The following is a 144179-nucleotide window of genomic DNA, read 5'->3' as shown; positions in this document are numbered from 1 at the left end:
GCACAACCTACTTAGCAAAAATGTAACGACTTCTATCCCAAGTATGCTCTATGCAAGGTGTTTCTATGATATGATCCAAGATGATCTAGTATGACAATCTTAATGTTGTATGATGCTATGGTTCTTGCTTAAAAGCTCTTTTCTTATCTTTCCCTTTTGCTTAAAAGCTTGTTTGGCTCTTTGTTGTTTGAGCTCTTTTCTCATGCAATGCTTCATGAACCAAGATAGCAATTGTGTATGCGATGACAACCTAGTGAAACAAGAGATGATACCAAGATATGCAACAATGATGTATGTATGCTATGGGAAGTATGATAACTAATGTGCACAAATCGCGTTGCCGGCAATACTCAAAGGCTAGTCTCGATGGGTAAGCGACGCAAAGGAGTAAGGATATGATGGCTATCAATGTAATGGCAAGAATGATATGTCCAATACTAAGGTGAGGTTACCGTTCGTTGGTCCTTGTAAGCAAGAAACGGTTGGTGGTGTCAAAATTGTGGCACGAATACCAAGATGTAGTCGAGGTGGTCGTTGATGATGACGCGTCCGTGGCGCAGATGAGCGGCGGTGATGTTGATGTCGAACCGTACCTAAATAGCCGAAACACAAATAGGACACGGGTCCGCAACTCAAATTCTCAAAGCTCGGAGTGGCAAAACGTGTCGGAGTGCGGAACGGATAAGCATTGGTGGTGGTATGTGGAAGTGGTGATGATGTATAGGTGGTGGGAGTGCGTATGCGGAAATGTGGGGTGGTGTTGGTTACAAAACTGAAGAAAATTCAGTTTCGTCGGGGAAGGTCGGACGTCCGGGCTGGGCCGGTCGTCCGGTCGTCGGACGTCCGGTGCCAGGGCGATTTTCGGGCACGGGATGAACAGCTAGGGTTCGTGGTGGTGATGGCGAAAATGGTCAAATCCAGAGGATTTTGTGGATGGAAAGGGTGCAGACAAGGGGGAAAGAGGTAGATCCACTCAATGTAAAGCAAATCCATGGATCAAATCCAACAAAATTTCAATGCACCAACAAATCACAAAAAAAATCAAGGGCTATTTTTGTGGGGAATTTTCGAATTGGGGATAAGATCAACAAAAACTAGGCTAGAAACAGAACGGGGAGGCTCCGAAATCGTGATCAACGTGGCTCTGATACCAAGATGATGTAGGGTAGAACCCCAATCGCCAGATCTTTCATGAAAGGAGAGGATCCCGCGAAGAACATGAAGAACACTAGGGAAAACACGAGGGGAAACACGAGAGAATCACTAAACCAACAAAAGTAGTCACACATATGCTAGATCCTCGAGTACATAAGAGATCACACGATCCACGGTCAACTAAGGACGATACAAAGGTAGCCGGTCTTCTCTGTGAGGAGGTCTTGATGTTCTTCTCCGCGAGGAGGTCTTGAACCCAAAGGGATCTTCTCCGAAGAGGGGCCGCGGTCTCTCTTGTGGAGTAGATCCGATGTGGATGAGCAATGCTCTATCTCTAATATGAGCTAAACCAATGCTAACCCTAGATAGAAGGAATAGGAGGTGAGGGAGTCCTGGATTAGGGGGTCTCCGGACAGCCAGACTATATCCTTTGGCCGGACTGTTGGACTATGAAGATACGAGATTGAAGACTTCGTCCCGTGTCCGGATGGGACTCTACTTGGCATGGAAGGCAATCTAGGCAATACGGATATGCATATCTCCTCCTTTGTAACCGACCTTGTGTAACCCTAGCCTCCTCCAGTGTCTATATAAACCCGAGGGTTTTAGTCCGTAGGACAACATACAATCATACCATAGGCTAGCTTTTAGGGTTTAGCCTCTCTGATCTCATGGTAGATCTACTCTTGTACTTGAAGGAAATATGCCCTAGAGGCAATAATAAAGTTATTATTTATTTCCTTATATCATGATAAATGTTTATTATTCATGCTAGATTTGTATTAACCGGAAACATAATACATGTGTGAATACATAGACAAACATAGTGTCACTAGTATGCCTCTACTTGACTAGCTCGTTGATCGAAGATGGTTAAGTTTCCTAACCATAGACATGAGTTGTCATTTGATTAACGGGATCACATCATTAGGAGAATGATGTGATTGACTTAACTCATTTCTTTATCTTAGCACTTGATCGTTTAGTTTGTTGCTATTGCTTTCTTCATGACTTATACATGTTCCTATGACTATGAGATTATGCAACTCCCGTTTACCGGAGGAACACTTTGTGTGCTACCAAACGTCACAACGTAACTGGGTGATTATAAAGGTGCTCTACAGGTGTCTCCGAAGGTACTTGTTGGGTTGGCGTATTTTGAGATTAGGATTTGTCACTCGGATTGTCGGAGAGGTATCTCTGGGCCCTCTCGGTAATGCACATCACATAAGCCTTGCAAGCATTGCAACTAATAAGTTAGTTGCAGGATGATGTATTACGGAATGAGTAAAGAGACTTGCCGGTAACAAGATTGAACTAGGTATTGAGATACCAACGATCAAATCTCAGGCAAGTAACATACCGATGACAAAGGGAACAACGTATGTTGTTATGCGGTCTGACCGATAAAAGATCTTCGTAGAATATGTAGGAGCCAATATGAGCATCCAGGTTCCGCTATTGGTTATTGACTGGAGACGTGTCTCGGTCATGTCTACATTGTTCTCGAACCCGTAGGGTCTGCACGCTTAACGTTACGATGACAGTTTCATTATGAGTTTATATATTTTGATGTACCGAAGGTTGTTCGGAGTCCCGGATATGATCACGGACATGACGAGGAGTCTCGAAATGGTATAGACATAAAGATTGATATATTGGACGGCTGTATTCGGACACCGGAAGTGTTTCGGGTGATTTTGGAGAAAAACCGGAGTGCCGGAAGGGTTACCGGAACCCCCCGGGGAAGTATTGGGCCTTAGTGGGCCTGGGGGAGAGAGAGGGTAGCAGCCCAGGAGGTGGCGCGCCCCCTCCCATGGGGAGTCCGAATTAGACTAGGGGAGGGGGGGCGCGGCCCCTCTTTCCCTCTCCCTCTCCCTCACTTTCCTTTCCCCTTCTCTCTTCCTAATTGGACTAGGAAAGGGGAGTCCTACTCCCACTAGGAGGAGGACTCCCCCCTCCTTGGCGCGCCCCAAGGGCCGGCCGGCCTCTCCCCCTTGCTCCTTTATATACAGGGGCAGGGGGCACCTCTGGACACACAAGTTGATCTTCGTGATCGTTCTCTTAGCCGTGTGCGGTGCCCCCTTCCACCATAATCCTCGATAATATTGTAGCGGTGCTTAGGCGAAGCCCTGCGATGGTAGAACATCAAGATCGTCACCACGCCATCGTGTTGACAGAACTCTTCCCCGACACTTTGCTAGATCGGAGTCCGGGGATCGTCATCAAGCTGAACGTGTGCTAGAACTCGGAGGTACCGTAGTTTCGGTGCTTGATCGGTCGAGCCGTGAAGACGTACGACTACATCAACCGCATTGTGCTAACGCTTCCACTTCCGGTCTACGAGGGTACGTAGACAACACTCTTCCCTCTCGTTGCTATGCATCACCATGATCTTGCGTGTGCGTAGAATTTTTTTGAAATTACTACGTTCCCCAACAGTACTACCCATATTGTTAAGAATAATCAAGCAGGACATAGGGTTTTACCTCCATCAAGAGGCCCGAACCTGGGTAAAACATTGTGTCCCCTGCCTCCTGTTACCATCCGCCTTAGACGCACAGTTCGGGACCCCCTACCCGAGATCCGCCGGTTTTTACACCGACATTGGTGCTTTCATTGAGAGTTCCTCTGTGTCGTCACCGTTAGGCTTGATGGATCCTTCGATCATCGATAGCGATGCAGTCCAGGGTGAGACTTTTCTCCCCGGACAGATTATTGTATTTGGCGGCTTCGCACTGCGGGCCAACTCGCTTGGCCATCTGGAGTAGATCGAGAGTTACGCCTCTGGCCATCAGGTCAAGCTTGGAAGCTTAAACTACACTGCCGACATCTGCGGAGACTTGACCTTCGACGGATTCGAGCCCCTGCCGAGTGCGCCGCACGGTCACGATGAGCATGATTTAGCTCTACCATCGGACAATGTTCAGGAGACCGCAACCGCTCCGACCCTCAATTCGGAGCCAATTGCACCATCCATGGATGGGTGGATAGACCCCGCCATGGAGGCCGTATTGTCAGCGGCGATCGAGCCGAGGATCGACCTTACCCTTCACGGGAGCCGTGACGCCAAACTACCAGATTCTTCCCCGGCCACAGACTCCGAACCGCTTGCGCCCGTGCCTGTCGAATCCGACTGGGCGCCGATCATGGAGTTCACCTCCACGGATATCTTTCAGCACTCGCCTTTCGGCGACATACTGAACTCATTAAGGTCTCTCTCCCTATCAGGAGAGTCCTGGCCGAACTATGTTCGGCAGGATTGGGATGCGGATGACGGAGAAATTCGCCGCCCACCCACCACCCACTTAGTAGCCACTGTCGACAATTTACCGACATGCTCGACTTCGACTCCGAAGACATCGACGGTATGGACGACGATGCGGGAGACGAAGAGGAACCACTGCCCACAGGGCACTGGACAGCCACCTCATCATATGATATATACATGGTGGACACACCCGAAGAAGGCAATGGCGACGGGACAGCGGAGGATGACCCCTCCAAGAAGCAACCCAAGCACCGACGTCAGCGGCGCCGCTCTAAGTCTCGCCAAAGCAAAAGCGATGACACTGGCACAGGAGATAATAGCACTCTGGACAGTGCCGAAGACGACAACAATCCCCTCCAGCAAGATTTAGAGCAGGAGGATGGAGAAGCCAGCCCTCCCGAGAGAGCGGCAGATGGAGAGGCGGAGGATGATAATTACATGCCTCCCTCCGAAGACGAGGCAAGCCTCGACGATGATGAATTTGTCGTGCCGGAGGATCCCGTCGAGTAAGAGCGCTTCAAGCGCCGGCTTATAGCCACGGCAAATAGCCGTAAGAAATACCAGCAGCAGCTTCAAGCTGATCAAGATCTGCTAGCTGACAGAGGGACTGAAGTCCTGGCGGCCGAGGAATATGGACTCTAACGCCCCTCCAAGAGTTACCCAAAGCGCAGGTTGCTACCCCGACTGGAGGAGGAAGCATTCAAACCTACATCTCCAGCATATGGTGTGGCTGATCGGCCACCTCGTGGCCGCGACAGAGAGGCATTTCAGGCAAAAACTCAGCCCGCACCCTGACGCCACTCAAATAAAAATGACAAGGCGGGAAACATGCTAGACCTGCGAGACGTATTGGAGGACAAAGCAAAACACGCAAGATCGATCCACAGATCACGAGGGCGCGCCACTACGCGAGACGATAACCGTCACGCCGGATACAGTAATAGTAAATCTGGCCGGGCCGAACACAGCAGACAAGACTCATTCGAGCTGCGTCGCGACATAGCCCACTGCAGAGGCGCCGCACACCCCATATGCTTCACAGACGAAGTAATGGATCACCAAATCCCAGAGGGTTTCAAACCTGTAAATATCGAATCATACGACAGCACAACAGATCCTGCGGTATGGATCGAGGACTTCCTCCTGCACATCCACATGGCCCGCGGTGACGATCTACACGCCATCAAATACCTCCCACTCAAGCTCAAAGGACCAGCTTGGCATTGGTTCAACAGCCTGCCAGCAGAATCCATCGGCTGTTGGGAAGATCTGGAAACCGCATTCCTTGACAACTTCCAGGGCACTTACGTGCGACCACCAGATGCCGATGACTTGAGCCACATAATTCAGCAGCCAGAGGAATCAGCCAGGCAATTCTGGACACGGTTCCTGACAAAGAAAAATCAAATTGTCGACTGTCCGGATGCAGAGGCCCTAGCAGCTTTTAAGCACAACAACCACGACAAGTGGCTCGCCCGGCACCTTGGCCAGGAAAAGCCGAAATCTATGGCAGCCCTCACGACACTAATGACCCGCTTTTGCGCGGGAGAAGACAGCTGGCTGGCTCGCAGCAATAATATATCAAAGAACCATGGTACTTCGGATACCAAGGATGGCAATGACAGGTCACATCGCAACAAACACAAGTGCCGCATCAACAACGACAATACCGAGGATACGGCAGTCAATGCCGGATTCAGAGGCTCTAAACCCGGTCAGCGGAAAAGCCATTCCAAAGAAGCACTCCGGGCCCGTCCAGTTTGGACCGAATACTCGATCGCTCGTGCCAAATACATGGCACCCTCAACAAGCCAGCTAACCACACCAACAGGGAATGTTGGGTGTTCAAGCAGGCCAGCAAGTTAAATGCTGAAAACAAAGATAAGGGGTCACATAGCGATGACAAGGAGGAGCCTCGGCAGCCGAACACTGGAGGACAGAAGAGGTTCCCCCCACAAGTGCGGACGGTGAACATGACATATGCAACCCACATCCCTAAGAGGGAGCGGAAGCGTGCATTAAGGGATGTATACGCGTTGGAGCCAGTCGCCCCAAAGTTCAACCCGTGGTCCTCCTATCCGATCACCTTCGATCGTATGGACCATCCCACTAGTATCCGTCATGGCGGATTCGCCGCACTGGTCCTAGACCCAATCATCAACGGATTTCAACTCACTCGAGTCCTTATGGACGGCGGCAGCAGCCTGAACCTGCTTTATCAGGACATAGTGCGCAAAATGGGTATAGACCCTTCAAGGATCAAACCCACAAAAACGACCTTCAAAGGCGTCATACTAGGTGTAGAGGCCCATTCCACAAGCTCAGTCACACTGGAAGTGGTCTTCGGATCCCCGGATAACTTCCGGAGCGAGGAGTTAATCTTCGATATAGTCCCGTTCCGCAGTGGCTATCATGCACTGCTCGGGCGAACCACATTTGCGAGATTTAACGCGGTACCGCACTATGCATATCTCAAGCTCAAGATGCCAGGACCTCGGGGGGTCATCACAGTCAATGGAAACACAGAGCGCTCTCTCCGTACGGAGGAGCACACTGCGGCCCTCGCAGCAGAAGCGCAAAGCAGCCTCTTAAGGCAATCTACCAGTTCGGCGATTAAGGACCCGGACACCTTCAAGCGCGCCCGGAGTAATCAGCAACAAGACCGCCTGGCACGTTCCGAGCTTGCATAGCAATCCGGCCCCCACCCCAGTCCCAGCCAAACGGCGAAATCCATGCCACGTGTACATAATTACGCATTGAAAATACCATGGGCATAGGGGGGAGGGGGGCACAACTACAGCACGCCACAGGACGCGGCTCAACCGCACTAGGGGCTTCCCGCTTTGTTATTTTTCTTTCTTTTAGGACTTTACTCTCTGGAAGCCCCGTCCGGCAGTACGATTGCCGGACACACGATACAACAACCAAGGAGGCAGAAAGCTACGTCGCATCAAGGAATTCCCAGGTGGTCTCTGTTAACGAGTGAAATACCTGCTTTAAATACCATTCCCCAGCTTGCCCTTGGAGGGGACATGTCAAATAGTCCTACTTTTTGCTTATCGCACTACTTGTATCATTCTGCTTCGACGCACCTTTTTGTATAAACAATGCATAGCACTAGACTATTATCGCATTCTCTATTCTTCTTTTTTATATGTATATATATATGTGTGTTCATTCATGACATTCAGCACCCGTACACTCTGGTATGGCCCATATGCCAGGGGCTTAAGCGTATCCCATAATACGGCGTGAGAAGTCCGAACACTTTCGACAGTGCGGCACCCCGAACTTATAGCATTATATGCATCAGCTCCGAATCATGTCTTGGGTCAATAGTTGGGTTTGCCCGGCTCCCATGTTTTGGTACCTTACGTTCCACTATATCGGCTAAAGTAGCACTGGGAGAACTACTGCGATTGTGCCCCGGTTCATCTAGGCTAAGCACCTTAGTAGAGAAAGCTAAAACTGACTGTCATGATAAGGCGAGAGCTGGTCATTGTTCGAGAGGTCTCGAGTCCCTAAAGACTTATGCCGCTTAGAGCGAGGAGTCGGCTTTGTCCGGCTTAAGGCGTGTATAGTGCCCCGAATTCGGCCTTCCGAATACTAGGGGCTTCGCCAAAATTTAAAATTGTAGACTTCTATGGCTAAGTGAGAGTGATAAAGCATTATAGTCGGATTGCCTTGTTCGTTGAGCTGAGCACCTCCCTCGAAGGACCCAACAATGGGAAAAAGAGTGCTCAAATGTAGCCCGAACACCCCAGCACTCGTGGCATGGGGGCATAAGCCGACGACTAGCCATCTCTCAGATTTGATAAACAGCCGCACAGAAGGTAATATTTTAAATTCAAACAAGTGTTGCATAGAGCATATGAACAAGTTTTCATAATACAGGATCACACAAGCAAATTCATTCAAAAATTACATCCTTCGCACACTCGTCCGCCACAAGACGAGCACCCTTCAGGACACCCTCATAAAACATTTTGGGGTGGCGATACTCCTTGCCCTGTGGCGGCCCCTCCTTCACCAGCTTCTCGGCGTCCATCTTGGCCCAGTGCACCTTCGCACGGGCAAAGGCCCGGCGTGCACCTTCGATGCAGACGGACCGCTTTATGACCTCCAGCTGTGGGCAGGCATCTACAAGCCGCCTCACCAGGCTGAAGTAGCTATTGGGAAGGGAGTCGCCAGGCCACATCCGGACTATAAGGCCCCTCATGGCCTATTCGTCCGCCTTGTGCAGCTCGACCAGTTGCTTCAGCTGGTCGCTCATAGGCATCGGGTGTTCGGTCCCAGTATACTGAGACCAGAACAACTTCTCCATCGAGCTTCCCTCCTCGGCTTGGTAAAATTTCGCGGCATCCGACACGCTGTGGGGCAAATCTGCGAATGCTCCTGGAGAGCTCCGGACTCAGGTAAGTAACAAGTAATTTACTTTCACATGCTTGCTTTGCATATTGAATGCCTTACCCGCCGCTATCTTCCTCATCGCCTCAATCTCCTGGAGGGCCTTTTGGGCTTCCGCCTTGGCATGCTTTGTGCTCTCGAGGGGCACGGCAAGCTCGGACTCTCACGTCTTCGAGTCAAGCTCCAAAGCCTCGTGCTTCTTCACGAGAGCCTGGAGCTCTTGTTGCACCTTGCCCACCCGTGCCTCTTGATTTTCCCGCTCGGTGCGCTCCTTGGCCGCTTTGTTTTCGGCCTCGGACAGCGCTTGCTTCAGGGTCGCCACTTCGGTCATGGCTCCTGGCACATTCATGATGATCCTGTCATTTCGCAACCACATTTTCTTTTTTATATAGACAAGGTATTACTTACCTTTGTTCTCCTCGAGCTACCTCTTGGCAAGCCCGAGCTCTTTCTCAGACCCCTCGAGGTCCTGCTTCAGTGCGGCGACCTCCGCAGTCAGTGTGGCAGAGGCAGCAGCGAAGCCTGGATACGCATACAGACATACTTATATTAGACTCCTGCAGATATTATTTGATCCTCTATTCGGCTTTTCTTTGTGAACACCAAACAGAGCATCAGGGGCTACTGTCTATGCGGTAATATTTTCCTATATTTTAAATACTTACCTCAAAGCCTGTTAGAAGGCTGGCACAGGCTTCAATCAGTCCGCTCTTGGCGGACTGAACCTTCTTGATCACCGCACTCGTAATAGTGCGGTGCTCTTCGTCGATGGAAGCACCGCGAAGCGCTCCCAGCAGGTTGTCCGGTGCCTCTGGATAGACAGAGGTCACCGGCACGGGCGGCCTGCCCCTCTTGGAAGGGGGCCGCCTGCCGGAGTCCGGAACAACTGGAGGTTCCGGCGCGGCGTTCGGCTGGGGGCCGAACTTGGAGCCCTTGGGAGTCTTGCTCCCTTCGCTCCTGGAGTCCGGCAGGTCGCCTTGAGTCGCCTCCGGGACTGTCTCCCCCCGGCTCGGTGCCTCTTGAGACAATACCTCAGCGTTGTCCGTAGTGCAAGGGGAGGTGGTGGTAGGAAGTGGATTGCTATCCATGTCCGACGAGTCCTGGGAGCCGTCCAACAAGGATACGTCGATACGAGCTCGGGGCGGACTGCATAATCATATTTGACGTTAGGAGAAGCAGTGCAACAAAGGTATGATATGAGTTACTCTGGTATCCAAATACTTACGACCTCGCCAGGGGCTTGGCCCTGAGCAGCCACTCGTCTTCGTCGCCGGTGGCGGTGGTGGAGCAGTCCGGAAGGAGAGTCCTTCCCTTCTTGGACCCTTCGGCCTCCCCGGTTGGGGCAGCCTTCCTTTTCTTGTCTCCCCCGGCTGGAGGGGGAGAATCTTCATCTTCCTTCTCCTCGTTTTCACGGAGGAGTGCGTCTCGGTGTTATCGGACGATGAGTCCGATACCACCTGGCGCCAGGAACTCTTTCGGGTTCCCTTGGCCTTCTTCTTGGTCTTCTCCGGCACCTCATAAGGAGCCGGAGTCCGCATCTCCGTCAGGAGAGCGTCCGCAGGGTCTTCGGGCAGAGGGGCCGGACAGTTGATCTGCTCCGATGTCTCCACCCAGTCGTATCAAAGGCATGGGAGCTCAGACCCCACACATGGTTAAGCTATGGGAAATAAATATCCTACCAGATGTATAGAACTTACTGAATTCACAGGGCGCTTCGCGCTTAGCCCATGGTCCTCGGTAAGAGAAAGAGGGACCTTGGCGCTGTTAAACAACATCCTCCAGATGTCGTTATGCACCGTGTCGAAGTGCTCGTGTAGAGTCTGGTGCTGGGCCGGGTCGAACTCCCATAAGTTGAAATCCCGTTGTTGACACGGGAGGATTCGACGGAAGAGCATGACCTGGACTATGTTGACAAGCTTAAGTTTCTTGCTTGTCATGTTCCGGATACACTTCTGGAGTCCGTCTAGATCCACCGATGAGCCCCAGGACATGCCCTTCTCCTTCCTGGAAGTGAGCCGCGTGGGGATTCCGGATCGAAACTTGAGGGCCGCCACCCAGTTGGTGTCGCGCGGCTCGGTGATGTAGAACCACCCTGATTGCCACCCCTTTATGGTCTCCACGAAGGAGCACTCGAGCCATATAACGTTGGGCATTTTGCCCACCATGGCTCCGCCGCATTCCGCTTGTTGGCCGCCAACCACCTTTGGCTTGATATTGAATGTCTTCAGCCACAGGCCGAAGTGAGGCCGGATGCGGAGGAAAGCTTCACACACGATGATGAACGCCGAGATGTTGAGGATAAAATTCAGGGCCAGATCATGAAAGTCCAGCCCATAATAGAACATAAGGCCGCGGATGAATGGATGGAGGGGAAACCCCAGTCCGCGGACGAAGTGGGGGAGGAAAACCACCCTTTCGTGAGGTTCCGGGGTAGGGACGATCTGCCCCGCGGCTGGCAGCCGGTGCGCGATATCTGCGGCTAAGTATCCGGCCTCACGTAGTTTTTTTATGTGTCCCTCTATGACGGAGGAGACCATCCACTTGCCTCCCGCTCCGGACATGTTTGAGGAGAGTTGAGGAGAAGGATGTGGACTTGGGCGCTGGAGCTCGAGCGCGTGAGAATGGATGAGCAAGGAGGAAGAAGGCGTGGGTAGAAAAAGGTGAGACCTTATCCCTTTATAAGGGCGGATGAAACTATGCGCCCCCCACTAGCCTGGTAAAACTCGCTTATCCCCCAAGCGCCGTAATTGGTGGCGCGGTTGGGTTACCCACGTCCGTATTGATGAGAATCCCGTGATAAGGGGAACACGATCTCTGCTTTGACAAGACGTGTCAAGAAACCGCCTCGCGTTATGTGTGGGGCTGGTTAAAGAAAAACGGTTCAAATAATTACCGGGTTGTGGCGTGATGTCATGCTGCCAAAATGTATTAGCAGATTAGATTTGTGGAAATATTATTCTCTCTACGGTGGTATGTGGAACTTATTTTGCAGGGTCGGACACTATCCTTGTATTCAAACTCTTCCGTGGCGTATTCGGAGGAGGAACCCGCCTTGCAATGCTGAAGACAACACTGCACGCCGGACTCATCGTCATTGAAGCCTAGTTCAGGGGCTACTGAGGGAGTCCTGGATTAGGGGGTCTCCGGACAGCCGGACTATATCCTTTGGCCGGATTGTTGGACTATGAAGATACGAGATTGAAGACTTCATCCCGTGTCCGGATGGGACTCTACTTGGCATGGAAGGCAAGCTAGGCAATACGGATATGGATATCTCCTCCTTTGCAACCGACCTTGTGTAACCCTAGCCTCCTCCGGTGTCTATATAAACCAGAGGGTTTTAGTCCGTAGGAAAACATACAATCATACCATAGGATAGCTTTTAGGGTTTAGCCTCTCTGATCTCGTGGTAGATCTACTCTTGTACTACCCATATTGTCAAGAATAATCAAGCAGGACGTAGGGTTTTACCTCCATCAAGAGGGCCCGAACCTGGGCAAAACATCGTGTCCCCTACCTCATGTTACCATCCTCCTTAGACGCACAGTTCGGGACCCCCTACCCGAGATCCGCCAGTTTTGACACCGACGGGAGGCCTATTTATAGTCTTAGTACAAAAGGGGGCGAAGTGGGGGGGGGTACATGGGTTGCGTCCCTACTCATGGCAGCACACAGGCGCCGGACGTCCGGGAGTCACCGGTCGTCCGGAGGCTCATGAGGGTCCAGAAGTCCGGTGCCTGTCGGGTGTCCGTAGATTCGGCTCGGGAGGTCTTCGGTCGGATGTACGGTGCCTGTCGAACGTCCGCAGATTCGGCTCAGGTGGTCTTCGGTCGGACGTCCGGTGCCTGTCGGACGTCCATAGATTCAGCTCGGGTGGTCTTCGGTCGGACGTCCCGTCGAGGTCGGACGTCCGGGGCATCGGTCGTCCGTGGGGCATCGGAAGTCCGTAGTTTTGGCTCGGGTGTGGAAGTGTCGGTCGTCCAGGGAGGGCCAGACGTCCGGAGCCTGGAGGTTGTCAGACGCCCGGGGTTCGTCGGTTGCTACCTCTTGAACACTTGCGCTGGTTTTCCCTCGAAGAGGAAAGGGTGGTGCGGCAAAGTAGCATAAGTATTTCCCTCAGTATTTGAGAACCAAGGTATCAATCCAGTAGGATGCCACGCACGAGTCCCTCGTACCTACACAAACAAATAAATCCTCGCAACCAACGCGATAAGGGGTTGTCAATCCCTACACGGTCACTTACGAGAGTGAGATCTGATAGATATGATAAGATAATATTTTTGGTATTTTTATGATAAAGATGCAAAGTAAAATAAAAGGCAATAAAAATAACTAAGTATTGGAAGATTAATATGATGAAAGATAGACCCGGGGGCCATAGGTTTCACTAGTGGCTTCTCTCGAGAGCATAAGTATTCACGGCGGGTAAACAAATTACTGTTGAGCAATTGACAAAATTGAGCATAATTATGAGAATATCTAGGTATGATCATGTATATAGGCATCACGTCCGAGACAAGTAGACCGACTCCTGCCTGCATCTACTACTATTACTCCACACATCGACCGCTATCCAGCATGCATCTAGAGTATTAAGTTCAAGAGAACAGAGTAACGCTTTAAGCAAGATGACATGATGTAGAGGGATAAACTCATGCAATATGACATAAACCCCATCTTGTTATCCTCGATGGCAACAATACAATACGTGCCTTGCTGCCCCTATTGTCACTGGGAAAGGACACCGCAAGATTGAACCCAAAGCTAAGCACTTCTCCCATTGCAAGAAAGATCAATCTAGTAGGCCAAACCAAACTGATAATTCGAAGAGACTTGCAAAGGTAACCAATCATACATAAAAGAATTCAGAGAAGATTCAAATATTGTTCATAGATAAACTTGATCATAAACCCACAATTCATCGGTCTCAACAAACACGCCGCAAAAGAAGATTACATTGAATAGATCTCCACAAGAGAGGGGGAGAACTTTGTGTTGATATCCAAAAAGAGAGAAGAAGCCATCTAGATATTAACTATGGACCCGTAGGTCTGAGGTAAAATACTCACACTTCATCGGAAGGGCTATGGTGTTGATGTAGAAGCCCTCCATGATTGATGCCCCCTCCGGCGGAGCTTTGGAACAGGCCCCAAGATGGGATCTCGTGGATACAGAAAATTACGGCGGTGGAATTAGGGTTTTGGCTCTGTATCTGGTAGTTTGGGGGTACGTAGGTATATATAGGAGGAAGGAGTACGTCGGTGGAGCAATAGGGGGCCCACGAGGGTGGAGGGCGCGCCCCCCTACCTCATGGCCTCCTGGTTGATGCCTTGACATAGGGTCCAAGTCCTCTGGATCATGCTCGTTCCAAAAATCACGTTCCCGAAGGTTTCATTCCGTTTGGACTCCTTTGATATTCTTTTTCTACGAAACCCAAAAATAGGCAAAAAAATAGCAATTTTGGGCTGGGCCTCCGGTTAATAGGTTAGTCCCAAAAATAATATAAAAGTGTATAATAAAGCCCAATAATGTCCAAAATAGAATATAATATAGCATGGCACAATCAAAAATTATAGATACATTGGAGACGTATCAAGCATCCCCAAGCTTAATTCCTGCTCGTCGTCGAGTAGGTAAATGATAAAAACAGAATTTTTGATGTGGAATGCTACTTGGCATAATTTTAATGTAATTTTCTTAATTGTGGTATGAATATTCAGATCCGAAAGATTCAAGACAAAAGTTTAATATTGACATAGAAATAATAATACTTCAAGCATACTAAATAAGCAATTATGTCTCTTCAAAATAACATGGCCAAAGAAAGTTATCCCTACAAAATCATATAGTCTGGCTATGCTCCATCTTCACCACACAAAGTATTCAAATCATGCACAACCCCGATGACAAGCCAAGCAATTGTTTCATACTTTTAATGTTCTCAAACTTTTTCAATCTTCACGCAATACATGAGCGTGAGCCATGGACATAGCACTATAGGTGGAATAGAATGGTGGTTGTGGAGAAGACAAAAAGGGAGAAGATAGTCTCACATCAACTAGGTGTATCAACGGGCTATGGAGATGCCCATCAATAGATATCAATGTGAGTGAGTAGGGATTGCCATGCAACGGATGCACTAGAGCTATAAATATATGAAAGCTCAACGAAAAGAAACTAAGTGGGTGTGCATCCAACTTGCTTACTCACGAAGACCTAGGGCATTTTGAGGAAGCCCGTCGTTGGAATATACAAGCCAAGTTCTATAATGAAAAATTCCCACTAGTATATGAAAGTGATAACATAGGAGACTCTCTATTATGAAGATCATGGTGCTACTTTGAAGCACAGGTGTGGAAAAAAAGGATAGTAGTATTGCCCCTTTTTATTTTCTTTTATTTTTTTTGGGCCTTCTTTTTTTATTTGGGATAATACTCTATGAATGATGATCATCACACTTCTATTTATTTACAACTCAATGATTACAACTCGATACTAGAACAAAGTATGACTCTATATGAATGCCTCCGGCGGTGTACTGGGATAGCAATTATGCATCTTCACTAGGAAGGCCGGAAAACGGATCTTTCATGACAAGATTTAGCAAGGCAGCATTAATTTCACAAGATTCAGCATCGGTAAGAGGAGCAATCGGAGTGCTAATAAAATCATTGTTGTTGGTATTGGTAAAGTCACACAATTTAGTGTTATCTTGAGCCATCATGACAAGCAAGCAATCCGACACACGAGCAAACAAGAAACGGGCAAAAAGAGGCAAATAGAGAAAGAGAGGGAGGATAGAGAGAGAGAGGGCGAATATAATGGCAAGGGTGAAGTGGGGGAGAGGAAAACGAGAGGCAAATGGCAAATAATGTAATGCGGGAGATAAGGGTTGTGATGGGTACTTGGTGTGTTGACTTTTGCGTAGACCTCCCCGGCAACGGCGCCAGAAATCCTTCTTGCTACCTCTTGAGCACTTGCGTTGGTTTTCCCTTGAAGAGGAAAGGGTGGTGCAGCAAAGTAGCGTAAGTATTTCCCTCAGTTTTTGAGAACCAAGGTATCAATCCAGTAGGAGACCGCGCACGAGTCCCTCATACCTACACAAACAAATAAATCCCCACAACCAACGCGATAAGAGGTTGTCAATCCCTACACGGTCACTTACGAGAGTGAGATATGATAGATATGATAAGATAATATTTTTGGTATTTTTATGATAAAGATGCAAAGTAAAATAGGAGGCAATAAAAATAACAAAGTATTGGAAGATTAATATGATGAAAGATAGACCCGGGGGCCATAGGTTTCACTAGTGGCTTCTCTCGAGAGCATAAGTATTCATGGCGGGTAAAAAAATTACTGTTGAGCAATTGACAGAATTGAGCATAATTATGAGAATATCTAGGTATGATCATGCATATGGGCATCACGTCTGAGACAAGTAGACCGACTCCTGCCTACATCTACTACTATTACTCCACACATCGATCGCTATCCAGCATGCATCTAGAGTATTAAGTTCAAGAGAACAGAGTAACGCTTTAAGCAAGATGACATGATGTAGAGGGATAAGCTCATGCAATATGAAATAAACCCCATCTTGTTATCCTCGATGGCAACAATACAATACGTGCCTTGCTGCCCCTACTGTCACTGGGAAAGGACACCGCAAGATTGAACCCAAAGCTAAGCACTTCTCCCATTGCAAGAAAGATCAATCTAGTAGGCCAAACCAAACTGATAATTCGAAGAGACTTGCAAAGATAACCAATCATACATAAAAGAATTCAGAGAAGATTCAAATATTGTTCATAGATAAACTTGATCATAAACCCACAATTCATCCGTCTCAACAAACACACCGCAAAAGAAGATTACATTGAATAGATCTCCACAAGAGAGGGGGAGAACTTTGTATTGATATCCAAAAAGAGAGAAGAAGCCATCTAGCTAATAACTATGGACCCGTAGGTCTGAGGTAAAATACTTACACTTCATCGGATGGGCTATGGTGTTGATGTAGAAGCCCTCTGTGATCGATGCCCCCTCTGGCGGAGCTCCGGAACAGGCCCCAAGATGGGATCTCGTGGATACATAAAGTTACGGCGGTGGAATTAGGGTTTTGGCTCCGTATCTGGTAGTTTGGGGGTACGTAGGTATATATAGGAGGAAGGAGTACGTCGGTGGAGCAATAGGGGGCCCACGAGGGTGGAGGGCGCGCCTAGGGGGGTAGGCGCGTCCCCCTACCTCGTGGCCTCCTGGTTGATGTCTTGACGTAGGGTCCAAGTCCTATGGATCATGCTCGTTCCAAAAATCACGTTCCCGAAGGTTTCATTCTGTTTGGACTCCGTTTGATACTCTTTTTCTATGAAACCCTAAAATAGGCACAAAAAAAAGCAATTCTGGGTTGGTCCTCCGGTTAATAGGTTAGTCCCAAAAATAATACAAAAGTGTATAATAAATCCCAATAATGTCCAAAACAGAATATAATATAGCATGGAACAATCAAAAATTATAGATACGTTGGAGACGTATCAAGCATCCTCAAGCTTAATTCCTGCTCATCGTCGAGTAGGTAAATGATAAAAACAGAATTTTTGATGTGGAATGCTACTTGGCATAATTTTAATGTAATTCTCTTAATTGTGGTATGAATATTCAGATCCGAAAGATTCAAAACAAAAGTTTAATATTGACATAGAAATAATAATACTTCAAGCATACTAAATAAGCAATTATGTTTCTTCAAAATAACATGGCCAAAGAAAGTTATCCCTACAAAATCATATAGTCTGGCTATGCTCCATCTTCACCACACAAAGTATTCAAATCATGCACAACCCCGATGATAAGCCAAGCAATTATTTCATACTTTTAATGTTCTCAAACTTTTTCAATCTTCACGCAATACATGAGCGTGAGCCATGTACATAGCACTATAGGTGGAATAGAATGGTGGTTGTGGAGAAGACAAAAAGGGAGAAGATAGTCTCACATCAACTAGGCGTATCAACGGGCTATGGAGATGCCCATCAATAGATATCAATGTGAGTGAGTAGGGATTGCCATGCAACGGATGCACTAGAGCTATAAATATATGAAAGCTCAACAAAAAAGAAACTAAGTGGGTGTGCATCCAACTTGCTTGCTCACGAAGACCTAGGGCATTTTGAGGAAGCCCGTCGTTGGAATATACAAGCCAAGTTCTATAATGAAAAATTCCCACTAGTATATGAAAGTGATAACATAGGAGACTCTCTATTATAAAGATCATGGTGCTACTTTGAAGCACAAGTGTGGGAAAAAGGATAGTAGTATTGCCCCTTTTTAAATTTTTTTAAATTTTTTGGGCCTTCTTTTTTTTATTTGGGACAATAATCTATTAATGATGATCATCACACTTCTATTTATTTACAACTCAATGATTACAACTCGATACTAGAACAAAGTATGACTCTATATGAATGCCTCCGGCGGTGTACTGGGATAGCAATTATGCATAAGTGACTTATATGAAAGAATTATGAACAGTGGCTTTGCCACAACTAAAATGTCAACTACATGATCATGCAAAGCAATATGACAATGATGGAGCGTGTCATGATAAACGGAACGGTGGAAAGTTGCATGGCAATATATCTCGGAATGGCTATGGAAATGCCATGATAGGTAGGTATGGTGGCTGTTCTGAGGAAGGTATATGGTGGGTGTATGATACCGGCGAAAGGTGCGCGGTATTAGAGAGGCTAGCAATGGTGGAAGTGTGAGAGTGCGTATATTCCATGGACTCATCAATAGTCATAAATAACTCACATACTTATTGCAAAAATCTATTAGTTATCGAAGCAAAGTACTGCGTGCATGCTCCTAGGGGGATAGATTGGTAGGAAAAGACCATCGCTCGTCCCCGACCGCCACTCATAAGGAGGACAATCAATAAATAGATCATGCTCCAACTTCTTAACATAACGGTTCACCATACGTGCATGCTACGAGAATCACAAACTTCAACACAAGCATTTCTCAAATTCACAACTACTCAACTAGCATGACTCTAATATCACCATCTCCATATCTCAAAACAATTATCAAGTTTCAAACTTCTCATAGTATTCAACACACTCATAAGAAAATTTTATTTATTTAATCTTGTATGCCTCAAATAATTAAAGCAAATTACCATGCTGTTTTGTAGGACTCTCAAAATAATCTAAGTTAAGCATGAGAGAACAATGGTTTCTATAAAACAAATCCACTGACGTGCTCTAAAAGATATAAGTGAAGCACTAGAGCAAAAACTATATAACTCAAAAGATATAAGTGAAGCACATAGAGTATTCTAATAATTTCCAAATCATGTGTGTCTCTCTCAAAAAGGTGTGTGAAGCAAGGATGATTGTGGAAAACTAACAAATAAAGGCTCAAATAATACAAGACGCTCCAAGCAAAACACATATCATGTGGTAAATAAAAATATAGCTCCAAGTAAAGTTACCGATAGAAGTAGACGAAAGAGGGGATGCCTTCCGGGGCATCTCCAAGCTTTGGCTTTTAGGTGTCCTTAGATTATCTTGGGGGTGCCATGGGCATCCCGAAGCTTAGGCTCTTGCCACTCCGTGTTCCATAATCCATCAAATCTTTACCCAAAACTTGAAAACTTCACAACACAAAACTTAAAGTAGAAAATCTCGTGAGCTCCGTTAGCGAAAGAAAACAAAACACCACTTCAAGGTACTGTAATGAACTTATTATTTATTTATATTGGTGTAAAACCTACTGTATTCCAACTTCTCTATGGTTTATAAACTATTTTACTAGCCATAGATTCATCAAAATAAGCAAATAACACACGAAAAACAGAATCTGTCAAAAACAGAACAGTCTGTAGTAATCTGTAGCTAACGCAAGATCTGGAACCCCAAAAATTCTAAAATAAATTTCTGGACGTGAGGAATTTATCTATTAATCATCTTCAAAACGAATTAACTAAATATCACTTTTCAAATAAAAATGGCAGCAGTTCTCGTGAGCGCTAAAGTTTCTGTTTTTTACAGCAAGATTAACAAGACTTTCCCCAAGTCTTCCCAACGGTTCTAATTGGCACAAACACAAATTAAACAAAAAAACACAACCAAAACAGAGTCTAGATAAATTATTTATTACTAAACAGGAGCAAAAAGCACGGAATAAAAATAAAATTGGGTTGCCTCCCAACAAGCGCTATCCTTTAACGCCCCCAGCTAGGCATAAAAGGCAAGGATAGATCTAGCTGTTGCCATCTTTGGTAGGCAATCCATAACTGGCTCTCATAATATATTCATAAGGTAATTTAATTTTATTTATAGGGAAGTGTTCCATGCCTTTCCTTAATGGAAATTGGAATCTAATATTCCCGTCCTTCATATCAATAATTGCACCAATCGTTCTAAGGAAAGGTCTACCAAGAATAATACGACATGAAGGATTGCAATCTATGTCAAGAACAATAAAATCTACGGGCACATAATTCCTATTTGCAACAATAAGAACATCATTAATTCTTCGCATAGGTTTCTTAATAGTGGAATCTGCAAGGTACAAGTTTAAAGAGCAATCATCAAAATCACGGAAACCTAACAAATCACACAAAGTCTTTGGGATCGTGGAAACACTAGCACCCAAATCACACAAAGCATAGCATTCATGATCTTTAATTTTAATTTTAATAGTAGGTTCCCACTCATCATAAAGTTTTCTAGGGATAGAAACTTCCAAATCAAGTTTTTCTTCATAAAATTGCATCAAAGCATCAACGATATGTTTAGTAAAAGCTTTATTTTGACTATAAGCATGAGGAGAATTTAGCATGGATTGCAAGAAGGAAACACAATCTATCAATGATAAATTGTTGTAATTAAATTCCTTGAAATCCAAAATAGTGAGTTCATCAATATTTAAAGTTTTGACTTCTTCAATCCCACTTTTAACAATTTTAGCATCAAGATCTAAAGACTCCGAATTTTGGGAACGCCGTGTAGGTAAAGGTGGATCATATTCAGTCCCATTATTATCAAGATTCATATTGCAAAACAGATATTTAATAGGGGACACATCAATAACTTTTAGATCTTCATCTTTATTATCATGGAAACTAGAAGAACACGCTTTTATAAAGCAATCTTTCTTAGCACGCATCCTAGCGGTTCTTTCTTTGCACTCATCAATGGAAATTCTCATGGATTGAGAGACTCATTGATATCATGCTTAGGTGGAATAGATCTAGGTTTCAAAGAATCAACATCAAGAGAAATTATATCAATGTTCCTAGCCAACTCATCAATCTTAAGCATTTTTCTTCAATCAAAGCATTGAAATTCTTTTGAGAAGTAATAAATTCTTTAATATTAGACTCAAAATAAGAGGGCATCTTATTATAATTTCCATAAGAATTGTTGTAGTAATTACCATAATTATTAGAGGAATTACTAGGATACGGCCTAGGGTTAAAGTTTCCTCTATATGTGTTGTTACCAAAATTATTCCTACCAACAAAATTCAAATCCATAGATTCGTTAATATTCTCAATCAAAGTAGACAAAGGCATATCATTAGGATCATAATAAACACTTTTATTAGCAAATAATTTCATAAGTTCATCCATCTTTCCACTCAAAACATTAATGTCTTCTATCGCATGCACTTTCTTATTAGTAGATCTTTCAGTGTGCCATTGAGAATAATTAACCATAATATTATATGGGACTTTAGTAGCTTCTCCTAAAGTGATTTCCATAAAAGTGCCTCCCGCGGCCGAATCTAAAAGATTTCTAGAAGCAAAATTCAATCCGGCATAAAAGTTTTGTATAATCATCCACAAATTCAAACCATGCGTAGGGCGATTACGTATCATTAATTTCATCCTCTCCCAAGCTTGTGCAAAACGTTCATGATCAAGTTGCTTAAAATTCATAATATCGTTTCTAAGAGAGATGATCTTAGCGGGAGGAAAATACTTAGAGAAAAAAGCATCTTTGCACTTATTCCACGAATCAATACTATTTTTAGGCAAAGACGAAAACCAAGCTTTAGCACGATCTCTAAGCGAAAAAGGAAATAGCTTCAATTTAACAATATCATTATCCACATCTTTCTTCTCTTGCATATCACACAAATCAATGAAGCTATTATATGGGTAGCGGCATCTTCACTAGGAAGGCCGGAAAACGGATCTTTCATGACAAGATTTAGCAAGGCAGCATTAATTTCACAAGATTCAGCATCGGTAAGAGGAGCAATCGGAGTGCTAATAAAATCATTGTTGTTGGTATTGGTAAAGTCACACAATTTAGTGTTATCTTGAGCCATCATGACAAGCAAGCAATCCGACACACGAGCAAACAAGAAACGGGCAAAAAGAGGCAAATAGAGAAAGAGAGGGAGGATAGAGAGAGAGAGGGCGAATATAATGGCAAGGGTGAAGTGGGGGAGAGGAAAACGAGAGGCAAATGGCAAATAATGTAATGCGGGAGATAAGGGTTGTGATGGGTACTTGGTGTGTTGACTTTTGCATAGACCTCCCCGGCAACGGCGCCAGAAATCCTTCTTGCTACCTCTTGAGCACTTGCATTGGTTTTCCCTTGAAGAGGAAAGGGTGGTGCAGCAAAGTAGCGTAAGTATTTCCCTCAGTTTTTGAGAACCAAGGTATCAATCCAGTAGGAGACCGCGCACGAGTCCCTCATACCTACACAAACAAATAAATCCCCACAACCAACGCGATAAGAGGTTGTCAATCCCTACACGGTCACTTACGAGAGTGAGATCTGATAGATATGATAAGATAATATTTTTGGTATTTTTATGATAAAGATGCAAAGTAAAATAGGAGGCAATAAAAATAACAAAGTATTGGAAGATTAATATGATGAAAGATAGACCCGGGGGCCATAGGTTTCACTAGTGGCTTCTCTCGAGAGCATAAGTATTCATGGCGGGTAAAAAAATTACTGTTGAGCAATTGACAGAATTGAGCATAATTATGAGAATATCTAGGTATGATCATGCATATGGGCATCACGTCTGAGACAAGTAGACCGACTCCTGCCTACATCTACTACTATTACTCCACACATCGATCGCTATCCAGCATGCATCTAGAGTATTAAGTTCAAGAGAACAGAGTAACGCTTTAAGCAAGATGACATGATGTAGAGGGATAAGCTCATGCAATATGAAATAAACCCCATCTTGTTATCCTCGATGGCAACAATACAATACGTGCCTTGCTGCCCCTACTGTCACTGGGAAAGGACACCGCAAGATTGAACCCAAAGCTAAGCACTTCTCCCATTGCAAGAAAGATCAATCTAGTAGGCCAAACCAAACTGATAATTCGAAGAGACTTGCAAAGATAACCAATCATACATAAAAGAATTCAGAGAAGATTCAAATATTGTTCATAGATAAACTTGATCATAAACCCACAATTCATCCGTCTCAACAAACACACCGCAAAAGAAGATTACATTGAATAGATCTCCACAAGAGAGGGGGAGAACTTTGTATTGATATCCAAAAAGAGAGAAGAAGCCATCTAGCTAATAACTATGGACCCGTAGGTCTGAGGTAAAATACTTACACTTCATCGGATGGGCTATGGTGTTGATGTAGAAGCCCTCTGTGATCGATGCCCCCTCTGGCGGAGCTCCGGAACAGGCCCCAAGATGGGATCTCGTGGATACATAAAGTTACGGCGGTGGAATTAGGGTTTTGGCTCCGTATCTGGTAGTTTGGGGGTACGTAGGTATATATAGGAGGAAGGAGTACGTCGGTGGAGCAATAGGGGGCCCACGAGGGTGGAGGGCGCGCCTAGGGGGGTAGGCGCGTCCCCCTACCTCGTGGCCTCCTGGTTGATGTCTTGACGTAGGGTCCAAGTCCTATGGATCATGCTCGTTCCAAAAATCACGTTCCCGAAGGTTTCATTCTGTTTGGACTCCGTTTGATACTCTTTTTCTATGAAACCCTAAAATAGGCACAAAAAAAAGCAATTCTGGGTTGGTCCTCCGGTTAATAGGTTAGTCCCAAAAATAATACAAAAGTGTATAATAAATCCCAATAATGTCCAAAACAGAATATAATATAGCATGGAACAATCAAAAATTATAGATACGTTGGAGACGTATCAAGCATCCTCAAGCTTAATTCCTGCTCATCGTCGAGTAGGTAAATGATAAAAACAGAATTTTTGATGTGGAATGCTACTTGGCATAATTTTAATGTAATTCTCTTAATTGTGGTATGAATATTCAGATCCGAAAGATTCAAAACAAAAGTTTAATATTGACATAGAAATAATAATACTTCAAGCATACTAAATAAGCAATTATGTTTCTTCAAAATAACATGGCCAAAGAAAGTTATCCCTACAAAATCATATAGTCTGGCTATGCTCCATCTTCACCACACAAAGTATTCAAATCATGCACAACCCCGATGATAAGCCAAGCAATTATTTCATACTTTTAATGTTCTCAAACTTTTTCAATCTTCACGCAATACATGAGCGTGAGCCATGTACATAGCACTATAGGTGGAATAGAATGGTGGTTGTGGAGAAGACAAAAAGGGAGAAGATAGTCTCACATCAACTAGGCGTATCAACGGGCTATGGAGATGCCCATCAATAGATATCAATGTGAGTGAGTAGGGATTGCCATGCAACGGATGCACTAGAGCTATAAATATATGAAAGCTCAACAAAAAAGAAACTAAGTGGGTGTGCATCCAACTTGCTTGCTCACGAAGACCTAGGGCATTTTGAGGAAGCCCGTCGTTGGAATATACAAGCCAAGTTCTATAATGAAAAATTCCCACTAGTATATGAAAGTGATAACATAGGAGACTCTCTATTATAAAGATCATGGTGCTACTTTGAAGCACAAGTGTGGGAAAAAGGATAGTAGTATTGCCCCTTTTTAAATTTTTTTAAATTTTTTGGGCCTTCTTTTTTTTATTTGGGACAATAATCTATTAATGATGATCATCACACTTCTATTTATTTACAACTCAATGATTACAACTTGATACTAGAACAAAGTATGACTCTATATGAATGCCTCCGGCGGTGTACTGGGATAGCAATTATGCATAAGTGACTTATATGAAAGAATTATGAACAGTGGCTTTGCCACAACTAAAATGTCAACTACATGATCATGCAAAGCAATATGACAATGATGGAGCGTGTCATGATAAACGGAACGGTGGAAAGTTGCATGGCAATATATCTCGGAATGGCTATGGAAATGCCATGATAGGTAGGTATGGTGGCTGATCTGAGGAAGGTATATGGTGGGTGTATGATACCGGCGAAAGGTGCGCGGTATTAGAGAGGCTAGCAATGGTGGAAGTGTGAGAGTGCGTATATTCCATGGACTCATCAATAGTCATAAATAACTCACATACTTATTGCAAAAATCTATTAATTATCGAAGCAAAGTACTGCGTGCATGCTCCTAGGGGGATAGATTGGTAGGAAAAGACCATCGCTCGTCCCCGACCGCCACTCATAAGGAGGACAATCAATAAATACATCATGCTCCAACTTCTTAACATAACGGTTCACCATACGTGCATGCTACGAGAATCACAAACTTCAACACAAGCATTTCTCAAATTCACAACTACTCAACTAGCATGACTCTAATATCACCATCTCCATATCTCAAAACAATTATCAAGTTTCAAACTTCTCATAGTATTCAACACACTCATAAGAAAATTTTATTTATTTAATCTTGTATGCCTCAAATAATTCAAGCAAATTACCATGCTGTTTTGTAGGACTCTCAAAATAATCTAAGTGAAGCATGAGAGAACAATGGTTTCTATAAAACAAATCCACTGACGTGCTCTAAAAGATATAAGTGAAGCACTAGAGCAAAAACTATATAACTCAAAAGATATAAGTGAAGCACATAGAGTATTCTAATAATTTCCAAATCATGTGTGTCTCTCTCAAAAAGGTGTGTGAAGCAAGGATGATTGTGGAAAACTAACAAATAAAGGCTCAAATAATACAAGACGCTCCAAGCAAAACACATATCATGTGGTAAATAAAAATATAGCTCCAAGTAAAGTTACCGATAGAAGTAGACGAAAGAGGGGATGCCTTCCGGGGCATCTCCAAGCTTTGGCTTTTAGGTGTCCTTAGATTATCTTGGGGGTGCCATGGGAATCCCGAAGCTTAGGCTCTTGCCACTCCGTGTTCCATAATCCATCAAATCTTTACCCAAAACTTGAAAACTTCACAACACAAAACTTAAAGTAGAAAATCTCGTGAGCTCCGTTAGCGAAAGAAAACAAAACACCACTTCAAGGTACTGTAATTAACTTATTATTTATTTATATTGGTGTAAAACCTACTGTATTCCAACTTCTCTATGGTTTATAAACTATTTTACTAGCCATAGATTCATCAAAATAAGCAAATAACACACGAAAAACAGAATCTGTCAAAAACAGAACAGTCTATAGTAATCTGTAGCTAACGCAAGATCTGGAACCCCAAAAATTCTAAAATAAATTTCTGGACGTGAGGAATTTATATATTAATCATCTTCAAAACGAATTAACTAAATATCACTTTTCAAATAAAAATGGAAGCAGTTCTCGTGAGCGCTAAAGTTTCTGTTTTTTACAGCAAGATTAACAAGACTTTCCCCAAGTCTTCCCAACGGTTCTACTTGGCACAAACACTAATTAAACACAAAAAACTCAACCAAAACAGAGGCTAGATAAATTATTTATTACTAAACAGGAGCAAAAAGCAAGGAATAAAAATAAAATTGGGTTGCCTCCCAACAAGCCTATCGTTTAACGCCCCTAGCTAGGCATAAAAAGCAAGGATAGATCTAGGTGTTGCCATCTTTGGTAGGCAATCCATAAGTGGCTCTCATAATAGATTCATAAGGTAATTTAATTTTGTTTCTAGGGAAGTGTTCCATGCCTTTCCTTAATGGAAATTGGAATCTAATATTCCCCTCCTTCATATCAATAATTGCACCAATCGTTCTAAGGAAAGGTCTACCAAGAATAATACGACATGAAGGATTGCAATCTATGTCAAGAACAATAAAATCTACGGGCACATAATTCCTATTTGCAAAAATAAGAACATCATTAATTCTTACCATAGGTTTCTTAATAGTGGAATCTGCAAGGTACAAGTTTAAAGAGCAATCATCAAAATCACGGAAACCTAACAAATCACACAAAGTCTTTGGGATCGTGGAAACACTAGCACCCAAATCACACAAAGCATAGCATTCATGATCTTTAATTTTAATTTTAATAGTAGGTTCCCACTCATAATAAAGTTTTCTAGGTAAAGAAACTTCCAACTCAAGTTTTTCTTCATAAGATCGCATCAAAGCATCAACGATATGTTTAGTAAAAGCTTTATTTTGACTATAAGCATGAGGAGAATTTAGCACGGATTGCAAGAAGGAAACACAATCTATCAATGAGCAATTGTCGTAATTAAATTCCTTGAAATCCAAAAAAGTGAGTTCATCAATATTTAAAGTTTTTACTTCTTCAATCCCACTTTTAACAATTTTAGCATCAAGATCTAAAGACTCTGAATTTTGGGAACGTCGTCTAAGTAAAGGTGGATCATATTCAGTCCCATTATTATCAAGATTCATATTGCAAAACAAAGATTTAATAGGGGACACATCAATAACTTTTAGATCTTCACCTTTATTATCATGGAAACTAGAAGAACACGCTTTTATAAAGCAATCTTTCTTAGCACGCATCCTAGCGGTTCTTTCTTTGCACTCATCAATGGAAATTCTCATGGATTTGAGAGACTCATTGATATCATGCTTAGGTGGAATAGATCTAGGTTTCAAAGAATCAACATCAAGAGAAATTATATCAATGTTCCTAGCCAACTCATCAATCTTAAGCATTTTTCTTCAATCAAAGCATTGAAATTCTTTTGCGAAGTAATAAATTCTTTAATATTAGACTCAAAATAAGAGGGCATCTTATTATTATTTCCATAAGAATTGTTGTAGTAATTACCATAATTATTAGAGGAATTACTAGGATACGGCCTAGGGTTAAAGTTTCCTCTATATGCGTTGTTACCAAAATTATTCCTACCAACAAAATTCACATCCATAGATTCGTTAATATTCTCAATCAAAGTAGACAAAGGCATATCATTAGGATCATAAGAATCACTTTTATTAGAAAATAATTTCATAAGTTCATCCATCTTTCCACTCAAAACATTAATGTCTTCTATCGCATGCACTTTCTTATTAGTAGATCTTTCAGTGTGCCATTGAGAATAATTAACCATAATATTATCTAGGAGTTTAGTAGCTTCTCCTAAAGTGATTTCCATAAAAGTGCCCCCACGGCCGAAGCTAAAAGATTTCTAGAAGAAAAATTCAATCCGGCATAAAAGTTTTGTATCCACAAATTCAAACCATGCGTAGGGCAATTACGTATCATTAATTTCATCCTCTCCCAAGCTTGTGCAAAATGTTCATGATCAAGTTTCTTAAAATTCATAATATCGTTCTAAGAGAGATGATCTTAGCGGGAGGAAAATACTTAGAGATGAAAGCATCTTTGCACTTATTCGACGAATCAATACTATTTTTAGGCAAAGACGCAAACCAAGCTTTAGCACGATCTCTAAGCGAAAAAGGAAATAGCTTCAATTTAACAATATCATTATCCACATATTTCTTCTTTTGCATATCACACAAATCAATGAAGCTATTTAGATGGCTAGCGGCATCTTCACTAGGAAGGCCGGAAAACGGATCTTTCATGACAAGATTCAGCAAGGCAGCATTAATTTCACAAGATTCAGCATCGGTAAGAGGAGCAATCGGAGTGCTAATAAAATCATTGTTGTTGGTATTGGTAAAGTTACACAATTTAGTGTTATCTTGAGCCATCGTGACAAGCAAGAAATCCGACACACGAGCAAACAAGAAACGGGCAAAAAGAGGGACATAGAGAAAGAGAGGGATGATAGAGAGAGAGAGAGGGCAAATGAAATGGCAAGGGTGAAGTGGGGGAGAGGAAAACGAGAGCAAAATGGCAAATAATGTAATGCGGGAGATAAGGGTTGTGATGGGTACTTGGTATGTTGACTTTTGCGTAGACCTCCCCGGCAACGGCGCCAGAAATCCTTCTTGCTACCTCTTGAGCACTTGCGTTGGTTTTCCCTTGAAGAGGAAAGGGTGGTGCAGCAAAGTAGCGTAAGTATTTCCCTCAGTTTTTGAGAACCAAGGTATCAATCCAGTAGGAGGCCGCGCACGAGTCCCTCATACCTACACAAACAAATAAATCCCCACAACCAATGCGATAAGAGGTTGTCAATCCCTACACGGTCACTTACGAGAGTGAGATCTGATAGATATGATAAGATAATATTTTTGGTATTTTCATGATAAAGATGCAAAGTAAAATAAGAGGCAATAAAAATAACAAAGTATTGGAAGATTAATATGATGAAAGATAGACCCGGGGGCCATAGGTTTCACTAGTGGCTTCTCTCGAGAGCATAAGTATTCATGGCGGGTAAAAAAATTACCGTTGAGCAATTGACAGAATTGAGCATAATTATGAGAATATCTAGGTATGATCATGTATATAGGCATCACGTCCGAGACAAGTAGACCGACTGGTGCCTGCATCTACTACTATTACTCCACACATCGACCATTGTCCATCATGCATCTAGAGTATTAAGTTCAAGAGAATAGAGTAACGCTTTAAGCAAGATGACATGATGTAGAGGGATAAGCTCATGCAATATGAAATAAACCCCATCTTGTTATCCTCGATGGCAACAATACAATACGTGCCTTGCTGCCCCTACTGTCACTGGGAAAGGACACCGCAAGATTGAACCCAAAGCTAAGCACTTCTCCCATTGCAAGAAAGATCAATCTAGTAGGCCAAACCAAACTGCTAATTCGAAGAGACTTGCAAAGATAACCAATCATACATAAAAGAATTCAGAGAAGATTCAAATATTATTCATAGATAAACTTGATCATAAACCCACAATTCATCCGTCTCAACAAACACACCGCAAATGAAGATTACATCGAATAGATCTCCACAAGAGAGGGGGAGAACTTTGTATTGAGATCCAAAAAGAGAGAAGAAGCCATCTAGCTAATAACTATGGACCCGTAGATCTAAGGTAAACTACTCACACTTCATCGGAAGGGCTATGGTGTTGATGTAGAAGCCCTCCGTAATCGATGCCCCCTCCGACGGAGCTCCGGAACAGGCCCCAAGATGGGATCTCGTGGATACAGAAAGTTACGGCAGTGGAATTAGGGTTTTGGCTCAGTATCTGGTAGTTTGGGGGTATGTAGGTATATATAGGAGGAAGGAGTAGGTCGGTGGAGCAACAGGGGGCCCATGAGGGTGGAGGGCGCGCCCAGGGGGTAGGCACGCCCCCCTACCTCGTGGCCTCCTGGTTGATGTCTTGACGTAGGGTCCAAGTCCTCTGGATCATGTTCATTTCTAAAATCTCGTTCCCGAAGGTTTCATTCCGTTTGGACTCCGTTTGATATTCTTTTTCTGCGGAACCCTAAAATAGGCAAAAAAACAGCCATTCTGGGCTGGGCCTCCGGTTAATAGGTTAGTCCCAAAAATAATATAGAAGTGTATAATAAAGCTCAATAATGTCCAAAACAGAATATAATATAGCATGGAACAATAAAAAATTATAGATACGTTGGAGACGTATCATCGGTCGTCCGGAGCCTGGGGACTTCGAGCAGTTCTTCTTCTTGTCCCATGAACTTGGCGTCCTCACCGTCTTGTACGTTGAGTGTAGTTGGTCCGTGGCCTTCCTCCAAGCACCTGATCACACATAGGGTTTCCACTTGAGGTAGTAGCCAATTCTCATGCATGGAAAGTGGTAGTTCAGAGAGGAGTGAGTTCACCTTATCTTCGATAGCCTTCGCTCGGGCTCTTGTCATTGGTCCAAGTGGTGTCGTAGGGGACGTAGGTAGGTCCATGGGGATGACCTTGGGATGCTCCTCATCATAATGTATTCTCCAAGATTGATCTGCGATCAGGATACCACCAGCTGAAGATTCGAGAACAGGATATACCTAAGACAGCCTTCACCACTAGGTACGGGCTATATGAGTACACGGTTATGTCGTTTGGATTGACTAACGCCCCTGCCTATTTCATGAGTATGATGAATAAGGTGTTCATGGAGTTCTTGTATAAGTTTGTTGTGGTGTTCATCGATGATATTTTGGTATACTCGAAGAATGAAGAGGAACACAAGAAGCATTTGCGTTTAGTTCTCGAGAAGCTTAGGGAACATCAGCTATATGCCAAGTTCAGCAAATGTGAGTTTTGGTTGAAGGAAGTAGGATTTCTTGGACATGTTATATCAGGAGAAGGTATAGTAGTAGACCCTACCAAGGTTCAGTCTGTCACTGATTGGCTAGCACCCACCTCAGTTGGAGAGATCCGTAGTTTTCTTGGACTCACGGGATACTATCGGAGATTCATTGAGAATTTTTCCAAGATTGCGAAACCTATGACAGAGTTGTTGAAGAAGGACACCAAGTTCAAATTAAAATATGAATGTGAGGCAAGTTTCCAGGAGTTGAAGAAATGTTTGGTTACAGCCCCAGTGCTGATTCTACCCGATATACATAAAGATTTCCAAGTGTATTGCGACGCTTCTCGCGTAGGACATGGAGGTGTACTTATGCAAGACGGAAGAGTTGTTTCATATGCCTCACGTCAAATTCGACCGCATGAGTTGAATTATGCTACGCATGATTTGGAGTTAGCAGCTGTAGTCCATGCACTCAAGACCTGGAGACATTTTCTTATTGGAAATCGCTGTGATGTGTACACGGATCATAAGAGTTTGAAGTACATTTTCACACAGAAGGAACTGAATCTCAGGCAGAGGAGATGGTTGGAGCTTATAAAGGATTATGATATGAAGTTGCATTATCACCCAGGAAACACTACAAAAAAATACACTTCCATGATGATACATGTTTGTCACAGTAGGTCACGTTTTTTGTCATGCATGTACATCCATGACAAATTTATGACAGAATCAAGATAGTCATACATGTGCTGTTGTAGAAGTGTTCCATGACATTACCAAAATTATCATCATGGAAGTGTCCACTTCCATGACGATAAATCACGCGTCACAGAAGTGCTTTCGTCAAGGGTGACCGACACGTGGCATCCATCGTAATGGAACGCTGTTAAGCTATCGGGTCGGGTTTTGGATCTGATAACCTGTTAACAGCCCCGACCAATGGGAAATTTCCACGTGTAAAATTCTTATTGGCCGGACAAAACACGTGTCAGCTCGTCAGTGGGTCAGATAGGCGCCTATGATATGTCAACATGTGCCACGGCCCACCACTAGCCCATTTAGCTTACAAAGCCGGCCCGTTTGACTTGGTAAAAAGTTAACGGGCTGGCCCATGAAAAGCCTGTTAACGATCTCTTCGCAAATAGCCCATTTTATGGCCCGTTAACTCATGGCCCGTTAGGACCTAAAGGAAATTGGCCCAACAACGTCATGTGGGCCATCGAATATAACACCAACCCATTTCACTTTCGGCCCATGTATGGCCCACGACGTCTTTCGGCCCATATGAGGCCTTCGTATCTTTCGGCCCTTTACAGGCCCACGATGACTCTAGCCCATAATGAACAGTAATTTTCTTTATACCCGTTAACGGCCCGTGATTTACATGGGCCGTTTCCAGACCGTGTTATCTTTCGGCCTATTGACGGCCCATACGTTCATGGGCTCCTTTTCGGCCCTCGATTACTTCCGGCCCATTACTGGCATGTTCCCCTAATGGGCCAAATTCGGCCCATGGCAAGAGTCGGCCCGTTACTGGCCTGTTCCCCTAATGGGCCAAATTCGGCCCATGGCAAGAGTCGGCTCGTTACTGGCTTGTTACCCTAATGGGCCAAATTCGGCCCATGGAAAGAGTCGGCCCGTTTCTGGCCTGTTAACCCGTTGCGCCGTTTCCAGCCCGTCCTATATTCTGGCCCATTAACGACCCGTTATGCCTGTGACAGAATTAAGCCTTTGCTGTCCTACGGCCTGTTAACGGCCTGTTACCGTGCTGGGCCGATACCAATTACGCCCGATAACGGCCCATGTAGACCCATTTATGCGACGGCCCGAGGCCCATCGATTACAGACCCATTTATCGACGGCCCATAGGAGACCCATGGATCCTAAGGTCCGTATATGGCCCATGGTAGTTGCGGCCACTAGCAAACCAGGGAAAAAGAAGACTAGGAAATAAATAAGGCAGAAACTAACGCTAGGCTATTAATGCGATTGCACAGATTACATCCACTCGGCATCAAAGATCGCCACCAGTGCAAATATAGGGAACACCCTACACTATACAAAAATTGCTTGCTGTTTTCTTCAGCCGGTGGCTGCACGTTAAGAATAAATTTTGTATCGCACCAAAACAAATTACAACTATATAACAAAAGGAAGGTTGGCATAAAACTTAACAGTCTAGCAGATAAATGCACCACCAGAAGTTCAGAAGCTCAGTTCATTTGACCTGACTGTTACATTTTCATGTTGTATTGTCCGATGGAGCACCATAACCCTCGCCTTCATTTCCCCTAGGCTCCTGAACAACATAGCAAATGTCTGATAGTCTGGTTTTAAAACCATGCATATCTTGACGACATTGAGCAATGTTTCTCCTTGTTTCACAAAGGGTCTCTATTAGGGAATGGACTTGTGTCTGGAGCGCAGATACAAAATTGCTTTGAGCTTGCATATCTTGATCATGAGGCAGTTTGGACGATATTGCCTTAACAACCAACCCAGTATTACGCGGGAACGTGCTTTTGGCACTGTTAGTGGACAGGTACTGACCCACTGCAGCAAGAGCTGACATTGCAGTTATAGTTGCCTCGCCACCTTCAGAAGGTGGCGGTTCCACCATTTTTTCCATAGCTCGCTGAAAAGTTGAGGTTTTACATTAGTAGTACCAGAACAGAAGATATTAAGGAGGCAGCAAAACCAAACAAAATAGCTTTGGTCTATATACAAAACTTATTCTGGTGAACCCATGTAAAATATTAGTTGTATTTTATTGCAAAGTACATAATAAAACCAGGTTCCAAACATATGACCATGTACCATCGCTAATGTATTGTCTATTTCTTCACATTGTATTGAGGGCTAAGGATAAAGAGACGAAGTTTATAATACGGTAAGCATAGTATGACATCATTCATATCACAAAACAACTGAGAACAGACAAACATGCAATTGTAACGTTGTGTGGGCAAGTCCAGCACGGAAGTAGATTACGGGTCAAGATCAAAGGAACATCACTCCTCTCTTTTAAACCTTGTAAGGTGCAATGATACGCTAAGACAATTGTGGATGAAATTGAAAAGAGTAATAGACATTGGCTGCAAACCATGCAGTTCAAGGCACAAGTCAGAGTAAGTAGTAGTTAAAAGGCATGAGGATTAAGGACTTACAACAGCGGCTTTGACTGGTGTAGTCATGCCCTTCTTCTTGTTGGTGTGACAGTCCTTGAAGATTTCCACATCATTTGGTTCAGGTACTTTTTGGTCCTTGCGGGCTTTCCTCTGCATTTCGAACAAGTCAATATAGATCTGATAATATGGTACAGCGAAAAGAGTGAAACAGCAGCTAATTACAAGAGCCTCGCAGTGTGCAATATAGCTACGAGATCCTGTCGTCTGTTGGAATTTCACTTTCGTACGGTTGGCCTTGTTCTTTGAATAGTTCACCTACAAGAAGATAGATTTGTGTGGCACATGCGTAAATAGGACTTCAACATGTGATCTGATCACATATATATAATATACCTGATACTTCGGATCAGACCAGTGTTTAACAAGGCCCCTCCAGTCTTCATCTGATGTATTTTCCACTGGAGATGTTTGGGAAAGTTCACTTTTAGCCTTGCCTTCAAAGTGAGTTTTCCTCAAGTTATACCGATACTGTCGCAGAGCAGACTTGAAAACATGGGTGCAAGCTTGTCTGGTTGCATCATCTTGGCTATCCAACTTGAACCTCATCTGTTGAAAATTATGGGAGTCTCATTATCAGCAACCTAGAAAGTATGGGATAGAGCAAGACGATATTACTAGTTTCCATACATAACCATACTTACAGATAAATGGTCGAGGAAGGTGTTGAACTGGGTTTCGTCTTTGTCATTCCTGTACTGAATCCATGTTGGGAGGATACATACATGACACCTAACTGCAACCGCTGCCTCTGATACTAACTTGGCTGACTCGGTAGCATCACGTGGCCTTTTTAAACCTGCCTCAAAACGGATCTCCATTCTTCCTCCTCTAGATTTAGTTAACCTATTGAGCATTATCCCTGATGTTTGTTTCCTCTTGCGCCTAGGTGCTAGTCCAACAACGAACATAGGAAGTGTTAGTGTACATCAAACTGTGAGACTACATATAAATAAGCATGCAACTGTAACTTGACTCCAGCAACTACCTTCTTGCTGTTGAAGCTCACAAGGTTCATCTGATATTGCCAACTCGTCTTGTGTCAAGAGTGCTTGGGAAGTAGTGTCAGGTGGCAAGGGAGCTTGGGAACGTGCTACTAGCTCAGTTGACGCACGAGTAAGTCGTGCAGCTGGTAGTACTGTGGTAGGTGTTTCAAGAACTAGGGTTGTCTCTGCTTGTTTGGTGGCAGCTATTTGTTTCTGTTTGGCTTTTTTTGCAACTCGTGTAGCATGGGATGCTGTGTTTGTAGAATTTTCCGCTGGACTTTGACCTTCTATTGCACCATCAGTACCAGCAGAATCTGCAGGATTCATCCGCTTCTCATTCCCTGCCATTCTGTGTTTCTTCCTCTTTCGCTGTGCTATGTTAAGTCAAGCTGACAAGAAAAACGAATAACAGTTTAGATCTTCAGAAAAAATTGATGCATGATGCAGACGAACTGAACTTTGATGTTAGACAACCACATGATAGGAGGATGTAATATGTATGAAAAAAAGGATGGAAGAGATAACTAGAACTATGATGTGTAAACTAAGAAGAAGACATTTCACCAAATTAGAAACAATGCAATGGAAGGTAGACACCATATGAAAGATGCTACAAATATCGCTCTTCCAAGTTAACAGTGTCTCATCATAAATGGCGTTTAAACAAATGTGAAGCAGTACAAGAAATAAATCATATGCAAGATGCAAACAACATCACACTACCATGTTAGAGGTCTCTCGTCATTAGTGCCATTGCATATTCACAGCATTGCATATTCACAGCTTATGATGTGTAAACTAAGGAGAAGGCATTTCAACAAATTAGAAGCAATGAAAGCTAGACACCATATGAAAGATGCAACGAATATCACTCTACCAAGTTAAAACTGTCTCGTCATAAGTGCCATTTCAACAAATTAGTAGTACAAGCTAGAAAAGAATGTGAGATGTAACCTATATCACACTCCGAAGTCAAACGTGTCTTATGATAAGTGATTGTTGCAGGTTACACAACAGTAGTAATTTGATGTAAGAACATGGTGTGATAGACAGATATTGTATGTTCTAGAAATAGGAACACGTGTCTTATTCAAGTATAATGTGTACAGTAAGCAGATGGAATTCAACAAAATTAGAAGCAATACAAGCTAGACATCACACATAACATGCAACCACATATAACAGTGCTAAGTTAGAGGGAGCACCGGTGATGCTGCACTAGGGGAGACGTGCTCATCATAAACACAGCTTTGTTGAGTGTCTATGCATGTGTTGTCTTGGAAATCATCTTGGGGTGTGGAGGAGTAGAAACTGTAGAGGCCCTCCGTTCGGAAGGAGCACCTTTATCCGTTGCCTTGCTAACTTCCTTTCGTTTTATTGATTTTGAATTGTCAAGTAAAACCGACAAGAAAAAAGCAATAAAATTCTCTCTTCAGAACTCATTCATGGATGATACTGACAATCACTACTTTGATGTAAGGCAAACACATGATACCAGGATGGAATATGTACGAAAAACAGGACGGCATGGCATGTTCACAACTATTTGTGTAAACTAAGCAGAAACCATTCCATCAAATAAGAAGCAATGCAAGCTAGACACCACATGAAAGATGCAACCAATATGACTCTGCCAAGTTAAAAGTGTCCCATCATAAATGGAATTTCAACAAATTAGAAGCAGCGCATGCTATAAATCATATGAAAGATGCAACTAATATCGCACTGCATATACTAAAGGTGTCTCGTCATGTTGATTGATGCGGGATACAAAAAAACAATAGTTTTATGTAAGGACATGCTTAATAGACAGATGTACTATGTACTAAATACAGGAAGGCATGTCACATTAATAGGTATAATGTATAAGCTAAGCAGACTAGCACATGCAGTTTAACCAGATTGGAAGAATCACAATCTAGACACCATATGCAACATGCAACCACATATCACGCTGCCAAGTTAGAGCAAGCACCTGCGATGCTAGTGTATGGGAAATGATGTAATCAACTACAGAGCTATGTTCACTATCTTCATCTAGCATTTCTGTTTCTTGAGAATCATGTCGGGAGGCTGACGCTGCATTCTTTAAATGAGGAGTAGTCCCCTTGCCTGTCTTCCTCGTCATAAGTGATTGATGAGGGATACACAAGAACATTAGTTTGATGTAAGAACATGGTTAATACACAGATGTACTAGTATGTACCAAAAACAGAAAGGCATGTCATATTCAAAGGTATAATGTGTAAGCTAAGCAGATGCAATTTAACCAAATTGGAAGCAATAGAAGCTAGACATCCGGCTGGAGTGGTGAGCATGATCATCTAGGACCTGACAGCCTGGTGGGAGGCGGGCTGCTTCGCCACCATCGTAGCTTTTTAGTTGGCTTCCAGGTGATGCCTATCTTTGCTGGGCTTGTCACTGGCTCGGCCAGTGCCCTGACTAGCTATTTGTCTTCTGGTGCTCACGGGATGGTGGTTCATGTAAAAAAAATATCTCTCCTTATCTTACCGACTTCGGCCTTTCGAATACAAGCTAGACATCATATGGAACATGCAACCACATATGACACCGCGAAGTTAAAGCAAGCACCTAGGATGGTGGTTCATTGCGAGCGAGGTCATCAACTCCAGAGCTATGTTTACCGTCTCCATCTGCTGACACTGCACCCTTTATAGCGCTGTAACGTGTCTTGCCTACCTGCATACGAAGCTGGAGCGACTTCTCTCTTTTCTTTTTGGCTTCTCTCATGGCAGCAGAGTCTGAAATACCCTTGCATAAAAACACAATAGTGAGAGTAAGGGTGAAGTGTGTGCAGAACTAGTGCACTGTAAAAGTAGCAGATAGCAGGTGGCCGCAAAATAAATGACAGAAGACATATGATACCTCTACAACATTGCATGGCAAACAAAATTAGATTCTACACCGTATGATTTTGTAATATATGAGCACAGGATATGCAGGTACTCCTCCAGCACACCACCACATGTGGTCATATCTGAGATAACAGTCGACTGAAAATAAATAGGTCAGTCGATTTTTTTAATGAACCGTTCGATCTATAAGGAACGGGCAGATGGCCTTCGTCTACCTCCCGCCAGTCACTGTTGACGATCTTTCTCGAACCGCCAGCGACCACCGGCCCAGACCCCTGCCTCCGCCGCCCCGCCCTCCCATCGACCTCACACCACCGCCGTGCTTAGTAGCGCCCCCAGGCCATCCCTTTAATCCCGGCTGACCTCCAGATTGGGCGCCAGTAGCTCTAGGCCGCACACACCCCTAAGATAAACACCAAGGCGCTGCTTCCCCGGCGTAATAGGCGTACTAGCGCCTGTTACGCCGGGGAATGCTTCTGTTAATTGGGAATCAACTGGCCAGAAATTGAAATTCAGGGGGGCGACGGACCTCTAGCTAAGGTGAAATAGTATATGAGGAGAAACCTTGTGCTTCGCGAGTTACTAGGAACATCTAGTATCAAGAAGAAGCGGTCAACTAGTGTCTTCTATGGGATGAATACCGTGCAAGTAGAGACGTAAGATTTGCACGAATAAGGGAAGAGGAGTACCTTTTTCGGTTGCCGGTGTGATCACCTCCACATGTCGCGCCGATCTTCTTCTTTTTACCGGGGAAACCGATGCTCTGGAGGGTGCAGGCTTGGATGAACCCATGGCCAAATTGTTGACTGTGTTGGCATCGCCGTATGCCAGCGGAGGGGAAGCAGATCCGAGGCGATGAAGGACGGCGTAGCAGGAACAGCTCCGGTGCGGTGGAGGGTGGCGAAGTTGGAGCGGCAGCGGTGAGGCGCAGGACGGCATGGTTGAACTGGCTCGGGTACAGACGGCTCGGCCTCGGCTTCAACTACTAGCCATGGAGGGCGTTGCGGTTGAGGTTGTGGTGGACGACGACGTCGGGGTATCGACTCCGGTGTGATGGAGAAGGGCGGTGGTTGATGGGTGGGATGGGGTGGCGGACGGAGGACGCCGGGGTTTCGCAGCTGGTGGAGAGGTAGTTTTGGCGCCCACGGAGTACGAATGGGGAATCAGAAGGGTGGGGGAACCATGTTTCGGTCTGGGACGCACTTGTTTTTGGCTTTTTTAAACAGAAGATGGGACGCTCTTGTTTGAAATTTGGGGAAAGTGCAAACTTTGCCCCCCTCTTAAATTTCGGACCTACTGCGGGTCGGGGGTAGGATGGTAATCCCAGGTGTCCCAAATAGTGGGCAGGAGTGATTTCAGCCACGCGCATGTGTGCTTAGGTGGCCATTGTGTATGAATGTTTTTCAGATGCGGTTGCGTGGCGTCTAGATGAAGCTACAAACCTACCCCGGTTTAGACCTTTGGACGTCGGGTCGGTAGGTTTCACGGGCCGGAGTTATTAGAAAAGTAATTTCCTTATACTACCAAACATTGGTCTCACGCGGTTTTGAGCGAGTAGAGGCTCTTTGGCGCTTCGTTCGAAATTTTGAAACACAAGCATTCACGTTTAGAGTACTCTTGAACTATGAGGATTGACCTAAATAGACAACGTTATATTTGACCTTGTATGTTTGAAAACCTCATTAAATTATCCGCTTCTTTTTGAAATTTTGACACTTGAAAATCCTATAACTACGATTATTTTGGAATGGAGGAGCTAAATTTGAATCTATTTTGTACACGACTACATATGCTTTATGTACAAAATCAGAGCAAAGATTGGTGCCCCCATAATTTAGGTATGGTTTACAAATGCCATGATATCAAATTCAAATAATTGAATGGACTTCATGTTGAATTCGGTTTTTTTAAACCACCTTAAGTTGAATTCAAATGTATGCTAGTTCATAGGTAGCTATTTATAATGTCCATTGTGTAACCTTTCGTATGTATAATGTGCTTTACACACACAACATGAACTATACTCACGTTTATATTCGATTGCTAAAGCGATGCATTGTCTGGAGTTCAAAATACTAACTATGTGGATCAATTGTGTCGAATAATAACATAGACATGCTCAAATTCGATAGAATCTAGATGTCTGATGGATCAATTACCGCTCCTTACGCGAATTGCAAATATCATGATCCCATCATAATATTTGGATACAATTTATATCTTTAATCAATGTGTAGAGCAGTCTTTTACGTGTAGTTTCACTCTCCATCAGTGGTATCTCACACATGCTCACACACTCTCTCTTGAGGTGTCTTTCTCGCACACATGCTCTAGATATAACCCTCCCTCTCTCTCGTAACCATTTACAACTGTTTCCACTAACCTTTATCACAAGCACTCTTCCTCTCGCAAACATACACACGCACAATCCTCATCAACCCTTTCTATATACATGGACCTGCCTACGTGTCTCATGTACGCACATTATCTTTACGCATGTCTCTCACGCATTGTCTCACACCTCTCTTCCTAATCGACGAGTATGATTCTAGCAGAGCATTCTGTAGGATGCCCCTTAAAGTTAGGTTGGATGAATAGTAATATCAGAGATAAAGGGGTTACCTTAGTCCGAGAACCTAGGGTTACAAATCTTAGCCGGCTTTGTCAGTGGACACAGAGTCCTTCACAATTCTGCTATCTTTGTCTTGTACGACTAGTCATCCATGGGTCTTCCTAAATGCGTCACGGGCCGACCAATGTGGCGCAAGACAGAACCGAACGAAGGACCTCACCTCGACCCACCGGACCTCACGCGGTGACACACCCTCTGCCCCCACGTCTCATTATCTTCTCACACCCACACATACCAACACAAACACCACACACACAGAAAATTTCTCCTGGTGCCTCTATTCCCTCCCCCCTTGCATATAAACACTCAAGGGAATGGAATCTCTTGTCGTGACGTCATATTCGTCTCTCTCTCTCTAGACCACTCTCATTTATCGTGCTATCTCTCCCACGCCCCCCCCCCGTCGGCCCCTCTATCCATGCCTCTCTCAAATACGTAATACACACACATACCTCTCTAGGCCCCGCCAAATGCATCAACTACACATTCACACATGTTACATCACGTACCCCATTGATCTAAAAAGCCCTCTCTTCACGTTTATTTCGCATACAACATTCCTTTTGAATAAAGTGTGGCCAAAAAATTATTTTAGAGTTTCTACATATATACAACATTACCAAGTTATATGGAGGAGTATGAACGCTAATTTGCATTGCATGGTGCCCACAATGATATTTATTCCGCACTGTGAATTTGTATATTTTTATACTATATACAAAGTTAGTCATAATAAAGAGAAATTAAGAGCATCTCTCTCTCCATCGCATACCCCCCCCCTGTACGCCTCTTTCACATATGCACACAAAACTATCTCCAGGTCCTCTAAAAGTAAGCTCCCAGAAAATTCACGCATGTTTCATCTTTCTCTCGCGATATATGCAATGACAATCATTGTATTTGAAGCGAAAGCACGATACGTACATTGGACTTCAAAATCCACTCATTACGGTCACCATTTACGTTTAGTGGTTATTATACAGTCACGGGCTCACCGTACAACTCTGTATTTGCTCATGACATGACTAGTTGACCAGTTAAACGCTCCACGTGGCACCTCTAGTGTTTCATCACATTATCTCACTACTGTCGTGCCCACCTGTCGACTTGTATCTACTCTACATCTACACTCTTATAAAATACATAAAATACACTCTTATAAAAAATAGATTTGGTGATGATGGTGTGCCTTCCATCCTGCAATATAGGCCGTCCGATTTATATCTAACGGATAGGAAAGAAATTATGGCAATTTTGCAAAAAGGTACCCACACACCTCTACACATTTGCAAATAAGGCCTTCCCTCGTTCATCCTTTTCTCTCATAAGATAAACAAGTCATACAAATGCATCTTTATGTTACGTGCAATGCACGGGCATCTTGCTAGTAAGAATGAAAACAAACGACAAAAAAATATTTGGACGGTGGTTCGAAGTCATGACCGCGGGCACAGCGGACAAGGTGGCCTTGTATTGGTATGCTGAGCCGTCTGTTTTAACACAGGAGCTGGTGTGGTGATTATACACACATGCACGCATGCACACAAACTGCATCCACGCAATACTCACACAAACACATGCACCCATGCACGCACGCAACACTCACATGTACACACGCAGCACGCACGCACGCAACACTCACATGCACACACGCACACATGCATGCACACACCAGTACACCACACGACCAACACACACTCTCACGCTCAAGTGCTCAACCTACACGTGCATGCGCATACATCAGGCCCTGACAGACACATACACAACCAGGTGATTCCCGCGCACGGGTTGGAGCCTTGTCACGCCTGCGTAAATTTTTGTTTATCTGACCTTTTGCCTATGTGAACTGACAGGTGGGACCCACAAGGAACGTGGTCAATTTAACTAGTCAACATGGCGCCACGCAGACTATTTGGCCGGTCAACAGAGTGCAATCCGATGTTGAACTGTGAGCAAGTGACCGTATAATCACCGAAAAACGTATATAGTGATCATAATCAGCTTATTCTGAAGTTCGGTGACCGTATTACGCTTTTCTCTCTGTAGGCCCTCCAAAACTACATCTCTACATGTTCTCGCATGTTACATCTAACAACTATGCAATACAACACTACTACTACACTCTAACACAATAAATCATATGTGTTTTTAGTTTTATTAGATATCATATTGTTACTTATAACTATTCAGTTTGCATACATTAAAATTGCCTTTGAAATGTATGGCCAGTCTCATCTACCGCGCGGGGAAAATCCCGCCCTTTCCTGTTTAATCGGGTTTGTATTGATGGATCGTGCGAAAAAGCAAAACTATAGTACTATACAGTACAAGTGACAGTTCACTGGGCCATCGTGTCATCTACTCCTCCGTCGTAAGAGTGGAGCGCTCACTTTCATAAATCTTCTAGTCTCTTTCGCCGACATGTGGGACATCAAGCTACCGGGTCCACGTGCCATACCGGAATACAGTGCAGAGCAGCCGGGGTGAAGCACCCCAGTCATGGCGCCGGCGTAGTAATGAGCAATGAGGCGTCAAATCACAAAGCTGCACCTTTCCTGCAGTTAAGTTGGAGGGACGAAGCAACCATCATTTCACTCGTTGCTGAATCCGCTTCTCCCTCATCTTCTTCAACTTAACCATGTGTTGCTTCTGCTGTTGTTCTGCCTCATGTGGGACGCGGATCGGCTTGGTAAAGCACTGACACGTGGGACCGCATGTTAGCAAACCGCCAGGACAACGTCCTCCGAAAATAAGAAGCCTAATCCTAGACTTACAAAGGGCTACGTAGCTGCTACGTATACTTTCCATCTAATCTATATATGCCCCCCTGATTTTCAGGTGGGGTGAGCCTAATCCTCTCCTTTAATCCAATCAAATAGTCCCACATCACATCAGTTTGTAACTTTACGTAAACCATTACGTGGATGTAGCATTGCTCAAATAAGAAACCTCACCTACCATCCGCGCGGCAAAATCACCTCCTTTTTACTAATCTTGATTCTATAATTTTTTAGATCAATATAATTGAGATTTGTATAGATAGCACACAGGAGCAAAACCAAGTGGTACGGTTAAGGGCATCCACAATGTCTAGCCAAATGTGAAAATAGCTTTTGGCATCGTGGGAACCATTGTGGACGGTGTTGCCAAAGCCAAAAAGATGGAACCGAAGCTCCCTGATTGATTGATTGATTGAAGGAATAGAAAAATGCAACGTCTCTCCTCTTTCTCCCATGCTTGGACGCATGTAGTACAGTATAGAGCACAGAGTCTACTCCCTTGTCCCTTCTATCACAAATCACAAAGCAGTGAGGCCTCAAATCACAAAAGCACGGACGAAGCAACCATCATTTCACTCTTCGCTGACTCCGCTTCTCCATCGTCTTCTTCGAGAAACCATCTCACCGCACTAGTACTCCTAGTAGTACTAGTAAAGGACTTCCTGGATGCAAGTAAGGCGGTTGTCTCGGCTTGCAGGCGGCACTTGCGAACGACTTACCGTGGTCTCCCTCAATGGTGTTCTCCGTCGAACGCACTTCGCCAAACCACCAAAAAAAGATATCATCGTCGTCACCGCAATGGGGAAGGAAGTCAAATATAGTCACTACCTCCTTTTTTTGTCACAAGGCTAGCATATCAAAATTACAATTTGCAAAGGGCCACTAACACTAATCGAGGCAAAATTGATGGGGTTAGCAACCAAGGACATTAATACCCCTGCATGCATGCGGAAGTGAGAAGGTTGGTTTGCATGGCGCTGCATTAATCAAGCGATGAGGAGTGAGATGGTTAGCTCTTTGGTATTTGGAAAAAAATACGCATTAATTGACACGTGAAACGAGGATTTGTATCGATTAAATCCCGTGAAGGAAAACCCCGTCTTTCTTTTTTAACACTAGTACTCCTAGTACGTACGTACTTATCCTGTTTGCGTCTAGGCCTTGCATTGCCAAACTTCGCCACACATTTTTGCCAAGCTTGCCTAAAGTTTTCAAAATGAGAAGGAGGTACACTTGCGCACGGCTGTCGCGGTTGCACCGCACCCTCACACGGTCGCTCCTGCACGCCGCGGTCGCACCGCACCCTCACACAGTCGCTCTTGCACGCCGCAAACCCAACCAAGGGAACGCATCCTCACTGACACGTGCTGTCGCATGTGAACAAACCAAACTCAGCCATCCTACCGCTGACACATATTTTTTGTTCATAGAGTATGTTTATCCAACCGCTTGTTGGGGAGTATCCGTACGGCCCGTGCGGTGCTCTGTTGGGGAAGAAGAAGAGGTGAGGAAGAAGGAAAGAAGACGTAGGATATTCATCCAACCGCTTGAAATGGTAGACTGACCCAAGTCAGGTGACTTGCATAAAAAATATATGTTTTTACACAGCAAAAGATCCATAAAAACAACAACATAAAGAAAAACTATCACTGCTCGCGAAAAGAGACGGCCTCATCGTCTTTGGCTCCCAGCGCGAACCAGCCGTCGCTGTCGATGTGTGTCTCCGCACCGTGGTTGTCCTTGGCCTCCAGCTACTCGTTCAAGCGGAGCGTGCAGGCGCTCTGCACGGACGAGAGCACAGCCCGGTTCAAGTCGAGGACATCCGGTTCCGCCTGCAGGAGGGCCTCGATGGCAGCGGCATCCGCGCGCTCCGCGTCGAGTCGAGCCTCCGCCGCCCGGTTCAAGTCCAAGACGTCCGGTTCCGCCTGCAGGATGGCGTCGATGAGAGCGGCATCCGCGCGCTCTGCATCGAGTCGAGCCTCTGCCGCCCGGTTCAAGTCCAGGACGTTCGGTTCCTCCTGCAGGAGGGCCTCGATGGCAGCGGCATCCGCGCGCTCCGCCTCAAGTTGAGCCTCCGCCGCCCGGTTCACATCCACGACATCCGGTTTCGCTTACAGGAGAGCCTCGATGGCAGCAGCATGCGCGTGCTCCGCGTCGAGTTGAGCCTCTGCCTCCCGGTCCTCCTTTAGTATCACCATGTTGAACCACTGGTCCGCCTGCACCATGGGGGACTCGGACGCCGGCACGAAGTCGACGTCCATCGTCTCATACCCATCGGGGGCCTTCTGCGTTGCGACCTCCGCCATGAACATTGGATCGGCTTCCTCCTCCTCGTAGCTTGGCTCCAGAGAACTCGGGGATTGGCCTGCCGCAAAGCGAGCTTGGGAACGGAGGTCTGTGGCGCCGACAGCCGCCGTGATTTCTGCGCGGCGCTCTGGCGTCAGCATCTTGTAGTAAGTGATCTTGCGGCGCACCATGGCTTTCCGGCGAACTAGGGGACGCTTGATGCGGGCTAGGGGATCGAAAGGTGGGGGAATGGGCTGGAGATTTGGTGTGGTTTTAGGACAGTGGCTGGCGTAGGCCGAGCAGCGAAGGTTCTGGTGTGAATAGTGGTTCCGGTGACGACCGGTCAATCGGTTTTGACTGTACATCGCTCTTGTCGCGTTCGCGTTGCAGCCCGGCACGCTGGACCCTCCATGTCGCTCACCGAATGGAACGCGCTTCGTCTTGCATTTTCACTCGCTTGTGGGGCCGTAGTTGAGAGCAAACTGACGTCCCTCCCCCTCCCCCGCCTGCGTCATTTATTATGCCACCACTCCCTCCGTTTTATGCGGAGTAAATAAAAACAGAGGGAGTATACTACGGATGAGGATCCCCTGACGTGGCCGAACCCATTGAGTAACTGACATGCGGGGCCTAGCAAGCATGGGGTCCGCCAGTAAGTGACCGAAAGGGAGGGTAAGGCAGGGATACCTACGTCAGAGGATCCACTTCCACTATACTACTTTGACCAAATGTTAGAGTAATAATATATGACATGCAACTTACACAAATGTTAGAGTAATAATATCATGCAACTTACACAAAGCATACAGGGTCTAATGCCTTTTTCGAGGCTAACTTTGACCAAATGTCAGAGTAATAATATATGACATGCAACTTACACAAAGCATACGGTCAAATTCGTATGTGAAAGTAGTTTCCAATGATATAATTTTCACATTATACATCTCATGTACTATTAATCTTGTCAATAGTCAACTTGGAAACCATCTCGAGTACAAATCTAGGAGTAAGTACGAAACTAACAATATTGATTGGGTGTTGTTGAATGTTGATACCTTTTTGATCAAAGTAGAGATACTTTGACTACACATAAAACTTATATGTAAACTAGAAAGGATAGGAGGGAGTATATTCTACATTCAAAAATGAAACGAACATTGAATACCCTTTATATAATATTTGCGGATGCTATGATCACCGGTTCAAAATTTTGAATCCGCCTTAGGTATCACGTGCCCCCACTCGTTCCCTCTCGATTTCATCTCGGGGTCCGGAGATCTATTGAAAGAGGATTAGGGTGGGTACATGCGAATGATACTCGGCGGAATGTTCAAATGAGGCATGCGGGAGGATGGACTCGACTGGAGGGCGACATGATCGATGGAGAAGAGGGTTGGAGAGGAATGAGAAATAAGCAAATGCCACATGATTATACTTGAACGGATCAAATAAACAATAAGTTATCTCGCTTGGCCTACATAGTGAAAGGCCTAATGCGCAATGCGGAGCACTGACGCTCGAATATGGTCGGGAAAACAGGGAAACTGACATGTGGGGCACACCCGTCGGGACGACGTAGCGCAGACTAGTCCAATGGAGGAGCTGGCCCACGACCTCTTCGCCACCGACAACCGTTCATGTGGGTCATTGGGGCCAACAACGGGGCGCAGCTCCAGCACTGCCTCTGGACACGGCGACCACGGTGAGCGACACGATCATATCGTAGCTAGACACGGTCGGTTTCAGTGTGCCGAGGGTGGGGTTAGTGCTGTGGCACGACCAACGGTATGTTTGGTTTGTGCCCAAGGTTGCCCCATCAAAGCATTGGGTAGCCAAAATTTTGGTTGAGGTATTGGTTACCCGTGATTTGGCTGACATTGGCAAGAAAATGAACTAGAGTTGGCTAGAGTTCATTGGCATGCCAAAGAAATGGCAACCATCCAAACAAAGACCAATATTTGGGTCATAACCAAAATTTTGGTTGAGGTATTGGTGGCCCATGATTTGGCCGACATTGGCAAGAAAAATGAACTAGAGTTGGCTAGAGTTCATTGGCATGCCAAAAAATGGCAACCATCCAAACAAAGACCAATCTTTGGGTCATGACCAAAATTTTGGTAAGGTGCACTTTGGCCACAATCCAAACACACCCCAACACCCGGCTCGTCGAGGATGCATGGGGTGCCAATCCGCGGAGTGGTGTAGCGCGGCCAACTGCATCCTCTAGACATGAGACCATGCCAGGTCGTCTTGCTTTTTCAATGACATCCGAGGATCGCATGTGAGCAAAGGGCATCTCCAACGTTGCCACGACCGCAGCTGACTACCCTGGCACACCAAAACCCTCGTCCCTCGCGCCGTCGCGCGGTGCGTTCCCAGCCGGCACCAGCTGCCGGCATTCATGCCGTCCATTCGTATGTCGTCGTTAAGAGGATCGGTGCCCGAGGAACCAACTCCGGTGACTTAATGATGCACCTGGACGCTTGGCCTCACTAGAATGCGCTACTTAAAGCGGCAACGCCTAGCTAACCTCCACACCGTAGCGCATCGTCCTCCTACCTGGCACCACATCCACCATGACCGCAAGTGCGAACGCTCTGCGGGAGAGATTGTCTTCAGGGATGAAGCTCGAGGTCGCCGCCCTCGCTCAAGTCGCCTCTCGCAATGCAATAGCGGCGTAGCCGGCCGCAGACGTGACCGCACAAGCGGTGGCCACGCAGGCGGCCAACGACGGGAGCACCGTCAGCCACGCGTCCTACTTGCCGCTGTCCAACGTCCGGCACCGCCGAGGTCGAGGACTCCTCCGAGGATGAGTAGGGCATGGGAGGCGGCAGGGCATGGTGTGCCAACTGGCCGGTCTGTATCCCGTGTTCTACTCTTCCTCGCCGGAGACCGCACCTTCACTTCACGGGTCTTGAACCCCGCCCCCGTACATAGAGATCGCAGATGGAGGATGTTGGTCGCCGCTGTAGAATAGGTTTAGGGTCAGGTTTCTTTTATTTTACTGTCCTATAAAAGTTCGAAATGTAATGAAAATCTGTCGTGTTTGCATTAATCTCGGCCGGTGTATATGAACTTTCACAATAATATACATATTGTAGGAGTACTAGCAAGATGCCCGTGCGTTGCACGGAAGATCAAGATCTTGTGGGAGAAAAGGATGAATGAGGGAAATCCTTATCTGCAAATGTGGAGAGCAGTGCGGGTAAATTGTCATAGTTTCCTTCCTATCCGTTAGATATAGATTGGACGGCCTATATTGCGGGATGACAGGCACACCATCATCACCAACTCTGCTTTTTATTGAACCGAGACAAATCTAACATGTGAAGTAAAATAAACACATAGGGTCTATACATACACAAATTATCTTAGGCACTCCAATAGTACGTCCACTACACATTCACGCATTTCACATCTTTCTACATCTATGGGAACCTACGAAAGGGTTAATGTAAATTGCCTCTCTCTCTCTCTCCTCCCCTGATTTTCATGGTGGTGGGCCCCTCCCCCCCCCCAATCTACAATCAACAGCTCACACATTTCACATTACGTTAATTACGTAACTGGGATTACGTAGGTGTAGCATTACTCGTCCTAAAAACCCAACTAAGCCAACCTCCCAGCATATCACGCGGGAAAAGACCCGGCCGCGTCGTTTTAGTTGGGATTGCCAGATTACTAGCAGTAGTATCGATGGATCGCGCGAAGGAACAATTTTTTTTGAGGGGGCGAAGCACCTAGCTTAAAAGGAAAAAAGGCGGTACACTCACAGCACTCCTGTCGTGGTCGCATTGCACCCCACACATGTTTGGTCCCGCACACGGCTCACGCAAACGGAACGCGCTTTGGCTTGCCTCTTCACTGACACGTGGGACTGCACTTGGAGAAACCGACCATGCGCCAAACTCCCCCCGCTCACCGCGCGAAAATCCTCCCCCCCCCCCAGCCAAAAATTCCGCCCAAATCTGATTCAACCGCCCTTCGGCCAACTAGCCAATAATATTCCCCAAACCCCCCTCCCCCTGTCCCCCTCCACTCCATTCGATCCACCAAAGTCGCCCTCCCCGCTGCTCCGATACGTTGGCACTGCGGTTCGGCGATCCTCTCGCTCCCACAGTACACTCTCGTAGACTGTCGTCCTCTAGCCGTGCCGCCACCTCTGGCTATGTTCTTGTGGAGGCGCACAGCGGTCAACGCTGCCACCGCTGGCGACGTTCGTGTGGAGATGCACGGCGGTCAGCTTCTCCCACGGTACGCGCATTCTAGACTGAGGCCCCGTTCATGTCGGTGTAGCGCTGAATGTTAGCTGATAGACACTGTTAATCTTACTGTTTGTCGAAGTAGTTTACTGTCAATATGCTCTGCTTAAGAAGCTTCCTTGCCCTGTTCTGCACTCAATCTGGTTAGCTGAGATGGCATGCCAAGGTCGATTAGTTGCTAAAATATCCTGCCATATATTTATTGTGACGTAGATTGCCATGGTCTAGTAGCCAATCTATTAGGTGAAATAGCTCTACACCGTTTTATACTCGATCTTTGTTGCTGCGATGGCCTTCGATAGTTCGATGGCTGTGTGCTTGGCCTCATTGACTGCTGAAACAGCCTGGCATAATTTGGCACTCTAATCTGTTTGCTGAATTAGCTTTACATATATTTCGTTACTTAGATTTGCTCGTCCAAATATCTTGCCATAGCTTTAGACATCGACCTAGGTATTTTTTTCTGGACTTCATAGAAAAGCATATATGTTTTTGCTGTAATATCTAGTAGAAGAACTATTTTGTATGTCTAACAGATGGGCAGGACTTGGATAACTTCTGCTCGAAGATTCTCTGCTGCATATGTCGAGGGGGTTGAAAACTTCATGAACTTTATCAGAGCTGAGTACGGTGGTCCGAAATCAGATGTGCTTTGCCCGTGTAGCAGTTGTATGAATTCAGTTACAAGACCCCAGTCAACTATGCAAAATCATCTACACTTGTATGGGATGTCGGTCACATATACTAGGTGGGTCCATCATGGTGAAGCTGTGAACGTCAATGTTATTGACTACGTGGAAGCAGCAGATCGCCATCTTGATCTGCCTGATGCTCAGGTGGAAGAGGAGGAGGAGGTGGTGGTGGCGGAGCCAGTGAGTTTGACAAACATTGAAACAATGCTATGAAATGCTCGTGCATTCCGTGAACTGTCACCTGCAGAAGAAAAATGGTGGGCCCGCATGTTGGAACAATGCAGCATTGCTGTCACCCCAGGAAATAAGTTGTCAGTATTCTCAGCTATGGTCACCTTTCTTCAGGTTAAGGCATCTGAGCGGATGACCAACAAATCATTCGACGATATTGGCTGCTTTCCGCAAATCTTTCCCAGATGCGTCTAAGCTACCACACACCTACAGTAAAATGAAGAATTTCCTTCGTGCAGTTGGAATTGGATATGATATGATCCATGTTTGTAAGAATAATTGTGTTCTGTTCCGGAAGGATTATGCCAACTTAAGTGAATGCCCGAAATGCAAATCATCAAGATGGAAAGATGGCGATGCTGTGAAGAGGATTCGTCATAATGTTCTGAGACATTTTCCAATTACACCAAGATTGCATAGGTTGTTTCATGATCCTGAAACAAGAGAGGATGTACTATGGCATTCTAGGAACCAGGAGTACAGAGATCAGAATGTAATGAGCCATACATCTCATGGTAATGAGTGGAAAAGCTTCAATGATAAACACAAAGAGTTTGCTGCTGACCCAAGAAACATTAGACTTGGCTTAGCTTCAGATGGATTTAACCCATTTGGCCACCAGAGCGCCACATATAGCATGTGGCCAGTGCTTGTTATCCCTTACAACATGCCTCCAAATGTATGCACCAAAGAATCAAACTACATGATGGCCTTGCTCATCCCAGGTCCAAAAAGTCCTGGAAAGGATTTTGATTTGTTCATGGAGCCTCTTGTGGAGGAACTTCAACAGCTATGGAAGGGCGTTCTCACTCGAGACCTATATAGCAGCCCACCAGCTGATTTCTTTCTGCCTGCTGTTATAATTTGATGCATCCATGATTATCCGGCTTTGGGCACTATGTCAGGGCGAACGACACATGGTTACAATGCATGTGTTCGCTGTGACAGGAATCCGCTATCATACGCAATACTTAGCAAGATCTTTTACATTGTACACTGTCGTTTCCTTGCCAAGGACAAGCCGCATCCTAGAAAATACCGAAGACATGTGTTCAATGCAAAGCATGAAAACCGTGATGCGTCAAAGAGGCTCACCGCCGATGAGTTTCAAGTGGAATTAGAGAAGTTCAGGCATATTACACCAGGAAACCATCCTGGTAATGGTAGCGGGAAAAGGAAGTGTGGCAGGGTAGAAGAGAGATTATTGTTTACCCACAGGTCCACTTTGTGGGAATTGGAGTATTGGAAAGATTTGGATATGCGGCATAATCTTGATGTGATGCACATCGAGAAAAATATATGTGACAGCATTATCGGCACACTTCTTAATATTGAAGGCAAGACGAAAGATACCTTAAATTCTAGGATTGATTTGACACACCTGGGTATCAGAAAGGATTTGCAGGTGCAAGATGAAGGTAAACCACGGGATATGGCACCAGCTGTGTACGTCTTGGACAAGGTAAAAAGAAAAGAATTCTGCGAGGTCCTGTCACGTGTAAGATTCCCACATGGATTTGCTTCCAACCCTGAAAGGAGAGTCAGTGCAGATGGAAACAATGTACAAGGGTTGAAAACTCATGACTGCCACGTCCTACTTCAAAGGGTTTTACCTGTTATCCTTAGAGGATTGGGCCGCCCTGACTTATACAGAGCAGTTGCAGAGTTGGGACAATTCTTCAGGGAACTCTGCAGTAGGAATATCAGGATAGATGCTTTGGAGCGTCTTAGAGACAAGATACCAACTATCCTATGCGACCTTGAGAAGATATATCCTCCAGCCTTCTTTGATGTGATGGTGCATTTGGTTGTTCATCTACCTAATGAGGCACTACTTAGAGGTCCAGTACAGTATGGCTGGATGTACCCTATTGAAAGGCGGCTAGGCACTTTGAAGGGCTATGTTAGGAACAGAGCTAGACCCGAGGGTTCCATTGCAGAGGCCTACATTGCTACAGAAGCGTTGACATTTTGCTCAAAATACATTGAAACAGCTGATCAGCTTAGTAAAGAGGTGGGTGAAGACAATCCCGGGCTTAATGTTTTCGATTATTCTGTTCGAGTTACAGGGAAGAGTCGACAAGAGGAAAAACCTAAAGATTTGGACAAAATGGTTTGGTATGTGTTGAATAACTGTCCTGAGATACTACCTTATATCAAGTAAGTGCAGTACTATAGCTTATACATCGTAATCTACTAAACTTGCAGCACATTCTTATATATTTAGATGTTTGACACGATCACTATGTTGTGCAGCATCTACAAAGAGGAGTTACTGCCGCAAAATCCAAGAAACATTGACAAACTGGTTATGGCAGGATTTGCGAAATGGTTCAAGAACCATGTAAGCTTTGGAAGTGCACTGTCAGTTTTTTTTATATATTGAGTACATAAGATGATCAGCTTGTCTATTTTCTAACCATAGGTTAAGAAGATGCGGGAGGATGGGCAGGCAGTTAATGATGCCCTTTACTCACTAGCAATGGGTCCTGATACTCGGGTAAGACATTATGAATCTTGCGTTGTTGGAGATGTGCGCTACAACACCCTTGCACGAGACGAAGGAAGGAAGACACAAAACAGTGCCATCATGAGCACGGATACGTATGACAAAGAGAAAACTGAAATGTATGCTAACATAATAGACATTGTTCAGTTGCAGTATATCTCCAGTTTCGAGGATCATCGGTGTGTGGTTCTATTGTGCTGTCGTTGGTATAACCTGTTTTCCAGGATCGCAAAACCCAGAGCTGATGATTATTTCAAATCCATCAATGTCAAGGCAGCGTACCAGACCAACGAGCCTTTTATTTTGGCAAATCAAGCAACACAGATATTTTTCTTGGAAGACACATTTGCACGTAGCGATGACTGGAGAGTATTGCAAATGTTTGAGCATAGGAATTCGTTTAATGAAGTTGCACAACAAGATGATGCTTACACTGCTCCTGATGTACAAGATAACACAGATGTTCCTAATATCTTTGAGAACCATCACATCAATGACGTCGGCGAAAAGATTGCCTGTCGTGCTGTGGACATACAAGAGTTGATCAAGAAGAAACCAACGTTCGAGGACGTTGAGGATGAAGAAGAAGATGACACCGTGGGGAATTACGATTCAGACTGATACACATGGCGAAGATGTTGACGCTGCTGCTGCGGATGATGATTACATTGCTTTTGTCGTATTTGCCTGTCAGAAGACGTTTTTTATCTACTATGTGAAATTGTGTTTGCTATGACAACTGAAACCTGATGAACATGTTGTTTAGTATTTTGCTGTGAGAACATCACTTGTTATGTATGCGGATTTGTGTTTGGTGATTGTATGACAACTAAAACATGATGATATTGTTGTTTAGTTGTACTCATATTTGGCTGTGAAACTTGAATTTGATGACATAGTTTGCTGTTGGACTGCAATTTGCTCGACGTCTTCGAATGAGAACAAAGCTGACCCGACAGGGCCTCTGCTATTTATTTATTTATATGAGCAAAAGGGGATACCCCCTAATTTTCGTTAATAGAAATCATTAGATGTTCACAACACTACGCCCAGCCTGCTACACAGGTTTCATTCATTACTAGTTTCAGCAAAGTGCTCATGTCGTAGCCACTGAATACATCACGAGTGCTACATACACTGCAAATAAAGAGACAATCATCCTACAGAGCACATCGATTTTGCCCATTATCTTCACAAGCTCTTTCATCTCCTCATTGTTGTCAAGGCCGTTCAGCAGTTGTTGCTTGTCCATGATCAGAGGAACTGCATCTTTAACCTTCTGCTCTGCATCTTCCTCTTCTGCCGTTCCTTCAGTTACTTGTCCAACACCCCAACCTGCTGGTATTGGGATTCCTCGGCTAACCAAATAATCAGCGTAGTTGCATTCCCCCACATCAGCAACTTCCCAGAAATACAAATCACACGAATCTTCCCTTTCCTGCACGAATCAAATTGGAAGATCATCAACCAAACTATTAAAAAAAGCAGTAACTGAAAGAAACAGAACAACACTTAAACATATTATTACCCCATGATTTGGGCATTTGTAGAAGACTCGGCCAGGGTTGCGGATTGTGGTTGAGACGCGGCGGATGACTCTGGGTGATTTGCAGCAGTGGCACCACACCAATGACAGCGGGTTGCGATGAGCAATCGGATGCGGTGCGCGTGCCAGCGGAGGTGTGATGAGACCCACAGATGATGGTACGGGTGGCGACTTGGCGCATATCTGGCTGTTGCCTGCTGAAGAGCAGGTGGACGAGCAGCCAACGGACATGGTTGCTGCGGCCAGAGCTTCTGATGCTAGGCAGAGTAAGTAGAGAAGAGGAGAAGCGAACGTAGGATATGTCAGTTTCATTACTTGCAGAGTAGCATACCACCATATATAGTCATAGTCTAGGTTTGAATTCGAAGCAGCTATAGGAGCATGTCTTTCTTTTTTCTAAAACGCGGCAACGTCTCTTTACTGGTACACTAGCCTGTTCTGTACGCCTTCCCAAGTCTTTGATTTTTTTCTATATATAAAAAAGTATGCTACTTGGTGTCCGCTTAGTCAACAAACGATTATGCCAACCTTGACCGTTGGATTGACATTCAACGTCTGTCGCATTTCTTCAGTCTTCCTCGAGCCACCAAAGCCAAACCAGCGCCGGTGGGACCGCCTGCTCCCGCCTCCCACGGCTGGCTGTGATCTTCCCCGGCTCTTATTCGTTCCCGTATGAGGCCTCACCATCATCCTCCACCTTGGTTCGCTCGCCGCGGCGCCGCCCTCCGGTGTTGTCAACATGGTCAACAACCGAGAGAAATAAGGAGATGACTATACATGGTGAGGATGACAGTAGGGACCCAGCAGCGCGCGCAGTAATTTTGTTTTTTGGGACGGAGAAGGGTATCAACTGGGTTTTGCGGGACTCGTGGCCCGATAGCCCAGGCTTTTATTTCATATGTTTAGCACATGACCAGCCCAGTTTGTTTTTTTTCCTTTCTGAAAATGGCTAGCCAGCTATTTTGTTTTTTGCAGAATAACCAACGTAGGCCTACTTGCTTTTCTACGCCCTGCTGGGCCGGAAATCTTTCAAGACGAGGAGGGATGCATTTTGCCCAAAAAAATGGGCTATAAGTAATAAGAGATGGGCTATAAGTAATAATAAATGGGCTGTAAAATGAAAAAATACAGCAAACAGGTAATTAGTTCTAAAATACTGTTCTCTTTCGGATTTTGATATTTTAAATTTCATTGTTTTTGTGCGGGTAAAATTTCATTGAATTTAAATTAAGGTATATTTAGATTTAAAATTAATTTGAATCTGGCTAGAAATTTCGGGTTGTATGCTGTTTGGGACAGATTTGGAGGCTGACTTGTGGGTCTACTAGGTTGACGTGTACTTTGGCTTTGTCAACTTAGTCCATAAACGATTCTAGCAGCAGTGACCGTTGGATGTTAATCCAACAGCCATGCTTCTTCTTCAATATCTGATCTTCTTGCTCCAGCCGCCCAAACCAGCTCCGGTGGGACTGCCTGCTCCCGCTTCCCGTGGCCGGCTGTGCTGCCGCACAGGCCGCACCGCCCCACCCTACTTCATTGCTGGCCAGGCCATTCCTCTACTCACCCACACCTCCTGTTATTTTTCGGCGACAGCAGCCGGACCAGTAAACCCTCGTACTCCCCACCGCGTGGGCAACCATTGTCGAGTCTTCCCCGACTCCGTGTCGTTCCCTTCCTAGGCCTCGCCGTCGTCCACTGCCATGGTGCTCTCGGCGCGGCCTGGTCAACATGGTCAACGAACGACATCCATCAGCCGTGGACTGTACGTGCAAAATAATGATTCCTCCACCTGACAGCTGGGACCCACCGGAAGGGCCTCTGTATTTCACGAAAAAAACGTTCCCCCGCTGACATGTCGGACCCACCAGCTATATCTTCGCACGCAAGGAAGTGCCTCCTTATTACGCACACAAAAATGAATACCCCCCTGCTAGCTGGGACCCACCATTGTGGGAGGCTGACTTATGGGCCTACTAAGTTGACGGGGACGGAGGGCTTTGTCAACTTAGTCAATATGAACGATTCTAGCTCCAGTGATCATACGATGTCCATCCAACGGCCGTAGTGCTTCTTCAACCTCTGGTCTTCTTGCTCCAGCCGCCCAAAGCAGCGCCGGTCGTGCCGCATGCTCCTGCCTCCCGTGGCCGGCTGTGCTGCCGAGGAGGCCTCACCGCCCCCTACTATTCCCACCACTGGCCAGGCCCTGCGGCGACGGCAGCCTCACACCGCAGCCGAACCAGTGAACCCTCGTACTCCTCTCCGCATGGGCTTCCACTGCCGCGTCTTCCCCGGCTCCGCGTCGTCCCCTTCCTAGGCCTCGCCTTCGTCCACCACCGTGGTGCTCTCCACGCGGCGTGGTCAACGTGGTCAAGGAATGACTTCCATCGAAAGAGTACTATACGTGGAGAGGCTGACAGCTGGGTCCATGGCCACAGCCCAGTTTTTTTGTGATTTGCCAAGTAAGTCGCTTTGTCAGGCCTGTTGGGCTGCAAATCTTTCAAGATGAGGAGATCTTTCATTCGGCTGGCCGAGAAAATGGCCCATCAGTAATGAGAAATGGGCTGTACATTTTTAAAACATATCAAACCAGCAATTAGTTTCAAATATCTTTTTTTCATTTCGAGATTTTAAATTACATTAATTTTTATGCGTGGAGAATTTGTTGGATTTTATATTGATATACATTTATTTTTAAAATCAATTTGAATGTGAGTCGAAATTCCGGGATTAAAAACAGTTCGGACCGCACCGAAATATGCAAAATTTCGTATATTTTTTTAACCGTGGCCACAATATGGGCTGTAATGCTAACAAAAAGAATATGGGCTCCAAAAAAACCTTAAGAATTAGCAAATGGGCTGTAAATTATTAGAAATAATGGCAGATGGGCTATATGTTGTTTTCCACAGATTTGAGGCTTTCCTAAAATAAGGTTGACGCACAAGCAGTGACTGTTGGATGTCCCTCGAACGGCCGTCGTGCTTCTTCAATCTCTGCTCTTCCTGCTCCAGCCGCTCAAACAAGTGCCGGTGGGACTGCCTGCTCCCTCCTCCCCGTGGCCGGCTGTGCTGCCGCGCAGGCCTCACCGCCCCACCGTACTCCCATCGCTGGCCTAGCCATCCCTCTACTCACCACACCTGTTGTTATTCTCCGGCGACGGCAGACGAACCAGTAAACCCTCGTACAATCGTACTCCCCTTCGCGTGGGAAACAACTGCCGAGTCTTCCATGCCTCCGTGTCGTTCCCTTCCTAGGCCTCGCCGTTGTCCACTGCCCTGGTGCTCTCGGCGCGGCCTGGTCAACGTGGTCAACGACCGACATGCATCTGAAGTGGACTGTATGTGGAGAGGCCGACAGCTGGGTCCACGGCCACACGCAAGGAAATGCCTCCTTATTACGCGCAAAATAATGATTCCTCCACCTGACATCAGGGACCCACCGAAAGGGCCTCTGTATTTCGCGAAAAAAACATTACCGCCGCTGACAGCTCGGACCCACCAGCTATATCTTCGCACGCAAGGAAGTGCCTCCTTATTATGCACAAAAAAATGAATACTCCCCCTGTTAGCTGGGACCCAGTATAATGGAAGGATGACTTGTGGGCCTACTGAGTTGACGGGGATGGAGGGCTTTGTCAACTTAGTCAATATGCACGATTCTAGCTCAAGTGACCGTACGATGTCCATCGAACGGCTGTAGTGCTTCTTCAACCTCTGGTCTTCTTGCTCCAGCCGCCCAAACCAGCGTCGGTTGTGCCTCGTGCTCCTGCCTCCCGTGGCCGGTGATGAAGCTATGTACCTAGGGTAGGGTCACGGACCTGTCCTAACTGCCCTACCCAAGGACACCTCTAGAATAAATCACCTTTCAATCGACTTGGAGGTGTTCCACTCGACAGACTCGAAGACATTCGACCAAGAAGCAATTACTCGACCAAGATCCAACCACTCGACGGCCAGGAGACCTAAAGTCACTCCGCACGCTAACGGTCGGTCATTAAGTAGCTTTTATGGTCATCATAGCACTTTATTACTAGCATTATCAGTAACGCCCTACCTTAATGTACATTGAACCCTCCGTAACGTGGGCTGGCCGGGGTCCTGGCGCACTCTATATAAGCCACCCCCTCCTCCGAGACAAGGGTTCGCACCTCTGTAACTCACACACACATAATCCAGTCGACCGCCTCCGGGCTCCGAGACACAGGGCTTTTACTTCTTCCGAGAAGGGCCTGAACTCGTAAACCTTGCATCCTTACAACCTCTCCATAGCTAAGACCTCGCCTCTCCATACTTACCCCCCTACATTACTGTCAGACTTAGAACCATGACAGTTGGCGCCCATCGTGGGGCGGGTGTTTTAGCGTTTTGTTGGAGGAGTTGCGATCTTTTCTGACCCGAATCATCATGGTTTTCGACGGAGTTTTGGTGGAGGGCCACGAGATCCGTCTCGGCGCGCTCACGTTCATCGCCGACGACTCCGCCTGGCTTCAGGAGGCTCCACTTGACGTGGACGCGCTCCCTGTCCGCGGGGCAACACACTTTAGCGCGTGCGTCCACGGCGTTCTCCTGCGGCAACCGTCGACCCCCTACCGGTCGGCTCCTGTGTTGTCCTCCCTCCCCGCTTCCCGCTGGTGCAAGCGCTCCGGTCGGTCGAGGCTTCGGCGGTGGGTGAGACACGCGGTGGCCCGTCAGTCGGCCACCCCTCAAGTCGCGGCGATCGAGCCCAACGAATCCCTCTACGGCCTGTTCGACCTGTTGACTGGCTCCGAAGAGACTGCATCCGAGTGAGCAGCAGCGATCCGACGGCGGAGGTTCTGATGGTCGATGGACCGCCCAGTCCCCCCGGTTTTACCCGCACCGACGGAGGCGTGGGAGGGGGCAACCCATCGCGTCCCCATGAGGAGTATCTTCCCGAGCCTCTCACGTCGCTGCAGAGAGAAGAACTTCGCCGCCGGAACATGGATGCGTTGCACACTCCTATCATTGGAGAAACCCCCGAGGCTCGTGCCTTGGAGGACGCGCGCCTGGCAAACTTGGCCGAGCGCACTCGACTGGAGAACCTCCAGCGAGCACTCGACGAGCGTGCGCGACAACGGGTTCCCGAATCCAGTCGACGTCAGCTCTTCCCGCCCCCGCAGGTATATCAGACTCCGATTCAGAATTTAGCAGCTGCGGCCCGTATAACGGAGTCGATTCAGCCTTCCCAGTCGGAGGCTGGCCGAGGCTTGCTGCAGATCAGAGCGTTACTCCGGGCAGCAGGAGATCGGAATTCCGCTGTTTCTCAGTCGCGGAACAGAATTCATAGCAGATCCGTTGCCGCGGACACAGTCTAGTCGGCTCACAGCCCGAGATCGCCCCCGAGGCGTGAGGGACGTGGAGACCGGCGTGACCAGTATGGGAACCATGAGCAGTATGATCACCGAGTCGATCGTGACGGTCGACGTCGAGTGCCCACGCCTCCCCTGAGGAGCGGGTCGTATGTGCCTCGCCAGCAGGATGACAGGCGCCCTCATAGTGGTGGGCGAAGGATTCCAGTCGACCCCAGAGGGCCAAGCTTTGACGCGAGATCCATCCTCGTCTAGGGTCTGGTCGACAGGAACAGGGCTCACCGAGAAGGCCACGACAGAAATGCGCCTGCCAGCAGCAGAGTACATGTTTCGGGGCCAGAGTGCTTTAGTAGAGCCATCAGGGCTGCTGTGATTCCTCCCAATTTCATGTTGGTGACTAGAGTCAGTAAGTTCACTGGCGAGTCCAAGCCTGATACTTGGCTTGAGGACTACCGAGTGGCCGTCCAGATTGGCGGCGGCAATGATGAAGTGGCCATGAAGCACCTGCTCTCATGTTGGAGGGCTCGGCCAGAGCGTGGCTAAACCAGTTAGCGCCTAGCAGCATTTACACTTGGGAAGATCTCTCCCGAGTGTTCGTCACCACATTTGAGGGCACATGCAAGCGACCAGCAGGACTGACGGAATTGCGGTCTTGTGTGCAAAAGCCGAATGAAACTTTGAGGGATTACATCCAGAGATGGATCACGTTACATCACTCCATGGAGAATGTGCCTGACCACCAAGCAGTTTGTGCCTTCAAGGAAGGCGTCAAGTACAGAGAGCTGAATTTGAAATTCGGTCAAACCGGAGATATGTCCCTGAATCGGATGATGGAGATTGCCACCAAGTACGCTAATGGTGAAGATGAGGATCGACTCAGGAGTGGCAAGCTCAAGTCAGTCGCCCAAGAAACCGGAGGCAATTCCAATCGGAAATAGAAGCGGAAAGCCGAGCCAGCGGCTCCCCGGGAAGCCTTAGCTTTGGCCCAAGGAAAGTCTAAAGGGAAACCTAAAGGGCCTTGGAATCCCAAAAAGGTTAAAGACCAGGAGGGGAATGATGTGTTGGACTTACCATGTCTCATCCACACAAAGAAAGATGAAGAGGGTAATTTCATTTACCCGAAACATACCACTCGGCAGTGTCGACTCTTGATCCAGCAGTTCCAGGGCAAGCAGCCCAAGGGTAAGGAAAAGGAGTCAGACAAGGTCGAGGACAAAGAGGACAGTGATGACAGATACCCTCAAGTCAATTCCACCCTGATGATTTTTGCTGATGTTGAGAGCAAAAGTCGACTGAAAGTTATTAACCGAGAGGTAAATATGGTCGCTCCGGCGACACCTAGTTACCTAAAATGGTCTCAGACTGCCATAACATTCGACCAGTCCGACCACCCAATACACATCGCCACCCCTGGGAGGCAAGCTTTGGTGGTTGACCCAGTTGGTGAAGGCACTCGACTGACCAAAGTCCTGATGGATGGCAGCAGTGGTTTGAACATATTATACGCTGAGACGTTGAAAGGGATGGGCATTCCGATGTCCAGACTCAGTGCCAGCAACATGAGTTTCCATGGAGTCATTCCTGGGAAGAAGGCTGAATCACTCGGCCAGATTGCTCTTGATGTGGTTTTCGGTGATTCCAAGAATTACCGCAAAGAAAAGTTGACATTTGAAGTTGTGGACTTCCAGAGTGCCTATCACGCTATTCTGGGCAGGCCGGCTTATGCACGCTTCATGGCCCGACCATGTTACGTGTATCTCAAATTGAAGATGCCTGGCCCCAAAGGTGTGATCACCATTATGGGCAATCGGAAGAAAGCGGAAGAATGTTTTCAGAAAGGTTCGAGGATCGCCGACGCGCAGATGGCAGTGGTGGAGTTGCAGGAATACCAAAAGACTGCAGACCCAAGTGATCTATTGCGAGCCAAGAAGCCCGCTACAGAGTCAGCTTTCCAGTCGACTGGCGATACAAAGACAGCTCACATCCACCCAATCGACCCCAGCGCCACTCCGACTCATATCTCGACAACACTCGACTCCAAATAGGAAGAAGCGCTCATCCAGTTCCTCCGTGAGAACTGGGACATTTTCGCATGGAAGCCTTCTGACATGCCAGGTGTTCCCAGGGAGCTGGCTGAGCATCGCCTGAGAGTCAACCCAAAAGTAAAACCTGTCAAGGAACATCTCCGACGGTCCGTCGTCCAAAAGAGAAAGGCTATTAGCGAGGAAGTGGCTTGGCTCTTAGCAGCGGAGTTCATCCGAGAAATCTACCACTCCGAGTGGCTCGCCAATGTTGTCATGGTCCCCAAGAAGGACAAGTCACTTCGCATATGCATTGATTTTAAACATATCAATCGAGCCTACCCGAAAGATCATTTTCCTCTCCCCCGCATCGACCAGATAGTCGACTCGACCGCGGGGTGTGAGCGACTGTCTTTCTTGGACGCCTATTCCGGGTACCATCAGATCCGTCTGTATGGACCTGACGAGATCAAGACAGCTTTCATCACTCCATTCGGGTGCTTCTGTTATGTTACCATGCCATTCGGCCTCAAGAATGTCGGGGCTACATTCATGAGGATGATTCAGAAGTGTTTACTCACTCAAATCAGTCGAAACGTAGAAGCATACATGGATGATATCGTGGTCAAGTCACAGAAGGGTTCTGACCTGCTGACTGACCTTGCCGAAACCTTTGCCAACCTCAGGAGGTATGATATCAAGCTTAATCCATCAAAGTGCACATTCGGAGTCCCTGGCGGAAAGTAACTCGGTTTTCTCGCTTTCGAACGGGGAATCGACGCCAATCCAGAAAAAGTTGGCACTATACTCCGAATGAAAAGCCCTGTGCGAGTGCACGACGTCCAGAAGCTTACTGGTTGCTTGGTCGCCCTAAGTCGATTCATATCTCGTCTCGGTGAAAAGGCATTGCCTATTTACCGATTGATGAAGAAGTCCGACAAGTTCGAGTGGACTCCTGAAGCTGATGCAGCATTTGCAGAGCTCAAAGCTCTGCTCTCCACCCAGCCGGTGCTTGCTGCCCCAATCAGCAAGGAGCCTTTGCTGCTTTACATTGCAGCCACAGGACAAGTCGTAAGTACGGTACTTACGGTCGAGCGGGAAGAGGAAGGGAAAACCTTCAAAGTTCGGCGCCCAGTATATTATATTTCTGAAGTCTTGACCCCGTCAAAGCAAAGATATCCTCACTATCAGAAGCTTGTATATGGGATTTATATGACCACCAAGAAAGTTGCTCACTACTTCTCTGATCATTCCATTACAGTCGTCAGCGACGCTCCATTGTCAGAGATCCTGCATAACAGGGATGCAACCGGTCGAGTGGCAAAATGGGCGATCGAACTCCTTCCCCTAGATATCAAGTTTGAGGCAAAGAAAGCTATCAAGTCCCAGGCAATCGCGGATTTCGTCGCCGAGTGGATTGAACAACAACTGCTGACTCAGGTTCACTCGGAGCATTGGACCATGTTCTTTGACAGTTCCAAGATGCTAAATGGTTCCGGCGCCGGAGTGGTGTTGATCTCCCCCAGAGGAGATAAACTTAGATATGTTCTTCAAATCCACTTTGATTCCTCTAACAACGAGGCAGAATACGAAGCACTTTTATATGGGTTGCGCATGGCCATTTCACTCGGCGTCCGTCGCCTCATGGTCTATGGCGGCTCAGATTTGGTGGTCAATCAAGTGATGAAGGAATGGGACGTCAGAAGTCTAGCCATGACTGGTTATTGCAATGCAGTGAGAAAGCTGGAGAAGAAATTCGAGGGGTTAGAGCTTCACAACATACCCTGACTGAAAAATCAAGCAGCTGATGATCTGGCAAAAATAGGTTCCAAAAGAGAAGCCATTCCCAGCAATGTGTTTCTGGAACATATCCACACACCATCAGTCCAGGAGGATCCCTTCGCTGAAGAGGCCCCGCAGCCAAAAAGTGCCACGGATCAGAGTGAAGTTGAAGTTCCAGCTATGGTCGACCTGGTCATGGAAGTCTTGGTTATCACTCCCGTCTGGACAGAACCGTACATCGCGTACATCCTAAGGAAAGAACTCCCAGAAGACGAAGAAGAGGCTCGACAGATCGTCCGTCGATCCAAGGCCTTTACAGTCATAAAGGGACAGTTATATAGAGAAAGCGCGACTGGGGTCGGCCAGAAGTGTGTTACACCAGAAGAAGGTCAGATGATCCTTAACGATATCCACTCGGGGACCTGTGGTCATCATGCATCCTCTCGAACCATTGTGGCTAAAGCATACCGAGCGGGGTTCTACTGGCCAAGAGCCAATGAGATGGCGAAAGAGATAGTCGACAAATGTGAAGGATGTCAGTATTACTCCAATATGCCGCACAAGCCCGCGTCAGCCCTGAAAACCATTCCACTCGTCTGGCCCTTCGCTGTTTGGGGGCTGGACATGGTTGGACCACTGAGAATAGGCAGGAGTGGCTTCACTCATGTGCTGGTAGCAGTCGACAAGTTCACCAAATGGATTGAAGCCAAGCCTATCAAGAATCTTGATGCTTGCACCGCTATCAGTTTCATCAGAGAGTTGATATTCAAATATGGAATTCCACACAACATCATCACCGACAACGGGTCAAACTTCGATTCCGACAAATTCAGGGCCTTCTGCGCCTCTCAGGGCACTTGGGTCGACTATGCTTCAGTCGCTCACCCCCAGTCGAATGGGCAAGCAGAAAGGGCAAATGGCCTAATTCTCAAAGGACTGAAACCCCGATTGATGCGCAATCTCAAGCACACAGCAGGTGCATGGGTCGACGAGCTTCCATCAGTCCTTTGGGGATTGAGGACAACCCCGAATCGATCGACCGGAAGAACCCCATTCTTTCTGGTCTACGGGGTTGAGGCAGTCTTACCGAGTGACCTGCTTCACAACGCTCCCAGAGTCGAGATCTACTCAGAAGATGAGGCAGAACAAGCCCGGCAGGACGCAGTCGACCTCCTAGAAGAAGAAAGAGAAATGGCCTTGATTCGATCGACCATCTATCAGCAAGACTTGCGTCGATTCCATGCCAGAAACGTGAAGAGCCGAGCCTTCCAAGAAGGAGACTTAGTCCTCTAAGTGGATCAGCAGAAACCACACAAGCTCGCTCCTACTTGGGAAGGCCCCTTCATAGTCACCAGAGTCCTCCACAATGGAGCGTACCACCTCTACAATGTCGATCGCCAGATTGATGAGCCACGAGCCTGGAATGCGGAGCTACTCCTCCCCTTTTATACTTGAATTCTCACTCGGATGAGATGTAATAAGAAAAACTCCTGTAGTTTATTTATCAAAGACAAGAGCTTTATAATTTTCCCAGTGATTATTATTGTTTTTGTTTGCGTAAGAAATCCCCCAGTGGGTGGCTTAGCTGCGAATCCGCTTCGCCTAAGTTTGTAAAAACAGTTTCCTACCGAGTGGCGAGCCAGCCTCCCACTCGGGGGCTTAGCTGCGAATCCGTTTCGCCTAAGTTTGAAAAAATCCTACCGAGTGGAGAGCAATCCTCCCACTCAGGGGCTTAGCTGCAGTCCAGTACTCGCCTAAGTTCTCTCGCTTGGAGACTTAGCTGCAGTCAGGCACTCGCCTAAGTTCGAAAAAAATCCTACCGAGTGGAGAGCAATCCTCCCACTCGGGGGCTTAGCTGCAGTCCAGTACTCGCCTAGGTTCTCTCACTAGGATACTTAGCTGCAGTCCGGCACTCGCCTAAGTTTGAAAAAAAATCCTACCGAGTGGAGAGCGATCCTCCCACTTGGGGGCTTAGCTGCAGTCCAGTACTCGCCTAAGTTCTCTCACTAGAAGACTTAGCTGCAGTCAGGCACTCGCCTAAGTTTGAAAAAATCCTACCGAGTGGAGAGCAATCCTCCCACTCGGGGGCTTAGCTGTAGTCCAGTACTCGCCTAAGTTCTCTCACTAGAAGACTTAGCTGCAGTCAGGCACTCGCCTAAGTTTGAAAAAATCCTACCGAGTGGAGAGCAATCCTCCCACTCGGGGGCTTAGCTACAGTCCAGTACTCGCCTAAGTTCTCTCACTAGAAGACTTAGCTGCAGTCAGGCACTCGCCTAAGTTTGAAAAAATCCTACCGAGTGGAGAGCAATCCTCCCACTCGGGGGCTTAGCTGCAGTCCAGTACTCGCCTAAGTTCTCTCACTTAGAGACTTAGCTGCAGTCAGGCACTCGCCTAAGTTTGAAAATATCCTACAGAGTGGAGAGCAATCCTCCCACTCGGGGGCTTAGCTGCAGTCCAGTACTCGCCTAAGTCCTCCCACTTAGAGACTTAGCTGCAGTCAGGCACTCGCCTAAGTTTGAAAAAAATCCTACCGAGTGGAGAGGAGCAATCCTCCCACTCAGGGGCTTAGCTGCAGTCCAGTACTCGCCTAGGTTCTCTCACTAGGAGACTTAGCTGCAGTCCGGCACTCGCCTAAGTTTGAAAAAAAAATCCTACCGAGTGGAGAGCAATCCTCCCACTCGGGGGCTTAGCTGCAGTCCAGTACTCACCTAAGTCCTCCCACTTAGAGACTTAGCTGCAGTCAGGCACTCGCCTAAGTTCGAAAAAAATCCTACCGAGTGGAGAGCAATCCTCCCACTCGGGGGCTTAGCTGCACTCCAGTACTCGCCTAGGTTCTCTCACTAGGAGACTTAGCTGCAGTCCGGCACTCGCCTAAGTTTGAAAAAAATCCTACCGAGTGGAGAGCGATCCTCCCACTCGGGGGCTTAGCTGCAGTCCAGTACTCGCCTAAGTACGAAACACATCTCAATCCTCAAGGACGACGAGGGGCGGGTCGACTGCCACCTTCTCCTGGAGAGCTTCGCCACAAATACAAGACATGGGTCGACTGCTTCCCTCTCCTTCGGAACTGCACTGCGAGCGCAAAAGTTGTCTCAAATGAAGAATGGGTTCACTCAGCAGGAGATTCATAAAGATATTCAATGGTAAACCAAGTTCAGATAAATTCTAAAGGTTCCAGACCACAGATCGAAGTACTCGGGCATGCAGCCCGAAAAAGTTTAATGATTACAAAAACCACTCGGCATTCCGAGGCAAATTTAAGGTGGGACATAAGAGTTTGTTCACTCCGCGGGAGGAGGGCTGGCAGGCTCGACGAACTCATCCAGGTCGACGTCGTCGGCTATCCGAGTGGCTGCAGCGATGAAAGTCTCCATAAAGGTTCGGAAGTCATGCTTCTGGGTGTTGGCGACCTTGATTGCTGCCATCTTGTCTTGTCGCACCTCCTTGCAGTGGACACGAACCAAGGACAGAGCCACATCAGCGCCACACCGAGCAGAAGACTTCTTCCACTCCTGCACTCGGTCAGGGATTCCGTTAAGTCGAGTCATCAGAGACTCGAGATCGTTTTGGAGCGTAGCCTCTAGCCAAAGTGCCGGGTCGATCCGTGAAATGGCGACCTTCAGTCGAGCCAAGTAGTCCACGGCATCGTCAATGCGAGATTCCAGTCGGAGCAGATTCATGGCAGTTTCATCTTTCACGGGAGAGTTGATTGGATCCAAACCTAGTTCGATCCGCCCAGTCTCCTCTTCAAAGTTCTGGCAAAACTCTGCATTCACGATCCAAGGATAAGTCAATTTTCATACACTGAGTCGACACAAAAAAAAACACCAGTCGGAACTAAATGTGCACCTTCAAGCTTGATGTACAACTTCTTGGCGAGGCTCCTCAAGTAGCTCTCTAGATCGTCCCTCCTGCGAGCGATGCCTTCCATCTTTTTGTTCAGGTTGAGGTTATCCTTCTTCCAACGTGTACACTCCCTGTTGGCTTCATTCAGAGCGGTCTTCAGCCTGGTATTCTCTTCTTCTAACTGGCCGACTGAAGCCAGCTTCTGTTCGGCCAGAGCGGTCTTGTCGTCAGCCTCCTTACGGGCAGCAGCCAAGTCCTGATCCTTCTTCGCCAGAGCTTCTCTCAGTTTTTCTACAAAGAAATGATGATTGATTCGGAAATAGCAGAAGGGTACTCAAGCCTAAAACTAACCAATCGACAAAATCGTCTTACCTGCGGCGCCGTCTCTGACCTTTTGCAGGTCTGTCCTGGCCAGCTCCAAATCAAGGTTCAGTTGAATCTGCTGCTTCTCCAAGTCAGCAAAGCGAGCTCCAAGATCGCAAGATTTCTGAAATCAAAGGGGAGAAGTTATTGTTACAGCAAAAAAACAACAAAGGCAATAAATACTAAGACTACGGTTGACTGCCAGCAGTCCACCATAGTCTCGGGGACTACACCCAGTGGGTGCACTTCGCATGCCCCCACCGGTTCTGATCCCACTCGACCGGCCCGCCGAAGTCGAGTCCAAAAAAAAGAGAGAGAGAGAGAGAAAGAAAGTAGAACTCAGACTACAGTCGACTGCCAGCAGTCCACCATAGTCTCGGGGACTACACCCAGTGGGTGCACTTAGCGTGCCCCCACCGGTTCTGATCCCACTCGACCGGCCCACCGAAGTCGAGTGGAAGAGACAAACTACCAGTTTGGTTTATACATTCGGCAAAATACAAAGACTACAGTCGACTGCCAGCAGTCCACCGTAGTCTCCACTAGTCCAAAACTTCAATCGACGCACCCAGTGGGTGTACAGACGCAAAGATTTTCAGAAAGAATCTTCAGATGGCCGACTAACCTGAACATTGCTCTGGAGAGTCGAGCTGGCATCATAGGCGGCTTGGCTGGCGTCCCGCACCATCTTCATCTTCTCCATCATAATGCCCGCCTGGCGTATGGCTTCCCTAGCAGCATTCACCTCGTCCTCTGGGACATGATGGGTCGCAAAAACTGAAGGCGGGTCGACAGGGGCCTGAGCAGTCGAAGAAGAAGGCAAGGCACTTGACAGGGGCTCCGCGAAGGTAACAGAACCCTAATTGACGTCACCAGTGTCCTGAACGACTGGTTCCGCCCTCAGCGTCGACTATAGCGCCTCACTTACAGAAGCTCGCCTACTCTTCCTCGTCAAAGACCTCTCGGGCTCTTCATCATCATCAGGGAGGTCAATAATGTTGGGAGCTGTGCAAAGTTCAAATTGCCAAAATCACGTCACCCAATGATGCACGATGCAGTTGAATCGACCAAAGAAAGATAGTATGGCAGAAATCATACCCGGATTAGAAGTGACCGCATCCTCCATCACCTCATCATCATCCCTGTAAGCTGAGGTCCCGGAAGTGGCAGCGCTAACAATTCCAAAGTTCGTCCAGTTAAAACAAGAAAAACAAACAGCGTAGAGCGTCGAGTGAATACAAGGAGAGACACTCACGCGGAGGCGACAGGGATATCGATCTTGATCTTTGGCAGCACCTTCCGAGTCTTCGGCTCTACAACTTTGGGGTGCTTTGGCGCCTTCTCAGTCGGGGTTGGTGAAGAGACCCGAGGACGCTTCGAAGACTGACCAGCCTGAGCAGTTGCCTTGTCGCGGGCACTCGGCCGTTCTTGGTCAAGCTTGGATCGTCTCTCTATGCAAGGAGGCAACTCGACTTCTTCCCCATCACTTGTGTCGTCACTTCCACCATCCCCTTCACCATCGGAAGTCCACTCGCCACTTTCGCCACCACTCGCCTCGCCTTCCAGAGCTTGCTCTTGCTCCCCATTGGGCATCGAATACATTTCAATAATGGCCTAAAAGAAAGCAGGGAGAACAAAGTAAGTCGACGCAACACAGACAGCTGCGCGAGTGAATTCAGATTACAAGCAAAAACTCAGAATCAGACCTGCTCTGGTGCACGCGACTGGTCGAATGGGGGAACTCTCCTGGCTCCTCTGGGATTGTCCTTGTTCCCGGTAATGCTCGACAGCCACTTCTCCAGCGTGTCGTCATCGACCTCCTCCGGGTGGATCCGAGTGGAGTCTTCTAGACCCGAATACATCCACATCGTGTGGTCTCGGGCTTGGAGAGGCTGGATGCACCGCTGAAGGAAGACCTCCAAGAGATCCATACCAGTGACCCCGTCACGAATGAGCTGGACCACTCGGTTGACCAACACCTTCACGTGCGCCTTCTCCTCCGGGAGCACCTTCAAAGGGGAGGGTTTTTCCACTCGATCCATGGTAAAGGGAGGGAGGCCAGTCGATTGCCCTGGCGTCAACTGGTCTTTGCAGTAGAACCAGGTCGACTGCCATCCGCGAACTGAATCGGGAAGAATCATGGCCGGAAAGGAGATTTTTCCCCTCGTCTGGATGCCAAGACCCCCACACATCTGGATCACTTGGGTCCTCTCGTCACTCGGATTAGCCTTTTTCACTGTCTCGGAGCGACAAGTGAAAATATGCTTGAAAAGACCCCAGTGAGGTCGACAACCCAAGAAGTTCTCACACAAGGAAATGAACGCGGCAAGATAAAAGATTGAGTTGGGGGTAAAATGGTGGAGTTCAGCCCCAAGGAAGTTCAGAAACCCTCGGAAGAAAGGATGAGGAGGCAAGGAAAACCCACGGTCGACGTGGGTGGCAAGAAGAACGCGCTCACCCTCCCGGGGTTGCGGCTCGAATTCCTTCCCCGGAAGCCGCGCCGAGTCGTAGGGGATCAGCCCTCCCTCAGCCAGGTCATCGAGGTCTTCTTGGGAGATCCTCGAGTGGATACAGTCGCCCTGGATCCAACCCTTCGGCAGGCCAGTCCGCGAGGAAGATCCGCCCCGGCTCGTCGCCTTCCCCTTTGACCTCGTCGTCGCCTTCTTTGCTCGCTCCAGAGCCGCTGTCTTCTCCTTCACCATTGTCGCCGACGAGACGCGTGTGGCGCGGTGGCGCTGGAGCGAGAGCGAGCGCAGAGGAGAGGCGTGAGGAGGAGAAGAGATAATGGGGCGCACTGTTCGGGAGACTCCGGTCCAACGCCTTATATGAGGCCGCTTCTGAGTGGCTGACAGGTAGGCCCAGATGGCTCTGTCAAATCTCGTAACGACCGCATGAGCAATACGTGGCAAAAAAGGTGGCGCGGGGATTGAGGCGGCTCCACTCTATCTCGTCCGATTACTGCGGCCTCCCCCGTCCCACGCGCTTCCCAAAATTCGGATCCCACTAAATCCGCGGGCAGCAAATAACTTGTCAGACCAAAGATCTCCTCTGCACCGTCACTCGGAGCCTTACAAGTAAAGAAACTCACTCGGCGAAGAATTAAGAATGGATCAAGGCGACTGAAAAGGGAGTTGCTGTCATCACTCAGGTCCATTGATCCAAAACAAGATATGCTCACGGCATAGAAAATGAGTCGGAGAAGTCCTCAACTCCGTCCCCACTCAAACCTCGATCCATTCGGGGGCTAATGATGAAGCTATGTACCTAGGGTAGGGTCACGGACCTGTCCTAACTGCCCTACCCAAGGACACCTCTAGAATAAATCACCTTTCAATCGACTTGGAGGTGTTCCACTCGACAGACTCGAAGACATTCGACCAAGAAGCAATTACTCGACCAAGATCCAACCACTCGACTGCCAGGAGACCTAAAGTCACTCCACACGCTAACGGTCGGTCATTAAGTAGCTTTTATGGTCATCATAGCACTTTATTACTAGCGTTATCAGTAACGCCCTACCTTAATGTACATTGAACCCTCCGTAACGTGGGCTGGTCGGGGTCCTGGCGCACTCTATATAAGCCACCCCCCTCCTCCGAGACAAGGGTTCGCACCTCTGTAACTCACACACACATAATCTAGTCGACCGCCTCCGGGCTCCGAGACATAGGGCTTTTACTTCTTCCGAGAAGGTCCTGAACTCGTAAACCTTGCGTCCTTACAACCTCTCCATAGCTAAGACCTCGCCTCTCCATACTTACCCCCCTACATTACTGTCAGACTTAGAACCACGACAGCCGGCTGTGATGCGGCGGAGGCCTCACCGCCCCCTACTACTCCCACTGCTGGCCAGGCCATCCCTCTACTCACCCACACCCCCTGTTATTCTGCGGCGATGGCAGCCTCACACCGCAGCGAACCAGTGAACCCTCGTACTCCTCTACGCGTGGGCATCCACTGTCGCGTCTTCCTCGGCTCCGCGTCGTCCCCTTCCGAGGCATCGCCGTCGTCCACCGCCCTGGTGCTCTCGGCGCGGCGTGGTCAACATGGTCAAGGAACGGCTTCCATCGGACGTGGACTGTACGTGGAGAGGCTGACAGCTGGGTCCACGGCCGCAGCAAGGAAGTGCCTCCTTATTACGTGCAAAATAATTATTCCTCCACCTGATAGCGGGGACCCACCGGACGGGCCACCGTATTTCGCGAAAAAAATGTTTGCCCCTGACTGCTGGGACCCACCAGCTACATCTTCGCACGCAAGGAAGTGCGTCCGGGCAAAAAAAACGATTCGCCCCCCTGACTGTTGGGACCCACCAACTACATCTTCGCAGGCAAGGAAGTGCCTGACAGTCGGGACCCACCTGGTCTAAGCGTACGTAGAGTTGTCATTCTGGTCGCGAACGTGTACGTACATATATACTGGTGGATGTAGAGGCACGGACGTGTCATAGTAGAGGTGCGTACGTGTCGTAGTAGAGGCGCGCATGTAGCATGTACACGTACGTACAGCGGCCAGGGTGCAAGAAAGAAAATACGGCCACGTATGTGTACAGACGGGCGGGGTCTCGAACGCCTACTCGCGCATACGTACGGTCAGGGCTCGTACATGGCTGGGTCGGAACGGAGAAACAGCGTCGTCGATGTGTTTATGGGGAGGCAACAGAATGCGTCGTGTTCATGGGGAGGCAACAGAATGCGTCGTGTTCATGGGGAGGCAACGGAATGCGTCGTGTTCATCGGGAGGCAACGGAACGCGTGGGAGCCAACCGGCTGGGTCAGAACGGAATGCGTAGCCGTGTTCATCGGGAGGGCTTGGACGGAACAGGCGATGGAAACGAGGCATGGCGTACCGCACAACGGAGGAAACGGACCTCCTACATTCGGAACGGGGTCCTGTTGATCGAGAGGGGTCTGGCGTACCGCAAAACGGACGAAACGGACCTCCTACGATCGAAACGGGGGTCCTGTTGATCGGGAGGGGTGTGGCGTACCGCAAAATAGACGAAACGGACCTCCTACGGTCGAAATGGGGGTCATGTTGATCGGGAGGGGTGTGGCGTACCGCAAAACAGACGAAACGGACTTGTGTTGGAGCGCTACGGTCGAAACGGGGGTCCTGTTCATCGGGAGGGGTGTGGCGTACCGCAAAACGGAACTCCACGGGATATTGTTCATCTCCATCGTCGACCTCCTCCAGCCTCCACGGGCTACCGTCGACCTCCTCCAGCCTCCACGAGCTCCTGTTCATCTAGCCTCCACCGCGCGCTACTCCACCGGCTACTGTTCAACCACCCCTCCAAGGGCACCCCTCCACCGTCTACTGTTCATCCAGCCCTCCACACCACGGGGTCCTGTTCAACCACCCCTCCACCTCCACTGTCTACTGTTCATCCAGCCCTCCACCACACCACGGGGTCCTGTCCATCCAGAGGCAACGCCACCGCTCACTGTTCATCCAACCCCCCCCCCCCCCCCGCAACGCTCATTGTTCATCCTAGAGGCAGTATCGATCTGCTTCAGTTAGCAGCAGTAGCGAAGGAATCGCTCAATCGGGTTCAGTTAACAGCCATCGATCGATTGCTCGGGTTCAGTAACGCGTAGCCTGCAGTTCAATCGCTCGGGTTCAGTTAGAGCCCAACGCCTCGCTCGAGTTCAGTTAGAGCCAACGCCTTGCACACATGCGTGTACATGTACGAGAGAAACGCGCATCGCTCGGCCCCCGACCTCCCACCGTAACCGGGAACTCCCCGAAATTTTCCTCGCCCTCGCTTCTACCATGGTTTTTTCCGTCATGGACGGCCCATAGAATGTCATGCAGCTGCGTCTCCGGCCCGCCCAGGACGAAAAGCCCATTTTCTGTCATGATTTTTTGTCATAGAAGTAGGAGCCCACCACATCTATGATGATACCGGGTTTTGTCACAATTATCGTCATAGAAGTGTCATATGTATGACAGAAAAAAATTCGTTCAGCCCAAAATGTCATGGATGTGTCTTTTTTTTGTAGTGAAAGGCCAATGTCGTAGCAGACGCTTTGAGCCGGAAGAGTTATGCCAATACCCTCGTAAGCGGAGGTTTGCCAAAGGAGTTGGCCGAAGATCTCAGGGAGCTTTGTTCGGAGATAGTCCCTAGAGGTTTTGTTGCAGCATTGGAAGTTCGGTCAACATTATTGGGAAAGATTCGAGAAGCTCAGAAGGATGACAAAGAAATTGCCGAGATAAAGGAGAGGATGAGTAAAGGAAAAGCCAAAGGTTTTCGTGAGGATGAGCACGACACCATGTGGTTTGAGGACCGTGTTTATGTACCCAATAATGTAGAGATCAGGAAGTTAATACTTCAGGAAGCTCATGACTCGCCATACTCGATACACCCCGGAAACACCAAGATGTATTTGGATTTGAAGGAGCGTTTCTGGTGGACTGGTATGAAGAAGGATATTGCCGAGTATGTAGCAGTATGTGATGTATGTCAGAGAGTGAAGGCAGAACATCAGAAGCCAGCAGGATTACTGCAGCCTATGCCGATACCAGAATGGAAGTGGGATAAGCTTGGCCTGGATTTCATCACCGGATTACCCAGGACCCGATCGGGATACGATTCTATCTGGGTAGTAGTGGATCATTTTACCAAAGTGGCTCACTTTATCCCAGTGAAAACCACCTATACGAGTGCGAAGTTGGCCAAGATATATATGACCAGGATCGTATGTCTGCATGGAGTCCCGAGGACCATCGTATCAGATAGTGGAACACAGTTTACTTCAAAGTTTTGGCACCAGCTACACCAGACTTTGGGTACCAGGCTAGAGTTCAGTACAACTTTTCATCCGCAGACCGATGGATAGACTGAGAGAGTCAATCAGATTCTGGAGGACATGTTGAGAGCTTGTGCGCTAGATTATGGATCTAGTTGGGATGATAACTTGCCCTACGCAAAGTTCTCATACAACAACAACTACCAAGCCAGTTTGAAGATGGCACCTTTCGAAGCGTTGTATGGAAGAAGGTGCAGGACACCGTTAATGTGGGATGAAGTTGGAGACCGTTAGTTGTTTGGACTAGATTTGATCAAAGAGTCCGAAGAGAAGGTTAAGTTGATTCGAGATAGACTAAAGGTAGCTCAGTCCAGATAGAAGAGTTATGCGGACTCAAAACGAAAGGAGGTAGTCTATCTTCGAGTGTCACCTCTGCGAGGAGTTAAACGTTTTGGAGTTAAGGGAAAGTTAGCCCCGAGATTTGTAGGACCATACCGAGTTTTGGAACGTATGGGAGAAGTGGCCTACAAGTTGGAGTTACCCGAAGGACTGTCAGGAGTTCATGACGTGTTTCACGTTTCCCTGTTGAAGAAGTGCCATGCTGATATGGCCGATATACCTCTAAGAGATACAGTGCCACTAGAAGCAATTCGGTTGGAAAGTGATTTGACCTACGAGGAGAAACCAGTTAAGATTCTCGAGTTTACCAGCCGAGTCACCCGCAGCAAGGTTATTAAGTTTTGCAAAGTTCAGTGGAGCCACCATACCGAGGATGAAGCCACCTGGGAATGAGAGGATGGTCTACAGAAAGACCACCCACACCTATTTTCTAGCCAAACCGAATCTCGAGGGCGAGATTCATCTTAAGGGGGGTAGGTTTGTAACATCCCAAATTTTCAATTTGGAATGTTATACCTAGGTCATCATATGTGTATCATATTTTATTTGCATTTTGGTTTTGGACCCTAAAAATCCTAAGCAACTCAAGGACCCACAGAGAGAGTTGGGCATTTTATTATTTTCATATTTGAATTTTCCTCAAATATTGAAAAGAGGATCATTTTGGTTTTAATTATTTTCCCTCTGAAATATTTCAATATAAAATTGAATAAGAGGAGATAATATGACTTCTCCAAAATAAAAAACATTGGAGGAAAAACATTAAAATCAAATAAATAATTTTATTTGGATTTTATTGCTATTTTATTTGAATTGGAAGAATATGCATTTTTTCACAAATTGCATTTTTAGGCCAAGAAAATGTTCACCATGTTCTAAATATTTTATTTAGACGGTGAAAATTGTTTTTGGCATTTTTAGATTTTCTTATATTTCTTTAGGATTTTTCTTCAGCAGAATCTTTTAAAAAAATCTTCACACCGACTGGGCTGAAGCCTAGCCAGCCCAGCGCCGCTCGCCCCCGACCCGGAGCCGGTCTCCCAGCGCCGCACGTCGCCGCGCCATTGCCACCTCAGACTCCCGCCGCCGCCTTGCCCCCTCCTCCAAGCTGCCCCCACCCCCTCATCCTTATAAGTCGCCGCCCCCGCCCCACTTCGCCGCCCCGAGCCGCCGCAGCAAGCAGCAGCACCGCCCGCAGCCCCGCCGTCGCGTCGCCGTCTGCCCCCACCGCTGCCCCACGCCGCCCTGCCTCGCCGGATTCTCGCCGCCACCATCGGATTCCACCACTGCCAGTTTTTTTGGTTTTCAGGTAAAACCGCCGGCTTTTTTATAAAACCCTAGATAGGTTTTTTATTTAGATCGGTTCAGTTTTTCTCGGTTTAATTCGTTTGCGACCGTTCGCTCATTCAATCGTTTTAGCGAACGAATTCGCCCGTTTATCTCTGTTAGCGGACGTTCGTCCGATAGATTTTTCTTTTTATTTTCTTTTCTACCAGGGACCTAATCGCGATTACTTTTATCACAGATTAGCCCCTGATCTTCAAACCCTTGCAACTTTTTAACCGTTCGTCCAAATCCAGTGAAACCAACGCCAAAATCTTCATATCGAGCCCCTATTTCTGTTTAATCAACTTGAACAAGGTTTTGACAATTTAAAATTTGGTTTCAAGCAGATTTGAATTCGAAGTTCTTTTGATCGTAGTTTCAGTTTCGTAGCTCCGATTTGATTGATTCTTTTTGCAAATCAAATCTCTTCAGTTGAACTTTTAGATTGGATCTTCTTATTTGAAGTTTTACCCTTGCATCTATGCTTCAGTGCTTATGTATGCTATTGTTTGTTTGCGATAGAATACCCAGAGTGCGCAGCGTGCTACTACAAGTCTCTAGGGTTTGCGGATCATCAGCAAGGAAAGTAACACATTGATCATGCCCATGTATTACCCAGTTTTTATGCATTAGTTCAACCCTCAAACATTGCATGAGTAGGATTTGATAACATGTGGGTATTGGGAAGTAGTTGATGAGGTAGAACCTATTGCCCTTTTATTATCAAACCCTTGGGAGTTACTACGTTATGCTTATACTGCCATGCTATGCTCGTAGACGTGGATTGGGTTTGAGTGTATCCATGACAGATGTGAGATTGTTGATTAAGGGTTAACTTAAGGTGGCTACTTAAATACACATCTGGATGGATTGGTTGCGGGCACCTGGAGAATCCAGTGTTGTCCTAGGATATCTCGGAGTACCCGTGTGATCATCCTATGGTTCGCCACCCAGGCTCAAAGGGATCATAAGATTATTCATGCTAGAAACTTTCGTGTGCAGCCACAAGATATTATGGGCTCTAGCGTAGTTGAGTAAGTTGCATGACCTCTTCCAGTGGTAGGCTAGCAGATGTAGGGGCTGTAGGTTGGTACTGTCTACCCAGGGTTAGAGTTAATGCTTCTGAAAGACTGTGTCTCGGTCATCCGTTTCTGAAACACGATGTAGTGCGAGAAATCCAATGGAGGAGATCGAGTCTTGTGGGGAAAAGTGCGCAAACGCACCTCTGCAGAGTGTACAAACTAATCATGGTTAGCCGTGTCCCCGGTTATGGACATCTTGAGTATCTGGTTCTTGGATTATCATGTTGATCTCATCACTCTAAATTGATTTGTTGGGTTTAATACTGCTTAATTGGGATTGAGTTGGAGGAACCTTCTCAATGTTTAACAACTACCATGATATTTAAACAAAATATATTCCTTTGTTGTAGGGAAAATTGGCTTTTCGCAAAACATTATAACCATAGAGCCTCCACCAGCCTCATATGCATGTAGTGATAGTTTTTTACTGGTTCATTGCTCTATTGTGTTATCTTGCCAGCATATTCCATGTGCTGACCCGTTTTGGGCTCCAACCTATCATGTTGCAGACTTTTCAGACGAAGAGTAAGGTGCGCTAGGTCGTTGTCGTGCACTCAGCTATGCCGTTGGAGTTGATGGACTCGCTTTATCTTCCAAGCCTTCCGTTGTTATCTTATTTAGATGGCCTTAAGCCATATTTAATGTAATAAGTTCTCTTTGAGACATTCGATGTAATAAGTGTGTGATTGCTACTCTGTTATAAATCCTTCGAGTATTGTGTGTGTCAGCATTACCGATTCAGGGATGACACTTATGCACAGAGATTTGACCGCCTGAGGTCGGATCACTATAGTAACGGTAAGTATTTCCCTCGGTTATGAAACCAAGGTTATCAATCTAGTAGGAGAACCAAGTGTTGGGAAACGTTGCATGGAAAACAAAAAAATTCTATGCACATGCAATGAACTATCCATGGAGATGCATAGCAATGAGGGGGGAGTGTGTCTACGTACCCTCATAGACCAAAAGCGGAAGCATTTGACAACGCGGTTGATGTAGTCGAACTTCTTCTAGCTCCGACCGATCAAGTACCGAACGTACGACACCTCCGAGTTCTGCACACGTTCAGCTGGTGACGTCCCTCGTCTTCTTGATCCGGCAAGACGTCGAGGAAGTAGATGAGTTCTGTCAGCACGACGGCTTGGTGATGGTGTAGTGATTCTTGCAGGGCTTCGCCTAAGCACCGAGAAAATATGACCGGGGGTGTAAACTGTGGAGGGGGGGCGCCGCACACGGCTAATAATTGATGTTGTGTGTTCTAGGCGCCTCCCTCCCCACATATATATAGGTGGGAGGGGAGGAGAGCCAGCTAGGAGCGCCCCAAGTAGGATCCGAATCCTACTTGTGTTTCCCCAAGTGGCGCCCCCCTTTCTTTTTTCCACCGGAAAAGACAGGAAGGGGAAGAAGAGAAGGAAGGGGGCGGACCCCTTCTTCTCCTTCTCCTATTCGGCCACCTGCCATAGGGGGCGTGCCACCCCTTTTGGGCTGGTGTGCTCCCCTCTCAAGGCCCATATATCCCCCGGGGGTTTCGGTAACCCCCCCCCCGGTACTCCGATAAATACCCGATACATTCCGGAACACTTCCAGTGTCTGAATACTATCGTACTATATATCAATCTTTACCTCTCCGCCATTTTGAGACTCCTCGTCATGTCCGTGATCTCATCCGGGACTCCGAACAACATATGGTCACCAAATCATATAACTCATATAATATAATATCGTCATCAAATGTTAAGCGTGCGGACCCTACGGGTTCGAGAACTATGTAAACATGACTGAGACACCTCTCCGGTCAATAACCAATAGTGGAACCTGGATGCCCATATTGGCTCCTACATATTCTACGAAGATCTTTATCAATCGAACTGTTATGACAACATACGTTATTCCCTTTGTCCATTGGTGTGTTACTTGCCCGAGATTCGATCGTCGGTATCTCTATACCTAGTTCAATCTCGTTACTGGCAAGTCTCTTTACTCGTTCTGTAATACATTACCTCGTGACCAACTCCTTAATCGTTTGCTTGCAAGCTTATGATGTGTATTGCCAAGAGGGTCCAGAGATACCTCTCCGATACACGGAGTGACAAATCCTAATCTCGATCTATGCCAACACAACAAACACCTTCGGAGATACCTGTTGTGACGCCCCTGATTTGACTGTACACTAATGATACACGCAAATGTGTACGATCAAGATCAAGAACTCACGGGAAGATATCACAACACAACTCTAGACACAAATTAAAATAATACAAGCTTTATATTACAAGCCAGGGGCTTCGAGGGCTCGAATACACAAGAGTCAGCGGAAGCAACAATATCTGAGTACAGACATAAGTTTAAACAAGTTTGCCTTAAGAAGGCTAGCACAAACTGGGATACAGATCGAAAGAGGCATATGCCTCCTACCTGGGATCCTCCTAAACTACTCCTGGTTGTCGTCAGCGGCCTGCACGTAGTAGTAGGCACGTCCCGAGTAGTAGCAGTCGTCATCGACAGTGGCGTCTGGCTCCTGGACTCCAACGTCTGGTCGCAGCAATCGGGTATAGAAAGGGGGGAAAGGGGGAGCAAAGCAACCGTGAGTACTCATCCAAAGTACTCGCAAGCAAGGAGCTACACTACATATGTATGCACTAGTATCAAATGGAAAAGGGTAGCATATGTGGACTGAACTACAGAATGCCAGAATAAGAGGGGGATAGCTAGTCCTATCGAAGACTACGCTTCTGGTAACCTCCATCTTGCAGCATGTAGAAGAGAGTAGATGGTAAGTTCACCAAGTATCATTGCATAGCATAATCCTACCCGGTGATCCTCCCCTCGTCGCCCTGTGAGAGAGCGATCACCGGTTGTATGTGGCACTTGGAAGGGTGTGTTTTATTAAGTATCCGGTTCTAGTTGTCATAAGATCAAGGTACAACTCTGGGTCATCCTTTTACCGAGGGACACGGCTATTCGAATAGATAAACTTCCCTGCAGGGGTGCACCACATTTCCCAACACGCTCGATCCCCTTTGGCCAGACACACTTTTCTGGGTCATGCCCGGCCTCGGAAGATCAACACGTCGTAGCCCCACCTAGGCACAACAGAGAGGTCAGCACGCCGGTCTAAATCCTATGGCGCAGGGGTCTGGGCCCATCGCCCATTGCACACCTGCACGTTGTGAACGCGGCCGGCGAGCAGACCTAGCCTCCCTTATACAAGAGCAGGCGTTCTAGTCCAACCCGGCACGCGCCGCTCAGTCGCTGACGTCAAGAAAGCTTCGGCTGATACCGCGACGTCGAGTGCCCATAATTGTTCCCGCGTAGTTGGTTAGTGCGTATAGTCCAATGGCCAGACTCAGATCAAATACCCAGATCTCGTTAAGTGTGTTATTTTGAAATAACCACAGACGCCGACCAGGACCAGGCCCACCTCTCCTAGGTGGTCTCAACCTACCCTGTCGCTCCACCACAAAGATCCACTCAGAGGGCCGTTAGGACAAACGTCCTTTTGGACCCAATCCGTGAATCACTCGCGGGTACTATACGAGCCGACCCGACTTTAGTCACCACAGGTATCATATAATATGTATATAAGTATATAGTCGTGATCACCTCCCGAGTGATCACGACCCGATAGTATAGCATTCGCAGACGGACAAGAATGTAGGGCCACTGATGATAAACTAGCATCCTATACTAAGCATTTAGGATTGCAGGTAAGGTATCAATAACTGTAGCAACAATGATAGGCTATGCATCAGGATAGGATTAACGGAAAGCAGTAACATGCTACACTACTCTAATGCAAGCAGTAGAGAGAAGAATAGGCGATATCTGGTGATCAAGGGGGGGCTTGCCTGGTTGCTCTAGCAAGTATGGGTCGTCAACAACGTAGTCGATCGGGGCACCAGCAGCGGCATCAGTCTTGTAGTCTACCGGAGATAAGAGGGAAGAAACAATGAATACAATGCAAACAGATGCATATCGATGCATGACATGACAAGTAAATGTGACATGTGTGCCCTAACGCAGTAAGAGGTGATACCGGCAAAGGGGGAAACATCCGGGAAAGTATCCCTGGTGTTTTCGCGTTTTCGGACAGATAAATCGGAGGGGGAAAGTTGAGTGCTCGCTATGCTATGGATGTGTGGCGGACGAATGGGCTACGTACTCGGATTCGTCTCGTCATTCTGAGCAACTTTCATGTACAAAGTTTTTTCATCTGAGTTATGGTTTATTTTATATTAATTTTTAAATTTTTAATTCATTGTCTAGAATTACTGAAATTCTGCTAAGTCCTCAGTTTTAAATATCATTTAGTTATTGTCTAGAGGCTATAACTACTGTTCTATTCATCCTATGAATTGGTGCCTTATACCAATATTGATCACTTTCCCATGGTCTACAAGATGGTAACAATTGCATCATTGTTAGATCCATGTAACTTGTTTATTTTCTGCTCCAAAGTTGCTATGGCAGTATATCTGTTTTTAGTTCTGTCGGTTAACAGAACATAGACTTTTGTCATTTTCATAGGAATTAATCCAGGCAACTTTTGCATTTGGTCCAATGGAAAGAATTGAACCTTGTCAAGTGTACTACCCGCACATATTTATTTTATGTATGTTGAGCTTTGTTTAGACCCTGTTTCGAGGCTGTTTAGCGGGCTAACCAATGCAGTTTTAGAAAAGCTAGCTGCTGCTACAGTAACAGAATGTTACTGTAGCAGCGCTGCACTAGTAGCAGCAACATTACAGCAAGCAGCGGCGCTCGGGGCAGCGATGCAGCAGGAGCAGTGGGCTGTGGCTACGCATGCGGGCGAGCGAGGCGCCGACGCGAGGAGCGGGCGCGTGCCTGGGCGTGAGCCGGGAGCGGCGTGCTCGGTCGCGGACGCGACCTGGGGCGCGGAGAGCACGCCCACGGCGCAGCGACCATGAGCTCGTGGGAGATCGGGCGCGAGGTGATGGGGCGGTCTACGGTACAAGGTAAAAAGAAGGGGGGAGGGGTTTGGTCGTGTTGCTCACAACGAGGCCGAAGAAGAACTCGAGGAGGTTGGGGCTGCCCCGTAGCGGCTAAATCGGGCAAGCGAAGCACGACGACTGTGGGTGAAGACGACGGGCGATGGTGAGCATGCAAGGCCTTCTATGTCCAGTCCAGCCGGCGTAGGCGTCGGGCTCGGCGAGGTGGTGCTCCAAGACACACTAGAGCGGCGAGGGGCAACAAGGGCCATGGTTGTGCCGAGGAGGCGGCGATGGCGAAGCTCGGCAGTGTGCGAGGAAGGAGAAAGCGGCGCGAAAGGGAGGGGGTTATGAAGCTAGGGTTCGTCGGGCGTCGAGGGGGGCATCTTGTAGGCGGACAGGGGGCGGATCGCCGGCACGTGGCCACGGCCGGCCATGGTGCCGTGGATGCGGGGCCACGATCCCCTGTGAACAAGAAGAGGAAGAAAACAAGGGGGATTTGGGCTGGGCTGCCACTGTAAACTTACGAACCAAATAGCATAGTAGGTTTCAACTATTTACCCCTTTTTTAATTTCTTTTATAATGCTTCAACTCTGTTTTCTATTTTTTTCTAGCATTGCTTAGTATGAAACTTTGCACATAAATTCTAGTCAACACTACAGGGTTTCACAAAAAGTTTGAGGTAAATTTGAGTTGTTCAAATTTACTTTCGAATTTAAATATGTTTATTTAATGTTGGCTATTGTTTTAAATAGGCTAAGGTTACTTCATTATTCCAAAAGATGTTGATTCCTACATGACAATTACCTAATGAATATTTGCAACTCATCGAACATTTTTGTTTTATTGTTTGCAAAAATAAAATTTTGACATGCAATTTAATTATGAATTCGAACTGGGTTTTGATCAAGTGAGGTTTAGCCAAATAATTGTGATGACATGGCATCATTAGTGTGTGGTTACTATAGCTTAATCATCCGGGCGTCACAATTCTCCTCCACTACAAGAAATCTCGTCCCGAGATTTAAGAGGTAGAGTTAAGCGGAAGGAATTGGTTATGAAATTCTAACGAGTCTTCTTAGTCTTGGTTGCTCTTCTCGAAAAGGTCAATCCATTATGTTGATGTCTTCATTTCTCTGCTTTAGGTCATCATGATGAAGTCGACATCCTTTCTTCAGGAACTCCATCGTACTTAAGGAATAAGGCGTGGTTATTCCGGGAGAAAGGACCTCTGCAAGGTTGACTATCGGGTAGCTAACATCGGGGAAGGTGGCGGAAAGTAACTCTCCAACTGAAACTTAAGAAAATATCGAGAGCAAAGTAAGAAGGTACCATGAGAAGTTTCAAGTGGGTAGGCAATAGTTCGTTGCCTGAAACAGAGTGTGAAAGAGGTTGAGAGCAATGGGAATAAGTATTGCGTCTGATACCAGAATTGATGATCTCTCGAAAGGTGGCTCGTGAATTACAAACAAGGCCATGTGCGAGGAAATAACTTTGAAATAGGGATGTACAAGAGAGTCAGGTTTCGATCCTGTGGAACTATGGGTTATGGGCCCACCATGTGGGTTAAAAGTAAGAGGGGCGGCGACATCTTGCATGGCCATGATAGCAAGACATATCAGAGGAAATTCTATCAACTACGTTGGCAACTACGTTGGTACCAAGGGCGAGGGACGAAGAGAACCATCTTCCTGCTCATTGAGATGAGGTGGACCAATAGGCAAAGTTCTCGTCCATCGGTGGTTACCGGGATGTCATCAACAATAGCAAGAGGGTCTTACTGACAGAGTTGTACAACCGAGGTGTTTACATAAGCAGTGAATTATTACTTCTTAGATCATATAGATCACAAGAAAGGTTAAACAAACCAATGGGAAGGAAAATGTGATCATCGGATTAAACAGAACAATGGAAAGAGAAAAAATATGTTTAATCACATATTTCAGGGGTATATCCTTCCCAAGGACAAACAGAGCATGATGTCCGTGACAGGATAAAATGTAGAAAACCCATTAGGTAAGGGGAGAGAATTTCATGGCATTACCCATACAATGGTGTTTGGATAATTGAGCAAGAAACAATTAGCATTGGGCTGCGAGTGTTCTTGTTGAAAATCGGAGTACCACAGACATGCTTTGAGATAGCATTGACATGATCTTCAAGCAAAGGTTGGACTTGGATACACAAAGGATTCATCAAGAACAACATATAGAATAAGTCTTTCAATTTCCTCATGGAAGAATGGTTCACCTTGCTAAAAAGGAAACTATAACAACAGGTCCTCCGGTCAGGTGTGCTAGGTATGACATCACCTTACCGGGTCAAATAAGGACCAATGTTATGACTCTTGGAAAATGTTCCAACCATCATATCTGACCGACTTTCAGATCTGATTGGGGTCGGGATACCTCAGACTCAGGATCCCTGAGAAGAAAATGTGCAACACAAATTGATGAGATGACATAGCAAGATTCTCGGAAAATAAAACTATTGAAGCGAATTCCGAAACAAGAGTTCATCATTAAACCAAGGAGAGGATGAGGAGGTGGCTGATGGACTTGGCCACAACTCATCAAGATTCCCAAAAAGATGGATTTCCACAATTATGTGAACAAGGAGATAACATTTGTCAGATCAAATGATATAGTGATGTATGCCCGAGGAGAACATCCACGAGTAACATTGGTTGAAAGGTGCACCCGAAATATGGGCTTAGGTAGCATGATCAATGTTAGAATGGTGATTCGATAACCAATAGTCTAAGAATGAACGATCCACCATTAACTTCAAGCAATAGGGTTGCTAGAAGTTTTGGAATTACACCGCACATTTCATTTGTTGGTATTCTGGTTAGCAACAATACAGGGACCAAGAATTGAACGGAGATTGCGAGAAGTATCACTTGAATCAAGAATTCTTAAGAGGTGGTGAAATTCTCACCACATTCTTGACATAAAAGATGGTAATACTCTAAGGTAAAGAAGAACAAATGTTGGATAGCAAGGAGCTCAAGGTACAACACAAAACAAAAACAAGTTTGTGTTGGAAAGAAGGCAAGAATGTTGTGAATGATAACACAAATCATCAAGGGCAAGGATGGTCTTTCTCATCATGAATTCAATTGATATCCTGGAAGGGGTCAAAAATATTGATGATGATCATGACAAATTTTGTCGAGAGGCTCCATGAAGAAGCAATCGAACAGCGACTGCATCAAGCAAAAGGACTGATGTAGCGAAAGATTATTGGAACCAAAGATACAACACAAACTCGGAATCAAGTTTGTTGTTCAAGGCAATATGATATGACAAGGGAGATCGACGTAAGCTTAGCTCATCGTCGAAATTTGTGCTCCGGAAAGAAGGACCAAGTAGCACAGTTAAAATTTAGCACGATAATGATATAGCCGATCATGCTTGGAATGACTTGAAGGATTATTAAACTCGTAAGTAACGAAAACTACTTAGAGTTATTGAATCGAAATGAGGAATCGATTCACGCATCGGTGTTCTCGAGTGACTAATAACTCAGAACCCGGGGAAATCTGAAATCTGTGAGAAGCAATACTAGATGTAGACTCATAGGAAGCAACACAGTTCTTTGATATTCTCCATATACCGAAGGGTAATACTCGAAGGTAGATCAAAGTAAAGGTTGGACTGGTGTATTGATCCACAGAAGACAAATGCTTAAACTTGTCCGAGAAATGGGATCAGAGAAGAACATATGGTCGGAACCACGATTGCAAAGGATCAATCCACCGATACCAAAGGATATTATATCAAGGAAATAGTTATTATTACAAGAAGCTTCCATGATAGGATCTACATCGTGTCCATGGGCATGAACACAAAGGTTCAAGGTCGACTCCCATTTCTCCAATGCATGACCATTCATTTACTGCTCTGTTAAAAAATGATTTGAGTGTGAAAACCCCACCCGATGAATTACCAGAGGAGTATGACTCGTGAAAACTTTTCGGGTTCACACAGATTAAGGAAGGCATAGGTTCAACCCATTGGGGTATCTTTGAAACATATACCACACGCTTCAAGAGTAAATATCACCAGCTCGAAAGCAGAGCATGGTTGGCCAAATCAGAGAATAGGATTTACCAAATGGCATTATGTATCATGGAAAGAACTTCACAAGGTTTTTGAATACAAAGGACACTTTCAGATGATAATTCAACAAAGGATCTGACAGTCCATAATGGAGGTGACGTGAGCATCGTCACACAACGAGAGAAAGAAACAATGCAAAGGCAATGGATTATGGAAACAACTGACTAATTCAAAGCTCAAAGGCAAAGGAATTAATATTTCCAAATCAAGGAATCAGGAGCAAGGGCTTTGATTAAGGATGGATAAGTTGAGTAGGCTTAGGGGAATAATCGATGGCAATTTGATTGGTCGAGACCCAGCTCATGTTTAAAATGATGTTTGAGACGAAAGGATGAATTCTAGGATCTGATTGGGGATTGCGAGCATTCGCAACATATTGAATCAACGGACTCAAAATGATAATGACAAAGGATGCCAATTAGATTACCAGACTTATGGGATTAATCATATTGCAAGCAAGCAAGAATTTCAAGAGCAATAGGTTGCTCAGGATTTTCGGAAAACCAAATGGTATTTCGAAGACTTATGTGAAACACATGAACAACTAGGAATGAGCGGATACTCGATAAGTGCGAGGAATTATCCGTAGGGGTATTCATGTGGCTAAGAATTGTAAGGCAGTAGGCACAAAGTATTCTCGGAACAATAGAGAGAATTTCAAGGTATCTTGTAATAACAAGATCAACGGGGAATGATTGTATGAATGGCAAGTGTACGTGGTTATCCATAGGGTTTATCAATGGAAGGGAATTGCAAGAGCAATGGCACAGAGTCTCGGGAGAACATCGGAGAGTATTGTCAGAATCTTCTGTTGAAGCAGTCGATCATCTGGAATGAAGGGGCTCTCTGGTAGGAAGTAGTTACGAGAACCTAGAGTCAGAGTTAGTAAATTCATTTTAACCTGAATAGAAGAGAGATCAGAGTCCCAGAGTATAGGTTGAGAAATAAAAGATTCTAATACCACCCAAATGGCGACGTGAGGCCGTAAGACACACAGCCATGTTAGTAAAAGTTTTGCAATATCTAGACTCGACTTCGACCAAAGAGTGTGGAAGGGGGATTCCTACAGGCAGTTGGCTCTGATACCAACTTGTGACGCCCCTGATTTGACCGTACACTAATCATACACGCAAATGTGTATAGTCAAGATCAAGGACTCACAGGAAGATATCATAACACAACTCTAGACACAAATTAAAATAATACAAGCTTTATATTACAAGACAGGGGCCTCGAGGGCTCGAATACACAAGAGTCAGCAGAAGCAACAATATCTGAGTACAGACATAAGTTTAAACAAGTTTGCATTAAGAAGGCTAGCACAAACTGGGATATAGATCGAAAGAGGCACAGGCCTCCTGCCTGGGATCCTCCTAAACTACTCCTGGTCGTCGTCAGCGGCCTGCACGTAGTAGTAGGCACGTCCCGAGTAGTAGGAGTCGTCATCGACAGTGGCGTCTGGCTCCTGGACTCCAACGTCTGGTCGCAGCAATCAGGTATAGAAAGGGGGAAAAGGGGGAGCAAAGCAAACGTGAGTACTCATCCAAAGTACTCGCAAGCAAGGAGCTACACTACATATGTATGCATTGGTATCAAATGGAAAAGGGTAGCATATGTGGACTGAACTGCAGAATGCCAGAATAAGAGGGGGATAACTAGTCCTATCGAAGACTATGCTTCTGGCAACCTCCATCTTGCAGCATGTAGAAGAGAGTAGATGGTAAGTTCACCAAGTATCATCGCATAGCATAATCCTACCCGGTGATCCTCCCCTCGTCACCCTGTGAGAGAGCGATCACCGGTTGTATGTGGCACTTGGAAGGGTGTGTTTTATTAAGTATCCGGTTCTAGTTGTCATAAGGTCAAGGTACAACTCTGGGTCATCCTTTTACCGAGGGACACGGCTATTCGAATAGATAAACTTCCTTGCAGGGGTGCACCACATTTTCCAACACGCTCGATCCCCTTTGGCCGGACACACTTTTCTGGGTCATGCCCAACCTCAGAAGATCAACACGACGTAGCCCCACCTAGGCACAACAGAGAGGTCAACACGCCGGTCTAAATCCTATGGCGCAGGGGTCTGGGCCCATCGCCCATTGCACACCTGCATGTTGCGAACGCGGCCGGTGAGCAGACCTAGCCCACCTTATACAAAAGCAGGCGTTCCAGTCCAACCCGGCACGCGCCGCTCAGTCGCTGACGTCAAGAAGGCTTTGGCTGATACCGCGACGTCGAGTGCCCATAACTGTTCCCACGTAGTTGGTTAGTGCGTACAGGCCAATGGCCAGACTCAGATCAAATACCCAGATCTCATTAAGCGTGTTATTTTGAAATAACCGCGGACGCCGACCAGGGCCAGGCCCACCTCTCCTAGGTGGTCTCAACCTACCCTGTCGCTCCGCCACAAAGATCCACTCAGAGGGCTGTCGGGACAAACGTCCTTTCGGACCCAATCCGTGAATCACTCGCGGGTACTCTACGAGCCGACCTAACTTTAGCCACCACATGTATCATATAATATGTATATAAGTATATACCCATCATCACCTCCCGAGTGATCACGGCCCGATAGTATAGCATTGGCAGACGGACAAGAATGTAGGGCCACTGATGATAAACTAGCATCCTATACTAAGCATTTAGGATTGCAGGTAAGGTATCAATAACTGTAGCAACAATGACAGGCTATGCATCAGGATAGGATTAACGGAAAGCAGTAACATGCTACACTACTCCAATGCAAGCAGTAGAGAGAAGAATAGGCGATATCTGGTGATCAAGGGGGGCGGCTTGCCTGGTTGCTCTAGCAAGTATGGGTCGTCAACAACGTAGTCGATCGGGGCACCAGCAGCGGCATCTGTCTCGTAGTCTACCGGAGAGAAGAGGGGGAAGAAACAATGAATACAATGCAAATATATGCATATTGATGCATGACATGACAAGTAAATGTGCCATGTGTACCTCTAACACAGTAAGAGGTGATACCGGCGAAGGGGGAAACATACGGGAAAGTATCCCCGTTGTTTTCGCGTTTTCGGACAGATAAACCGGAGGGGGAAAGTTGTGTGCTCGCTATGCTATGGATGTGTGGCGGACGAATGGGCTGCGTACTCGGATTCGTCTCGTCGTTCTGAGCAACTTTCATGTACAAAGTTTTTTCATTCGAGTTATGGTTTATTTTATATTAATTTTTAAAGTTTTAATTCATTTTCTAGAATTACTAAAATTCTGCTAAGTCCTCAGTTTTAAATATCATTTAGCTATTTTCCAGAGGCTATAACTATTGTTCTATTCATCCTATGAATTGGTGCCTTATACCAATATTGATCACTTTCCCATGGTCTACAAGATGGTAACAATTGCATCATTGTTAGATCCATGTAACTTGTTTATTTTCTGCTCCAAAGTTGCTATGGCAGTATATCTGTTTTTAGTTCTGCCAGTTAACAGAACATAGACTTTTGTCATTTTCATAGGAATTAATCCAGGCAAATTTTGGATTTGGTCCAATGGAAAGAATTGAACCTTGTCAAGTGTACTACCCGCACATATTTATTTTATCTATGTTGAGCTTTGTTTAGACCCTGTTTTGAGGCTGTTTAGCGGGCTAACCAATGCAGTTTTAGAAAAGCTAGCTGCTGCTACAGTAACTGAATGTTACTGTAGCAGCAACATTACAGCAAGCAGCGGCGCTCGGGGCAGCGATGCAGCAGGAGAGGTGGGCTGCGGCTACGCACGCGGGCGAGCGAGGCGCCGGCGCGAGGAGCGGGCGCGCGCCTGGGCGTGACCCGGGAGCGGCGTGCTCGGTCGCGGAAGTGGCCTGGGGCGCGGAGAGCACGCCCACGACGCAGCGACCGCGAGCTCGTGGGAGATCGGGCGCGAGGTGATGGGGTGGCCTACGGTACAAGGTAAAAAGAAGGGGGGAGGGGTTTGGTCGTGTTGCTCACAGCGAGGCTGAAGAAGAACTCGAGGAGGTTGGGGCTGCCCCGTAGCGGCTGAATCGGGCAAGCGAAGCACGACGACTGTGGGTGAAGACGACGGTCGATGGCGAGCGTGCAGTGCCTTCTATGTCTAGTCCAGTCGGAATAGGCGTCGGGCTCGGCGAGGTGGTGCTCCAAGACACACTGGAGCGGCGAGGGGCAACAAGGGCCACGACTGTGCCGAGGAGGCGGCAATGGCGAAGCTCGGCAGTGTGCGAGGAAGGAGAAAGCGGCGCGAGAGGGAGGGGATTATGAAGCTAGGGTTCGTCGGGCGTCGAGGGGGGGCGTCTTGTAGGCGGACAGGGGGTGGATCGCCGGCATGTGGCCACGGCCGGCCATGGTGCCGTGGATGCGGGGCCACGATCCCCTGTGAACAGGAAGAGGAAGAAAACAAGGGGGATTTGGGCTGGGCTGCCACTGTAAACTTATGACCCAAATAGCATAGTAGGATTCAACTGTTTACCCCTTTTTTAATTTCTTTTATAATGCTTCAACTCTGTTTTCTATTTCTTTTTTCTAGCCTTGCTTCGTATGAAACTTTGCACATAAATTCTAGTCAACACTACAGGGTTTCACAAAAAGTTTGAGGTAAATTGGAGCTGTTCAAATTTACTTTCGAATTTAAATATGTTTATTTAATGTTGGCTATTGTTTTAAATAGGCTGAGGTTATTTCATTATTCCAAAAGATGTTGATTCCTACATGACAATTACCTAATGAATATTTTCAACTCATCGAACATTTTTGTTTTATTGTTTGCAAAAATAAAATTTTGACATGCAATTTAATTATGAATTCGAACTGGGTTTTGATCAAGTGAGGTTTAGCCAAATAATTGTGATGACATGGCATCATTAGTGTGTGGTTACTATAGCTTAATCATCCGGGCGTCACACCTGTAGAGCATATTTATGATCACTCAGTTATGTTGTGACGTTTGATAGAACACAAGGTATTCCTCCGGTATCCAGGAGTTGCATAATCTCATAGTCGAAGGAATATGTATTTGACATGAAGAAAGCAATAGCAATAAAAGTGAATGATCAATATGCTAAGCTAACGGATGGGTCTTGTCCATCACACCATTCTCCTAATGATGTGATCTCGTTATCAAATGATGACTCATGTCTATGACAGGAAACCTTAACCATCTTTGATCAATGAGCTAGTCAAGTAGAGGCTTACTAGGGACACTATGTTTGTTTATGTATTCACACATGTATTTACGTTTCCGATCAATACAATTCTAGCATGAATAATAAAAATTTATCATGAATAAGGAAATATAAAATAATAACTTTATTATTGCCTCTATGGCATATTTCCTTCATCAAGCAACACTATGTAAATGGTACCAACACACAAATAACAAATACTTACAACCCAACGCGTAAGAGGGGTTGTCAATCCCTCCTCGGTATTGAGATAGATTAAATTGTATGAGATTGGATAAATATATCTAGCGAAAACACAAAATAAAATAAATAAAGAAAAACTGCAGCAAGGTATTTTTGGGTTTTTGGAAAAATAGATATGAAAAAAATATGATAGAAAATAGATCGGGGGCGTAGATTTCAGTAGTGGCTTCTCTTGAGAAAATAGCATACTGTGGGTAAAAAATTATTGTTGGGCAATTGATAGAAGAGCAAATAATTATGACGATATCCAAGGCAATGATCGTGTATATAGGCATCACCTCCAAGATTAGTAGACCGACTCCTTCCTGCATCTACTACTATTACTCCACACATCGACCGCTATCCAGCATGCATCTAGTGTGTTAAGTTCATGAAGAAACAGAATAATGCAATAAGAATGATGGCATGTGTAGACAAGATCTATTCATGTAGGAATAGACCCGATATTTTTATCCTTAATAGTAACGATACATGCGTGCCTCGCTACCCCTTATGTCACTAGGTGAGGACACCGCAATATCGAACCCATCACAAAGCACCTCTTCTGATTGCAAGAGAAATCAATCTAGTTGGCCAAACCAGACCAAAGTTTTGGTGAAGAAATATGAGGCTATAATAATCATGCATATAAGAGATCAAAGAAGATTCGAATAATATTCATGGATAGATCAGATCATAAACTCACAATTCATCGGATCCCAACAAACACACCGTAAAAAGTCATTACATCAAATAGATCTCCAAGAACATCGAGGAGAACGTTGTATTGAGAATCAAAAAGAGAGAAACCATCTAGCTACTGCCTATGGACCCGTAGGTCTGTGGTAAACTACTCATGCATCATTGGAGGAGTGATACGTCCATTTTGCATCATGTTTTCTTACTGTTATTTATAATGTTTTTATCCATAATAATGCTTTTTGGAGTAATTCTAATGTCTTTTCTCTCATAATATGCAAGGTATACACAAAGAGGGAGAATTCCGACAGCTGGAAATCTGGACCTGGAAAGCTACGCCAGGCTACCTATTCTGCACAACTCCAAATGAGATAAAACTTCACGAAGAATTTTTATGGAATATTTGAGAAATATTGTAGCAAATAACTACCAGAGGGGCCCTACCAGGTGGGCACAACCCACCTGGGCGCGCCCTGGTGGGTTGTGCTCACCCAGGCCCACCTCCGGTGCCCATCTTCTGGTATATAAGTCATTTTGACCTAGAAAAAATAAGGAGGGGACTTTCGGGACGGAGCGCCGTCGTCTCGAGACGGAACTTGGGCAGGAGTACTTTTGCCCTCCGGCAGAGCAATTCCGCCGGGGGAACTTCCCTCCCGGAGGGGGAAATCATCGTCATCATCATCACCAACAACTCTCCCATCTTGGGGAGGGAAATCTCCATCAACATCTTCAACAACACCATCTCCTCTCAAACCCTAGTTCATCTCTTGTGTTCAATCTTGTTATCGGAACTATAGATTGATGCTTGTGGGTGACTAGTAGTGTTGATTACATCTTGTAGTTGATTACTATATGGTTTATTTGGTGGAAGATTATATGTTCAGATCCAATATGCTATTTAATACCCCTCTGATCTTGAGCATGATTATCGTTTGTGAGTAGTTACTTTTGTTCTTGAGGTCACGGGAGAAATCATGTTGCAAGTAATCATGTGAACTTGATATGTGTTCGATATTTTGATGGTATGTATGTTGCGATTCCCTTAGTGGTGTCATGTGAACATCGACTACATGACACTTCACTATATTTGGGCCTAAGGGAATGCATTGTGGATTAGCAATTAGATGGTGGGTTGCGAGAGTGACAGAAGCTTAAACCCCTGTTTATGTGCTATTCCGTAAGGGACCGATTGGATCCAAAAGTTTAATGTTATGGTTAGAATTTATTCTTAATACTTTTCTCGTAGTTGTGGATGCTTGCGGGAGGGTTAATCATAAGTAGGATGTTTGTTAAAGTAAGAACAACACCTAAGCACCGGTCCACCCACATATCAAATTATCAAAGTATCGAACACGAATTAAGCCAACATGATGAAAGTGACTAGATGAAATTCCCGTGTACCCTCAAGAACGCTTTGCTTATCATAAGAGACCGTTTTGGCCTGTCCTTTGCCTCAAAAGGATTGGTCTACCTTGCTGCACTTTTGTTACTACTATCGGTACTTGCTCGTTACAAATTACCTTGCTATCAAACTACTCTGCTATTTACAATTTCAGCACTTGCAGATATTGCCTTACGGAAAAGCACTTGTCATTTCCTTCTGCTCCTCGTTGGGTTAGACACTCTTACTTATCGAAAAGAGCTACAATTGATCCTCTATACTTGTGGGTCATCAAGGAGCACCAATGAGGAGGATGAACCCCTCCGTGATCATGTTCCCCTCCAGCAAGGTGTCAGAATAGAGGTCTAGATTGGATCTCGTTGTTCTGGAACTTGCGGCAGCTGGAATTGTGTTCACTCTCCTAGGCTCTATGGAATATTTGGGTATTTATAGAGCTGAGAGGCGGTGGAAAGGACCTCTGTGCGCCCCAACACCCATCAGGGCGCGCTAGGGGCCTCTAGCGCGCCCAGGTGGGTGATACGTCCATTTTGCATCATGTTTTCCTACTGTTATTTATAATATTTTATGCATAATAATGCTTTATGGAGTATTTCTATTGCCTTTTCTCTCCTAATATGCAAGGTTTGCACAAAGAGGGAGAATGCTGGCAGCTGGAATTCTGGACCTGAAAAGGCTATGTCAGAGTTACCTATTCTGCACAACTCCAAATGAGCTAAAAATTTATGGAGAATTATTTTGGAATATATAAAAAATAGTGGAGCAAATAACTACCGGAGGGGGGCCACCTGGTGACCACAATACACCAGGGAACACCAGGCCCCCCAGGCGCGCCCTGGTGGGTTGTGGCCAGCCCGGCCCACCTCCGGTGCCCATCTTCTGGTATATAGGTCATTTTGACCTAGAAAAAAAAATAAGAGGAGGACTTTTGGGACGGAGCGCCGTCGTCTCGAGGTGGAACTTGGGCAGGAGCACTTTTTCTCTCCGGCAGAGCGATTCCGCTGAGGGATCTTCCCTCCCGGAGAGGGAAATCGAAGCCATCATCATCACCAGAAACCCTCTCATCTTTGGGAGGCCAATCTCCATCAACATCTTCAACAGCACCATCTCCTCTCAAACTCTAGTTCATCTCATGTGTCCAATCTTTGTACCGGAACCTCAGATTGGTACATGTGGATGACTGGTAGTGTTGATTACATCTTGTAGTTGAGTACTATATGGTTTATTTGGTGAAAGATTATATGTTCAGATCCATTATGCTATTTAATACCCCTCTTATCTTGAGCATGGTTATCATTTGTGAGTAGTTACTTTTGTTCTTGAGGTCATGGGAGAAATCTTGTTGCAAGTAATCATGTGAACTTGATATGTGTTTGATATTTTGATGATATGTATGTTGTGATTCCCTTAGTGGTGTCATGTGAACGTCAACTACATGGCACTTCACCATCTTTGGGCCTAATGGAATGCATTGTGGAGTAGTTATTAGATGATGGGTTGCTAGAGTGACAGAAGCTTAAACCCTAGTTTATGCGCAACTTCATAAGGGACCGATTTGGATCCAAATGTTTAATGCTATGGTTAGATTTTATCTTAATACTTTTTTCTTAGTTGTGGATCCTTGCGAGGGGTTAATCATAAGTGGGAGGCTTATTCAAGTAAGAACAGCACCCAAGCACCGGTACACCCACATATCAAATTATCAAAGTAGCGAACGTGAATCAAACCAACATGATGAAAGTGACTAGATGAAATTCCCGTGTACCCTCAAGAACGCTTTGCTTATTATAAGAGACCTTTTGGCATGTCCTTTGCCACAAAAGGATTGGGCTACCTTGCTGCACTTTATTTATCATTATCATTACTTGTCTATTACAAAATATCTTGCTATCAAACTACTCGTTACCGACTATTTCAGTGCTTGCAGAAAATACCTTTCTGAAAACCACTTGTCATTTCCTTCTGCTCCTCGTTGGGTTCGACACTCTTACTTATCGAAAGGACTACGATTGATCCCCTATACTTGTGGGTCATCAGTGCATGGTGGGCCCCACGGGCCTTCCCTCGTGCACTTCCTTGACTCCCAAGTTGTCTTCTGGGCAGAAAAAATCTCCCAAAAATTTCGCTGCGTTTGGACTTACTTTGGTACTGATATTCTGCGAAGCAAAAAACAGCAATTGGCACTGGGCACTATGTCAATAGGTTAATCCCAAAAATGATATAAAGTTGCTATAAAATGAATGTAAAACATCCAAGAATGATAATATAATAGGATGGAACGATCAAAAATTATAGATACGTTGGAGACGTATCAATCACGAACATAGTTCTCAGCCATCAAGCCATACTTTGTAATCATGTATCACATTCGGCATATATTGTAAGAAACATTATCAACCAATCAATCAATCTTCATGATGTGTTCTTCAATGAGTTCTTCATGTGATCCGATCTCCATGTGTGAGTAGTTCAGTAAGGTCATGGGTTCAGGAAAGGCCTTGCAACCCGATGTATTTATTGGATGAATTGAAGGAAGTACTTTAATTAACGTCTCGTATGTGTAGCATAAAATTTCTTTGTAGTTGTCTCTTGTCTCATCCGCATTCTTCATCCCTGCAGGTACCCAGGATCTTGGAGAGAGAACCACAGAGAGGCTAAGAGCAGGGAAACCGTGATGTCTTATTCTGAACACTGGTGACAGAAAGGTTTAGTACGATAACATGGATACTATCTTTGGGGATTCAAGAGGTGTAATCATTAGATACCCGATGCTTTTGTCTAATTACTGCTATCTTAATTATCAAGGGAACCCAGTGCGGCAGATAGGGCCTTCGGTTAGACAATTGTCTCTTGATGCAAGACGTGTGTCGGTCAAGACATAATTTGGACACATCCCCCACTTCGATACATAGCAAGCACATCTCGATGGATAACTTCCAGGGCACAAATTAATATCACGATGATCCCGACACAGATATATGGTTGTAAGCATAAGTCCTCAACCCATGCATGTTTTTATTATAATTGTTTCTAGTGTCAACTTGATTCTGATTCGGTCAAAATCTGGAATTTAATTCTCTTGCAAAAGCTTGTTAGAAACCCTTGCTTAAAAGGCACCATCCTCTCGTGGGTTCGATAACTCAGGGTCACCTCTCGGGAAAAGGTAAGAATCATTTTTGCTCCTTTACCAGATCACTAAAGGGACTAATCTCGTGGCTAATCCTCATGTCGGTTGGGGATCTATAGCCACAAGAAAGCTTTTATGCGAAAAAAAATCTCCTTGAAATTTCAGCCTGATCAGAGTTACGGATCTCTGCCAATAAAAGAAATGCTCGGGCTCAGAAAAGTAGTGAAAGCAGAGAGAAACGGAGGGAGATTAGATTCAATCTTGGAGGGGCTCTCACCCTCCGGGGGCCATGGAGGCCAAGGACCAAAGGGGAAAACTCCCACCATCTAGGGGAGAGGTTAATGAAGAAGAATAAGAGGGGGTCTCTCTCCCCCTCTCTCCCGATGGCGCCAGAGTGCCGCCAAGGGAACCATCATGCATCATCGCGATCATCTTCATCAACTTCGTCGTCTACATCAACTCACCTTCCTCCCTCTCTATTCAGTGATCCACTCTCCCACAACCAGCTGTAATCCCCTACCTGGACATGTTTTTTAATGCTATGCATTATTATCATATGATTTGTGTCATCGCTATTATGTCCGAGTAAATTATTTTTGTCATATGGGTTAATTGGTGAATTGCTATGATTGTTTTGATTTGCATGTGGTTATGTTATTGTCCTATGGTGGCCATCATATGATTGCACACGTGGATCACACCTTAGGGTTAGTAGTAGGTTGATAGGGCTATGCATAGGCCGGCCGGAGTGGCAGCTATTACCGAGGCCGAGTCTAGAAATTGATGCATATGGGATTGGAGGGAGAAAAGTATACCTTAATGCTACGGTTGAGTTTACCTTAATGAATGTGTTATCATTCGCGGATGCTTGCTAATAGTTCCAACCAAAAGTACATATGTTCCCAGTATGGATAATATGATAGCAGTGGTCCCTCCCTCATATAAAACTACAATGATAATAATCGGTCTAGTAACTAAGCTAATTGCCTAGGGCCAATTCCGCACATCCTACCACCGCTTTTTCCCACTCGCTATCTTTATTTTATTGCATTTTTATTTAAACAGCACCTAACTTTTATTTATAAGTTCTTTATTATCTTGCAAACCTATCTTTTCATACCTGCAAAGTACTTATAGTTTTATTTAATAGTAAAGCAAAGGTTCGGCGTACGTAAGTTGTATCAGCGGCAGATAGGACCTGAGATAATACCAATCCTATCTTTAGCTCCTTGTGGGTTTGACACTCCATACTTATCACCTCCATCATTGGAAAGAGCTACGACAGTTCCTTGCACTTGGGGATTACCAGCCATCAAGGCATAGAGGATATTCGGCATGTTATCTATCAATGTACTCATGCTCAGGAATTATGGAACCGCCTAGGTATTTCAGGTCTCATTGATTCGGCGATCCCGGTATGTAGGTCCGATTCGGTAATTTTTGAACATATTCTTCATTTGATGATGAACAACTGAGTTTATAACCACGTCTGAATGTCAAGCAAGTTCTATCTGTTAAGAGTTGATATCTATGTTGGATTCCATGCCAAGTTACACACAATGACCCCCCCCCCTATTGGCTATGGCCAATTTCAATGTTTTCTATTGCGAGCAACTTCCAGAAGACACTTTCCCAGGTCTCTTGAGCATAATTTGAAATGGTGTAAGCCTGATCCAAGGTTCATTGAACTGAATGTGGATGTTGCATTCTTTCTAGATGAAGGAGTGGGCGTAACTGCTACTATCTTACAAGATGATAGAGGTAATTTCTTGGATACTCAACGCAAGTTTATGCCATATGATGCTGACATAATTACCACAAAAGCAATTAATGGCTATGAGCGATGGTCTGGAACTTGCTCCCTTGGCTTCAACCGGATAGAGGCGAAATCTGACTCTCTTCAAGTGATTAATTTTTGCACTGTGCAAACAAGATGGTGGGATGCGGCAATGGCAATTTTCACAGAGTGTGTGGATGCAACTACAATGATTGGCAAGATCATATTTAACCACTGTTTTCATACAACTAATGAAGCGGCTCATGTGCTAGCAAACTATAGTTCCTTTTTCTAGAAGTTGCTAGGAAACTATAGTTATTGTAAGAAATCTTTTTTTACTTAGTTGGATGAGCCTCCTGACTTTGTTGTCAGCAGACTCACAGACGATGTAATATTATTTTGATATTAATAAAGCTAGCCATGAAGACATTCCGTAAAAATATAGACACTCCCTTCATTCCAATGAATAAGGCGTGCACGTTTCCTAAAATTCAACTTTGACCATAAATTACGTCAATAATATGTATTTTTGTGACTTAAAAATATACTATTGAAAACTTTGTTTCAATACGAATTAAATGGTATACTTTTTACTACATATAAGCCACATTTGATTGGTCAATTTATGATCAAAGTTGAATTTCGGGATGGGTTTGCATCTTATTCATTGGAATGGAGGTAGTAGAAGATAGATAGTACTCCTAGTAGATAGATGTTTAAATGAACGTAATAGGTTAAAGTGAACGTCCTCAAGCAAAACTAGCATGCTTGCCCAATAAATGGCGTCAAGACTGCACCCTGTATGCACACAAGAATAAATGTTGTTGGTGACCGGCCCGTGACAGGTTGAAAGACCTTTTTTTTTTTGAAATGCAGGTTGAAAGGCCTTGACCGCGCGCGGAATGCCAGTAACCATCCGTACAGTTCACCACAAACACCAGCTAACCGCATATAGATATGAGAGAGACGTGCACGTAGCTAGTAGCTGAATTCAGAGTCTTGCAAGCTGAGCACTAGTTTGAGAGAGTCAAAGAGTATTTAATACTACCTCCTACCCAAAATAAGTGTCTCAAATTTGTATTAAACTTAATGTAAAGTTATACACTAAACTTGAGACATTTATTTTAGGACAGAGGGAGTATTTTAACAAAGCGATCAAATTTGACCAAGCTACTAGCTAGTGCCAAAGTCAGTGTCATCTTCCCTATCCCTTTCCAGTGTACAATCGACGGTAATACCATATCTTTCATGGTGTAAACATGCAGGTACCATGGCATAACGATCGTCAACAGATCATCAACGATCCAGCACAGTCTCTCCTCTGGGCCGGATTAGCGCGCATTAACACTTTTAGTTGGCAGTTAGCAGAAGAGACGTGAAGCACAGACAAGGATGTGGTTCTTCTTCAAATTAAAATCGGAGCTGACTATTATAGCACACACGGCGCACCCCTGGAGTGACTGGACAAACAAATTAAGCAGCAAAAATGGAGGCCACCACCCTGCGGAAGCGGCCGCTCTCGATCAAGACGGCCGCCGGACGCGAAGGGCGGACGGCGGCGGAAGCAGAGCTGGGGGAGCCGGTCAGCCCCTCCGCGAGGCTCGTGGAGGACTTCTACATCATCGTCCTCATGGGCGCCTCCACGCCCCTCAACCTCCCCGCCCTCCGCGCCGGCATCGAGGCCCAGCTCGCACGCTACCCGCACTTCCGCAGCATCCAGGTACGTAGCCTTCCATCGCAGCATCGCCATGCATGCATATGCATGCCTCTCCAGTCTCCATCCACGTACGCCAGGACACAAGTTTCTTTTTTTCTAAGTGATTCGATATGGTCGCCGGTGCAGGTGACGGACAAGGACGGCGAGCTGCGGTGGGCGCCGACGACGGTGAACGTGGAAAACCACCTGATCCGCCCGACGCTGGACCCGGCCGCCGTGGCGGCCAACCCGGACAAGGCCGTGGAGGACTACGTGGCGTCCCTGTCGACGCTGCCCATGGACCGGTCCCAGCCGCTGTGGGAGTTCCACCTCTTCGACTTCCCGACCTCCGAGGCGACCTCCACCGCCGCGATCCGCGTGCACCACTCCCTCGGGGACGGCATGTCTCTGCTCACGCTCCTCATGGCCTGCACGCGCAGCGCCGCCGACCCGACCAGGCTGCCGGCCATGCCGCCGCTGCCATCGCGCACGGGCGCCATCTACCAGCGACCGCGCCCTTCGGCGGGCGTCCTGGCGTACCTCCTCTGGGTCTGGTCCTTCGTCGTGCTCGCCTGGCACACCGTGGTGGACGTCGTCGGCTTCTTCGCGACCATACTGTTCTTGAAGGATCCGCACACGCTGTTCAAGCGGGTGAACCACGCGGAGACGCAGCGCAAGCGCATCGTGCACCGGAGGCTTAGCCTCGACGACGTCAAGTTCGTCAAGAACGCCATGAAATGCGTAAGAGCCTTTGTTTTCTCATTTTCCTTGAGATGCTCTATGCAATATTCTGAGTGGCATGTTGAAATGTTCAGTATTCTTTAACATGCATGGCCTTAGACCTCACGACTGTTAGCTAAAACTATTTTGTAAAAATATGGTATGAATTTTGCGTACTCTCTTGAAAAATAAAGGCAATTTCCAATGAATAGTAGCACCAGCATTTTAAGATACATCAACCCCTGGATTTAAGAACTAAACTACACGGTGCGTATGTTCTTCATTTGTTGTAGCTAAACTTCTTTCATCTCCTATATCCAAATAGTTAGCCTCATTACTAGATTTTTCTACATATGTGAGCTTTCACGTCACCTCAATTATTGATAGATGTCCGGTCCAAATTGTCTCCATGCGTGCTTCATTTCCATGTGGTCATAAGTTACTTCTTTTGCATTAAACTATCGATGAACCATGTCACCATCCAAATCATGCATGTATTCTTTTTAAGCCATGTATGTATTCATTTACATTTTTGCATTAATCTATAAATTCAAACCATGACACCTCGTCAAGTCAATCACGTCTTCTTTTCGGGATAAGTTTTCCTTTTATATATATATCATGTTGTCACATACTACTTAGGTTTTGTTGTTTCTAAAATGCAAAATAAGTAGACCTTTATTTTTTTTCATTAGTTTTAGTTGGCTTTAAAGAACCTATTTATGCATTTGTTTAACACGGTTCCCACGGCAACACGCCGCACTATATGAAAATATACATAGAAACTTGTGTTTGACATCGCTTCTTTAGAGCAAGTATAACATGGATGTAGTAGATGGGTTATAAGAGATATCACATCGGATTTTTTTTCTTTTAGTTAAAGGAGAGAGAAAAGAAGTGGGTTGTAGATTTTTAGTCAGTTGTAGCACGGGCTCCAACACCGTTTAAAAGAATAAAGTGTGCCACATATGAATGACATAGCATGCCAGCATGGCTAACTCTTGTATGAGTGAGCCATTAGATTAGCTATAAGTGACTTGGGAACCATATATAGCCGGTTGTTACATGTACTATTAACCTTATGAAGAAATCCAACCCATCTCTATCTGGTTAGTTGTCAAGCTGCATCAATGTTTGCGTATGCGCATGGCTTAGCACCAGTACAATGAGAAATCGTGTGCTCTAGGATCAAGCACCTTTTAGGAATTTGCGATTAAATGATTAATGGAAATTTTACTTTCCGTACCATCTATTGGTCCATTATATATTTGGCCCTTGAACTCCAATACAAGGCAATACTTAACCTTAAAATTTTAATACCCAGCAAAGTTGGTCCCTAATATTAGTCGAAACGGTGGGACCAATGATGGTGGTAGTCTCGCACGCGTTTAGTACAATTAGAATGATCGTGCGCAAGATATTTCATATTGAACTTTTTGGAGCAAATTTTAGAAATGGTCAATAGTTGAAAGATCACAAATAAGCATTTTGCTTTCCACTGCTTGTTTAGGGCATGTACAATGGTGCTATCTTAGGAGTGCCATGTAGAATAAATGATGAGGTGGAGGAGAGAGAACTCATAAAAAAGGCTTGTCTTCTTTTATTTAAGATAAGACAAGAGATGATATCTTAGCACAATATGTGTCACCATATTTTTAGGAATAACTAGTTATGAAGATAAGGCTAAAAAATGACCCATTGTATACAGCTTTTTTTGTCATCTCTTAATTAGATGCAAGACCTAAAATAAGACTATCTTATCAACCATTGTACATGCCCTTAGTTTGAAGCGAAACAAAACAGCATTGCTTTGTTTTTTCTTCCTGTTATTTTATCTCATTTTTTGCGAATGTGTTATTTATCTATTCAATGCGTGGTTGACCTGTTGCTTGCAAGGAGCAGAACTAACATAAAAAGGAGTACTACATTTTTGTCCTTGTTTGGTGCAGACAGTTAACGATGTGTTGATTGGAGCCACATACGCTGCCCTGTCGCGCTATCACTTCCGAAAGTCAGGTGGTACAAGCTGATTTATTGCTGGTTCCTGCCAGAATAGCTACGGCCCAGCTAACTGTGGCGTTGCTTGTCCCATCCTTTTTATCAGGTGAAACCGACACTCGCAAAGAGATACGCGTGCGCTCAATGCTTCTCGTCAACTTAAGGCCGACCACAAGCCTACACGTAAGACAACAATCTGTCGGTGCATGCTTTTTGAGCATTAACCATGGTCAACATTTCGTTCAACAATTACACAGTTAATGCAGTTTGAAAGTGCTTTCATATACCAATTCGGTGGAGTAGCAAAACTTAATGTAAATGGCATCAATTTTCCATCATGGAGTTTATTTTTCTGACGAACATTTGGTGAAAATGTATCTTGAAAGTTAAAGGCACTGGGGTCGTAAGGATCGCCAAAGATCGAATACACATGAAATCTGTATTTCTTTTTTTGGGGACAAAATGAATTCGGTACTTCCGTAATAAAGCTGAAGGATAGTATGGTTTCTTGCTACCCGTGAGCAGGCATGTGTTGATATGATAAAGTCGGGCAAAGAAAGCCACGTGAAATGGGGAAATGAACTTGGGTTCATCATCCTTCCGTTCTTCATCGGCATGCACAGCGACCCGCTCGACTACGTTCGCAAGGGGAAGAAGGTTGTGGACAGGAAGAAGAGCTCACTGGAGGTGGTATTCACACATGTCGCCGCAGAAGTGATCTTCAAAGTGTTTGGACTGAAGGTAACATTTTGGTCCTTTGTATCACAGTGCTAAGTGCTAAACATTTAGCTATCCAAGAGAAATGCTGGGCCGCTGGCCGCTGTACTCATATTTTGAGCCATTTTGAGTTCTTGTTTCTAACGGCGTTGCCACATCTGTCGCGAACAGGCAGCTTCGGCTATCTTCCATCGTATGATCTCCCATACCACCATATCGTTCGCCAACATGACTGGCCCGGTTGAACAGGTGGAGTTTTGTGGGCATCCAATCGTCTTCATCGCCCCTAGCGGCTATGGACCGCCAGAAGTAAGTCCTCCAAAAATATGACTCTGCACTACAGCTAAATAAATCAATGGACATGTTAGTGCCCTGTGTGCACCAGGGTTAAATAAATTAGTTAACATGTCAGTGCCCTACATCATCATATCTCGTCAAGTATTTCCTTGATTAGATGAGCATTGCTGTCACAAGTTGATTACTAAAACAACGTAAATTTTCTACACCAAAAAAAACATACCATGAACTCCCGAATAAAAGGTAACTATGCCCAAGTACAGGTAGGGGTGTTCAAACGCAGGTTTGGTAATCCGTTGAAAACCAGTACAGGCAAGCAGCGAGGCCATGAGGGTGTTGGGGTCCATACCTCAAAACAGTTACACGCGAGCGGTTAGGGCCATACATAATGGTTTTACACGGTTGGCCAACCCGCACTTGAACAACCCTGGGTATAGAACTTCTATACCCAGGTATTTATAAGTGTGTGCTGAATTAGTGATGAATAATCAATTTAGCAGGTCGAAGTGTTTTATGGTATAGAGTTTGTGTTAATTCGTAATTAATTGTTTGGTTTGCTTGTGTAGGCCCTAACCGTGAATTATCAAAGCTATGTCAACACCATCATGATAAATCTAGCACTGGATGAGGGACACTTTCCTGACTATGATGAACTTTTGGATGACTTTGTTGAATCCCTTGAGGATATTAAGGATGCAGCTTCACGCCTTGGAATGCATCATGGGAAGGCCTAAAGCTATTTGCATCAGTGCAACATATTCATGATTTCGCTACTGTGCCATTCAATATTACTGATGGACTATACTCCCTTGGTCCAGAACTGTAAGGTGCATAATTAATTAATTATGCTTGCAGTCAACGTTTTAAAACATTGACCACCAGTACATGTAAAAGTACATGGAATGAGTATGCACGAATAATATTATTGTATTTGTCTTGCAAAATTCATTTCTGCTACATATCTTTTCACATTTTAACACACATATTACTATAAAAAATTATAGTCAAAACTGTGCATTCGAGACTCTGAAAAGTCACCTGTCTTGCATTTCCAACGAAGGGAGTATGTTTGTGGCAACTAAACCTAGAAACTCAACCAGCACACATCGAGTGAGTATGGCTCAGGATTTCCAAGAGTGAACACTATAGTTAATTTTATCAAATTCTAAGAAAGTTGAATAAAAAAAGGTAGGTTGACTATGGACTCACCTTGTGTCATGCGCACAACAGAGACTAAACACCCACAATATTACTCATCTTCTTCAAAGTCCATAAGGAAATCAGTAAGGTTCTCGGACTCATTAATAGCGTCTTTAAGTGACATCTGATCTTTCTTTAACTTTTCCTGGAAAGACAAAAAGAAGCATTATCTGGAATAGAAGTTGCCACAGTTGTGTACGGCGTACTCTGAACACGTATCACCATATAATGATATAAATAGTAAAAAGACTCAAAATTTCCATTAATTTACACACAAAAAGAAACTAAAACACACAATTAGGTAAGACATCCAATATGACCAACAAGAATTTCATTGCCTCAGTGTTACTACGTGCCAAAAGACATAATCAATAATAAAAATGTACCTTTGGTTTTTCGTCCTGCCCAGTAGTCTTTAGAACACTCCAGTTTTGACTCACTTTCCCTTCAACTTCCACAGCCTCATCCCCGCCATCTTCCTCATCCTATAGATAAAGTAGAGATTTCAAGAAATTATCAACTTTGAATAGGAGAAGTATTGATACGACATCTCATCCCACTTATTCGGTGCCCCAGTGTTACAAAAAAACTCAACATCCAGCTCCCCACAAGCATATAGCAAACTGGCTATTTTTCTATTGTTGGGGTTGCACATAATAAAAGAACCCATCCAATATTACAACTACAACTGCACAGTATCTATGTTCCAACCAGTAAAATAGTTCAGTAATATACCTCTAGTGACTCGGGCAGTGTGACAGCTTTGTCAACCTCCTCCTCATCATCACTATCTTCATTGAACTTTCGAAAAGTAGAGAATATCATTGTCAAATGATAAACATTTGATAAACATTTTTAATGTATAAGATATTTAACATATTAGCATAGTTCACATAATTATTTTGTTTTCCTGTAAGATATGCACCGAGGCATTTTTATGGAAAAAAACAAGCACTTCGAATGGACACTCACAGAATGCTCTCCAATATCAACAGCAGTAGCCATGGGATCTTTGACTTCAGGAATGTACTGTCAGCATGGCATAACATGGATAAGTTAAAGAGAAATTAAAAGACCTATGATATGCAATTAGTTGTAGCCGAATCAGTGGTGCAGTTTAAGGTGTACCGTGATGTCTTGATTGATGTCTTCTTCCTCTTCCATCAAACGTGCATCCAGTTCTTCCTTCGTGATCATTATCCCATGCTGAAAGGAGAAAGTGCAATACATAAACTTATGATACAATTACTCCTATTAGCGACACATGTCACACGATTAACATTTTTAGTGTTGTGTTATATAGTACTAAAGACCCTTAGAAAGTTCATTCATATTTATGGTGTTATGGATCTCCAAAACAGCTAAAAACCATGAATCTAGTAAACCTTAGCTGGCACAGTGTAAAATGCTTTATGTGGGACTGCTGCCCCGTACCTCCATCAAATAAGGTACAACTTCAGGGGTAGGCTCATGAAATTCCGGACTCCTGTAGTCAATCACTTCATCAGGATCCTGAACATAGTTCACAGTCGGGTAAACAGGATCACCACCCCAAACTGCATATTTGAATGTCACGGGATTAAGTCCAAGTTGTTATATACCCAAATATAGTTGCATAAGTTTAAACAAGTCAGACAATTACTTTGTTTTATTCTAAGAGTAACATGGTAGCTTCCCTTATTGGATTACACATTATGCAGAGCATATACTGATAATTCAGATGTAACAAAATAAAAATGGTTCAAAAATATTTAAATGCAGAAGTGGCATGTGAATGATGAAACTGAAGAGAAATAATAAGTCACATTGTGTTCAACTCCAAGGAGTCCTTTTCCTAGATCAACCCGGTAAGTAGGCAGGAGATAACAATGGTTTCTGCCTTTTGCATTAAGTTCCAGAAATGCATGTTTGAAGCAGTGAATAGAACTATATAAAATTACCAAGCAGCTTCTTCATTGAATACATTCTAAGGCACATGGCACCAGCTCTTGAAACTTAGCTCAAACTAAGTTATGTAGGAAAAAAAAAATGTAGATCACCCCTAAGGTTTGGGGCCAAGTCAGCACAACTCCCTGAGCTTTAAAACCGTCTAAGCAACCCCTCAGTGTAGTAAATGCTGTTTAAATACCCCCCCCCCCCTCCCCCAATGCTTTTGAACAATATTGGGTACTTTAAAGCTCGGGGGGTTGTGTTGACTTGGCCCCGAACCTCTAGACTTTGCAAGATTATTAGAAAAGCTAATGTAAGATGAACTGCACATAACTATTCAGCAAAAGCAGCTTCTGGATGTCAGCAAGATGAATCAATCAAAATTTGGGCAAAAAAAAACAATACTCTGTTTAATCTGGTCTTCACGCATCCTCATTGCCAAAGGATCTCGTTGTATACGAACATCAGTGCCCATCATGATACGATATTCCCCAGCAGTTTGGTGTTGAAACATTGTTATAAGTTGAGTATTTGCATCTTCACCAGTCTCCTCAAAGTGCTTCTGAATGGCTTCCCATGATGTGTCCTTTTGCTTATATGCTTCTACCCATTCTGAATAGTATGCTATTGGTCCTATTTCTTCTAGTCTCCTCTGTTCTGCTTCTAACCTGTGTTTATTGCATACAAATATAAGAGCCACTGCTAAACAAGATAGTAATTTAGTCCTTACAAGTTACAAGCATACACTGACAATGCCATGCTGAAAAAACAGTTGTCGAGAAGTATTTTTGTAATGCACACCATAGATAGATTTATAACTAGAACAGTACAAGCTTTGGTCAAACAGAAAAATTATGCCAGTGACGCATAAACCCGTGGGTATTGGACCTATATAATGTTCCACCACATATTTGTTATGATGCAACGCAAACAGATTGAAAATGGAAGATGTGTTTAAATTAATGTTTCAGAATATGGCGGAAAAATGTGCTATACAATGCTAATGGTATTTCAAGTATTGAGAACAAAAATAAAGATTCAACATAAACAGAAAGGTGTGCACAACTGCACGTGTGCAATGGAAGGGTCCAATAAAGCTGCAGCATATACTTATGAGCAAAAACCATTGTGGTATTTAGTCAACCTTTCCTCTTTGTGTAAATGTCTTCTTGTCTTGGCAAGAGCAGCTTCTGTTCTTGTAGGGTGATCTCCAAATATTTTAATCTGCCCAGTTTCGGCCATTGCCTTTGCAAAGACCTAAAAACAACAAAACAAGCATTACAATGTGGATCAAAATTGAAGCATATCATGGAGCTGGATGTGTCATAAAAACTAATTTGAACTAGGGCAAAAATAAAAATAAAAAACTGAATCAGGCACATAACACTAACTCGTAAACTGTACAACGAGATAATGCTTGCATGCCACAGTGCAAGCAATGCACGCACATTATCAGTAGCGGAGTTATAAGGGATGTGAGGGTCTCAGGGTCATTTGATATTTTAACACTCCTACCCATACGCAAAATGTTGGCTTTGCCATTGTCTACACCACTCTGTTCACATTTACATTACACTCTAGAAGATGCATTGGAAAAGCATGACAAGCTAGCTTGAACCTGACAATGATTCACACATACAGAATGGCAGAAGGACACAGAGGCATCGTTGTGCCCTAGTACAACTAGTGCCTGTGCTACCTGGACTAGGCACAAAAAAACTAGGATAGTAAACCGACATAATTGCGGTGCGGTAGAAAATGTGAATCTCTGCTGTGTAATTATATTCTACTAATTGGCCATGTTGACAAAAGGTAGACAGCCACAATAAAAACTATCACAAGCCATCATTATAAGTGCGGGCAATTGAGAACTAACCGTGTCAACATCTGGGCGTCTCCTCTGCCACCTTGACCACATTTCTGCCTCGGACTTCCTCCTCCAATTCCACCAGAGCTCCTCGCTCGATTTCGGTTCCTCTGCCAACATCGCCTTTGCTGGGTCAACAAATGGGTGTGGCCGCCCCATCATCTTGTCCATCTCATACTCGCTCAAACTCTCCTCCTTGGGCGCCTCGTAAATGACATATTCATTCAGCGAATCATTTGTTTCCTCCAATGTATCATCTAGTGGAACCTCAGTGGCCACAATGAACTCGCCGTCATCTCCACTGGTCTCCGCACCGCCCGCCGCTGATGCAGACGCTACCTGCCCCTTGTACCCTTTCCTCCTACTCCCGGGTTTCTTGCCAAGAGACGGAGTCCCGGCCGACTCCCCGACCGGTGCAGGTGCACGGGCAGCACGGACGCGGGCTGCAGTGCCCTCCGGCCAGTACTCCTGCCCAGGTATGCTTGCCCGGGCACCTGACGCTGGCTCGAGCTGACCAGATGTGGAGTCGAAATAACTGGAGTACGGTGGCGCTTCGATCTTCGACGGATCAAAATGGATAGACTCGTCCTTGACGCACCTGATCGTGCATCTCCGCGTTCTGGTCGGCGCGACTGACCCTGCCTTTCTCCGCTGACGCAAACTAGCAAACACCTTCTGCGCAAGCACCGAGAACCTAAATTTTAGCACAGACAGCAACTGCACGCAGTCAATTTTCGACAATTTGGAGCTTCAAAGGCAGGTAATTACCGAGGACTTGCAGAAGCTCGGAACCGGCACGGCGGTGGAGGCAGCCGGCGGCGGCGACATGCCTGCAGAGTGCTCGACGGAAAGCGGGGGTTAGCGGGGAGGTCAAATTCTCTGGTCCGCGCGCGGAGCAGGACGGGGGTTTGAAGCTTGAAATGAGGAACATGACGATACCTGGGAAGAGCCAAGGGTGGGAGCAAGACGCCATGGTTCTTCGCCCGACGCTGCGGTCGGTGGTGACCGCGGGGCTCGAAGTCGAGGAGGATGATGAAGAAGCTGGAGGAGGGGGGTTCGAGAAGCGGCGAGGGGGGTAGAGTTATCTGGATTTTAGGTGCTGGGAAGCTGGGACTGGGAGTGGGTAGAGCTAGCCGTGTGTTCCATGGTTGGGCTGGCTCCGTACCAAGGTTTTTCGTTCAGGATAACGAACAAGAAGAAAGGGATAGAGGTAAATACACCACGAGTCATGAAACTAGTACGCGATGGTCAGTTTGATACATAAATTTGTAAAATATGGGTTTTTGATCATCTAACTTGTCCCTCCGTTCATATACGATGTTTTTTACCGTATTCAGCCGTATCATGTGCATACATGGCGTGCCAATGTGGCAGTGACTCACTGTCAGTAATGGGTAATCCGTGTGTATATTTTTTCTTCAAAAAGCACCATTGCATTTTATTTATTTATGCAAAAAATCCTCATATCAAATGAAAAATGCCGAACAGACAATGGGGTTCGAACAGAAGACCTGCTACAAATCGCGTACCACTTGAGTGACATATTGTTCACGTTCATAAAGCACAATTAGCTTTATATAAGACAGACTGTACAAGTTAAAATATAAAACCAAAACGAGAAAAGGGGAACCTATGACCACATAAGCTCGTCGAGTGTGCGAGCACCAACCATCCGGCCATAACGAGTTAAAAAAAACGTCAGCCACAATGACATTTAAATAGATAAACACAATTTATCTTATGTATTCTTCTTTCTTATTTCTATTTAAGAAAATTACTTATATTCTAGATAAACATTTTGGACAAATCAACTAGATTTTAGTTTGAATTCATGTAATTTTAAATTAAAAAATCTAGAGAAAACTAAATATAGTGCAGAATGAGTGTCCGTAATTTTTATAGACAAACCAACTAAAATTTTGTATGAATTCGAGTAATTTTAAATTAAAATTTTAGACAAAAAATATAGTGCAGAATGTATGTACGTAAATTCTTTTGCACAAATCAACGAAAATTTTGTTTGAATTCGAAAATTTAGATAAAAGAAACTATAGGTGAGAATGAATGCACGCAATTATTGTTGGACAACTGAACTAATTTTCTGATTGAATTTGAATAATCTAGATAAAAGAAAATATAGTTCATAATGAATATGCGTCAATTTCTTTTGGACAAATCAACAGAATTTATTATAAATTCAAAAATATAGATAAAAAATTATATGTAAAATGTAATGTACATAAACTTTTCAGAGAAATCAACTAAATATTTGTTTGAATTCAAATAATTTAAAATTTAAAAATATGGATAAATGTTAATATAGTGCACAATGAATGTACACATTTTCTTGGGACAAATCAACAAAATTTTGTTTGAATTCGAATAATTTAAAGTCTGAAAATCTAGAGAAAAGGAAATATGGGTCAGAATGAATGTAAGTAATTTTTTCAGACAAATCATCTAATTTTTGCTTGAATTTGAATAATCTATATAAAGGAAATATAGTTCATAATGAATGTATGTAAATTTCTTTCGAACAAATCAATGAAAATTCTGTTTGATTTTGAAAAAAATTAAATCAGAAAATCTAGATAAAAGAAAATATAAATCCGAATGAATTTACATAGTTTTTAATGGAAAAATCAAATAAATTTTTGTTTCAATTCGGATAATTTAAAATTAAAAATCTAGATAAAAGAAGATGTCGTGCTGAGGAATGTACATGTTTTTGTTTCGAACAAATCAGCGGAATTTTTCTTTTTTTTCGCGAATACGCAAAAGTGCATATCATTTCATTCATAGGAAGGAGAGTACAAGGGGGGGGGGGGGGGGGGATTGCAGCTCGATCCTTGTACGCTAGAGGCAAGGCATGGAGCCGCAGAGCACTGGTGACGGGGTGCTCGACCCGTTACACGAGAGGGCCTATGCTATCAAAGCGCCAAGACCACGCGCGCCTGCCCGAGCCCAGGCGCGGGCTTCTTCCTGGATTGATGAGAAGAGTCGCGAGGGGGAGGGGTTCTCGCCGTTGAAGACGCAGTTGTTGCGGTAGCGCCAAATAGACCATGTCGTGAGCACCGCCAGCGTGGCTAGGCCCTTGCGGTGGCCGGTAGGGGATCTCCTGATTGTGGCCGAGCACCATGGAAGAAAGGCTTCATTGCCAGAAGGGGGGGGCAAGCAAGAACGTCGTGCCAAATTTGTCGGGAGAAGGGGCAGCCAATGTTCAGAATGTGTACTTTTATCCAAGAGGTGATACACCTTAGTAGTCCAAATGAAACAGCAAGCACAATCAGTTGTGGTGGTTAGGCCACTAGCGCCATTACAACAGTTTGATTTTTCAATCCGTCCAATTTTTCCCAGCCCAATATATTTACAGCAAATACTGACAGGTGGGGCCCAGTGGGCAACTATTGTCGGACTGCTTTTGTACAAAGTAAAAAACATCACGTGTACTAGCCACTGACAATGGGCCCTGGCCACATTGGCATGCCATGTAGGCAGCAAATACATCCACGTACGGGAATGTGACCATATTTGCACGCCCGCACAAGTTTGATGACCAGAAACACGCATTTTGCAAGTTTGTGCATCAAACTGACCGTCTTGCGCAAGTTGTAGGACTTCTAATGTATTTACCTCAAAGGGGTATCATCTTCGAAACCAGGGTTTTTCCGGGGATTTTTTAGGTGCTACAAAATGTCCCGCTCTCTCTTTTTTTCTCTTTTTAGGAGAAATGCCCTGCTTTGTCTTTACCACCAGAGCTGCTCATTCGGTTAAGTCGATAAATAAGATCTTATTTTTTTTAAAAGGCGAAGGTCATGTCGAAATTTAAAATTGCACAGGTCACCCACCAAAACACCATCAGAGTCGGGGAAACATTGTTGACGCGGCGGTCAGAAGTCGTCGATCAAAGCTAGAAGACTCTAGCGACCATGATCTGAAACACATCGTCGTCCCAGAGAAAAGAAGACGGCCACCCAAAATCCAAGGGACATAACCTCTGAAACTCACCGATGGCGTCAAAGCGGCCGAGCATTCTTGTTGGAGGAGTTAGGGACCAAAACACGAAGTTATGACTCCGGTTCGGTCTCGGTAAACAACAAACTTCGATACGGTTTCAATAAATATCTAGTCCTTCTGACTTCAAAAGGAAGGACTATAAATATTATATCAAATCAAATAGTGCAATATTTAACCAACGTTGTAAGGAAAATTGTCCACCTACATGTTGGAAATATGCCCTAGAGGCAATAATAAATTGATTATTATTATATTTCCTTGTTCATGATAATCGTTTATTATCCATGCTAGAATTGTATTGATAGGAAACTCAGATACATGTGTGGATACATAGACAACACCATGTCCCTAGTAAGCCTCTAGTTGACTAGCTCGTTGATCAATAGATGGTTACGGTTTCCTGACCATGGACATTAGATGTCATTGATAACGGGATCACATCATTGGGAGAATGATGTGATGGACAAGACCCAATCCTAAGCATAGCACTAGATCGTGTAGTTCGTATGCTAAAGCTTTTCTAATGTCAAGTATCATTTCCTTAGACCATGAGATTGTGCAACTCCCGGATACCGTAGGAGTGCTTTGGGTGTGCCAAACGTCACAATGTAACTGGGTGGCTATAAAGGTACACTACAGGTATCTCCGAAAGTGTCTGTTGGGTTGGCACGAATCGAGACTGGGATTTGTCACTCCGTGTAAACGGAGAGGTATCTCTGGGCCCACTCGGTAGGACATCATCATAATGTGCACAATGTGATCAAGGAGTTGATCACGGGATGATGTGTTACGGAACGAGTAAAAGAGACTTGCCGGTAACGAGATTGAACAAGGTATCGGGAAACCGACGATCGAATCTCGGGCAAGTATCGTACCGCTAGACAAAGGGAATTGTATACGGGGTTGATTAAGTCCTTGACATCGTGGTTCATCCGATGAGATCATCGTGGAACATGTGGGAGCCAACATGGGTATCCAGATCCCGCTGTTGGTTATTGACCGGAGAACGTCTCGGTCATGTCTGCATGTCTCCCGAACCCGTAGGGTCTACACACTTAAGGTTCGGTGACGCTAGGGTTATAGAGATATTAGTATGCGGTAAACCGAAAGTTGTTCGGAGTCCCGGATGAGATCCCGGACGTCATGAGGAGTTCCGGAATGGTCCGGAGGTAAAGATTTATATATAGGAAGTGCTATTTCGGCCATCGGGACAAGTTTCGGGGTCACCGGTATTGTACTGGGACCACCGGAAGGGTCCCGGGGGTCCACCGGGTGGGGCCACCTGCCCCGGGGGGGCACATGGGATGTAGGGGGTGCGCCTTGACCTACATGGGCCAAGGGCACCAGCCCCTAGAGGCCCATGCGCCAAAGGGACAAGAGGAGGGGAGAGTCCTAAAAGGGGAAGGCACCTCCGAGGTGCCTTGGGGAGGATGGACTCCTCCCCCCCTTGGCCGCACCCTTCCTTGGAGGAAGGGGCAAGGCTGCGCCCTCCCCCTCTCCCTTGGCCCTATATATAGTGGGGGAAAGGGAGGGCAATCTAACATAAGCCCTGGCGCCTCCCTCTCCCTCCCATGACACATCTCCCTCCTCCCGCAGCGCTTGGCGAAGCCCTGTTGGAATCCCGCTACTTCCACCACCACGCCGTCGTGTTGTTGGATCTCCATCAACCTCTCCTTCCCCTTGCTGGATCAAGAAGGAGGAGACGTCGCTGCTCCGTACGTGTGTTGAACGCGGAGGTGCCGTCCGTTCGGCGCTAGGATCATCGGTGATTTGGATCACGACGAGTACGACTCCATCAACCCCGTTCTCTTGAATGCTTCCGCGCGCGATCTACAAGGGTATGTAGATCCACTCCTCCCTCGTTGCTATATGACTCCATAGATTGATCTTTGTGACACGTAGGAAAATTTTGAATTTATGCCACGTTCCCCAACAGTGGCATCATGAGCTAGGTCTATGCGTAGTTTCTATGCACGAGTAGAACACAAAGTAGTTGTGGGCGTTGATTTTGTTCAATATGCTTGCCGTTACTAGTCTTATCTTGATTCGGCGGCATCATGGGATGAAGCGGCCCGGACCAACCTTACACGTATGCTTACGTGAGACCGGTTCCACCGACTGACATGCACTAGTTGCATTAGGTGGCTGGCGGGTGTCTGTCTCTCCCACTTTAGTCGGATCGGATTCGATGAAAAGGGTCCTTATGAAGGGTAAATAGCAATTGGCATATCACGTTGTGGTTTTTGCGTAGGTAAGAAACGTTCTTGCTAGAAACCCATAGCAGCCACGTAAAACATGCAAACAACAATTAGAGGACGTCTAACTTGTTTTTGCAGGGTATGCTATGTGATGTGATATGGCCAAAAGGATGTGATGAATGATATATGTGATGTATGAGATTGATCATGTTCTTGTAATAGGAATCACGACTTGCATGTCGATGAGTATGACAACCGGCAGGAGCCATAGGAGTTGTCTTAATTTATTTATGACCTGCGTGTCAACATAAACGTCATGTAATTACTTTACTTTATTGCTAACCGTTAGCTGTAGTAGTAGAAGTAATAGTTGACGAGACAACTTCATGAAGACACGATGATAGAGATCATGATGATGGAGATCATGGTGTCATGCCGGTGACGATGATGATCATGGAGCCCCGAAGATGGAGATCAAGAGGAGCAAAGTGATGATGGCCATATCATGTCACTATTTGATTGCATGTGATGTTTATCATGTTTATACATCTTGTTTACTTAGAACGACGGTAGTAAATAAGATGATCCCTCACTAAAATTTCAAGAAGGTGTTCCCCCTAACTGTGCACCGTTGCGAAAGTTCGTCGTTTCGAAGCACCACGTGATGATCGGGTGTGATAGATTCTTACGTTCACATACAACGGGTGTAAGACAGATTTACACACGCGAAACACTTAGGTTGACTTGACGAGCCTAGCATGTACAGACATGTCCTCGGAACACAAGAGACCGAAAGGTCGAGCATGAGTCGTATGGTAGATACGATCAACATGAAGATGTTCACCGATGATGACTAGTCCGTCTCACGTGATGATCGGACACGGCCTAGTTGAGTCGGATCATGTAATCACTTAGATGACTAGAGGGATGTCTATCTAAGTGGGAGTTCATAAGATGAACTTAATTATCCTGAACATAGTCAAAAGGTCTTCGCAAATTATGTCGTAGCTCGCGCTTCAGTTCTACTGTTTAGATATATTCCTAGAGAAAATTTAGTTGAAAGTTGATAGTAGCAATTATGCGGACTAGGTCCGTAAACTGAGGATTGTCCTCATTGCTTCATAGAAGGCTTATGTCCTTAATGCATCGCTCAGTGTGCTGAACCTCAAACGTCGTCTGTAGATGTTGCGAACATCTGACATACACATTTTGATGACTACGTGATAGTTCAGTTTAACGGTTTAGAGTTGAGGCACCGAGGACGATTTGAAACGTTGCAAAACATATGAGATGTTTTGAGGGCTGAAATTGGGATTTCAGGCTCGTGCCCACGTCAAGAGGTATAAGACCTCCGACGATTTTCTCAGCCTACAAACTGAGGAGAAAAGCTCAATTGTTGAGCTAGTGCTCAGATTGTCTGAGTACAACAATCATTTGAATCAAGTGGGAGTTGATCTTCCAGATAAGATAATGATGTTTCTCCGAAGTCATTACCACCAAGCTGCTAGAGCTTTGTGATGAACTATAATATATCAGGGACATATATGATGATCCTTGAGATATTCGCGATGTTTGACACCACAAAAGTAGAAATCAAGAAGGAGCATCAATTGTTGATGGTTAGTGAAACCACTAGTTTCAAGAAGGGCAAGGGCAAGAAGGGATACTTCATGAAACGGCAATTCAGCTGCTGCTCTAGTGAAGAAACCCAAGGTTGAACCCAAACCCGAGACTGAGTGCTTCTGTAATAAGGGGAACAGCCACTGGAGCAGAATTACCCTAGATACTTGGTAGATGAGAAGGCTGGCAAGGTCGATAGAAGTATATTGGATATACGTTGTGTACTTTACTAGTACTCCTAGTAGCACCAGGGTATTAGATACCGGTTCGGTTGCTAAGTGTTAGTAACTCGAAATAAAAGCTACGGAATAAATGGAGACTAGCTAAAGGTGAGCTGACGATATGTGTTGGAAGTGATTCCAATGTTGATATGATCAAGCATTGCACGCTCCCTCTACCATCGAGATTAGTGTTTGCGTTGAGCATAGACATGATTGGATTATGTCTATCGCGACATGGTTATTCATTTAAGGAGAATAACGGTTACTCTATTTATTTGAATAATACCTTCAATGGTCTTGCACCTAAAATGAATGGTTCATTGAATCTCGATCATAGTGATACACATGTTCATGCCAAAAGATATAAGATAGTAATGATAGTACCACCTACTTGTGGCACTGCCACTTAAGTCATATCGGTATAAAACGCATGAAGAAGCTCCATGTTGATGGATCTTTGGGCTCACTCGTTTTTGAAAAGTTTGAGGCATGCGAACCATGTCTATTGGTGTATATGCATGAAGAAACTCTATGCAAATGGAGCGTTTGGACTCACTTGATTTTGAATCACTTGAGACATGCAAATCATACCACATGGGCAAGATGACTGAAAGCCTCGTTTTCAGTAAAATGGAACTGGAAAGCGACTTGTTGGAAGTAATACATTTTGATGTGTGCAGTCCAATGAGTGCTGAGGCGTGTAGTGGATATCGTTATGTTCTTACTTCACAGATGATTTGAGTAGATGTTGAGTATATTTACTTGATGAATCACGAGTCTGAATTATTGAAAGGTTCAAGTAATTTCACGGTGAAGTTGAAAGATCATCGTGACAAGAGGATAAAATATCTATGATATGATCATAGAGATGAATATCTGAATTACGAGTTTGGCACAGAATTAAGACATTGTGGAAATTGTTTCACAACTAATACAGCCTGGAACACCATGGTGTGATGGTGTGTCCGAACATCATGACTGCACCTTATTGGATATGATGCATACCATGATGTCTCTTATCGAATTACCACGATAGTTTATGGGTTAGGCATTAGAGACAACCACATTCACTTTAAATAGGGCACCACGTAATTCCGATGAGATGACACCGTATGAACTATGGTTTAGAGAAACCTAAGCTGTCATTTCTTAAAAGTTTGGGGCTGCGACGCTTATGTGGAAAAGTTTCAGGCTGACAAGCTCGAACCCAAAGCGGATAAATGCATCTTCATAGGACACCCAAAACAGTTGGGTATAACTCCTGTCTCAGATCCGAAAGCAATAAGGGATTGTTTCTAGAATCGGGTCCTTTCACGAGGAAAAGTTTCTCTCGAAAGAATTGAGTGGGAGGATGGTGGAGACTTGATGAGGTTATTGAACCGTCTCTTCAACTAGTGTGTGGCAGAGCACAGGGAGTTGTTCTTGTGGCACCTACACCAATTGAAGTGGAAGCTTATGATAGTGATCATGAAACTTCAGATCAAGTCACTACCAAACCTCGTGGGATGACAAGGATGCGTACTACTTCAGAGTGGTACGCAATCCTGTCTTGGAAGTCATGTTGCTAGACAACAATGAACCTACGAGCTATGGAGAAGCGATGGTGGGCCCGGATTCCGATAAATGGCTCGAGGCCATAAAATCCGAGAGAGGATCCATGTATGAAAACAAAGTATAGACTTTGGCAGAACAGCTCGATGGTCGTAAGGCTGTTGAGTGCAGATGGATTTTAAAAGGAAGACGGACAATGATGGTAAATGTCACCATTAAGAAAGCTCGACTTGTCGTTAAGATGTTTTCCGACAAGTTCAAGGAGTTGACTATGATGAGACTTTCTCACTCGTAGCGATGCTAAGAGTCTGTTGGAATTATATTAGCGATTACTGCATTATTTATGAAATCTTGCAGATAGGATGTCAAACATTGTTTCCTCGACGATTTTCTTGAGGAAAGGTTGTATGTGATACAACCGGAAGGTTTTGTCAATCCTGAAAGATGCTAATAAGTATGCAAAGCTCCAGCAATCCTTCTGAGGACTGGAGTAAGCATCTCGGAGTTGAAATGTATGCTTTGATGATGATCAAAGATTTTGGTTTTATACAAAGTTTATGAGAAACTTGTATTTCCAAAGAAGTGAGTGGGAGCACTATAGAATTTCTGATAAATATATGTTGTTGACATATTGTTGATCAGAAATGACGTAGAATTTCTGGAAAGCATATAGGGTTATTTGGAAAGTGTTTTTCAATGGAAAGCCTGGATTAAGCTACTTGAGCATTGAGCATCAAGATCTATAAGGATAGATCAAAACGCTTAATGGTACTTTCAAATGAGCACATACCTTGATATGATCTTGAAGGTGTTCAAGATGGATCAGTCAAAGAAGGAGTTCTTGCCTGAGTTGTAAGGTATGAAGTTAAGACTTAAAGCTCGACCACGGCAGAATAGAGAGAAAGGACGAAGGTCGTCCCCTATGCTTAAGACGTAGGCTCTACAGTATGCTATGCTGTGTACCGCACCTGAAGTGTGCCTTGCCATGAGTCAGTCAAGGGGTACAAGAGTGATCCAAGAATGGATCACAGGACAGCGGTCAAAGTTATCCTTAGTAACTAGTGGACTAAGAAATTTTCTCGATTATGGAGGTGGTAAAAGAGTTCGTCGTAAAGGGTTACGTCGATGCAAGCTTAACACCTATCCGGATAGCTCTGAGTAGAGATACCGGATACGTATAATGGAGCAACAATTTAGAATCGCTCCAAGTAGAACAGTTATTTGGAATAGCTCCAAATAGAACGTGGTAGCTGCATCTAGGAGATGACATAGAGATTTGTAAAGCACACACGGATCTGAAAGGTTCAGACCCGTTGACTATAACCTCTCTCACAAGCATAACATGATCAAACCCAGAACTCTTTGGGTGTTAGTCACATGGGGATGTGACCTTGAGTGTTAATCACATATAGATGTGAACTGGATTATTGACTCTAGTGCAAGTGGGAGACTGTTGGAAATATGCCCTAGAGGCAATAATAAATTGATTATTATTATATTTCCTTGTTCATGATAATCGTTTATTATCCATGCTAGAATTGTATTGATAGGAAACTCAGATACATGTGTGGATACATAGACAACACCATGTCCCTAGTAAGCCTCCAGTTGACTAGCTCGTTGATCAATAGATGGTTACGGTTTCCTGACCATGGACATTAGATGTCATTGATAACGGGATCACATCATTGGGAGAATGATGTGATGGACAAGACCCAATCCTAAGCATAGCACTAGATCGTGTAGTTCGTATGCTAAAGCTTTTCTAATGTCAAGTATCATTTCCTTAGACCATGAGATTGTGCAACTCCCGGATACCGTAGGAGTGCTTTGGGTGTGCCAAACGTCACAACGTAATTGGGTGGCTATAAAGGTACACTACAGGTATCTCCGAAAGTGTCTGTTGGGTTGGCACGAATCGAGACTGGGATTTGTCACTCCGTGTAAACGGAGAGGTATCTCTGGGCCCACTCGGTAGGACATCATCATAATGTGCACAATGTGATCAAGGAGTTGATCACGGGATGATGTGTTACGGAATGAGTAAAAGAGACTTGCCGGTAACGAGATTGAACAAGGTATCGGGATACCGACGATCGAATCTCGGGCAAGTATCGTACCGCTAGACAAAGGGAATTGTATACGGGGTTGATTAAGTCCTTGACATCGTGGTTCATCCGATGAGATCATCGTGGAACATGTGGGAGCCAACATGGGTATCCAGATCCCGCTGTTGGTTATTGACCGGAGAACGTCTCGGTCATGTCTGCATGTCTCCCGAACCCGTAGGGTCTACACACTTAAGGTTCGGTGACGCTAGGGTTATAGAGATATTAGTATGCGGTAACCCAAAAGTTGTTCGGAGTCCCGAATGAGATCCCGGACGTCACGAGGAGTTTCGGAATGGTCCGGAGGTAAAGATTTATATATAGGAAGTGCTATTTCGGCCATCGGGACAAGTTTCGGGGTCACCGGTATTGTACCGGGACCACCGGAAGGGTCCCGGGGGTCCACCGGGTGGGGCCACCTGCCCCGGGGGGGCACATGGACTGTAGGGGGTGCGCCTTGGCCTACATGGGCCAAGGGCACCAGCCCCTAGAGGCCCATGCGCCAAAGGGACAAGAGGAGGGGAGAGTCCTAAAAGGGGAAGGCACCTCCGAGGTGCCTTGGGGAGGATGGACTCCTCCCCCCTTGGCCGCACCCTTCCTTGGAGGAAGGGGCAAGGCTGCACCCTCCCCCTCTCCCTTGGCCCTATATATAGTGGGGGAAAGGGAGGGCAATCTAACATAAGCCCTGGCGCCTCCCTCTCCCTCCCATGACACATCTCCCTCCTCCCGCAGCGCTTGGCGAAGCCCTATTGGAATCCCGTTACTTCCACCACCACGCCGTCGTGTTGTTGGATCTCCATCAACATCTCCTTCCCCCTTGCTGGATCAAGAAGGAGGAGACGTCGCTGCTCCGTACGTGTGTTGAACGCGAAGGTGCCGTCCGTTCGGCGCTAGGATTATCGGTGATTTGGATCACGACGAGTACGACTCCATCAACCCCGTTCTCTTGAATGCTTCCGCGCGCGATCTACAAGGGTATGTAGATCCACTCCTCCCTCGTTGCTAGATGACTCCATAGATTGATTTTTGTGACACGTAGGAAAATTTTGAATTTATGCTACGTTCCCCAACACTACAATATTAGATATGAAAATATATTCAATTGTGTATGTAACGATATCAATTTGGTATCGTAGTTTTTTATATTTTTCCTAAAAATGTAGTTAAACTTTGCACCATTTGATTTCAAAGAAAATTTATAAGCGTTCTTTTCAGAGCCGGAGGGAGTACTAACCAAATTTGATGCAATTTTGTGGTCATAGGGTTTTGTAAACGCATGAAAAACCTCTTTAGTATTGTTGCATGCATAGCAATGTGACAATTTCTATATACAAAACATGCAAAACTTTAAATTTCTTACCAGACCGCTATTGCTACCTACACACAGTGAGAACTATACCATTGACATATCCAACAAAGTGAAAAATCAAGATGTGTCAATTTTTAATCCAGTTTATTAATTAGCATGCAAAGGTAAGAACAAGCAACAGCTAATTACCGGGCACTCTCTCATATCTTAAAACACAAGGCCCTAAACTTTGTCCCTCTTTTCTCGCAAAGCAAGCTTCATGGTCAATTGGACCAATCACAAGCCAAGCTGAGTGGCTGAACATCTATATGATTGGTAGGTTTGGAAATGCGTAAAGCAACATGCAAGCCTTTTTTTGAGAGGTGAAGGGAGTACAAAAGGAACAAACACAAAGAAAGAAGTAAGCAACTAGAAAGTAAATAGCAAGTGTTTGAAGGCACAATGATTTATTTCGCAAAGTTCTAGTTGTTGGCGGGCTTTACGTCTTCATAGGAGAGGGTGAGCACTTAGCGCCGCGTTGAGCTAAGTTCACTACTCACCCAATTAATAATAGTGGATTTTGAGGTGATCCCGGACCTACACAAACTTAGCGTATCCACAAGATGGAAGCTCTCAGATGACGACTAACTGTTTAGAAGATGTCGATTCTCCAAGAGTATGAGTAGCATCTGTAGGCTCAAAGATGCTCTTGCTTGATGCTCAACCAAATCTCAACAACTCCCCCCCCCCCCCCCTCAGTTTCCCTCTAAGATGTGTGCTCAAGAACTTGAGGAAGTGGGAACACGGAATATAAGAGTGCACAGTGCACGAGAATGTCATAGGCTCATTTTACATCCGTATTTAGGTAACAATATCAAATGTATCTGTGTCTAGACTAGCAGATTTTCGATGATGCATATGGTTATACTGAATCACCAAAAAATACAAATTATTGTTTTAATATCAAGATGAACATCGTGTTTACTCTGAAGAAGAAGAAAACATAACACTCAAAGAAGATAAAGATGAAAGAGCATATGAGTTGCACAAACAACCCATTTTCACTTTTGGATTACTTGTTGTTCCATGATTAATAGCCACGTTTTTTGGAACCTGAGGTTTGAAAGTTAGTAAAATACATTTTAAAGTGTTTTCTCTTTGAGCATGGTTTAAAACATAGTAGAATATGTTTCTTAAGTTCTGTAAATTATGGAAAAGATCAAGAAATGTAGGCATTGAGTGGAAACTTACCTTTGTTAATGTTAATAATAAATTACGTCTATTTTGTGGCCTGTACTTAAATGAATAACTACATTAGCTAAATAACTTTTGTCGGAGAAATTCATTTTTGGGAGTTTACGTAAAGTTGATTGGCCATATTATTTTCTTGGCAATTTTGTAAAACTAATGTGATTTTTGCTAAGTTAGAAATAATGAGATCAGATGTTCCCGTGTAACAAAAATACCAAAGCATTGTCGTACTAGATATAAAGAAATACAAGTGAACAAAACAAAAAACCTTGATGGCCATATTATTTTGTTGGTATTATTGTAAAACAAAAATGTGTTTTTTTTCTATGCTAGAAATAATGAGACCAAATGTTCCTGTGTCAAAAAATAGCAAAGCATTGTCGTACTAGATATAAAATACAAGTGAACAAAAGAAAAACATAAATACCAAGGTCCCTGTGTCAAAAAATAGCAAAGCATTGTAGTACTAGATATAAAAATACAAGTGAACAAAAAAAAATACCAAAGCTCAGTATAGCTCTCATCATCTAAGAGATGACTCTGTGTAACAAAAATACCAAAGCATTGTCGTACTAGATATAAAGAAATACAAGTGAACAAAACAAAAAACCTTGATGGCCATATTATTTTGTTGGTATCATTGTAAAACAAAAATGTGTTTTTTTCTATGCTAGAAATAATGAGACCAAATGTTCCTGTGTCAAAAAATAGCAAAGCATTGTCGTACTAGATATAAAATACAAGTGAACAAAAGAAAAACATAAATACCAAGGTCCCTGTGTCAAAAAATAGCAAAGCATTGTAGTACTAGATATAATGAGACCAAATGTTCCTGTGTCAAAAAATAGCAAATCATTGTCGTACTAGATATAAAATACAAGTGAACAAAAGAAAAACATAAATACCAAGGTCCCTGTGTCAAAAAATAGCAAAGCATTGTAGTACTAGATATAAAAATACAAGTGAACAAAAAAAATACCAAAGCTCAGTATAGCTCTCATCAAAACTAGATATAAAGAAATACAAGTGAACAAAACAAAAAACCTTGATGGCCATATTATTTTGTTGGTATCATTGTAAAACAAAAATGTGTTTTTTTCTATGCTAGAAATAATGAGACCAAATGTTCCTGTGTCAAAAAATAGCAAAGCATTGTCGTACTAGATATAAAATACAAGTGAACAAAAGAAAAACATAAATACCAAGGTCCCTGTGTCAAAAAATAGCAAAGCATTGTAGTACTAGATATAATGAGACCAAATGTTCCTGTGTCAAAAAATAGCAAAGCATTGTCGTACTAGATATAAAATACAAGTGAACAAAAGAAAAACATAAATACCAAGGTCCCTGTGTCAAAAAATAGCAAAGCATTGTAGTACTAGATATAATGAGACCAAATGTTCCTGTGTCAAAAAACATAAATACCAAGGTCCCTGTGTCAAAAAATAGCAAAGCATTGTAGTACTAGATATAATGAGACCAAATGTTCCTGTGTCAAAAAATAGCAAAGCATTGTCGTACTAGATATAAAATACAAGTGAACAAAAGAAAAACATAAATACCAAGGTCCCTGTGTCAAAAAATAGCAAAGCATTGTAGTACTAGATATAATGAGACCAAATGTTCCTGTGTCAAAAAACATAAATACCAAGGTCCCTGTGTCAAAAAATAGCAAAGCATTGTAGTACTAGATACAATGAGACCAAATGTTCCTGTGTCAAAAAATAGCAAAGCATTGTCGTACTAGATATAAAATACAAGTGAACAAAAGAAAAGCATAAATACCAAGGTCCCTGTGTCAAAAAATAGCAAAGCATTGTAGTACTAGATATAAAAATACAAGTGAACAAAAAAAATACCAAAGCTCAGTATAGCTCTCATCATCTAAGAGATGACTACTGTGACGACCCAAGTTGTCACCAGAGCGTTTTCATCATCACTCTGGATTTTTGTGGGGTGAGAGAGGCTCGAACTCTCGACCTCAGGATCACTCGCTTTCAGCTATGAGACCTACGCGCTAGCCAACTGCGCCACCACCCCTTCGGTGACAACTTCTCAAATACCGCATTGAAGTAGACACATATATATCCGCCGACTCAACCTGACAAAGCTCAGGAACACAATAGGAAGTCATCAGCCAAAAAAACAACTACAGCATACAGTGCAGGTAGCAACTGATAAAAGACCTCTGCAAAAAGGATTTCTCATTCATCGAAAGACGGGCGTTCTGATACACATTCTCTTTACAGTTATTGTTCACCTAGCCACGCATCTACTTACATGGACGACATGCTTCAAAATGTACACCAAACAAAACAACTAGGGTAAATCCTGGTCATTCTACCTCCAAAGCAGTCAGGTCACCGCTGCGTATACAACCTTGATGGCTTGATCAGTCAGGACACCGTTTCAGTGTCAGCTTTTCAGTTATCAGGAACTCTACACAGCCTTGGACATGACCGTGAACGGAATGACCACCCGGTGACCTTTGTCCCCGTAGAACTCGACGTCCCCGAAGCTCACCGAAGAGTTGGTCATGGTGGCGTTCACGACAAAGGTCACGAGCTGCTTCTGCCCGCTGGGGATGAAGAACTGAGCCGGTGTCGCAGACGCCGCCACCCCGTAGGGGGCGTTGCAACTGACCGTGTAGTTCTCGTCGCTCGCCACGTTGGTGACCGTTCGTGTTACTGTTCTCGACTGGTTGAGCACGGCTATGGTGATCGACGGCAGGTTTAGGTCTGCTCCGGTCATGGTGGAGGCCCCGCAGCTATTGCCGGTGTAGTTCGCCACTACTGGAGCAGAACCATTTATACCACACAGAAAGGAGAGGTAGTCATCATAGCCTGTAGTTTACAAGAAAAACAAAACAATTTGAAAGGAGTTAGTCACACAGTCATGTTTGTCAAGCGCGAAACTACAATCAGAACCTAGAGGGTTATTTGCACTATATATGCACCCCTTGGCATAGCCATGCTAACAATCTGATAAACTGTTGGTTCGACATACATTGGCCTAACACCTGATGTCAATCAAAACCCAGCTGCTAGTCTCAAGCAATACACCACAGTTCGCACTAGTTGTGGCAAGCCCAAGCTAATCTTAGCAGTAACATAAACAAGAGATGATTTTTTTTTGAGCAAATAAACAAGAGATGAATGGCCATTGAACTTACTGCAATCAAATATGAGCCCAGGGTCCAAAGCAGCAGTGGCATTGGCAAACCCACTCCCCATGTCAAAAGGTGTAGCTGGAGTTTGAGTGGAGTCTGGGTTGCTGTATGTTCGCTGTGACATGATTGGATTCCCCTGCTTGTCACTGAGAGTTGTAGTGGTAGACAGCGCGGAACCTATAGCTGCTGGGCTAAAAGAAGGAAACTTCTGCTTGATTAGCGCCGCAAGGCCAGCAATGTGTGGTGCAGCCATACTTGTACCAGAGAGCATCGCAAAACTTTCACCTGAAGAGGAAAATCAGACAACCATCATGACTTGTTCATGGCAATGGAGAATCTGATATTAGGTCAGATTCTAATGCTAAGCTAGTTGTTAGCGGCGTAAATACCCGAACAGAAAAATACAAATGTAAGGCTGTACTTTTTGTTTATGGCAGTTTTGCTGGCAATGGAAGGAGCAAAGAATCCAATAATTGCATATTAATTTACAAAAGTACCATTCTCAATCCTCATATGCTTCACTCACAGTTCATAGCATGGCAACCATTAGTTTTTTATCTACCAAATACATATTTGAAGAACGTAATACAATGAGGGAAAACATATTTTTTTGGAAATACACTTCTATTCTATTGGAATGCAATTTGTATGTTTAATGCTCTTGAGTACTAATACTTAAGTATTAACTGGAATAGAAGGTAAATTGTCAAACTACCGGTAAATTCAGCAGAATCCAATCCACGCGAACTCCAAGCACCCCAAATGGAACTGCCAGGTGCTACCACATTTGGTTTCAAGATATCGGCATTGGCCAATGTATTATCCTCAGGGTCAGGTCCCCTAGCAGAATAAAACATCACTTTTGGTGCCGAACTACCATAATTTGGCTTCAGACCTCCTAGTATTTTCGCAACTGCACCGAAGTTGACAACTTTGTCTGACGTCCCATCTCGTACAAGCGAATCGTTGTAATAACTTAGGAATATCTGGCAATATCGAGTCACATATGTTAGCACCTTAGTTTTTCTTAAGAAATAGAATAATTTTCCCACATGAGTAATTCAGTTGATCTACCATCAACTGTTACTATACTGCACTCAACAACTAAACTTGAAGCCAAAAAAAGATAGACTAAAACCATGAGAACAGGAAAAAAAACTATGGAGAAGAGAGACCGATTAATCAACACGCACATAACAGCCAGAGCAAATTAAGCTTAGCAACACCAGCAGCCGAAAGAAGCTTGGATTAAAATGAACAGAAGTTCGGGAAACAGGATAAGTCTACTAAAATGTTGCAAGAGCTGAATAGGCACTTAAACCTTTTAACTTCCTGATGCATTTACCATGCCCAATAATTATGAAGTATCACACTTCATACATTAAGGCTCAGTTTGTGGTTACTGAAATGTGCCGTGCTAAAGTTATTTATAATCCGCTTTCGGAAAATAACCATGGAAGCAGCAAAAGGTTTGGTTAAACAAGTGATAGAATAGGCAAAAGCTGATTAACAAACGTGATTATCATAATCAACTGCAATGCCAAACGCCAGATTCATACAGCAAATCCAGAACTATTGAATACCATAACATAAGCTGTTAAACAGGACAAGAAAAAAGACTGATCAAGGTCTAAGAAATAAAAGGATATAAAGAGTAAGAATAATAAGGCTGAAGCATTGGCTGCCATACCTTAGAGTCATCAGATGATGGTATTATAAGTCCAGGTATATCCATTGGAGTTGGGTTCAGCTGGAAACCAAGGACAAAAGGATCCAAGTAAAATATAATTCCTGCAGCACTGACATTCTTTGCTGTATCCAAAGCTTGCTTCACAGAAGAGAGGCCAAGCACAAATCTTATGGAATAGCTGCAGACCAGTATCTTCCCCCTTATCAGATCTTTATCTAGATGGCTTGGATCTTGGCACTCTCCTAGGGACATTTCAATTGGAGTAGTTGTATAATTTTGCAGTGCATGAGGTGCAGCAATCAGATTGTACATGGAATCACCATCTGTTCCAGCTGTGTTTGCAGTTTAACAAAAGTTAAAAAGGTCGCCATGTGCAGTCGTGCACAGAGCACATAATGAAATAACTTAATAGGAACTTACGAGCAAGGCCAACTCCTGAAATGGTCAAATTGTTGCCAAGTACAACATAATTGTTGTACTCCCTGTCATGGGCAGAAGCGCCTACAGTAAAAATCCATGGACTGTATGAAGACATGCTCTTAGGGGAAGGACCAGTATTTCCTGCAGCTTGCACAACAAATATGCCATCTTTCACAGCTGACATTAGTGCCATATCAATTGGATTAAAGAATGTAGCCAATCCAGGAGGCCTCCTATTAGGGGTAATGGATAAACTGATTATGTCAACGTTATCTTCAGCTGCCTGCAAATGTGATGCAAGGAGTTGTTGTCAACAGCGCTGCAATAGAGCATTCTTCATTATTTAAAATGCTTCTAATGAGTTGGCAGATCTTAGCCAAGAATATCACACCAAAATTTTTAATAATGCCACGGAAACTTGCAACATAAATATATGTCGAACACTTACTAAAATTTTAGTCAACACATTAGTACAACTGGTCATCACAGAATTCGAACTTCCAGATGCAGATCTATTCAGTAAATTTGAACAGCTTATAATCTTTTCTTGTAGTGTGCTCGTCTTGATTAGCTAGTATATGCTACAATAATTGATCTCTTGGAATATCAAGCCCATTAGATTATTATTATTTTCGTTCAAAAAGGAGGTAGAAATCATGCCTTTTCTTCATGCAGGGATCACATTCTAAAGTGGGTCATTAGTTTTGTGCTTACACGAACAGAAAATAAGCAGCATGCAGAAAGATCGTTACCTGATCTATTGCAGCCACTACATCAGCAGCAAAACCTCCAAAACCTTTGTACAGCGCTTTATAGACAGCAATGCTGAAAAATAAGTTATTATTATATATTTGGAAATAAAGTGGATCATATCTATCTCCCTAAACCAAAAACAAGTAGACTTACTGTGCACGAGGAGCCATTCCACTTGCATTCCCAAAGTGATGCCCAGCCACAATAACAGGTATTCCATGATTACCAGCCGCGATTGATGCTGTGTGGCTGTATGCACAAATCTTAACTTCAGAAATAATAATCTCTGAAAGTGGCCTCTCAAAATAATTTCCTTGCAGTAGTTTGTTATTCTTGTTAAGCAACGTCAGTTAGAAGTCAGATAAGGCCTACACCCAAAGGTAGTTCAACTAGTCCATATGGAAAGCAATGCTTGAGTTCAAGTTGAAAGAAACAAACCATGGAAGCAAAACAGTAGTAAATAACAGTTTATCCCAGTATTTCTGCATAAATCATTTCTTTCATCTTAATTGGATCTATCTATTACTAGCATGATATCAAGTTAAAACAAACAAAACAACAGTAAATAACCATATCTCCCGGTATTTCTGCATAAATCATTTCTTACAACATAACTTTATCCATTTATTACTAGCATGACTTATACCTGAGCATTTACATAACAGAACCAGGCCAGGTTCATCGTCAACTGGAGTAGAGAAGTAAAAAAGAAGACTAGGCTAGGTTCATGAAGTGTTTAGTATTTGAATGAAACTTTTGAATACAATTAGAAAATTTGGGTAGTCAAACAACATAGAATTACTGAGGGTTACTGGAGGAAACAAGAAACAACTGTGAAACAAAAGAGCTGCATGTGTGCCTACACAGCCAGACGCAGTAGTAGGGACTGGGGAGCATTCATTTTCTTCGTTTACTAGTAATTGTGATAACCTGATAGGTAAATCAGAAATACTTACGTCCCATGACCATCACTATCAGATGGTGAAGCAAGATCTTGAGAGGCATTGAAGACTCCTCGGGTTATTGCAGATGCAGCAAAATGTCGAGCTCCAACAAGCTTTCTGTTGCAGGACCCAGATGGAAAATCACTTGTAACCTCACAATTACCAGAGTAGTGAGCAGGAACTGGATAATTATCGGTTGTCAAGTCATCTGCAAAGCTAGGGTGATTTGGGTCGATTCCTGTATCAATGAGGCCCACAACAACACCCTGGCCAGCACATTGTGGACCACCATCTTGCACCCAAGCACCTTCTGGCAGGCCAAGGAATTCAGGGGTATAAGTTGTTGCCGTCCTAACAGAGAAATCCAACATTATGTTTGCCACTTCTTTTCTCCTATTTAGCTTCTCTGCCTTTTAATGCAAGCAGAAAACAAGTTAAAACGTGTATAAGAAATAAGTCGATCTGAACAATCTCCTACAGGTTCCAGAAAACAGATAGGAAAAAAGAAATAAGGATAACAACTAACAAGGTGAAAGAAACAAATCGCAGGAGGTCAACAAAAAAGGAATATTCAGTGATTATCAATGCTTCATAATTACATGAATTTCCTTATTTAACCATATAAAGTTTGCAAAACATTTCATGCGCTTTTCTTTGACAAGCGATAGACAGACACTACAAGCTAATTTTATGATAGTACAGAAATAGCGAAAGGAACAAACATAAACAATTGGATACCTGCTGAGGAGTGAGGACAACAGCAAAACCATTAATCAAGTAGTGGTAACTGTACAACTTTGTATAGTGCTCTCCTCTTAGTGTCTTCTTCAGGAGAGAATTTTGAAGGCGCACTAGGAGTGAGCCATAATTCATAGATTTGGGTGAAGCATGCCTGCATTAGCATGGTTAATATTAATACGAGAAACAAAGCTAACACATTCATGTTTTTTCCATGAAAATAACTGCTGGACCTTCTCAGATAAAAGGCTAAATCAATATAATAACTTTAGCTGACCCTTCATAGTAGCATACACCAAGTAGACAAAAGTAGATACTGGCTGTTTCCCAATTAATTCTGGCGTGGAAAATTTTATGTAGTAGCTCTAGTTTGTGTTTGACATAAGTCCCTCCCTACAACACTTGAATTAACAATTCTTACAATAACAGGGTCTACTCGATGTGAATTAGGCGTAAATGAAACTTAAGCAAAAATCTCATAAAACAAATGGAAAATTCAATTCATATAATATCAAATCATTAAAGATAACCGAGAGCATGATATAGACAACAAAGGCATTCAAAAATTAAATCTCTAAACAAGTAATGTTGCATTTTATGGATACTTTAAGTTGTCGTTAATACATGTACTGGTAATAATTAAGTACACACAGTATGGATGTTAAGATGACTGCACTGGCCAATTGTCAACAAATAATAATGGGAGTGATAAAAAAATTTTCAACAACTAATTACAGTGTAACCAGAGTAGTCGGCTGGAGTGACCTTCCAATCATCGGAATGATAGCACAATCAAATTTGCCCAAAACTGGCCCAAAATATAAGTGTTATTTGTACCACCTCGAGAAGTGCTAAAACCTCAAACTGGGGAACACTTTTTTTTATAGGGGTATAAAGTGCGGAATCTAAGTGGCGCAAATTGCAAGGGTGGGGATTAACACTCTATGGAGGAAGCATAACAATCGGGGAAATTTATGCTATATAAGAGCGCCGCCCACCTCGGCTTCCTGAGGATGCTGGTGGCCGGGTTATCCCCTCCGCCGCCGCCGCCGCCGGCAACCCTGCTGCTCCCAAACCTCTCCAGGTCGAGGCGCTTGTGGGACACCGGCGCCTGCTTCATGGTCACAATGTACACCGCGGCGCCGTCCTCGAAGCCGCGGACGACGCCGCCGCCCAGCAGCGCGACCGCAAGAAGCGCCGCCCACAGGAGGGGAACAGCCCACCGCTCCCTCCGAGCCACCCCCATTGCCTCGCCGCCCCGAGGCTCCAAAGGGAAGGGGGACAAGAATCCCCGAGGAAGGCTAGCTGCGCCCTTGGTCCATGGCCGAGAGCACAGGACGACTGAGCCTGCAGTTGGGCGAGGTGGAGCAGCTGCTGGCCTTGCACGCGGCGGAATAATGGCGAGGGCGAGGGAGGCGTGCGCTTTTAAGCCGTGCCCGAGTCAAGCGTGGGAAGAGAGGAGGGGAGGGGAGGGGAGCAGGCAATAAAGAAGTGACCACTGCAGCAGGAGCAGGAGGCGGAGGGAGCGGCAAAGCCCTCGCCTCGCCTGCTGCCGCTTTGGCGTGGGCGCCTCCACCTCGTTGGCCTTTTGTTGCTGCGCGCCTGCGCGCCTGTGCCTCCTGGTCCTGGGTGGTGTATTCTATGCCTGTGTGAACGGGGTGAGGTGGTGGCCACAGTGAAGGAAAATATCAGATGATACCAATCCTTACATGCTAGTACTATGATACCAACCTTCAAAATTCATCTAAATATGTTTAAAAAGTTGAAAAAGAATCATGGATGTTCACGACACATGTGTTGACAATCCATTAAAAAATCTTATCAAAATTCGACATACGCATGTGGAAAAAGAAAGGAAAATCTGTCATGGAGAAACAAAGCCGGCTACAGTGCTACACACGGGCACACGGCTCAGCTCAGCGTTCCAGGAAGAAGACTTGGGGCACTGGAGTGAGTGATTTCCAGCTGTTCGCGCGCCGGCTTTGTACATTTTCACCACAGAGGCAGAGGAAAAGAACTCGCAGAAAAAAGACGGTGAAAAGAGGCTGCCTTCCGGTGGTACTCAAAGAAAAGAAAGAAAGTGCAGCTTGAGCGCTGTCTTGACGGTGCTATATGAAACGTCCGTGTCAGTACAAACATTATGTTGGTCCTGGTTGCTGGACCGAGCGCCGCAAATCCACCTCTCATCCACTCCCGTTTGGTACAGTTTTACTAAAGGCTAACACGAGCTTTGCTGCACAGTTAACTTTATGGATGTATTTAGGACACATCTAAATGTGCTCTAATTATTGCACATCTAAGTGGGTGAATCAAGCATAAAGAGGAAAAGAAAAAAGAAAAGAAAATATCCACACGAATCTCAATATAAGATTAATGACATAGGACTTATTGCACATCTAGATGTGCTTTAGCAAAACTGTAATTTTATTACGTTTAGTACGTACCATGGAAGTGGTTGCCCAAAACCCTCATGGGCACAATTAGGTCGGTCATGTAAAACGATCCTTCTGGTTTTGGGAAGGTTCATTCAGGTTTTCTCTTTTCCTTTTTCTCTACGGGTCTTTTTTTTTCCTTCTTTTCCTTTATGTTTTTATAATTTTTCGATTTCTTTTTAAAATTTGCGAATATGTTTCAATTTATAATATTTTTTAAAATTCAGGAATATACTTTACATGTTTGAACATTTTTTTAACATGTGAACATTTAAAATTTTGTGAACAGTTTTTAAATGGGCAGCGCTACTCGTCGGTCGGCGGATCTTTTTCACTAAATTCAACGCGGGATAGCCCTCATATTTAGCTCCTAGCTTTGCAGCAAGGATGATGTTGCGCTTCGGATGTTCGCAACAGAGTTTGAGTTGCGGAACTTTTGCAACAAACGGCTTGTTGTAGTTTTTTTGCAACAAAGCTAATGTTGCAATTATTTTTTTGGCAGTGCTATGCGTTCGTCGGCTGATTTTTCTGTCGTCTGCATCATCAAGTGCCCGAGCGGCGCTCTCCACCTTTGTAACAAAGTTTAAGTTCCATAAACTTTTGCGAGGAGATCATGTTGCGAAAAACTTTATAGTAGGAGTTATGTTTCAGAAAACTTTTGCGGCAGTAGTTATGTTTCAGAATCTTTTGCAACAGAGGTCATATTGCAGAAAAATCACCACACTCGCATCGGTGCACTGTCGTGTTTTTCTTTGTAACATTCCCCATATTTCAGAAACATGGACGATGTTGCAATCCAAGACTTCATCGATCGGCTCTTTTGCAACAGCAGAGCTCGTAGCATCAGTGGTGGACGGCAGCCACCGTTGTAGCAGGTGTTGGCAGTCGTGGCTTGCTTGCCAGCATGGTTTCAATCTTGAGGCAACATGTGGTTTCTGGCTGGAGGAGCAGTCGTATTGCTATGGATGGGAGCTTGAGATGGATAGCACATGCTAGGAGAAAGGATGAGCATTTGGCGCTTGTGAGGATAAGGATGCACTGTTACTTGCTGATGTTTCCACAAAGAGAGAGAGGACATGTGACCAAGAGAGAGCGCCAGGCAGCCATGATATTGAATCTGATCCGACGACAACTCATCTGGCGGATGTCTACCACGGGATCAGCCAGCTGACAGTAAGAGTTTACCTTTTTTAAATTCATAATATTGTTTAAAATCATGAACATTTTTTAACCATTTAAAAACATGAACTGTTTAGAAACTCAGGAACACTTTTAAAACTCTTGAACGTTTTTCAAAATTCTTGAATATTTGTTCTTGCTTGTGAATAGTTTTAAAATTTGCGGCATTTCTTGATATTTGCAAATACACACATGGCGCTACATGGGTTGCAGACCTGCGTGTTTGCTCGCAGTCCTGTTGTGTTCTTAAAAATTTGAAAATCTTACGGCTCATTTGTTGCCTACTCAAAGAATCCATGGCATTTTTTCGTTGAATCATGCATAACCATGTGTATCATAACATATTCATAAGGAGGAGTGGAACAACACCCATCCACGAGTACATTGAAAGGACATGGCTAATCTCACGGTCGCCGGAAGAAAATCGTCATTTTTTTAGAAAAGGAGTATGACCTGCATGCGGTCATTTTATTGATTATTCTCGAAGATCTTACAAAGTATTATAACAATATGCCTGAATCCGCCATCTTGGCAACATATGCCACTACTCCTATCCATATGATGAAGGGATGCTAGCTGGGCCAAATACCCAGACCACTCACCTAAACCTATAATCAAAAGCCGGAAGCCCCAGCCGAGCCACATACTGGGTCTGGGGCACAAATCGGTCTGACGCACTCACATGTGTTGTCGCCGCCATCTTCCACAGGCCCGTCTTCAGAGCAGATATTGAGGTTTCTACCTTGTCAGGCCACTCTGCCATCGACGCACCATGACGCCAGACAACCACCTCCTCCTGCGCGAGTCCATCTACACGCATCGGGCGCCGAGTCTCCGCTGCGCCACGCCGCCGAGATCCGCTGTCTTCGATGCGGAGGAGGAAACACCGCTCCACCTCTAGGCGCATCGCTGGCCACCTGTCGCGATGTCGTGCAAGTCCAGCTCTGGGAAAGCACGCAGGGAATCACGATCTTCAAGACGACGCCCTCAGGAGGGGAAGCGACGTCACGCCATCGTCTGGTCCTGCACCGCAGGATCTGGGCTTTCACCGGCGGAGGAGGTCGGAGAACTCCACAACGGCCCCCATGAGGAGAGCGACATCCGCAGACACCGCGCCGTCGGCTTTCGTCCGAAGCAACCCTACCTCCGCACCCTCACGCTGCCGGACGAGGATGGGGGAACCCCAGCGCCGCCAGCATGCGAACCCACTGGCCCAAGCACCTCTTACGCGGCGGCGGCGGCGCCATCACCATGCACGACCACCAACCTCACCGCCGGCCGAAGCCAACGGGCCAGATCCGCCGAGTCCGTCACGGCCAGATCTGAAACCTCGGGACGCCGTCGCATCGAGGCAACCACGAGCAGCCGGCAACCCATCACCTGCGAGAGGACGAGGACGCCGCGCCGGGCAGCCGCCACGTCGGCCGGAGACGCCAAGGACAAGACTCCCACCATCACGGGCTCATGTCGGCAACCTAGGCCGCCGAGCGCGCGGAGATCCCCGCCGCCGCCGTCCTCTGGCGCGGGCTTCGCCCGGCGGACTCATCCGGCGACGACGGGAGGGGGGTGTGCTGTAGAAGGGAGCGGCGGCGGCGTTCCTAGGGTTCTCCCGAGCCGCCCTGGGGACGACACGGGGGTCGGGCGTGGCTCGTAAGGGATATGAAAGAAAATCATGTCCTGTCTAAACTTGCCTGTGGCCTGCCACTCCTGGGCTTCTTGAAGAATTTTGCCACGCGGGGGTGGGAGGTGGAAGAGCGTTTTAACCTCTAACCGAACCGAACACAAAATATTCCTTAATCCTTGTGTTCAGAGTTTACACTTCGACATATGATTTTTTTTCTGGGCGAAAACTTTTGATTTTTTCATATTCAATCATTACAGTACAATGAACACCAAAAACAATAAAAATACATTTAGATCCCTAGGCCACTAACGACGACTACAACTACTGTTTTATCCAGCATAAGTCGAGTTGATCAGCTGTTTGTTTTTGTGAAATTCCCCGTGCATTACTCGGCTATGCTGGATGATTGCAAACCTGCTACATGATCAACAGCCCGCTCATTCACCGTACAAGGAAGTGTGGCGTAGGACACTACGATCATGTAGGAGTATATTTTTGTAATCACAAAGGGACCATAGTTTTCCATCCACAAAAGATCTCGAACGCATGTTGGACGTGGGCATGCGGCATCGGCCCCAAGCTGAAATACAGTATCCAAAAACTATGCGCAGCACAAGGTCAGGCACTCTACCGAGTACTGTAGCATAAAATTGTGTGCTTCAGTCGTGGCATGCAGCTCATGAGTTGATCTATCCTCAGTGCGCATCAAAATAATCACTGCCAACAGCTTTCACGGGCTCGAACCCTAGGATCAAGGTCCACCTGCCAAGCCACTTTTGCAATGGTCAAATGCCACCTTTGCCTCTCATCACAAATAAAAAATCTGCATGTGTTTTCACCTTGTTGGAAAGGAAAAGAAAAGAGACACTTGTTCATTGTCTTTTTCTTTTGCGGGGTAAACACTTGTTCATTGCTATTGAGAAGCAGGGATAACCGATGGTGACATGACACGAGACACACACGGCACAAACACAAGCATACATACTCGGCTCGCTGGGGGCCTGGCCTCCTGGTCGGTCCGGCCAGCATTGTTGTGCAGTCAGGAAACGCATGCGATGCGATGCGAGCAACACGCACTGTCGGCCTACCGGTGTGGCGTGGCCCCGCGTGAAAATTACACCACTCCATGGTCTTCCTTTGGATTGGCTTGGAGGGAGTTGATCATGGCAGGTGTTTTTGCTTTTCTGCCTTTTTATCTGCTGTGACTCGTCCGCCTTTTGCTCGCCCCGGCCACCGCTCACCGGAGCAGCTAGGTACTGGAGCGCCGGTGGATGGAGCCCTTCCATCGGCACGGCGACTTGCTGCCTGTTTGTCTGTGAGGACGACGAGCAGACAGAAAGGAAACGAGAGGGATCAAAAGGGTGGAATCATTGCCTCTTTGCCCGGCCCAACCAATCGGCAATCACGTCCGGAAATCGATCGTTCACGGCGTGAATTACTCGAAGGTTGTTTCTACTCCTCCCACTCGTGGCCCCGGCATTTGTTTTACTACTCAAAGCCATGTCGCGTACGCTCCTCGCCATGAGTGCCCCATCGCCAAAGATTCCTCCCGACGTCCTGTAGCACCTGCACGCAGTCGCCGCATGCAGCGAGCTTTTCCTTGTTTTCTCTTCCACGGGCTGTTCGGTGGGTCCTTCTCTTTCATGCTCGGCTCAGCTGAAGCGAAGCGGTAGCATGATTTGATCAGATCGTCAAGGTCACGGAAGAATGTCCTACATTATGCTAATGCAAGTTTTTGTTTCTTTTATAACAATGGGGAACCGTGCCCGCATGCGTTTGCCGGTAAGTGCGTGGGACATTAGGCTGGTCATAGTGGGGAGTAACTTAGACTAGTGTCATATGCATGACACTAGTCTAAGTTACTACCTCCATAGTGCAAAGTATCTTAATAGTAGTGTCATAGTTTGTTTCATTTATTGCTTTATAGACTCATTTTACCTCGGTAAGCGCTATGTTACAGTAACATATTATGTTACTCCAAGCACCTCTCTCCTTATTAAATACTTGCCACATAAGCAAAATCGTCTTGGGATGTGTTAAGTTACTACCTAAGTTATCCCCACTATGGCTAGCCTTACAGGTAACCGTTGGCACCTGCCTCTAGATCAAGGCCAATTTCGACAGACTAGCAGCAATGACTTCCCGAAGAAGAGGGAGATTCGCCCCTTGTCTGCTCTGGAACACGGGAAAATAACAATAAGGATCGCCATCTTGCCGGCGTAAACAAATTTCGCTAGACACCGCCACACCGATGCACTCGGGCCCGGCAATGCCTACGCTATAAGACCATCTTCACCCTCAGAGCGTCGAAAAAAGGCACTTGAGACGAGGCAGCGCTAGATTGAAGCGTGGGGCCGACATTGTTCCCGGTCGTCGGCCTACAGGTCGCCCCGAGTTCGGCGATATTCCATACAAATATATGCAAACTCAACGATTTTGACACGAACTCGGCGAAAATTCATTGAAATTTGGAAAAAAAACATGAAAACATGCAAATTACGCCAAACTACGCGCCTAGCCACCGTCGTTGTCGCCGACGTCTACATGTCGAGAAGCCTGTAGAAGCCGGTGTAGTCACTAGACACCGCCACACCGATGCGCTCGGGCCCGGCAATGCCTATGCTATAAAACCATCTCCAGCCGTTCGGCCTCCCAGGACGCTGAAAAAGAACCGTCTGAGAGCGAGCCGGCGCTAGATTGGGGCGTGGGGGCGACATTGTTCCCAGTCGTCAGCCCACAGGTCGCTCCGGGTTTGGCGATATTCCACACAAATATATGCAAACTCGGCGATTTTGACACGAATTCGGCGAAACTTCATTGAAATTTGTATAAAAAAACATGAAAGCATGCAAACTACGCCTAAACCACGCCAAACTACGCGCCTAGCCGCCGCCACCGACGTCTACTTGCCGAGAAGCCTGTAGAAGCCGGTGTAGTCGCCGCCGTCGCCATCGTCGTCGTCGTCGTCGCGTGCCTGGCCTATGCCGCCGCCGTCCCTGCTGCAACCCTGGCCGGGGTCGCCAACGCGCGGTGGGGCGCTGGACGGCCCGGCCTCGTCCTCCTCATCGCTGTCGAGGACGATGACGCCGCCCTCCTCGCTCCCGCGGCGCCGGGCCTGGAGCTCCTCGTACGCCCGGCGCTGGCGCCGTACCTGCTCCCGGACGTAGTCCTTCTTTGCCCACTTGAGGGCGGACTCGTCGTCGGGGGCCGCCATCTCGACGTGCTCCAGCTTCACCGGGAGCAGCCCCGGTTCGGGCTTTGGCCGGACCAGGCGGAGGAAGCCGCACGGGGAGGGCCGGGCACCCTCTTTGATGACGAGGGCACCGCTGCGGGTGCGGCGCCCGAGCGGTATCTCCTCCGGCTCGGGCTTGACAGGGCGGAGCGCCGGGGAGCCGGAGCCCGACGACGAGGACGACCTCGGCTCCATCCGCCGCGGCGTCCAGGAGCTCCCACGACAGCGAGAGAAGGACGACCGCGACGGGTACTCGAGGCGCGGCACGTTGCCGGTCTCAATGTGGTCGTGGACGGCCTCGAGGGTGCGGCCTGGCACGCCCCACCACTCGCGTGGGGGATGAGGCCGTTGGTGGAGGCGATCCGCTCCTCGCGATGGCGTTGGAAGTACATGGTCCAGAGGGTGTGGCTGATACGTCTCCAACGTATCTATAATTTTTGATTATTCCATGCTATTATATTATCAACCTTGGATGTTTTATATGCATTTATATGCTATTTTATATGATTTTTCGGACTAACCTATTAACCTAGAGCCTAGTGTCAGTTTCTGTTTTTTCCTTGTTTTAGAGTATCGCAGAAAAGGAAAATCAAACGGAGTCCAATTGACCTGAAACTTCACGGAACTTATTATTGGAACAGAAGCAATCCAAGAGACTTGGAGTAGACAGCACGGAAGCTTCGAGGGAGGCACGAGGCAGGGAGGCGCGCCCTACCCCCTGGGCGCACCCCCACCCTCGTGGCTCCCTTGACCGACTTATTTCGCCTATATATGTCCATATACCCTAAAAACATTAGAGAACAGAATAGATCGGGAGTTCCGCCGCCAGAAGCCTCCGTAGCCACCGAAAACCAATCTAGACCCATTCCGGCACCCTGCCGGAGGGGGGAATCCCTCTCTGGTGGCCATCTTCATCATTCCGGTGCTCTCCATGACGAGGAGGGAGTAGTTCTCCCTCGGGGCTGAGGGTATGTACCAGTAGCTATGTGTTTGATCTCTCTCTCTCTCTCTCTCGTGTTCTTGAGGTGATACGATCGTGATGTATTGCGAGCTTTGCTATTATAGTTGGATCTTATGATGTTTCTCCCCCTCTACTCTCTTGTAATGGATTGAGTTTTCCCTTTGAAGTTATCTTATCGGATTGTGTTGGGGATATGACTACCAGGTATGACCCGCCCAGGAGGGGCCGGGTCAATCACAATGGCGGGTTACTTAAAGGAAGCCCGAAGAGTATACGAGATGACGATTTATGATAAGGCTTGTAGTAGGCCCAAGCCCAGAGGCGGCTTAAGGCCCGTAAGTGTAAACCACCATGTATGACTAAGACTTGTAAAGTAAGGCATGAAAAAGATGTCACCGAGCCGGACACGTTGTATGAGCCGGCCGGGACTCTGTAGGCCGCAGGGCGTCAACCCGTGTATATAAGGGGACGACCCGGCGGTGGCTTAGGGCAGGAAACAACCGACCGAGAGCCAGGCTAGCGTATTTCACCCCTTGGTCATCAAAACCTAGCAATACCACATCAACTGGACTAGGCTTTACCTTCACCGCAAGGGGATGAACCAGTATAAACCTCTCGTGTCCTTTGTCCCGATTAACCCCTTTAAGCTTCCTAGTTGCGATGGATCCACAACTAAGTCCTTTCACTAGGATATCTAGCGTGACAATTCCACGACAGTTGGCGCCCACCGTGGGGCCAGCGCACGGTGGATTTGAGTTCTTGAAGGGCAACTTTGAAGGGCTCAAGGGATACATTGTGGGCCGGATGACCGAGAGTCGTCGCGGCAAGATCTACATCGACGACGAAGGCTGGGGCCCCGACGCCGACTCAATTGAGTACGGGTACCAGGTCCCCTTCGGCGGAATCCACGTCTTCATCGGCCGGATCGGCGAGCCGGGCCCTGAGCCGGACATCTGCACCAACCTCATCGAGACGGCTCAGCGTGCGAGACCCGCCCGGACTCAGCCCGCCGTGAGGCGTGCCTTCGTGGGTTGCATCCATGGAGGGGAGTTCTCTGAAGGATCTATGGATGGCGGTGAGACGGCCATCTATTCTAACGGTGAGTCGTCCACAGGCGAGACGGATTCATTGTATCAACTACAAGATGGCGGGCTAGGGGGTTGTTCCGATGGCAGCAGTATTCCGGACCCCTTTGAGCCGCCGAACAGAGCGAGGATCTTCATGACTGGTACGCAGCCCGCTCAGAACTCTACGGCTGCGGCAGCAATAACCACCGGGACGGCAGCGGCCAGGTCAGGAGACCCCGCGCGCCCGTCGGCTCAGGTGCTGATGGATCTCATGGATAGGATGACGGCCCTGTTGACTGCCATGGTTGAACCGGCGGATAAGGCTCAGCATGATGCAGAGGTGGCACGGTTACGTGGGGAGGTAGCTCAAGCCAAGGAAAACTTGGCAGCGGAGGACGTCAGGATGGCTGCAGAGCGGGCGGCTTTGGACGCTCGGGCTCAGCAACTTCAATCAAAGGCTTTTCAACTCTCGATGAATCTGAACGCATCAAACGAGGTCATGAGGAGAAGGCACCAAAAGACTCAATCACGTCTGCCCCTGACTTACGATCCTAGGAACCTCTTCCACACACTCGGAGCCGGTCCCAGTAACCCACCGGAGGCAAACCGGATTACAACACCCGGGGCTGCGGCGCCGGGTCAGCCGTGGGCTATGGAACCCCCTCGTGTGAACACTGCTCCGCCTCGTTATACACAGACGCCATCGGGTCATTTTCCTAGCCCTCTGGAGAATCTGATCGCTGCATCAGCGCGTTTGGCGGCTCTCCCCATGGAAGGCGACTCTCCGACGGTGATCGAAACGCGAAGGGTCAGAGAACTTCTTCAGACGGCTCTAGCACGGCAGGAGTCGTATTCTTATAGTCGAGACAGAATTCATTCAACCCCTCGCCCAAGCTGGAGCCCAAGCTATAGCAGGCATATGGATTCAGCGGCCGTGTCAAGCAACACCCAGTGCCGTAACCAGCCGCGCAGGCATGACCCGGCACGTGGTGGAGCTCTTAACTTGGCTAACTAGGAGAGGATTCGCCAAGAGGCTGAGCGGGCGGTTCAACAGGCAGCTGAGCAGGCGGTTCACCAAGCTTTTCCGGTTTATCCAACGACCTCTGTTGAAGCAGGTGTGACCACGAGGACTGGAGGTGTCCCTTGCTTGGTGCTGGCTCTGCGTAATGAGCGCTTGCCAAAGGATTTTAAGGGGCCTCGTAAGGTGCCTAATTACACAGCACTTACAACCCGGGGCATGGATTGAAAGTTACGAGATGGCCATGGAGTTATTGGAGGTCAGTGACGCAGCGATGGCCAAGTACTTCACCATGATGTTGGATGAAACAGCTCGCACTTGGTTGAAGGGGTTGCCACCCAATTCCATCGGCTCATGGGCAGAGTTAAAAGCCCGGTTTATTCAGAACTTCAAAGATAAATGCAAGCAACCCATATCGATTGTGGACTTGACTAATTGCAAGCAAGAGGAAGGTGCATCCACGACCCATTGGGTGCATCGGGTGAAGGAAATAATACATTCATCTGATAAGATGGATGCCGGCTTCGCGGTCTTAATGTTGGAGAAATATTGCCGTTTTGAACCTCTGAAATAGAAGCTGGGGCGGCTCAAGCATGATTGCAATGCCATGGGCCAGCTGATGGCGGCTCTGGTCAAATACGCCGACTCTGATAGTACCAAGGATCCCGCGTCTGACGAAGAAAAGACAGGGAAGGGAAAGAAGAACG

At 45.5% G+C, this 144179-nt stretch overlaps 3 protein-coding genes and 1 non-coding gene across 9 annotated transcripts; 1 reads left to right on the top strand and 3 right to left on the bottom strand.

The window, feature by feature from the left end:
* Positions 1–100904: 100904 nt before the first annotated feature.
* On the top strand, positions 100905–105939 carry LOC125544906 (medium-chain-alcohol O-fatty-acyltransferase). Its single transcript, XM_048708695.2, has 7 exons — positions 100905–101287; positions 101411–102004; positions 103933–103999; positions 104088–104164; positions 104507–104722; positions 104870–105007; positions 105562–105939. The coding sequence occupies exons 1-7, from the start codon at positions 101054–101056 to the stop codon at positions 105727–105729; spliced, it is 1494 nt and encodes a 497-aa protein (XP_048564652.2). The 5' UTR covers positions 100905–101053; the 3' UTR covers positions 105730–105939.
* PTAC12 (plastid transcriptionally active 12) lies at positions 104673–111184 on the bottom strand. 6 transcript variants are annotated; one of them, XR_007299811.2, is made up of 13 exons: positions 110931–111184; positions 110760–110821; positions 110001–110666; positions 109269–109381; positions 108530–108792; positions 107630–107751; positions 107324–107401; positions 107168–107224; positions 106931–106996; positions 106582–106680; positions 106205–106340; positions 106034–106079; positions 104673–105041 (listed from the first exon to the last, which is right to left on the bottom strand). XR_007299811.2 is itself a non-coding variant. In XM_048708692.2 (12 exons), the coding sequence occupies exons 1-11, from the start codon at positions 110962–110964 to the stop codon at positions 106245–106247; spliced, it is 1656 nt and encodes a 551-aa protein (XP_048564649.1). In that variant the 5' UTR covers positions 110965–111184; the 3' UTR covers positions 104673–105041; positions 106205–106244. The 6 variants fall into 6 exon arrangements, 3 of the variants coding, with proteins under 3 accessions (XP_048564649.1, XP_048564651.1, XP_048564650.1); XR_007299813.2 differs by having other exon boundaries at positions 104673–105035; XR_007299812.2 differs by having other exon boundaries at positions 104673–105030.
* Positions 111185–126197: 15013 nt separating this feature from the next.
* On the bottom strand, positions 126198–126285 carry TRNAM-CAU (transfer RNA methionine (anticodon CAU)). Its single transcript is given in 2 exon segments — positions 126198–126233; positions 126248–126285. It is a non-coding gene; the product is annotated as a tRNA-Met (tRNA).
* A 135-nt stretch (positions 126286–126420) lies between these two features.
* Positions 126421–133445, bottom strand: LOC125530782 (subtilisin-like protease SBT2.2). Its single transcript, XM_087547626.1, has 10 exons — positions 132958–133445; positions 131960–132113; positions 131234–131631; positions 130431–130526; positions 130277–130349; positions 129525–129807; positions 129105–129436; positions 128130–128400; positions 127418–127699; positions 126421–127088 (listed from the first exon to the last, which is right to left on the bottom strand). The coding sequence occupies exons 1-10, from the start codon at positions 133203–133205 to the stop codon at positions 126685–126687; spliced, it is 2541 nt and encodes an 846-aa protein (XP_087403752.1). The 5' UTR covers positions 133206–133445; the 3' UTR covers positions 126421–126684.
* Positions 133446–144179: the final 10734 nt, after the last annotated feature.

This window comes from Triticum urartu, chromosome 3A (assembly GCF_056163025.1).
Source record: "Triticum urartu cultivar PI428250 chromosome 3A, HENAU_Tu73, whole genome shotgun sequence".
Taxonomy (NCBI): Eukaryota; Viridiplantae; Streptophyta; class Magnoliopsida; order Poales; family Poaceae; genus Triticum; species Triticum urartu.
Note: the sequence above shows the minus strand (reverse complement) of the source record. Positions and strands in the feature narration are given on the sequence as shown.

Excerpts from the sequence above, each read along its gene's own strand:
- LOC125530782 (XM_087547626.1), bottom strand. The coding sequence starts at position 133,205 with ATGGGGGTGGCTCGGAGGGAGCGGTGGGCTGTTCCCCTCCTGTGGGCG. Across the intron at positions 132,114-132,957 it reads AGCATCCTCAGGAAGCCGAG|GCATGCTTCACCCAAATCTA; the intron begins GTGGGCGGCGCT and ends ATGCTAATGCAG. Across the intron at positions 129,437-129,524 it reads TTCAGGAGTTGGCCTTGCTC|CTGGAACAGATGGTGATTCC; the intron begins GTAAGTTCCTAT and ends CTGCAAACACAG.
- PTAC12 (XM_048708692.2), bottom strand. The coding sequence starts at position 110,964 with ATGGCGTCTTGCTCCCACCCTTGGCTCTTCCCAG. Across the intron at positions 107,752-108,529 it reads TGAAGACCAGATTAAACAGA|TTTGGGGTGGTGATCCTGTT; the intron begins GTATTGTTTTTT and ends TCAAATATGCAG. Across the intron at positions 107,402-107,629 it reads TTGTACCTTATTTGATGGAG|CATGGGATAATGATCACGAA; the intron begins GTACGGGGCAGC and ends TTCTCCTTTCAG.
- LOC125544906 (XM_048708695.2), top strand. The coding sequence starts at position 101,054 with ATGGAGGCCACCACCCTGCGGAAGCGGCCGCTCTCGATCAAGACGGCC. Across the intron at positions 102,005-103,932 it reads TCAAGAACGCCATGAAATGC|ACAGTTAACGATGTGTTGAT; the intron begins GTAAGAGCCTTT and ends TGTTTGGTGCAG. Across the intron at positions 104,165-104,506 it reads GGCCGACCACAAGCCTACAC|GCATGTGTTGATATGATAAA; the intron begins GTAAGACAACAA and ends ACCCGTGAGCAG.